Raw genomic sequence first — 121,751 nt, forward strand, 5'->3', positions numbered from 1 at the left:
TCATCTCCCTGCTTGCCCTTTGCTCCCGAGATTAAAAAAAAAAAAAAGTTTAAAAATAAAAACCCTGCTGCTATTTGAATAAACTCATAAAACTGTGACAGTGCAGAAGGAAAGAGGCCTGCTGCCTCCAGAATTTCATGATCTGTTCTAGGAATTATAGTTGTTTAAAGTTTTATCTTTGCTTTTATTCCCCGAGACAGAGATGGATGTTCTTGTCTGTCTGTGTAGGGGCTGGAAGGGGGAGTGCTGAGGAGCTGACAGGGCTTGGATCTGCCTAAATGTACAAGGAATTATCCAGCTGATCAAAGGAAATGGCTCTTCCCCTTCCTGCACCTTCCTGCTCTCAAATTTAATAACCATGCCCTGAATTGATGGGCCACACCTGGATATACCCTGTAAATCCCCTGGGCAGGCAGATTATGAGAGAGAAGGTATTTATTTTCTGCTTTTTTTGCCACACAAAACAAAGCTTTGATTGCCAAATAATCACTCAGGCAACCATAAATAATTGTCTGTAAAAGAGAGAGTTTTCTTCACATCCACCATTCCTGTTTCTGTAGGAAAGGTTTGCAGAGGGAGTGGGAGGGAACCGAGTTCAACAAACTTAAAACAAATGTCACAGAGTCCACACTTTCAACATTTTAATGGCATAAAACCATCTCTGAGCTCCATTTGAATGCCAGAAGGAGATTTTGAAAATCTGTGTTCCTGGAAAATATAATTTGTCTCTTCTTTATTTTTTTAATGGGTAAACAAGGTGGGTAACACCAGGTGGCAATGGCAAGATTAAAAATTAGAGGAGATATACAACATTTATCCTCCAAACACTGCAGAATGTCAAGAGAAGTGGGGAATCCCATTTCTCCCTACTGGGCAGTGGGGAATGAAGCTTCTGCTCCTGTTCCTGCCACTCTTCCATCATCAGTAATCTGCAATATATTTAGAAAAGCTCATTAAACATTTGGCCAAACTGCTTTCCCAAACATTGTTGCCTGAAGAGAGCAGACCATGGGTGAAATAGCTGGAGAGAAGGGAATTTTCCTCGTTTATTTTTACCTTAAGGAAGTAAGCCATCTGTGGTCTGTGTCCCTCTGGAAAGTTTTGAAACTGCTCTGAATTCAAGTGTGCAGAGCCTCGGAGATGTTAAATAACTCCAGTTTTTGTGGGAGTAGCTGCTCAGGTAAAAAGAGGCTCTGGAACAGGAAAAGGGGAAACCATGGGAATTCAGACTGTGTGAGTTTGTGCATCCTTTCAAGCAGCACTGAGGGTGAAAGGGGCAGCAGGAGCTGGATTGCTCTGATGTGGTTCCCCCCCAGATTAGCCAGCAAACTTCTCCTGGTGCCACTCAATCCCTCCAAATCCAGATTTCCTTTCTCTGTCCCAGGAGCAGGGTAGGGAGGAGGAGGCTTCACCAGCATACTTGGAAGAGTCTGTTCCCAGGCTACCCTTAATGTAAGATCCTAGTTATGCAAGAGGAAATAAAACACATTAGTGCCATTTATAGAGTGCTGAACTGGGGAAGGTTGAGAGCTGTGCTCGGGGTGGAAACATAATCTACAAAAATGATAAACAGGAGCAGGAATTAATGGAAGCTCACTTGGGAAGACTTTGAGTCCTTCTCTGGGAAGATTTAATTTCTTGAACCCACTTTTTGAAGTGAAGAAATCTTAAAATAAATGTGCCACGAGACAGTAAAGCAGAAGTGAAGCTGCCATCAAACACCACCAAATGAAGAAGGCTCTGGAAAGGCTGGCAAAGGAAATAAGAGGGATGCCAGGGATGTAGTGAAGGCTGCAGGAATTTGGAGAGTCCTCCCTCCTTAAATCTCCTGGTTTCTCCAGGAAAATTTGGGTGCTGGGCAGCCTGAGAACAGCAGCACAGTCTCTCCTGCCAGAGCTGTCCAGAGGAGATGGTGTTTGTGCGGTTTGTGGCACAGGTGTAACTCTTTATATTGAAACGTTTGCCCGGAGAGGCCGAGGTTTGGCCCTTCCCGGTGCTGCCAGGAGGTGGCTCCCTGCATTTGCAGTCCCTATTTACGCCTTTGTTTATGGAATTACTCCGGACGCCTTTTCCGTGGAAAATGTTTCCCTGCCTTTGCCCTGAGGAAGTTTACGTCAGAAGAACAAGGAAGCCCTGGGCTCAGGAAATAATCTGCTAACAGGCAAGGCAAGGATCAGTTCACTTCTGGCCAAATGTTTTCTGGCTGTGATCCAAAGGGGTTTTTCTTGTGCAGGACCTAATCTTGTAAGATCAGGCTCAAGGAGTTCCATCAGTGTTGGTAGGGAGCACTTACCAAATTTGATTATAGCCCAGTAAAAGTCATTCTCAATTCTAAAAACCATCATTTTAGTCACATGGTTTAAAGGATGCAGGTGCTTCATGGGCAGGTACCCTGGTGAATTGATTAAATGCTGCTCATTCTCCCCCTTTCAGTGTGAGTGAGGATCAGAGTCCTGTGTCCAGGCCATGAGCTCTTTTTTGGAGGCAGGGCTGCTTCCCAAAGGCTCATGTGTTCTGTTGGAATCCAGCATGGAACAAGCCAAGTTCCTGCTTTGCTCTCTAAAACATGATGAAAGAGTAACTATTCAATATCCTCATAATGCTGGTAAAATTCCAGGTTTTACATTGGTTACTATGTAGCCTCGATTCAAACATTAATTTAAATTAACTTGGGCAGTCTGGAGGTATTAATTGCATGTACACAGGCCCTCCACTCTTGCTTTGTCTTCACCCTCACTCTGAGATACCAGACACCCTTGAGGACAATACATGGGCACAAAAAACTCTGCAAAATAAACAGTGTAACACTCCCAGTACATCATGAATCACATCCAATTTCCCCCTGTTTTAAAAGAAAATGGTTCCATTTGCAGGAAAACTTGCCACAAAACTGTTGTTTCTGAATCAGAGGGATCTGTTAGTTCCTAAAGAAGCACTTTTTGTGAGACTGTAATTCCATGTAAGAGGTTTCCCTGGTGCTCACATTCTCCTCTTTGCAAAGCTTGTTTGTTTTTTAGACCAGGAATTTCCTTCAGTTAATTCTCTTCTAGGATGACAAAACAAGAGGCAGAAGGATTGTGACTGTGCCTGTGAGAGGCAACCCTCCCTTTAGTACCCAAAATAACACCCTGGCACCACTACATCAATCCCCCCATGTTCTTACCATGAATTTTTTATTTGGCATCATTGGATTTATAATGGTCAAAGACTGCGATTTTTTTTCTCTCTTATTTCTTCACTTTTTCCTTGACATCTCTTGGTTAATGCTGCATGCACTGCAAAATTTAGGGTCAGTCTACAGGAGCCCTTGGGGTTTCTTGCAAGGTCACATGTACATTTCTACCAATTTTAGTCATCTCTTACTATTTGAACTCACAGACTTTGTAGACTGTTGCTGGTCACTAGCTGAAAAGTAGTGAGGAATCTAAATTTCTGAAATTCTGGGTATTGACTATGAATTGAGGGATTTTGCTTGTTTCTAACCCAACTATATGGAGAAAACCTATTTCTTTGTAAAGTAATTCCCCCCTGATGTGAAGGCAATAATTTAATAATATTTTATATCTATAATATATATGATATATATAATATTGATATATAATAGAATATACATTATTGTATAATATATCATATCTCATATCTAAATATTATATAGATAATTTATATATATAATGTATCTGTATTGATAGAAGTCCATTTTCTATCCAGGTGGGATGGCTGGAGCTCCTCTGGCCCAGCTCTCAGCTACAGAAAAAGTCAAGGAAAAGCAAAGATGACATCAAAACTCAGCAGGCAGTGCCCAGAACCTCACCAAGGTCCTTTCTCTGTGGTAATGACTGGCAGGAGGGCAAAATGAAACCTAAAATCCCACAGGTCTCCAGTGGACCTTGGATACTCCGTGCCCTGTGTGTCAGGGCTGCTGGGGCTGGGCTGCTCTTTGCACCTTCTGGCAGCAGGAAGAGTTTTCCTTTCAGAACTGCAGATTCCCAGTTTTGGTCTCAGAGTCTGGGTTAGACAGGGATATTTTGGCCTCCTGCATCCCAGATTGGAGCTATTTTGGGAAGAAAAAAGGGAGGAAATGGAAGCATTGCTGGTGGTCCCTGATGCTTTGGTCTGTTCTTGTGAGCACACACACTCAGATATGGGAATTTGGTCTTAGAATTCCAGACTGCTTTGGGTTGGAAGCCAAATCTCATCCAGTTCCATCCCCTGCCATGGGAAGAGACACCTCCCACTATCCCAGGGTGCTCCAAGCCCTGTCCAACCTGGCCTTGGATATTTCCAGAGCAGCCACAGTTTCTGTGGCTATAAGGAGGTAAATCTCTTGTCCCATGCACAGTGTGAGGTCCTTCTCTGGTGTGCAATTCCACACGCAGGCAGCAGCTCCAGAGCAAGAGTCTTTTGTCTTGGCAGAGGTCTGTGGGATATTTCCTCCCCTCCCCCTTGGAGAAGAACATCCCTTTCTCAGTGCCTACAATGGCTCTTCTGCTTCCCAGGATCTCTGTGTGCACATGTGTGACACATGACAGCACCTTTGTGTCCTGGGGCACAGCCTCACCCACAGGGTGTCTGCATTAAATCCCCTGGGATCACTCACACACAGAGAATTTTGCAGATTTTGGGGCACTGCCTGTGTAAACACTCAGAGATAGCAGAGCAGAGGAATTGCTCACAGCTGGAAATCAGCATCTTCTGCCAGGGGAAGGATTGGTGTCCTCCATGTGAGGGAAACGTTCACCCAACCCAGGCAGATGGAGTGGGGGGAATGAGCACTCCTGCTTTTGGACACTTCCTGGGGGACTATTAATAGTTCCCTGGTTTGGATTAGTGCACAGCATATGTTGGGTAGCAGGGACTTGGTGTTATCTGCTAGACTGTGTCCTGGGCTCAGTCTTTTTTGAAGTCAAAACCCAGTCATTTTTGTTAATGACTCCCCACCTTCTGCCTCCTCTTCCCATTAGATAACCCCAAACCATGACGTGGTTGGAGACACTGGTAGTTATGGCATGTTTGATGGGAATGGATGGAACAATCTTCCAGCCATCTCCTGAATCATTGTTAGGGACAATTTTTAGCCTTTTTGAAGGAAAAGATGGGATGATATGGGGCAGGATTGACTGGGAGCCCAGTTTTGTCTGGCCAAGGGACCTGGCCATGCTTTGCAGACCCAAGACACCCAGCAAGGTCTTAAGCTGCACCGGGGGGGGGAGTTTAGGTTGGACATCAGGAGGAATTTCTTCACAGAAAGGGTGATTAGACATTGGCAGGGAGGTTTGGAGTCCCCAGCCCTGGAGGTGTCCAAGGAAGGACTGGAGGTGGCACTCAGTGCTCTGGGCTGGTGACAATGTGTGGATTGGGCACAGCTTGGACTCGATGCTCCTGGAAGGCTTTTCCAACCTCAGTGATCCTGGGATTCTGGTGCTGCCAGGGCTTGGTCCGGCAGCAATTTTGGACTGAGGGCCAGGGAGTGATGCTGAGCAGCCTTTTCCCCAAATCACCGCCGGATCCCCTTCAGTGCCGGGAACAACCCCAACCGCTCTGCTCTTACTCGGGAATAACGCGGCACCGCAAGGGGAGCCCCAGGCCGGTGGGGGTCAGGACTCTGGGGATGGGGACAGGGGCAGGGACAAGGACAGGGGACGGAGATGGGGACGGGGATAGGGGCAGGGATGGGGATGGGGACGGGGATAAGGGCAGGGATGGGGCAGAGGATGGGGATGGGGACAGGACCGGGCCGGCCGTGGTCACTCCCCGCCGTATATCTGCGAGGAGCGGCCCCCCGGCGGGAAGGGGAGGAGGCGGCGGGCGCGGCGAGCGCCGGGGGTGGGAGCTGCGCCGCTCAAGTGCGCGGCTCGGCGGAGCATTACGGCGGCCGAGCGCTGCCCGGGCCGGCAGCGCGGAGCCCGCAGCGCGGCCATGGCCGAGCGCCGCGCCTTCGCCCAGAAGATCAGCAGGTACCGGGGCCGGGCGGGCCGGGCGCGGCGGCGGCACCGCGCGGGGGGCGGGCGGGCCCGGCCGCGGGGGCTCCCCCGCTGCCGCGCCCCGGGGGCGGGCGGGCCCGGCGCGGCCCGCGGGCCCCGCGCCCTGCCGGCCTCCGGGGGCCACGGGCAGGGTCCGGCCTCCGGGGCTGCGGGACCTCCCCGGCCGCCACAAAGGGCCGGGTGCGGGCGCGGCGGCCGCCGAGCGCGGGGCCGCTCCCCCGGGGGAGCTCCCGCGGGGAGCGGGGGAGGGAGGAAGAGGAGGAAAGGAGCCGTGGAATTCCGCTCCCGCGAACAAAGGCCGGCCGGGCGCTTTGTGCAGCCCCTCTCGCCGCACAATGGGCGGCACGGCGCTCTCCTGGCCGAGCCGGCCCTGCCCCGGCCGCCTCCCGGCGCTGCCCCGGCCCCGCACCTGGGAGGGGAGCGCCGACCTCCCGCGGGCTGGAAAATGGAGAGGGAGCTCCCTTCTCCCTTCCAGCGCCTTCCTTTTGTGTGCGAGCGCGGCTGCTTCGCTCTTTGGACGCGCCGAGCGACGTGAGGTTCCCGGTGCTGAGCATCCTTGGGTTCCTCAAAGTTTGGTTATTTTTCGAAGAGGAGTATTTATAGAAATTTACCTGCAGATTTACATGCCGAGTTAGGCGTGTGGTTCCAGGTGCGAACAGTTTTTCTGCTTGCGGGTCGGAGCAGGTAGCCTTTGGTGACCATGGTACCTCTCCTACCTGTAACCAGCAGTGGAGTGAAAGCGAGATCCATCAGTGGTGCCAGAGCTGTTCAGGAGGATGTGGACAGTAGCAAAAGGAGTCTCATTTTTATGCCATTGAGCGAGAAGCTGTAGGTGCAAATTGTTGCAGTTAGAGAAGCTGTGATGGAGAAGGGTCACGGTCAAAGGAAAAGGGTGGGTAGGAGGTAGAGGAGTGACATCAGTCTCACCCCACTCATCATCTGGAAGCAGGTGAAAACATTGCTCTTCTCTTCAGGTTCTCTGCACATTTTGATGTGCACCACCCTGGGGTTAGTGTGACAGATCAAGGAATGGGGAGAGATGGATTTGCTGCCAGACCGTTTTTCCTGCTCCTTGGTTGTGGTCATAGGAATGTCACATGAGAAACAAGCCCTGGCAGTCAGTGTCCGAGCTGTACAGCCCTGGCAGGAAGTTCAGTAAGGTGGCCCTGGGGTGATCAGTGTGGTGCTCAGCAGTTCTGCCTGGTTCACCGGGATGTAGCACAGCTGTGCCACCTCTGAGCACCTTTTGGGCTAATCTGGGTTGTAGCACAGCTGTGCCACCTCTGTGCACCTTTTGGGCTAATCTGATCCACTCCTTGTGTTTCCCAGTTTGGTCATTAAACAGGTCTGGTTCATCTGTGCCTGTAGAAGGACCCAGGTGCTTTGCAGTGAGGTCAGGGCTGTTGCATCTCCACCTTTCTTTTACACTTGTAAGATTGTTGTGTTTTCTATGGGCTTTCCCATGTTGTATTGTCATATTCTGAGAAATCTCAAGTTCCTGCTGTGTGGCTTGCACATCCAGTGCACGTGAAGGCAAAACTTTGTGGGCAGAACGTTTCACCTGGGGATGTCCAGGCTGGGCTGCTGCCCTTCCTTCTCCTGCTGGCACAGAGCTGCTGGGAATGTTGCCGTTCCAGGGCATGAGAGGTTGGAGCAGGCAGTGCACGGAAGTCCCAGGGCTGTGCTGGTGGCTGCTGGAAGCCCTCCCCAGTTCCATTGTTTTCAGAAGAATAGATCCCTCACATTTTCACACTCTGCCCCCCGGTTTGGCTGACTCATGGAGGTAGACGTAGCATTTGTCTTATTCACAGGAAACAGCCATGCTGCTCTTGCTTTGCCTGTGTGCTCCAAATGGATGTCATTCAGATCCACCAAGACTGATTCCTTTAGTCCAGCTGCACGTTTCTTAACTGGTTGTTGCAGTAGAGGTAGAAAAACAAATGGGATGGGCTGAGCTGTTTCTTGGAAAGCCCAGGGATGTGTCCCACAGCTCAGATTTTTCTGCTGTGCTTTCTTCAGTCATGGTGGTGCCCCTCAAGAGCATGATCAGAATGCTGGTGCCATGCCCTGCCTGCTCATTGCATCCAAATCTTTAATCCTTTAATCCTTTGGACAGAGGCTATCAGTAATTGCCCAGCAGTTTCAAAATATCTTTTCAGGACTATGTTACAAGGTGTCTTCGTGATTAGGTCCTGCTGAATTTTTGCAGGATGGGTTTGAACTAGAATTTGGAAATCAGTAAATCTTGTTGACTCTATCAGAAGAAACTCCTGAGTTAAACACATATAATGGGCTAATAAGATCTTGCATGAAGTTGCTAATTTTTATTTGGAACTATATTGGTAGGAATTTTTTTTTAAGCTGTAGTGTATCATATCCTTCTGCAGCATCCTGGTGCTTCTGTAGCAGCATGGAGCCTGTTGCTTCCATCTCAGTGTGGGGGGGGAGCTTCAGTGCCTCCTGTGTCTGGTGCACATTCCCAGCTGTGTTAGCCCAGGACATGTTTTGGATATGGGGCTGCTTGGCAAAGAAACAGGGTGTGGAAATCCCCCCACCAAAAGGGTCAGTTCTGAGTTCCTGGATGTCCCAGTAACTGGAGCATGTTGTATCCCAGCACTGCAGTGCTTCCTGGGACAGAGGAAAAGGCGTGCAAGGTTTTTAGAGTTCAAAAAGAGAGAAAGGAGAACTCCCCCTTGAACCTCACCCAGCAAAAGCATTGCAGGGATAAAGTCATGTAGGCTTTCACGTGAGCCCCTGACTCAGTGCCTTGTCAGTGCTCTTGGAGCATCCTGAGCCTGGGTGATCTGGGGAATTCAGAGCTGCTCCTTTGCTCAGACCATCACCATGGAAGTGTCTTTGCCTGGAAGGAGTTCTGTTTTTCCTTTCTGCTCCTGCAGTGGGACAGGATCCCTGTGACTTGGAACAGCACACCTGCCCTGCCCTCTGTGTTGCAGTGCCTATCAGCCTCACACAAAGCCCACAGTGGGATTTTTACCACTGCTCTGTGTTCTGTTGCTGAGAATTTTCAGTTTTCCTGTGCCCAGCTGTTAGTGGAGTCCGGAGAAAACAGTTTTTACCTGGTGGGTCCAGCCCCCTCCCAGGTGCTTCCATGTGAACAGGAACCCCATGGGGTGCTGTTCTCTGGGGCTGGGGATCTTCAACAGGGGCTGATCCTGCTCTCAGCTATTCAGTGACTTGGAAATTCCCCATCGTCCAGGACTCTTACAGTGCATGGGATTCCTGGAGTAATCACAGCTTGTCTTTATGGATTTGAATGGAGGGGAGAACACTTGTGTTCACTACATTCAGAGCAACTTATTTCTGCTGCAGCTCCCTTTACACTGATGGGGTGCTGTAAAAGGGGACTTGGGAAGGCTCAATTTGCATTTATGTTCATTTAGAGCCCTTTTACACTCCCTGAATGATGTGTCAGGGGGGCTGACAGCCTCCTTTGCCCAGCCCCAGGGTAAAGAGGGATGGTGTGAAACCTGCACCCACTGAAAGCAATAGCAGAGCTGTCACTGGCTCCCAGGAGAACCAGATTGGGCCAGAAGCGTGGTCACAGCAGAATATTCATCACAGTTTATTCTCTTCCCACATCCAGATGCCATTTGCATTGTCAAAACACTGTCACAGATAACTGAAAGGATTTTTAGCAGGAATTTCAGAGCATCCCTTTCCTGTTCTCCCCAAAAGTCCCACGGCTGTCCCCGTGCAGCCTCTCTGGATGTCTCATGGGGGAGTTGGCAGCGCTTGGGAAGCCCAAGAAAATCCCTGACTGCTTAAAGCAAGGGAGGAGGCAGGGACAAAACTTCACAGAATTTACAGAATCACAGAATGACTGGGCTGGAAGAGACCTTCAAGACCATCCAGTCCAACCCAGCCCCAGCACCCCAACTCAACCCTGGCACCCAGTGCCACATCCAGGCTTTGTTAAACACACCCAGGGATGGGGACTCCACCACCTCCCTGGGCAGCCATTCCAGAACTTTATCACCCTTCTGGAAAAACCTTTTCCCTGCTATCCAACCTGAATTTCCCTTGGTGCAGCTCCAGGCTGTGAGCTCTGGTTGTGTCAGTGCTGCTGGAGACAGAGCCCAGCCCAGCTGAGCACAGGCACCTTTCAGGAGCTGTGCAGGGTGATGAGGGCACCCTGAGTCTCCTTTTCTGCAGGCTGAGCCCCCCCAACTCCCTCAGGGGCTCCTCTCAGGGTTCTTGTTCCAGCCCTTCATCTCCAGGGCTTTGCCACAGAGCTGCTTCTCTGGCCAAGGCTTCCTCCTTTGCTTGGTTGTTTTTAGCTTGAGGTGTGACTTTGCTGTCCTGCAGGATCCAGTCCTGTGGGGATTTCCTCAGCCAGGTGTCCTGGGAGCTCAGTCCTGCACTGCAGCCCAGGGGTGACATTTCAGCCTCAAGAATCAAAGGTGATCAGAAGAGCACCACAGGCAGCATTGTGTGATGTTTTCTCTTTTAATCAATGGTGAGGAAAAAGGGAACATGTTGTTGCTCATCTGTGTTAATTTAAGAACCCACACACACCCTGCAGCAGTCGGGATCAGGCTGGGCATTTCCTCAGCTGGAAATCCAACCCATTTCACTCCAAGGGGAAGGAGTTCACTCAGAAGGAAACAGGACCTGGGGTTTAGGAGGAAGGGCTGAACTGGCAGGGTGGCTGCAGGCCAGAGCTGTCCCTGCATCCCTGGAGCAGGTTCCCTCATCCAGCAGAGCTTCTCTGGCTGGTGACTCACACCTGGATGGAGCTGCGGGCAGGACAGAGGGCCAGCCCCTCCCTCTGCAGAGGTGACACTCAGCCAGTGCCACCGGGCTTTGGGAGTGACATCCAAGCACAGTGAGGCAGGAGGATGGATGCCTCCAGCCCGTGCTGGCTGAACAGAGGGTGAAGCAGTAAATGATGTGTAAATGCAGTTTTCTCTCTCTGAGGCAGAACGAGCAGCTCTGCTGGGGCTGAGATGCCTCTCAGTGCCAGGCTGCCCTTTCAGAGCAGTCCCTGCATGTGACCCCAGGCTGAGGAACAGGCTGGAGCAGCACTTGTGTAATTAGCAGGATGGGGAGAAGCAATCTGCCTTGCCCTTTCCCAGTGGAGAGGGCTGTGGAAAAGGGACATTTCTTCACATCACCCCAGGCTGGTCCTGACCCACCTTTGCTGGAAACAGGAGAGTTCCTGACCTTGCTTGGCATCCCTGGGCAGATCTTGGGCAGATTTTTTTGGGAAGGCAAAAAGAAGAACTGATATTTCCAGTTTGCTGGTTAAGCTAAAAAAAAAAAAAAAAAAAAAAAGAAAGTTAAAAAAAAGGAACAGTTTTTGGGTTTGACCAGGCAGGGCACGTAGAGAAATGATTTTTGTGTGTAGTAAAGAACGCTGGGAGTTCTTTACTGCAACATGGCTTCATTTTGTTATTTGCAGCTCAGAGTATTTTGAGAATGACCAGTTTTGTTTTGCTTTAGGAGCCAGTTCCAAGAGGATTTTTTTCCCCCTCTTCTTTGTGTGTTTTTTTCTTTTTCTGTGTGAACCACATGCACACACAATAATTAACCAGTGAAGGAGGTCAGAAAGGAAGTGACTGGGGAAGATGTACTTTAAACATAGACATTCATGAGGCTGTGGGCTGTAATTAACTGGAATGTTTGTCTGAGGTTCCCAGGTTACATGTTGAATATTAGATAAGTTATTAAAGAGGCAGTTTTTTATTTGTCCTTTTAATTATCAAAGCTGTAATGGCTCTTCAGCTGTACCAAATTATTTTTTTTATTTTTTTGGAGAATATTTATTTCTCTTTTCTTGATGGGGTTTGGTGTAACACCAGCATTGCTTTAGGTTAGAAATAGTGTTCAGGGTTATAGTGTAACATGGACTGCTGGTCATGACCAGTTTGTCATGGACAAACAGCCTTTGGGAGTGGAGGAGGAGGAGAGGGCCAGTGTGTTCAGAGAGTGATGGAATGGTTTGGGTTGGAAGGGACCTTAAAGCTCACCCTGTGGTCAGGGACACCTTCCAGCAGAGCCAGAGTTACTTGTTTTAGGGAAACTGGGAACCTCTGGCAGGAAACAGTGAGGAAGCAGCCCTGAAAGGAGTCAGCTGAGATACTTTATCAAAGTGGAAATACTCATTTGGTGCTCCAAACGTTCTGCTCCTTCTCTGGAGTGAGTGAAGCACATCTGCTGAAAGGTGATTCCCAACTGGAACAACTCTAGAAAAGCCATTGGGTGGTCAGGGGAGCCCAAAGGGGACACCTCACCTGGCAAGTAGAAAGGAGTGGGAGAGGGCTCTGATCATGGTGCCACAAACCCAAAGGGGGATAGATCACCCCTGAATACACCTGGAGATCAGGTCACATGAGGAGATGGTTTCTGAGTGTCAGAGCATGATGCTTTCCCTGGGGAAGTGGTGTCCAGAACCTCTGTGAATGCAGTGACACTAGAAGGAGCCAGCCTGAGCTGTGGGTTGGGCTGGAGGCTTGGAATGAGCAGTGACTGCTGCAGGCTCCACTCAGGAATTCTGAGGTTTACACAGTGCCCATCAGCTTCACGTGGGAAGAGTTTGATGGCTGCTGGTGAAAGCTGGAGAGCAGGAGTGCTTCAGACTAGAGAGTAATGCTGGTTCCTTGGTGAACCCCGTTGGAGCTTCAGTTCTGACTAGAAGAAGTGTGGTCTTGCTTTGGGGGAATTTTCAAAGTCCAGTGAGGTAATGAATGGGGCAGCAGCACAGCTGAGCAGTGCCACCCTTTGTGGCACCACATTCCTTCCCCTGTTGGACCACAGAGCTGCCTCAGGATCCTGAGGAGGAGCCAGGCACAGCTGTGCTTCCACAGCTGGGGACAGGTCCCCTCCTCTGGCTGGACTTCCCATCTGTAACCAATGCCTCTTGAAAATGGGGAAGGGTTTTTAGTTTTTTCCTGCAGTGCTGGGCTCTGGTTTTTCCTGCCAGCTCTGTGTGTGCCTTGTCAGAAGTGACACAAAACACAGCAAGTGAGAGCCTGGTGCAGGGCAGAGCCCTTGGGGACAAGCTTGTCCATGCCCAGCCCCAGCTCCCTGGGTGCTTTCCATGCCAAGCAGCCATTTTAATGCATTCCAGATTTCCCTACAAAAGCCAGCAGCACACATGGTTTGCTCTCACGTGTGTCTGTGTGTGCACACGTGGTGGGAGCAGGGATGTGGCTTTTCCTGGGTGTTCCCTGTCCCCAGCAGGACAGAAGCCACCCACCAGAAGTGAAAACATCAGCTCCTGTGGATAAAGGCAAACAAGAAGGAAATGACTTCTTGCAGCCAGAATACATAAAGCTGGATTTTTCTTTTTTTCTCCTGCAGTCTGCATTTTAAAAAAGACAAAATAATGCTTCCTCTAGCTAATCTTATGTCCATCCCCTGGCCTGAGGAAACATTTGCAGCCTCAGTTGTCCCAGCCAGGTCCCTCTTAGAGTTCCCTTTCCCTTCTCTTCCACTGCCAGCAGTTGCCTCCATTCCTGCCCAGCAGCAATCCCAAAGGCAGGAGCCCATCCTGGTGTCCAGGTTTAGCTCAGGACAGGTTTAGCCATCTCCTTGGCAGGATTTTAGCAGCTTGTGTGCTGTTCCAATAAACAGCACAGTCCCCCTGCTGAGATCAGGAGTCTCTCAGCCACGAGGATGCTCAAAGATCACTGATACAGCAGAAAAAAAAAATCACCCCAGTCCTTGCAGGCTGTTCATTGCCTCATGGGCTGGTTAGTGCCTCCTTGGAGCTGGGAGTTTGCTCTGGGAGCCAGAGCTGCCAGCAGTGCTGTGATGTGGTGAATGACACTCGGGGTGGGTTTGTCACTAATAAACTGGGTGTTGACTCCTGGGGAGGAACATTTGTGCTGGTGAGGTCCTGCAGGCCAGGGCTACTCAGCAGCTTTTCAGCTACACAGCTTCTTTTGTGGAAGGAATCTGGGGTTTGGTTTGCTTTTAGAAGAAAACCATTTCCACCCTCCTCAGGGGCTGGGCTGTCCCTGCTGAGAGGAGCTGCAGCTTCCTGCTGGGATGCAGGATGGAGAGCTGGGCATGGCTCTGGTGGGGCTGGGCCTGTGGCTCTGTGTTCAGACAGCCCCTGGCCATCAGCATTTCCCTCTCTTGTGCTCTTCCTTCCCCCTCCGGGTGCCTTTACCCACCTGATGTGTTTTCAGCCTTACCAGAGACAATGTGGCTCTTCAGCCAGAGTGGAAAACTGTGGAGGGTCACAGCTTTCACCCTCCAGGCATGGAAGGGCTGCTCTGTGCCTTCCCCTCCTGCTGAGAAAATGACCCAGTGGTGGAATTTCTCTCTGGCAGACACACAAGGCTCTGTGCCAGTGTTTCCTCTGCTTGTCGCCTTTACCTTTCCTACATGGGAAGGGAAACACCTTTTTGTTCTGACCCAGTCATTTGTTTCCTGGTCCTTTGTCTGACTGTGACTGCAGACCCCAAAAATAGGCAGAGGGATGCAAATGCAGAGTACAGGAGCAGCTGTGTGACCAGGAACTGCTGGAGGGTGAGGAGAGCTCTGGAGAAGAGCTTTCCTTGGAAGAGCCTGCTGGGAACAAGTTCATTTGTGCTCAGGGTCACGTGCATTTTATTGCCACAGATGTGCACAGAAGAGCAGCTCACAAAAGGGAAAAAAAATTAATTGCTGTTAAAAATGTGTATCTGCAGCCTTGTGAGGGCTTTGTGATTCTGGGAGTTTGGTATGCAGGATCTGTTCCTGGTGGGCTGTGACAGCCTTGGTGCAGTGAGCAGTGTGTGGTTCCATTCCAGCAGTTGTTATTTTTGCCAGTCTCTCCAAGCCCACTGGTGAGTGGGGTGTGCATTTGCACCTTGCTGGGCTTGGAATCCATGGGCTGTGCTCACCCTGGGTGCCCCCAGAGGTTCAGCATTTCCTGCTGGGAGCTGCTGCTTCTCAGCACCAACCCCACTTGCAGTTCCTCTGGGAGAGCTCCTCAGCTTCTTGCAGGATGGGGAATTTGCTGTGTTTGTTTGATGAGCCAGTGGCTCTGCCCCATGCCATGTCCCTGGCAGAGGGCACACAGGGGTGGCAGTGCTCCATGGCAGAGGGCACACTGGGGTGGCAGTGCTCCATGGCAGAGGGCACACAGGGGTGGCAGTGCTCCATGGCAGAGGGCACACAGGGGTGGCTGTGCTCCATGGCAGAGGGCACACAGGGGTGGCTGTGCTCCATGCCATGTCCCTGGCAGAGGGCACACTGGGGTGGCAGTGCTCCATGGCAGAGGGCACACTGGGGTGGCAGTGCTCCATGGCAGAGGGCACACAGGGGTGGCTGTGCTCCATGGCAGAGGGCACACAGGGGTGGCTGTGCTCCATGGCAGAGGGCACACAGGGGTGGCTGTGCTCCATGCCATGTCCCTGGCAGAGGGCACACAGGGGTGGCTGTGCTCCATGGCAGAGGGCACACAGGGGTGGCTGTGCTCCATGGCAGAGGGCACACAGGGGTGGCTGTGCTCCATGGCAGAGGGCACACAGGGGTGGCTGTGCTCCATGGCAGAGGGCACACAGGGGTGGCTGTGCTCCATGCCATGCCCCTGGCAGAGGTAACCGTGTCCCTGTGTCGTTGCAGGACCGTGGCAGCTGAGGTCAGGAAGCAGATCTCGGGGCAGTATGGAGGCTCCCCACAGCTCCTCAAGAACCTCAACATCGGAGGCAGTGTCTCTCATCACACCACTGTAAGTCCTGCCTGCAGCAGGGCCTGCTCAGGCTGCTCTCCACACTCACTGCACCACTGGGAGGAAGCTGCTCTGCTGACAGCTTGTTGATGTGAGAGGCTCTGATAACACCGAGGACAAAATTCCGTGCAAACCCTCTGATTTTGGGGATTTCTGTGTTGCAAATCAGTTGGTGTGGCTGGGAATCTGTGTTTCTGCAGAATCTTTGTAGGATAAGGGGCTTTCTTGACCAGACATTAGTTGTTTTATCCCCAAACAGCCTGGATTGGGCTCTAAATTCCACGTGTGTGTGTGGTTCTCTGCATGGAGAGCTCTTTGCAAGCTCCTGCATTTCAGGTTGCTGTTTTCCTGTCCTTGTCACCCTGGAGAGCAGGTCTACAGCAACTCATCTGCTCTTCTGAAGTATTTTAAATATTATTGTGCAAGCTGAGTGTGGCTATTCCTTGTATTTACTTACAAGTTTACAGCCCACTTTGAAGAGCTGCATTGTCACAGTCACCCTTTCTGAAGTCAGACTTTCTTGCATGGCCTACCAGTAACCTTTCAGATTTATTGTGGTAAACACTTCAAGAGTGCAACAAACTTTTTCAAGCTGGAAATATTTGATTTGGGGTTTCACTTCAGGTCACAGCAGTTCCTTTTGCTGCAGCCAACTTGGAAAATAAATATGAGAGCATCTTGTTTTCTTCAGAGAGGGGTGGTTAGGTCAGGCAGGGCTGGAAATGTGCCCTGAGTTTGATAGTCTGTGCAAGTGTTGTGAGTTTACAAGAGTTCTTCTCTTTGGAGTGGGCTCCTGTAGTGTTTCCTCAGTTCCTAGGGGTGTGGGGATGAGCCCATGAGAATTCCCTCTGCTTCATGTGCAGTGGAACCTGTTGAAGCTTCCTCCTGTGTGACACAGAGGTGTCCTCAGAGCTGAGTGTCACCTCAGAAGGGACCTCCAGGCTGAGCTCTGGCTTCACTGCAGGCACAGACTTCATCTCAGAGGTCTGGCTGTGCCAGGGGCACTGGGATGGAGGAGGGCTGGAATTCTGTCATGTCCCAGGAGCACAGGGAGAGCAGGAGGCTGGTCTGTCAGCAGCCTGGTGGGGGCTGGGCAGGTTAATGAGAGGAGTTAATGAGGGAAGGGTTAATGAGAGCAGCTGCCCAGGCTAATGCCTTATCTCAGTGCCTCTGCTGGGCTGTGCAGTGATAATGCAAAGCCCTGACTTGGCAGTTCTGGATGGTCTTTTGCATAATCCAGCATTAGGGCAGGGAGGGTTCCCTGCTGGTAGCTGGAGTGTGGAGCACTCAGGGTCAGTGACTCCACTTCCCTGCAGCCCTGGCCAGCTGAGGAGTGCCCTCCCATTGGATATCCATCCCAGGGACTGCTGGGCCTCCCTTGGCCCACCTTGGTTTCATCTTGGAAGGAGCTGGCTGAATTGCCTTTGTGCTCTCATCAAGTGAGATGTCTTCTGTGAGCCTCTCCAGCTGCTCCTCACCCAGCCGTGTTTTTCATCAGTATCTCCTTGTATCACCTCATTTCACTCTGAATTATCTTCTTTCCACTTTTTCCTCCCATTCCTGAGGTTTTTCCATTCTGCCACCAACCAAGTATTCATGTTTAAAGCTCCAGTCCTGTTGATCTTCACATGTAATTTTTGATACAGGATCAGACTTGTTGGTCACGGTATTATCAGTAGCTCTGGTGTTTGCTAGTAAATACATGCAAGGATCTGTAAAATGCTGGAAAAGGTCATGCTGGCTGGAAGCAGGCTCTGAGCTTTTGCTATCAAGCTGCATTGTGTGATGGCTGCTGTGATAAGCTCCCAGTTTGTCACATTAAATTGGGGGTTGAGCAGAGAAGCTTTGCAGAAGCCTGATTAACACGGGGTGATGGTTTGTAGGAGATAGTCTGTAGGAAAAGTCTATTTAGTTAAGTCATGAGTCTGTATCCTGAGGCTGCATAATGCAACAGAGGTTTGCTTGTCTGAATTTTGGGTTAATTTCTCTCCCCGAGGCATCCATCAGGATCTGCTGTGCCTGCCTGGCCTGGTTTGATAATCAGCATTATGCAGAGGGAAAGCATTGCTGTGTGAAGCTGGAAAAGTTCACTTCTGTGTAGCCCCACTGGTTTCAAAGCCTAAAGTAGGGCATGTAGTGTAGGAGTGAGTAGGGAATTCCTGCTGAAATGTTGTGGGGTTGAGCTGCAGTGTCTCCACAAGGGCAGCTGGTTGGGATGGGGGCTCCAGCCTGCCAGAGTTCAGGAATTATTTGGCCAATGCTCTCAGGGATGCTCAGGGTAGCATGGCTGGGGTTGTTCTGTGCAGGGCCAGGAGCTGCACTGGATGATCCCTGTAGGTCCCTCCCAGCTCAGGATATTCCATCATCCTGTGACTCCAGTGGTTGTGCAGATGTCTCAAGGTCTCTCATGCCCACCTTGCTCACTGTGCTGAGAATTAGGAAAGGTCAGCACTGATCCTCTGATGGTTTGTCTGAGAGTCTGACCAGTCCAGTGGAGGGGTTTTGGTGGAGAAATGGAGTTTTTGTGAATGAAGAGCCTTCAGCACTGTGCTTGCTTGGGCTTTGTCAGCTGAGGCCAGTGCAGGGATGTTCCCACTCCACAGCCTTGCCCCTGCTTGAACCTGGGATAAATGCAAAAACCTGTCAGCTGAATTTTAGCAAGTCTCTTCCCTTTTGCCTCACAAGCAGCAGACAAAATGCTGCCAGAACTGTTTCTAATTTGGTATCTGGTAGAGCTGGGGAGAAGACACTGCTTTCAAATGAGTTTATTATTGTCAGCCTCCACCCTTCTGCCACTTTAGGAGCAGCTGATTTTAATTGCACATTCCTCAAAGCCCAGACACAGGTCCAAGGCCCTGAGAGGCTTTTCCTGAGTAACCCAGTGTGCCAGGCTGGGATCATGGCAGCATCCTGCAGCTCTGAGCTTTTTCTTTTTGCAACTCACAGCAGAAGGCACTGACAGTTTGTTAGTGGGAAATAGGAGCTGTGAGCTCAGAGAGCTCCATGAAGGAGGGTTTTTTTTTTTGAAGTTATTTTTGCCAGTCTCTCCAAGCCCACTGGTGAGTGGGGTGTGCATTTGCACCTTGCTGGGCTTGGAATCCATGGGCTGTGCTCGCCCTGGGTGCCCCCAGAGGTTCAGCATTCCCTGCTGGGAGCTGCTGCTTCTCAGCACCAGCCCCACTTGCAGTTCCTCTGGGAGAACTCCCCAGCTTCTTGCAGGATGGGGAATTTGCTGTGTTTGTTTGATGAGCCAGGCTGTTTACTATGGGCCATTATAATCCCTCATGACTAACCACTTTCTTTTCTTCCCAAGTTTGTTTTTTTTTTTCCCTGTGGAGCAGCTCCTTGTGCTCAGTTAACTCTGTCTGCTGAAAGAAGATAAAGATTTCTAAAATCTTGGGCTTCTTTTTTCACTTTTTAGTGCCAAGGATAATAATTGAAATTTTTTTTGGTTGTTGTCCAAAACTTGATTTTTTTTTTTCTTCCCAAGAAAAAGTTCTCTTAATTTTTAAAAATCTTTTCAGGTCTTTTTTTCTATTTCTTTACATTTTTAGAGGTATATTTTAATGGTTGGACATAGTGCAGTGGTCTGGTTGACAAGATGGTGTTCAGTCAAAGTTTGGGCATGGATGATCTTGGAGGACTTTGCCAACTTTAATGATTCTGTGATTTAATTAGGAGAGCAGCTTTTTACTGAATTTGCAAATAAGCAGAGTGAATGTACCTTTAGTTGTTTTATAGAAAAATCCCAGCTTTTTCCAAAGGATTGGGTGTGATATTTCCTGCCTTTTGATGTATGTTACAGCAGAGATGGTTGTTGGTATGTAAAGGAACACTGTTATAGGAGATGCTAATTAGTCAGGGAACAAAGGGGTCTGGACTCTTGGATGTGATGTGATCTGACCATGGCTGCTCTCAGCACTTCATTTTCTCCTGTAAAATGAAGGTGCTGACATTTACATATCTTTGTAAAGCACTGCTGGCTTTATGGGCATTATCTGGGCTAATTGAGCCTTTGTCTTGGATTTATGGGATGTCAGACTTTGGCCATGTACTCAAAGATAGCATCTAATTATTCAGTAAGGGAATATAGGTTCCTTTGTCTATTTCCATTGTTTATTTTAATGTCATTTAGGAGAAGAAGAAAAGGTGATTTGTGCAAATGAATGGGAAGCACAGCAAAGGAAAACATGACAGTGACACTGGAAGGGCCTTTTGGAGTGCTCAGAGCCAAGTAATTTTATCACCAAAAGCTGCAGAGGAGAATGAGCCAAGGCTTTATGCTGTCCCAGGGCTGATGAAGGCTGAAGGGTGCCTCCCATGATTTGTATTTCCTGGAGGTTTTGCCCTGCCTGGCTGGGTGGTTTATCCTCATCAGGCAGGGGAGGATGGGAGAGGCATCCACATCCTCTGCCTGCCTCTCCCCTTGGGACTGCTCACAGTTAACTCTGCTCTGCATGCAGAGCTCATGAGAGCTGCTCCCAGGCTGTGGCTGAAGGCAGCAGTGAGCCTGTGGCAAAGGGCAGGGCTCTTTTACCTGTCCAGGTGAGTCTGCTCTCCACTGGAAATCTCTGCAGCAACTTCAGCAGCCTTAGCAGAGATCAATACTCTTAACTGAATGATGTTATAGCAAATAATTGTTAACAAACAGGCTGGGACACCTGGGGGTGCTCACTTGGAGAGGAGAAGGATCCAGGGAGAGCTCAGAGCCCCTGGCAGGGTCTGAAGGGGCTCCAGGAGAGCTGGAGAGGGGCTGGGGACAAGGCATGGAGGGACAGGACCCAAGGAATGGCTCCCAGTGCCAGAGGTTGGCTGTTAGGGGAATTTCCTTGCTCAGAGGGTGCTGGGGCCCTGGCACAGGGTGTCCTGGGGCTGCCCCATCCCTGGCAGTGTCCCCGGCCATGGGACAGCCCCGTGGCTCATCCCTCCCTGCAGGGCAGAAGGGGTCCCCTGGGAGCTGAGAGGTGCCTGTGCCAGGGATTTCCCACTCAGGAGAGCACTCTGTGCTTGGCAGGGCTCAGGGCCACCAGGGCTCAGGGCCACCAGGGGCTGCCTGTGTGAGCCCTGAGGGTCTGGAGGGGTCCATCTCTACTGGCCTGATGTAGCATTTCTGCCAAAAGTGGGAAATCTGTGATTTTTCTGCAGTCTCTGGTCAAAGTGTTTGGCTTTTTCTTTTCTCTGTTGCTGTCTCAGTTTCTGCTTTCATTTTTGTCACAATTTATCAGAGGGAGACTCTTCAAGATGAGTCTCAGCACTTGCATTTTCTGTGTCCAAGTCTTGTGTTTTCCAAATACTCTTGGTGAAATTACACAATCCCTGCTTATCAAGATCTTGTCTTCTCACCCATCCTTGGAGGTATAACTCATGTCTTTCTAGGGTTGGTAAGAAATTGCTTTAGTATTCCCAGATAACTAATTAATCTCTGATTAATATTAATATTTCTATACCCAAATGGCTTCCTACATTAGCAGCCAGTTATCACAGCAAATAACCTGGCACTATTTGTACATAAAGCATCTCACTGGTTCTGGGCTGGCTGTTACTTGTTAGATGTAGGATCCTTCTTTAGCTGGGTGTATTTCTAATTATTTCACAGAACCCCAGACTGGTTTGGGTTGGAAGGACCTTGGAGCTCGTCCTGTTTCAACTCTGACACTTTTCACTATCCCAGGGTGCTCCAAGCCCTGTCCAACCTGACCTTGGACACTTCCAGGGATGGGGAATCCATTTCTTTTCATTGGAGGCTTTTTCTAACTCAAGCACTGAGATAGAATTTCTGCAGATCTCACAGAATGCAGATCTTAAAACTGAATTTGTTCAGATTTAAAAATGGAGGCTTCAGACACAGAGAATGCTTAGAGCCATTTTTGGGGCAGGTTTGCAGTTTGGAAATGAAGGAATTCCATCAGCTGCTGGCTGTGGTGATGCCATCCCCCAGAGCAGCATGCAGAAGCAGGAATGAGGGGCAGAGCAGGAGACAGAGAGCTGCATTCCAGAGGCTGTGGGGAGGTAATGACTGCACTTATGGCTGGGGAGGTGTCATCCCTGCTGAGCCTGGGGTTGATGGGAAGCTGAGATTGTCTAGGAATCCCCTTGGTTCATTTGAATATTTCCATGTATTAGAAATGCAGCCAAAAAATGAAATGCAGGAGTTCTCTGGGCTCGCCAGGCTTCAGGAGCATGGGTTTTCTGAAATGCAGGGATGGCAGCAGACAAATGTGTGAGTCTTTGAATTTGGATCCATTTGGGTTATTTTTGGAGTGCTTAGTTGAAAGAGAATGTCATTTTTGCAAGTAAAACATGTTTTTTCATTACTTGAGCGTTGTCAGTGGTTAATATTACACTGCTCATGTTTCAAAACCTCTCAGAGTGACTTGCCTGTAGTTCACACTTAAAAATAAAACCTCCTGCCTCTGTTTAGCAAGCTGATTTCTTTCAACTGTTACCATCTTTAACCTGCCTGCAAATTGTAATTTTTTTTTAGCATATTACATTCTCAGATTTATTCTGAGTCCTTGCAGTGCATCAGATTTGACTCCTGTTCCCAGAGATCCCTTTAAGGGTGACAGGTTTTTGCCACAGCAAGCACAGGCCATCTGCATTCCTGAGTGCTCAGCAAGGGAAGTGCCTGTTTGCCCTGGAGACCCAGAGAGAGCTCAGAGGAGGCTGGGGCTCAGCTTTGAAATGTTAATCTGCTGCTTCTGTCCTTCCAAGATTTTGCCCAGGGAAGGCAGTGGGTGGGAAGTTGGTGTTAATTTAGAATTTGGAGCTTTGGCACAATCTGTTGCAGTTTTAGCATGTTATAAATCACTTAATATTTAAGGAGGTATCGAAGTTAAGATGGAACTTTGTCCTGGTTTCAAAATTGGCAAGAAATATCACCCTGATTTTGAAGAAGTGCTTTAGCTGCCAAGTAAAAATAGCAGTCAGGATCCTCCCTGTGATGAGGAGCTCTCTACAAGGTTAATTTTTCAAGGTCCCTTATGGGATGCTCACGGGAGTTTTACTCCCACGCAGGAAGGAGACAGGAGGAACAACCTTGCACACTTTGCCATTGTCATTTTTACAGAGCCCTCAATTGTGCTGATCCTCACAGGGGCTGGGCTCTGCCCTTGGGAATGATGCATCTTGTTTGAGCTAAAAGGGAAGTTGGGCTTGGATTGGGCCACAGCAGTTGGGTTCAGATCCTTGTGGTGCCAGCTGCATCCTGCCAAGCTGTCATGCCATAACCTCTCAGTGCTCCTGGGGCTCCCTGCCTGGGGGATTGGACAGCCTGGGAGGGAGAAGGAAATGGGAGGGAATGTTGCTTTCCATGCCTGTGCTGTGATACACAAGCTGGAAAAGTCTGCAGGGTCCTAGCAGGGATTTGAGGGTGCCACTGGCAGTGTGGGTAATCCCCTGTTGGGCAATCCCCTGTGCCCAGCTGGCTGTTGGAGAAGGGATGGGCTGAAGTCCTCCAGGCAAACCTGGGAATGCCTGAGAACATCAGGGCACTGTGCACAGTCAGTCCCTGAGAGGTGGAGACAATAATTGTCCCTTTTTCTGCCCTGGTTGTTCCTGAGCTCCTGTGCTGAGCTGCCGTGCAGTGCCCAGGAGAGCAGATCTTGAGTTTTCAGCCACCTGCACAGGTGCAGCTCTTGTACAAGCCTGACCTCTGCATTGTATTTTTTGTTTCCCTGGGTGAGCTTGCCCTGGGTGTAGCTTTCCCTGCACTTTACCCCTTTGTTCCCTTTGTTATCCCTTTGGGATGCCTGGCTGAAGTGAGTGGAGGTTTGTGTTACCCTCCATGGAGGGATGCCACATCCCCTCACTGAGGCTCCTGCAGATTTGTACAGCTGCTTTTGGAAGTGATGATGATGATGATGATGATGCAGGTAGGGGCTGAAAAGGAGGAAATAAATAGCAGAGAGACATGTGCACTAAAACTCCCCAAAAATACAATGTTTGCTGTCTGGGGAAGAGCAAAGTCGATAGGGAAGGCAGTTTGATTTTCCAGCTTTTAAGGGGATGTAGCAGTGAAGAATAACACAACCTTAAAGAAGAGAGCTGGAGTGTCCCCACTGCAGGAGAGCTGTAAACCTTTGAAATAGGGCTTTGTCCTGCAAGTGCTGAGAGCCAGAGCTGCAGCAGCACAGTGCACCTCTGGAAAGGGCCTGTTAAATGGGCCAGAGCAGCCAAATCAAGGCTGCTGTCAGAGTCAGCTGCTTGGACATGTCTGTGCTCAGGTTAAGGACATGCAGAATTGGTATTTTTAATGGATATGTATTTCCAAGTGAGGGGTTTGATTGGGGTTAGGGTGAGTCTGAGGGAGGGAGTCCTGTTTGATTTGTTGTGTGCTTTGAGTTTATCAGTGCTGTGATAAACACAGTGTTTGTGCTGGCAAGGAGCAGGTTATGCCCCTCTTACTCATCCTCAGCTGCCCTTTTCCCCCCATTTTTCTCCTGTAGATGTTAATGGCACAGAACAGTGCTTGCCATGAGTGAGGTGGCAGTGCCTGATCCTGGGATAAAGACTCAGTGAAAACTGGGTTAGGGAATTGTCCAAAATTTCATCTGTAATTACAGCCTGCACAAAATCAACGAGTAGTTTTTTAAAGAGCAGCAGTTCTGGGAATAGCATTCCTCTGCATATTTTTAAGCATGTATTTGCTGTTAATTTACATTATTCTGTGGTCCTGGTGGGGAGGATGCTCAAGGCTCTTGCAGACTTTGGTTTCTGGAGGGTCTGAATAAACTCAGCAACAGTGGACCCCTGGCAAGGATTTCCTGCAGTAACACTCCAGTATTCCCCAGCAGGTTTATTAGGGGACACCACACTAGGGCCTTTCAGTACTGACAGGGGGCTTAGAAAAAATGAGAGTGGTTTTTGACACAGGCAGACAGGGATAGGAAGAATGATTTCAATCCAAAAGAGGAGAAATTCAGATCAGATATTAAGGAATTCCTCCCTGGCAGGGTGGGCAGGCCCTGGCACAGGGTGCCCAGAGCAGCTGGGGCTGCCCCTGGATCCCTGGCAGTGCCCAAGGCCAGGCTGGACAGGGCTGGGAGCATCCTGGGACAGTGGGAGGTGCCAGGGTTGAAACAGGATGAGCTTTAGGGTCCTTTGCTGCAGAACCACTCTGGGGTGCTGGATTAGCCAGTTGGTAGATGGTCTAATGTTTGCATTTGACTGGAATTGTCCTTCTGCCTTGGGAAAGTCCAGTGAGGAAGGGCTGGCTGTGTTTTGTGAAGGAGACCCTGACTGTTGCTCCCCTGGAGCTGCCAGGGGAATGGAGAAGGCTTTTCCTGGGAGCAGGGTGAGGATTGCACTGAAGGGGCTGTGTCTGCCAGCCAGCAGGGCTGTGGGAGCACAGCTTTATCCTCCTCAGCTCTTGCCCCTTCCTGCTGCAGCAGATCCCAAACCTTTGCAGGTGCTGCTGGCAGGACTGGCAATCCTTTGGTGGTTGAGATAGCCCAGTGTCAGCTCCTGTTTGTCCTGGTGCCACAGGAGGTCAGCTGGGCTGGGGGTGAGATGGCAGAGCAGGTTCTGCTCCTCCAGCAGCACTCAGGGTGGTTGGGATGATGGGGTTGGGTGACCTGGGCTTTACCTGGGCTTGTCCAGCCCCTCCAGGGTGCACGTTCCACCTGGTGGGTTGTGTGGCAGTTTCAGGTGACTGATGCTTTGCCCAAGTGAAACTGGAATAGTCCCTGGTGTTTTGTGTGTCCTTGTCCCCATGCACACCATTGGAGCAATGCTGGAGCAGGGGGAAGGTGAAACAACTGGCAGCAAGAGCCTTGAGAGGAGCTCTTGTGGTTTTGTTCACACATGGGGACATCTTTTAGCTTCATTTTCCTTTTGGTGCATTTATTCATCCTTCTTCCCTCCTCCTCCTCTTTCATCACTTCTTCCCCCACAAATATCTGCAGCCTAAAATAATGTTCTTGCCTTTTATCTGCCAATAGTCTGACACCAAGTAGTTCCTCTCCATGGCCATGGATTTATGGTTGGCCTCTTTGCTCAGGTGCTAGACAGTATTTCTGGCTGCACAGATGGTGAGTCTGACACAGCCCTCTGGCTTTGACTGTTATGTTTGTTTACATCTTCATGGTACAACAGTAACCCAAAGAGACAAACTGGAAAATTGGGAAGTGCAAATCCTGAAATGTGTGAAGGGCTTGGAACCCCCAGGGTGCACAGAGAGCCCCTGGGCTGGGTGGATTTTAACTGGCATGGCTCCTTCCTTCATCTCCTGTCCAGCACATCCCAGTGCTCCTGTTGGCCAAGGGCAGTTTGAGATGTGAAATGCAGGGATGGGGGGACCTGCTGTGTTTTGGGCTGTGACAGCCTCACACCCTCTGTCCTGCATGTCCCTGTGAGCTCTGCATTGAGACTGAGGCTTTTCCTCATCTCTTCTGTAATTCTGTTTGTCAGGATGAGTGGAGTGGAGTGGAAAGACTGGGAGGGATGAGGGGTGGGTTCCTGTGTGTGAGAGAATCCCAGGTAAATCAGTTTGTGCAGATTAAAACACAACACTTGCACAAGCAGCTCACTTCTGGAGGAACCCTCAGCTTTGGAGCTGCCAGGTCAGAAGGAGGAATAAAAGTCAGTCTTAAAATGTTAGGGCTTAAAAACAGGGTCAGCTAAGCAGCTTTAAGTCAGGCCATGAGGCTTCCTCACCCCTCTGGGAGATAAAGGGAGGAGCAGCATGGATGGAGCCTGGCCCACAGGGGGATCTCAGGGGATGCTTTTCCCTGCCCCTCTGGACACCCCCTGCTTCTGGAGCTTTTGCCCATAATTTTGTACTCATTTTGTTATTTCTGTCTTCATTTGCAAGGAGTCTGCAGTGCTGGGTGGTTCCTCCTCGTGGGTTCTGAGGTTTGTCAGTGGAAGGGGAGGTTTGGCACAGAGCAGCACTGGGAGCAAACAGGCACTGATAGCAATTCCTTGAGGAAAAGCTGTCATGTCACCCTCTGAAGGTCATGAGCTGGATCCTCATGCAGGGCACCACTAATGTTGATTTTTTAAATTTTTTTTTTTTATTTTTTGGGGTTTTTTTTTTCTTTTTATTGTGGGGAGGATTTTTTGGTTGGTTTTGGTTTGGTTTAGGGTTTTTTTTGTTTGTTTTTTTGTTTTTTTGTTGAGGTTGGGATTAAATTATGAGATGATATTTTTTGCTTGGATTCAGATGTTTATTAATTTCTATTTATATTATAGTGTCACAAAGTGTGGGTTCTATAGTAGTTTAACAAGGTAAAAATGGAGATGTATTTTTTCCCTATAAGGTTTTTTAAGGATAAACTGTTTAATTAAGAAATTATACTTAAATTATTTTTATTTTTAATCTAATAATAAACTATTTATGACTGGCAATGTGGATTTTTTTATTTAATTACACAATACTACTTAAATGCATGAAGAAGAAGGTAAAGAAGGACTAGCTTTTGTTCTAAAACTTTGATATATATATTATAGTCTAAAATTTTAAACTCTTAAGTTTTTTGCTATGTGATATCAGACACTTGTGTTTAAACTATACACTTATAATTTTAGTTCTGTTATTTAATTTTGGAAGGTTTTTTATGGTCTTAGGTTAAATGTAATGTTCTTTTGAGGGTTAGTGTTTGTTAGTACAGAAAGTTTGAAATTTTTAGTACCCAGGGTTCCAGCATCACCCCTCAGTGACATGTGCCAGGGATCTGGTGCCAAGGGGAGCTCCCTGCCTGTTTGTGAGGAGCAGGGGGAGGTGGTGACATCCCAGCTGTGTGTGCCAGGAGCAGTGACAAGTTCTGCTCCTGGCAAGTGCTGCAGTGATGGAAACAGTGAAAGTGTCTGGTTTGTGTTTTCAGAAGTTCTCCAAAATCTCCAAAATCACATGCTTGGAGTCCATTTCAGGAGTTCAGGATGAGGAGGGGAGAAAAGATTATGGGGTTAAAGAGATGATCTTCATCTTCTTGTGCAAGGTGTCCCTGCCCATGCAGAGCTGCTCCTTAGGGACCCTTCCAACCCTTCTCTGATTCTTTCCCTATTGCCTTACACAGAAATACATTTGTTTTACCCAAATTGCAGAATCAAATGCCACATTTCCAGCCATCACACATGTTTTTGGTGAACCAGATCCTGATCTGGCAAAAAGTCACCTGGTCCAACTCCCTGACTTCCATGGAGTCTCTCTGGTTTCCTGCTGGAGGCTTTGCCTTGTAGGAAAATTGAGGTTGGTTGTGGTGGGGAGATCCTTTCAGTGCCCTCTGTGTTAGCTGAGTCTTTTCCCTTGAATAAAAAGTTGATTTAAAAAAAAGCAAATAAAAAGTTGATTTCAGAACTTGTTGGCAATAGTTTGCAAAGTGGAATTTGGGATTTGTGTAGCAATATTTCTGAGAAGCACATTTCAAACTGAAGTACCAAATGTTCTTTGTAAAATCATCTCCAACACAAGCTACAGGGCAGTTCCTTGGCCCACAGAAATCATCTGGGTGGCAGGAGAGGGGAAGTCAGTGGAGAAAACTGCTGAGTTTGGATGTGCTTTTGTGACTCTTGTTAGAACACTCAGCCTCACTGGTGTGTGCCAGGGAATTCTAGGAAATCTCTCAGTTGCTGTAGAGACAGCTTCCTCAAAACTTGTTTTTGGTGTTTCATTTTCTTAATGTCTATGTTTATGTATAGCCTCATAGCATCATGATCTCATATCAGAATATTTATGTGTATTTATGTAATGGGATATGTAAAAATACGAGTTATGCAATGTGAGCATGTATCCAGTTTATGCAAAGTTTCTTCTAATGTATCTAAAAAAAGCTCAGGGTGGTGAGATCAGCACTGCCAGTGAAATCTATTTGCACGTTTTCAGTCATTCCTTGTGCTTCAGGTAAAGGCTTTGTGCCCAATAAAGATGATTTTTAAGCATCCATTTTATAAGGGCTGTGTCCCTTCCTGGCATGGGCAGAGTCATTGTGGCACTAAAGGCTCTAATACCAGGGACAAGGGGTGGTTCAGCTTGTACCTGTGGTAGGTGAACATTGTGTTTTGTGTTCCCCAGAGAGGTGGTTTAATTCAAAATAATGTTGGTGCTCAGAGCTGTGTGGCTGCCTGAGCTCCTGGTAAATCAGGCCTTGCTCTGGGTTCTGCCTGGGGGAGGAAGGGTTCCTGCATCTTGGATCAGGATCAAGGTTCCCTTTGTGATCAGAGCCTGGTAAAGACAAATCCAGCCTCAGATAGGTGGGAAATAAAGTACAAAGTTTCCTTTTGTTGTATTTCTTGAAAACAGCTGTAACCTTTTCTGGCTCTAGTTTTACCTTTTAGGTGGTGATGGTGGGCACCAGAGAAACATGCAGAGGAGCAGCAGATAGAAGATAAGACAGGAGAAGCAGCTGTGTGCTGTGTGTTAGCTGAGTTAACACCACTGGGGTTACTCACCTGGGGTTGCATCAAACCCCCAGCGAGGCAGGAGAACTGGTTTAGAGAGAGCAGGAACAGTGCCCGTGACTCCTGCCTGTGTTCACCTCACCCTGAGCCCCGTGGTGCTCTGTGTGTCCCCAGGTGCCTCTCACAGAAGCTGTGGAGCCTGTGGACCTGGAGGAGTATCTCAACACCCACCCCCTGGCCGTGGAGTCGGGGCCCCTGCGGGACCTGCTGGAGTTCCCCCGCGATGACATCGAGGTGGTGTACGCCCCCCGCGAGTGCCGCACGCTGGTGTCGGCCGTGCCCGAGGAGAGGTGGGACACCAGCTCACCTGGTGATGCTCCAGGGAGTGAAAGATGGCTTGGGGAAATCCTCATCATCTCTGTGACCTTTGCTGTTTGTTCTTTTAACAGCGAGATGGACCCTCACGTGAGGGACTGTGTCAGGAGTTACACGGAGGACTGGGCCATCGTGAACAGAAAGTGAGTGAGGAGCCCTGTGCTGTTTGTCACCTTAAGGTCATCTTTAAATTTTGGCCAGGGAGGCCAAAAATACTGTCCTGGCTGCTGCTTCCATGTGCTCTGGCTTTTCCTTGCCCGGTCCAGCTGAACGGATGCTCTGTGTTTGGAAAGTTGGATCTGGGGTGTCAAAAGCCCTTGGGGCAGTTTGGAAAATCTGGGCCATTTCAGTCCACACTTGCTCCTTTACCATGCTAGAGCAATTAGAAAGTGTGGACAAATAAAATTATCTTCAGCATTTATTTCTTCCTTTGTTCCACCTGGTTTTAGTTCTTTTTAGAGAGGAGTTGCATTAATTTTGCAGTGATTTACGTGGAGTCACCACTACAGACAAGGTGCCCTCTGCAGCTTCCTTTGGTTCCCAGAGAGACTTGGGGAAAGTACATCATTCAGACAAATAATTGTTACTATTTGAACCATCACAGCATTTACCTGATGAGTTAACAGTTCAGAGGATGGGCATGCATTGATTATTCCATGCAAATTAGCAGGAAGGGTTTGGAGAGGCTTCAGTTGGAGCAGGGACTCTCTGGGATGATTGGGAGTCTGATGGTTTCAGGGAGTGAGTGATCCATGTGATGTGCATCACCTACAAATGGCTTGGCTGCAGCTCCAGCTCTGCCCTTGTGCTTTAATTCACTGGTTTAGTGTTGTCCTGAGAGCCACCTCAGGGATGCTCAGGATGTGCTGGGCACTGCTAACGTGACCTAATAAAAAGGTGTTTTGTAATCTCACACCAAAAAAAAACCCCAAAAACACCCACCAAGAAAGGAACCCAAGAGGGAAGGAGATGTTTTATTAACTCCCAGCCTTGGCAGCAGAGTCATGGTTAGACCTGGACAGTGTGACCCACCCAGCCACCCACTCCTGGCTTCTCGGTGACTTCCCTGGGTACCTGGAATTCCTGGTTGGGATTCCTGCTCTAAGCTTCATTTGGTGGGGTTTTGTCTTCTGAGAGTCAAAGCTCTTTCTTCTTGGATAAAATCATGGAAGAGTTCCTGCTGGAGCAGGGAAAGAACCCAAAGGCTCAGCTGGGAACAACTGAATTGTTTTTCAAATAAAGGTGCCAACAATTTCCTCTTAATCCATCCCATTGGATGGTTCCAAGTCCTCTGGCTAGCTCCAGGGGCACAAACCCCAGCCCTTGGAATAACTCCTGAACTGACTTGTGACATTCCATCCTTTTCTTCCCCACCCCAGGGGAAATAATCTTCATGTCCATCTCTGCCTCCGGTTTTTTGCAACCAAAATGTTTTTGAGGCAGGGAAATCCACCCGTTCAGTAATTCCTTTAATGATATTGCAAAGGTGAATAAATTCACTGGCTTGAAAAAAACCCACTGGCATATTCTGATTTCAAGCTTATGGCACAATTTCTGTGTGCTAGACTGAGGAAGTCAAGTGTGAATTAGAGATAATTTGCACTTGTTGGTGGAGCTGTGATGGAAATGCAGACATCCAGGTGAGGATTATACAGATCCTATTGTTCAGCTCTCAGGAATTACAGCCTGGCAAGGAAAATGCATTCCTCCTTTTTTCTCTTCCCTTCCTTTATTTGCTGCTAGCATTTCCATGGTTTTCCCATGTCTGGAGCATCCCTCTGTGTAATTTTAGTGCCAGGGCATGCTAAGAGCAATTAATTCGAGCTGTGATCCCAGGAACTGACTTGGAGTGAGTGTAGCAGGGAGGCCATGGCTCTGCCCATGTGTGTGTGTGTATAAATACAGACCTGGTGCCATTTGGCACCCAAAAATTTGTGAGTCAAAGAGATCTGCTCCTGTCAGCACAGCAGGCAGACTGTTCCCTTGTAGGAGCTCTCACCCTCTGGGAAGCTCTGAGGGACTCAATTTCATTACAGAGATGCTGTGTGAAGACACTTGTTTTAATCAGGGTTGGAATATTGTTCTCCAGAGGTGCTCAGGATTTTCCTGAGTTGCTGTTTTGGTTTTCCAGTTCATCATTTTATCTGCTCCAAGCCAGTTCCTGCTCCAGCAGAACCACTGGCCTTCAGCCCTCGTGTTCCCGGCCTGTTTTTAGCTTGGCATCACAATGGCACATTTTACAGCAGCTTTAATTGGCCCTTGATAATCCTCCTTTTGACATCACCCAGAGTGGCTTTATAGATGAACAGAGTCCCCTTGTAGTGCTGGGATAGTGGCTGTTGGATGATGCCCCAGCTCCAGTGGAGCTGACTGGAAATTGTGTTTGCAGAGAGCAGCTCCTGCCTCGGGAGCACCCCTGCTGACAATGCTGGCTTTGTTCCGGGGTGCTGCTTCTGGGGTCGGGGTCAAAAGGGCTGCTGAGAACGTGGTTGAAATCCTCTGTTTGCAGATACCACAAGCTGGGAACTGGGTTCAACCCCAACACCTTGGACAAACAGAAGGAGAGGCAAAAAGGGCTCCCCAAGCAGGTCTTCGAGTCTGACGAAGCTCCCGATGGCAACAGCTACCAGGATGAGCAGGTAATGTGCCTTTAAAACCCTGCTACATAAAACCTAATTTATGGTCCTGCTTTCAAAGTGCAGTCCTTTTCCCATTAGAAGTTGCTTTTAATTTGTTGGCTCTCAGGATGACCTTAAGCGCCGCTCAATGTCGATCGACGACACGCCCCGGGGCAGCTGGGCCTGCAGCATCTTCGACCTGAAGAACTCCCAGCCCGATGCCCTCCTCCCAAACCTGCTGGACAGAACCCCCAACGAGGAGATTGACCACCACAACGAGGACCAGAGGAAGTCCAGCAGGCATAAGGAGCTTTTTGCACTACACCCAGCCCCAGATGAGGTATTTCTGCCTGAAAGGTGCTGGTCTGCCAGGGATTGAAGGGATTTAAGATCACCTGTGTTTAATGTGCATGAGGACTGCAGCTATTTTGTGTTCTTCAGCATGTTGTCTTGCCCATAGATATTACTTTCTGAAGATTGGGTTTCCCTCCTGGTTATGCAATCCCTGGTAATGTAGAAACATTAAAGGGATTTAGTTTAGCATATTTATAGCTGCTGATGAATGCACCGTGCTGGGAAGCCTCAGATTAAATTGGTGCTTTCTTAGAAGAAAAAAGTGATGGATGTGTTTGCTTCCTGGTTCTGCTGGTGGTTTGTACAGGGGGTGTGTCTCTAATTCCAGGAGGAGCCCATAGAGAGACTCAGTGTCCCTGAAGTACCCAAAGAGCACTTTGGCCAAAGACTCCTGGTGAAGTGTTTGTCCCTGAAGTAAGTACCACTCCAACAGACACAAATTCACAATTTAAATCTGCTGCTGTTTCCATGTGCATCTGGAATAACTCCACTGCCCTGTTTATTGCCCTGGAAGGGTCATTGCATTGTTTGGTCATAGGCTTCCAGGTTCATTTTGTAAAGCTTGACTTACACAGTTGTACCTTCGAGACTTCCTGCAGATGGATGAGACAGGAAATATCCTCCTCCCTTGGCTTTTCTCCCTGCTGCTTTCCAGCTCTACCTGTTCCATGTCACTGGCACGTGACATGAGGCTTCACCACACTCCTCCAGGGCTCTGAAGTTGGCCACTCACTGGTGTTCCCCTCCCTAACCAGGAAATTTGAGATTAAATATAAAGATTAAAAATGCTCGAGCCTTAAACACATAAAGACAGCCAAAGATTTGCCAAAGTTTAGGCTCAACAACCTTGACTGTGTCCCTTTAAGAGTGAAGACTTTATATACTTAGTAAGCATTAACTGGAGGAATAGAAACCTGTTAAACAAGTTTAATGAAGTGGAGCTCCTGAATATAGGGTTACCTGCAGCTGGTTCATTGCCTATAACTCTTCTCTAATAACACAAGGTAAAATTTTACTGTTATTCCCTTGGAGAAATAAAGTACAAAACTGATTTTCCACACTGCTGTATTCATCTTCTGTGTCCTCAGTTAGGTCAACCCTTCTTATTAGAGAGCTCCAGTTGCTGCTCATAACTGAGATATATGTGTGGGACATTTCTCCTGCTCGTGGAGTACTCCAGGACCTAATATAGCCATAGAGATGAACTGATTTTGCAGCCTTTTATGAACTGGAACAACATAATATGCAGTAGCAGTGCAGCTTTCCCTCCAAAGGAGGGTGTCTTTAGCATAAATAAGTTAGATGCTGGAAATTAATGTTTTCTGCTCTTTAGGCATCTCTTGCTGACTGCAGATTTAGAGCAAATTTGCCCAGCTGTGTGTTTGCTTGTGTACCTGGGAATCTCCTGGGGGTGTAATCCAAGATTGTGCCATCTCAGTGGCACAAAACAAGGACATTTTCCCCAGGGAGAAAGCTCAGATGACCTGAGCAGGGTTATTTCCAGGTTAATCTCAGCTTAGTTGCAAAACTGGAGAAAACACCTGTTTGGTGGAGTTGTCCCTGCTGGCTGGAGGAGTTCCAGGCTGAAGCTGAGAGCTCCCTGCAAGGGTGGGACATGGATTTTGTGGGGAGGCTGTGCAGACCAAAATGGCATTTCAGCCCTGCTCACTGTGGTGCAGGGACAGGTTTGAGTGGTTTTGAATTCCTGTAACTCCCCAAGTGTTCTGACAATGAGTTCAGCCCTATTTGGTGGGTCAGTGTTCCTGCTGGAAGTGTTGGAATTTGCATAAACCCTGGATAACAGTCACTGTGAAGAGCTGGCACCTTTCTAAGGGGGTTTTTGGTATTTTTTGACAACAGTTAACTGTTGAAAATTGCCAAAATAAATGTCCCTGATGTCCAGAGGCAGGAGCCCTCTGCCAGGAATGCTGAGAGGAGCAGCTGGCCATTCATCTGGGGAAGCCCAGGAAATTGGGGTCTCCAGGGCATCAGGGGAGCTGAGTGCTCCAGTTACCCCAATTAACAATTCCTGCCCCTTTGAGGAGGCTTTGGGGCTGCTGTGCTTGGCTCTCAGTGAGTTAAAAAGGCTTTTGGGAGGTCCAGGGAGCACTGAGATGGTCCTGGTGGTGGGGAGCAGGGCAGGGGTGGGGTGGAAGTTGGGAAAAAAGATCCCTTTGGAGCAGGAGCTGCCCTGGGGTTGGCTCAGCTGCTCTGACATCTCAGTCCCCACCAGCCAGGGAGGATTTGGGGACAGGGTTGTCATTCCTTCTTACAAAATGCAAGTCAAACTGATTCTGTGTTTCCTTCTTTCAAGATTTGAAATAGAAATTGAGCCCATTTTTGCAAGTTTGGCTTTGTATGATGTTAAAGAAAAGAAGAAGGTAGGTTTTTAATTACTTGAGTGTGACATTTCCACTGAAATTTAAACACAAAAAAACTGAGGAATTAATTCTGGTGGCAAAACAAGAGGACATAGAGGTTGGATGAATGATGAAGGCATTTCATGAACCACCTTGTGTGTTCTTGGTAAAGCAGTTGAGGTATAAAAGTTTCCTAAAAATATTATCTAATACTTGATTTAATACTTTCCTAAAAATATTATCTAATATGTGAATGCCTGAAATCAGAATATATGTATATACACACACATATATACATATATATATATATATATATATATATATATATGTAGTCCAATTTTGGCTTTCAAAAGTCTTTTCCCCAGAGAGAACTTAGGTAACTGAAACCTTTCATTTAGATTAGGTTTTTATGACTTTCTTAATCTCTTTTTGGTGATTCAGCATGGCATGGGTCCAGGCAACACTTCAATAATGTACAGAAAGCCATGCATGCTGAAATTGATGAAATCAAAACAAAACTGAGGAGTCTTTTCAAGATCTCAGTTATAGGAAGTGGAAAATACATTTATTCTCCTATTTATGTTCTGTATTTAATATTTAAAGAGTCTCTTCGTTTTCCTTGTTCAAGATATTAGCAGTAGTGGAGAGAAAAATGTTAAAAATATGCATTTTGACATTTATCTCTTTAAGACTTGAATTTAATGCATTGAGATTTAAGTTATGTAGATGAGAGTATGTGGAATATTATGTGAACTTTGTTTAATATTTAAATCACATTTCATAAGCCAATTTTATCATCTCATTGCTCCTTTTTTTTTTGGCTCTAACATAGTAAGTTCTTTAGTGACCTCTGGTGTTGGTAACCTGCTCACATCTTTTTTGGCTCTGAAGCTTTGCAGTCCAGGATTTGCTGTTTCAGGGTAGAAGGATCAGTGTCTGCCTTTCAGGGGGTGTTATTTTTCCTTTTTTTCTTTCTAATTTGATGTTTTGGTGTTTTCAGTTCAGCTAACAATGGTAATTCCTAATCTTGTGATGGAGCTGCACACCTTAGAGGAGCTGGAGGAAATTTTATTTGTGGTGTTTCCTCCATTTCCTTTCTCACTGTCCTGCCTTGGTTTTTTAATCAAAAAGGCTTTTTTTTTCTATTCATACATGATTTGACACGAGGAGTTTTTAACATGAATTTAAAATTGTTCATGAAGAGTTTACAAAAACAAAACAAACAACAACAACAACAAAAACCCTAATGCTTGAAATTACCCAATTTCTTCCTTAGATTTCAGAGAATTTCTACTTTGATTTAAACTCTGAGCAAATGAAGGGAATGCTTCGGCCTCATGTCCCCCCTGCTGCTATTTCCACCCTGGCCAGATCTGCCATCTTTTCTATCACCTACCCATCCCAAGATGTCTTTCTAGTAATAAAGGTAAGAAATGCCAGGGAAATTGAAATGATTGTGGTCTCTTGGTTTTTATTTAAAGTAAAATAGAAATTCTGTTCTCAGAAGTGTAAACAGTGCTGCTTTATTTCAAATATTCTCACTTCAGTTCCTTTGTGACAGCCAGTTCAGTGCACTGAAGCTGGAGAGAGCACAAAGGTTTGCTTGATGATATAAATCAGTTTTCTGGGGCTTGACCTTGGTTTTCATATCAAACAATGTGCTGACTCCTTGAAATGACAGATAAGCCAGTGATTTAAAAAATATCTATTGATCTGAATCTCATTTCAAAAAGGATACACACCCCTCAGCCAGGTTTTCAGATGAATTTAAGGGCAGAAATTGCCAAGAGGGTGAGATCCATAAGTGAGGTAAAATGCAGCTTTGGTCCCTCCTGGGATAAAGCACACAAAGATAAAAGTTCTTTTCTGTTCTCTCCTTTGGTTCAGTGAGTGCACAAATGTTGCTCCTTCAGGTGGGGGTTTGAGTCAAGGTTTTTGGCTGGACTCTGGGTAAAAATCATCCTTGCTCAGAAGGGGGATTCAGGACAGGTTTTCAGTTCACAGGCAGTGTCAGGGTTCTGCAGGAAATGCTTCTTACACAAGGACTCACCAGGCTCCACCTCTTGTGGAAGAATCTTTTCCTTCCTTGTGCTTGTTGAGTTTATTAATCCTTGCTGGATCCATGTCCTTATTGTTCATTTTCTCTTCTCAGCTGGAAAAAGTTTTACAGCAGGGAGATATTGGGGAGTGTGCAGAGCCTTATATGATTTTTAAAGAATCTGATGCAGCAAAGGTAAGAATTTCTTTGGTGTTTTGATAAAAAATTCAATGTATTTTCTTTCTTGGATGGTTGATACAGTTCCTGTCTTTAAAAGGGTCCATTTTTAATTAGGAATTTAATCCCATTCTAAAGGCCAAAAAAGAGCCAAAAGACCTTTGAGTCTTGATGCCTTGTTGGGGTGGAGTAGTTAAAGGTCAGCAGATTTTGTGGCTGCCAGGGGAGATTTGTGGCTCCCATCAAACTCGGTCATCTGTGATTCCCTGTCCCAAAGGATCAGCTGGGTCAGGGAAGGCAGCCTGGGATGGGAATTTGCAGTAAAAAATTCAACTTTTCCACTGTTTTTGCAGCTTTAACCCCATCACTTCTGCCTGGTTCTAAAAGCACCTCCAGAATGGTTCCTAATTTGGTGTGCAGTTGGGTTGGGCCAGGTGGAGATCCAAGGGTGATGATGAGGGCTGGTGAAGGGCAGAGCAGAGGTTCCAGCCCTTCTTGTGATCCCACCTCTCCATTTCTCACTACTTGCATAATTTGTTCATTTTAATCAACCTCTTAATAAATGATTTCCTCCCTAAAGCTCTAAAAACTTCTCTTTAATTTGCAGAGCTGTGGAAAAATCTTCTTTTATTCCCTTTTTTCCTTGACAAAATGAGTATGATAGTACTTACTTGAGGAGTGTTTTGAGTTTCCCACACAACTCCAGATGCTCTGAGCACCATGCATAAAATCACATTAGGAAAGGCCCTTTCAGACTTCACAGGGGAAAATTCAGATTTTCTTGAAGGATCACTGGGATTTGCCAGGCTGTTCAGGAGGGTTAGGAACATACAAGACTGTTCTGGCTGTCCTCTGGTGGCCTCTTTTGGGAAGCAGAAGTTGCATTTTCCCAACACTTGGTGCTCCTCCTCTGGAAGGTGCTACAGAAACACAAACATTGGGAGTTAGAAAAGCCACCATCATCCCTCACTGGTTTATCTGAATCAACCTCTGACCTCGTTCCTCTCCTTTTAACCTCTTGGATTGAATATTTTCTTCACAGAACAAAGAAAAGTTGGAAAAACTGAAGGGCCAGGCAGAGCAGTTTTGCCAAAGACTGGGGAAGTACAGGATGCCTTTTGCCTGGACAGCCATTCACCTCATGAACATTGTGAGCAGTGCTGGCAGCTTGGAAAGAGATTCCACAGAAGTTGAAGTTGGCACAGGAGGTACAGGACTTGGCATCTGCAGGAGGGAATGTGGGCAAATCCAGAGGTTTTGATTCATACCCTGTAGCTGCTGTTGCTCCTTTTATTGCTTTCCTTCCCCTACTCTGATGGTCTGGGGTCATGGTTGAACTAAACCAGAAAAGTCCATGATAACAAATGGATTTATCTTTCAAGGATTTTACTGGCAAACCATCTGTTATGTTATTTAAAACCAGGCTGGTGAGACTGAGGGAGCATTACAGGCTGATGAACATTTTCCAAAGGAGTGAATTAATCTTTGTGAGCCACATAGCTCATCTGAAACTGCTCTTCAGCATCCCCAAAACTGCCAACTTCATCATCTTTCAGAGCAAGGGAAATACATAAATCTCAGCATGATAAAGACTTTTATAACAGCAGGAAGGCACTGGGGTGAGGTGGCTGGGAGGGGAGCAGGAGTCAGCTGTGCTCCACAGCCTCCTGCTGCCTCTTCTGTCACCTCATGGCATCATTCCCTCTTCTGCTCTGAAGGAAGGAGTTCTCCTTCCCCAGGAATCCTGCTTGGAACCAGAGTAGGCTCTTGGGCTGTAGTTTTCCCTGCTTTATTTCTGATTCCTTCTGGCTGTTGTGTTTGCAGAACGGAAGGGGTCGTGGTCGGAGCGGCGCAATTCCAGCATCGTCGGGAGGCGCTCCCTGGAGAGGACCACGAGTGGGGACGAGGCTTGCAACCTGAGCAGCTTCAGGCCAGCCACCCTGACAGTGACCAACTTCTTCAAACAGGTCTGGCAGGGCAGTCTCCCACCTGGGAGTTATTTCTTGGACAAGAGGGTTGGGTGGTGGGAGGTCAATTTGTGATTGATTCGATTTCTGCTCCCCAGTTGCAGGGAGCAGCATTCAGTTTGTTGTGTTATTTATCAATTATCATGGAATAACAGACTGGTTTGGGTTGGAAGGGAGATTAGAACCCATCCAGTGCCACCCCTGCCATGGCAGGGACACCTTCACTGTCCCCAGCTGCTCCAGCCTGGCCTTGGACACTGCCAGGGATCCAGGGGCAGCCCCAGCTGCTCTGGGCACCCTGTGCCAGGGCCTCACACCCTCCCAGGGAAAGATTTCTCCCAATATCTAATCTAAACCTCCTCTAAGTTATATATTACATAATCCCATATAATATATATTAATTCTGGTAGAGGTGACTCCAGTTCCTGAGTTATACATTACATAATATTATAGAAAATATTAATTCTGGTAGTAGTGACTGCAGTTCCTCAGAGTGAGTTAAGGCTGGCATCAGATCCCTGGACACATCAAGGATCCCTGAGGAGAACAAATTCTGCTTCTGGTGCTGCTTTGCTGAGGGGCAGCTCCTCTTAGCCAGAGCTTGGGATTTTCCTGAACAGTGGAAAATGTGAATAAAGGGAACAAATTTTTTAGTTAAGCTTAGCAAAAAGTAATGAGCTGACAATTTTCTAAGATTTGTTTAATGTCACGTCTAGTTAAGGAAAAACTGGTCACTAAGTTAGTAATGATTTACAAAAGCATATATTTACCTACTTTGTTGAGGTTATTTTTACTTTGAAGCAGTTAATTTTATTTAATTTGTCCTTTAAAAGCTGCCAAACATTATTTTAAGATTTTAAATTTCAGATTCTTTATTATCTTCCTTTTCTTCTGTTAAGTTTATCCTGTTCAATATAATTAGTTGAACACTACCCAGTGTTTTCCTCCTTCCATTTGCTTCTTTTTATTTCTTTATGTTGTGATTTCCACCTTTAAAATCAGGTATCTTCTACTTTTGGGTGGCAGAGTCCCATTTTCTATAATATTTCCATAATTAGCAAAACTCTGAGCTATTAGAATGGGCATGAGGAAGACTGACAACAGACTCCTTGCACTTCCTACTTTTCCTTTTATTTAGAATAGGTTAGACAAACAAGGCTGTTCTGGGCTCCTCCCAAAGGAAGGGCAGAGGGGAAGGAATGAGCATCACCTCCTGAGTGACAGATACTTCTTCAAACTATTACACTTGCTAAAAAATGGGTAATTTTGGGAAATCTTTTAGCAGCCATTTCCAGTTTGGAAAAAGATAATATTGATGGGGAGAGAAAAGGCTTTCAATTAAAAGTTCCTGCAGCTGTCAGGGTGATGAATAAGGGATGAAGGAAAGGGAAAGGATGGAGAAATGAAGTGTAATTTAGCACGTTAACGCTAACACCTTGTTCTGGGAAGGGACAGTTGGATGTCAGAGGGAAGAGCCTGTGGGGTGAGAGGCTTTGTTCACTCTGGCAGCCCTGCAGGGTGTTTGGGTAACCCAGTCTTGCCCCCTGAGCAGGAGGGGGATCGCCTGAGCGACGAGGACCTGTACAAGTTCCTGGCTGACATGAGACGCCCCTCGTCGGTGCTGCGCAGGCTCAGACCCATCACAGGTACCCAGCTGCCATTGTCTCTGCTCTTTGGGAGGGACTGGGGCCACCACGGGGCTAAGAACCATTTATTGCCCAGATAGACATCAGCCTCACAGGCTGGGAGGCTTGAAAGGAGCAAGCTGATGGCCATAGCTCAAAGTAGTCCCAAGTTCTTTGTTACAAGGCAATAAATAACTTTCTAACCCAATGGACAGTAGCCACAGGGTGTATTTTGCTTTTCTAATCACCTTGACTTAATACTACACTGAAGTACTTACTTCTACTTTTACCCAATAGGCTGCTATCTGTGCACACAGATGCTTCTATTATAACTTCTAAACTCTTAGCTTGCTCTGTACCACCACACCTCTGCATTATAAACCCTTCACCATCTTATCAGTACAATTTCTTACTTAAGGCATATTCTTTCTTACAACTATAGAACCATAAGTCCACGAATTTTCCATTTAATGTCTGTGTATTGTAGCTTCACATCAATCCAAGCTTCTTCCAAGGCTGCAAGGACATAGTCTCAAGCTGTGTCAGAGGAAATACAGGTTGGAAATTAGTAAAAAGGTTTTTCCAGAAAGGTGATAAAGTTCTAGAATGGCTGCCCAGGGAGGTGCTGGAGTCCCCATCCCTGGGGGTGTTTAACAAAGCCTGGATGTGGCACTGGGTGCCAGGGGCTGAGTTGGGCTGTTGGGGCTGGGCTGGACTCGATGGTCTTGAAGGTCTCTTCCAGCCCAGTGATTCTGTGATTCTGTGTAAATCAAACCCTTCAGTGTCTGTGGAAGTGTCTGGTTTTCCAGTTCCCACAGCCAGCCCTTCTGGGCTCCAAAGTTCAGGTGTTTGGTTAGTTCCTCCCCCAGGCACCCCCAGGAAATCCTTGAGAGCACTCCCTGGGCAGCAGGAGCACTGAAGGTGTGGTGGGGCAGGTTTGTCACTGGCACACTGAGGGAGGTGTCTGTGAGGGGGGGATGCAAACCCCAACCCCAGGAACCTCTGTTTCCCACTCTCTATCCCAAAGGAGATCTCTCTCCTGGTTAATATGAACAGGCTCCACCTCTGTTTGAGAAAGGGGAATAGGAGCCCTGGCACACCTCAGTGAAGCTGGTCCCTGACCTGTGCCATTCCTGACAATATTTACTTTACTCAACCTGCTCTTAAAGCTCTCCAGGGACAGCAATCCTGCCTCTTCTTTGGATCATCTCCCCAGCTCTCTGCCTTGCAGCCAGGTTAGGCTTAAAGGAAACTTTGCAGAATTATTTTGCTGCAAATTAATGTGACTCTGGTGTGCCATGGCCTGGGACAGTGACCACAACCTTGCAAGCACTTGAGTGTTGTGATCAGTTCACCCAGTTCACCTCTGGTTTCTAGCCTGACCAATCTCAGGGTTTCTCAGCCTTGCCTCTGATGGAGTTCTGTTTGTAACAATAACTTGACCTCACAGCAGCATTATCTGGACTGCATCTCCCCAGTTTTCCTATGGCATCTATGCCTTGTTAAGATGCATATTTTCTGCTGGTTCTTATTATCTGGTCCCCAGTTGCCTTAGATATCAGTTGGATCCACTGACACTTGCTAACAAATCCACTTCAGCTTAATTTATCATTTGTTGATTTTTTAAATTTATATATAGGATATCAATGAATATATAGGATATTAACCTGAAGAAACAAAGCACAATTATGCTTTAAAAAATTAATTTCTATTTATTAATGATTAAAACCCCATTCTTCTTGCAGCTCAGTTGAAGATAGACATATCTCCAGCTCCAGAGAACCCCCACTACTGCCTAACCCCAGAGCTGCTGCAGGTCAAGCTTTACCCAGACAGCAGAGTCAGACCTACACGAGAGATCCTGGAGTTCCCTGCCAGGGATGTCTACGTCCCAAACACCACATACAGGTCAGAGTTTTGAAATCCATGTCACTTTCCAGGGCCTGAGACTGGCAAGAGTAGAAATTCCTCCCTTATCAGCAGGCTTGTTGCAAAATTTGGTGGCTGGGCAGAGGTGCTGTGCCAGAGGCATGGGAAGGGTTCAGGCTGACTCAGTAAAAAAGGCTCAGCTGGGGAGGGACAGACAGGTTTGCATCAAACTTGGCTGGGAATAAGAGCACAGGACAGGTTTCTCCATTTGGGTAAATTCTTTTCGGTTTTATATAGGGTTTTTTTTTCTTGGTTAAAGTCACCATTCTCCTGCTGGTTTTATTAATTTATGTCACTTTCAGTGACTTTTTGTTCCTTTAAAGTGAGGGGTAGAAATAGAGAAAATGCATAATCCCTTTGTTCATATTTCCATTTTGGTTTCCAAGCAATTTCTTTGTTTACAATACTTGACAAAAATCCTCAGAAGCACTGAAAAATAGGAAATTTCTCTGAATATATTGGGAAACAATCTTTCTATAACAAAATCCAGGCTGGAACCAGATTTCTTTTCATTATGAACCATTATTAATTTAAAGCTTTTTCACACATTACATGGCTGGGTGGAATTGTCTTCATCAGCTGAGTGATTTCACCAACTTAGCAAATCCTTTATTTAAATTTAGATACAAACCAGGTTCTTACAAATCAAAGCTTACAAGAAGGGTTTTGAGGCAAGTTCCATATCCTGTATTTTGAAAAGTCTCAGCCATTTATTTATTTGTCTATTTATTTATTGGACAGGTAATTTAACATTACAGTAAACCAGTACAAATAAGCAACACTGCATGATCTCATCCCTGTAACAAACCCACGAGAAGGAAAAGGATTTTTATTGCAGAATTTCTGTAATTAACACATTCTGTTCATGGGGTTTCACTCTGACAAATGACAACCAAAACCATTTCCTGTGCTGAGATAAAAAACCCACACTGTACAAGGGTTGGGGAAGATAAACAAGTCAATATGACTCAGGGGAACTGCAGGACTGGGGTTTGTCAGTCAGCACTTCCAGGGCCAGCCCAGGGCTGTCACTCAGTGTTCTGCAGCTGAAGTTCAACATGTGAGTGTCCCCAGGAGCTGGACCAGCCCTGTCCCATGGGTTGTGCCTACTGGGTTTGTGGGTTGGCACCCTTGACCCCATTGGAGCAGCTGTTCCCTAAGTGAAAGGTGTTTTGGTGTGTGCTCACTTGGTTGTTTATTTAATTCCTTAGCTGGTTGGATTGAAAGGTCACAAAGTCTGGGCTCTGATTCATTTCAGGTGAGGAGAGCAGATCTCTTCCTCCTTTCAGTGAGTTTGAAGTTTGGCTCTTCACTTGCAGAGGGCAGCCCCAGCTGTGCAGCTGCCCTGTGGGATCCAGAGGAGCAGAACTGCTCTGGCCCCCTGTGTGTGACACACCTACACAGAGCTCCAGAGAACACGGATTGGCCTCAGCTGCACTTCTGGAAAACTGTCTGGAAATACCCAGAGCCCTAAAACCAGCAATTACCCATCTTTCATTTGCTCCTGAAACATTCCACAATAAAAACATGAACCAAACATTCAATTCGTTACTTCAAGACACAAAATTTCTTTTTTTTTTTCCCCTGAATGTTTTCAGTAGGGTTTTGCCAGCCCTTTGTTCCCAGAAAACACGTTTTGTTTTCCCTATTACACAACCCAGAAAGGAATGCACAGCCTGAAAACCCATTCCCCCAAACAATACAATCCAATATGTGACAGGTTGGCTCCTAGGCATTAGAATTTCACTGTGGGCAAGGAAAAGCTCCACAAAAAGTTGCAGCACATTGACATTGGGGCTTGAGGGAATGACAGTACTCACCAGACATTTTTTGTAAGACCATCTCAGATGCCTCAGGTTTATTTTTTGGAGAAATTCCATGCAGGGCATGGATTGGGGCTTGGCATCTGTTGGTAAACACAGCATCAAGTCCTTTGGTGTGGTGAAGTTCATTGTGTTTGTTCTGAGTTAAAATGCAGCAGGTTGAGCACTCAGTAAAAGCTTTTTAAGTCTGTTGGGTGGATCATTATTTTAGTTGACTTGAGCAGGTAGTATCTTCCTTTCTTAGGCTTCCAGTACAAACCTTTTCCTCTGTCCTGCCTTCCCCTGGACCTTGGTGTGACGTAGTTCCCGTTCAGGTTGGTTTCCTCACACTCACTGTGCCACCAGCCTCCTGAGGAGAAACGTGGGCATGTCAGTCTGTGGCAGAGTAAACAGCTCCTCTTTGCAACACAAATCTGCTTTAGGCCCTAAATTCCAGTTCAGTTGGCATCTACCCAGGATTCCCAAATCACTGAATTGTTTGGGTTGGGAAAGTCCTCCAAAGTCACTGAGTGCAGCCATTCCCCAGCACTGCCAAGGCCAACACTGACCCATGTCCCCAAATGCCACATCTATCTGGAATTTAAATCCCTCCAGGGATGGGGATTCCACCACCCTGGACAGCTGTGCTAGGCCTGGAGAACCCTTTCCATGAAGAAATTGTCCCAAATATCAATCTAAGTCTCCTCTGGTGTAACTCGAGGCCGTTCCCTCTGCTCCTGTCCCTGTTCCCTGGAGCACAGCCTGACCCCCCTGGCTGTCCCCTCCTGGCAGGAGCTGTGCAGAGCCACAAGGGCCCCCTGAGCCTACTTTGCTCCAGGCTGAGCCCCTTCCCAGCTCCCTCAGCCTCTCCTGGTTCTCCAGACCCTTCCCCAGCCCCATTCCCTTCCCTGGCCACGCTCCAGCCCCTCAGTGTTCTTGTCCTGAGGGGCCCTTCCCTGGACACAACGAGCCCCTCTTTGCAATCTTTGAGGCATCCACAATGTTCAGGAATGCCTGGGATGATGTACAAAGTGTTTGTTGCATGAAACAGGTGGCTGGAGGACAATTTTGTCTCCTGTGGTTCAATCATTTAATTGCTTCTTCAGTTGTTTGCTTTCTGCTATAAACTGGCAAACATAAAAGCTTTGTAAATCAGAGATTTACAAAGGGTTTAAGGGTTCTTAATTAAGAATCCTTTAACCAAATTATCTCCAAGGAGAAATGGCCTCAGCTTTGCATCCCTTGCTCTTTTGGGAGTGATTATATTGTGTATATATGACAGGCAGCTAAAATCTGCCTTTGAATGGAAACTCACTCAATTAGTAACTTTAGGGTTGTAGTCTAAATGGAGTTAGAAGTCAGTTTGTCTTTAAGGTTTTTGCAAAAAGGGATCAAACAACCCAACCTGGAGCTGTCACACCAGACTAGGCACCAAAGGAGGGACAGCCGTTTGCTTCAGAGTTTGGAATCTCATCCTGGGGTTATTTCAGCCTGTGCTTCCTGTTCTGCTTCTGGTGTTGGTTGCACCAGGAGGGCAGGATTAGATGGGATATTGGGAAGAAATTCTTCCCTGTGAGGGTGGTGAGGGGCTGGCAGAGGTTGTCTGGAGAGACTGTGGATTCCCCATCCCTGGAAGTGTCCAAGGCCAAGTTGGACAGGTCTTGGAGCAATGTTGGATAGCAAAAGGCATCAGGGTGGAAAAAGAATTCACAGAACTCACAGAATGACTGGGCTGGAAGAGACCTCCAAGCCCATTGAGTCCAGCCCAGCCCCAGCACCCCAACTCACCCCTGGCACCCAGTGCCACATCCAGGCTTTGTTAAACACACCCAGGGATGGGGACTCCACCATCTCCCTGGGCAGCCATTCCAGAACTTTCTCACCCTTCTGGAAAAACCTTTTCCCTGCTATCCAGCCTGTATTTCCCTGGGTGCAGCTCCAGGCTGTGTGCTCTGGTTGTGTCAGTGCTGCTGGAGACAGAGCCCAACCCCAGCTGAGCACAGGCACCTTTCAGGAGCTGTGAGAGGGATGGGGGCACCCCTGAGTCTCCTTTTCTGCAGGCTGAGCCCCCCCAGGATGAGCTTTAAGCTCCCAGCCCAGCCCTCCCATGGAGCAGTGGTGGTGGGGCAGAGCAGCTGCCATGCCCTGGGGCTGTACCTGGGTGGCTCTGGGGGCAGCCGGAGCCCGCGGCCGTGTCCCCGCGGTCGGCGGTGGAGAAGCGCAGCCGGGCGTGCTCGGGCAGCGCGTTGGGAATGCTGCCTGACATCCTGGACAGCTGCAGGGTGAAGTTGGTGCTGGGGCCCCCCAGGCTGAAGCTGTACTCGATGTGCCTCCTGTTCCCTCTCCAGTCCTGCAGCTCGATCCGCAGCAGGTAATTCCCCTGCTGGGTGATGGAGTAGATCTTCTTCAGGCCCAGCCAGAATTCCTCTGCAAAGTTGGAGAGAAGAGATGGTTTTAGGGATAACCTGCAGGTAGTGTGTGTGAAGATACAGTATTTAAAAGGCTTTATTAATTGCTTTAATTAAATCAGTGATTTGAGTCTTGGGGACCGTTGATCTTTGCAGAGGTCTGCTGCTACATTCTTTTTGTTTACCTCTGCTTAATTGCACACTGATGATCAATAAAAGCAGGAGTTCTAAATGAACTGGAGCTTCCCCCTTTAAGTTTCCCAACTCGTGTGGAACTCTGAGAGTGAGATGGAGACATTTAAAAGGTGTGCAATTGTAATGTGTGACAAATGAAGCGAGTGACATACATAAAACCTAATGGCAATTGTTGCATTTTGGGAGGAAGGAGCTGCAGAGCCAAACTGGGGATGCAACACCCTCCTGTACAAAGAGAATTTTTCTTTTGCTGGAATTTCTGATCATTAGTTTAATTGGTTTCATATATTATATTCATTAAGTAGCTTATTATCAGTGCAGGTAATTGCCACATGTACAAAGTGGGGCTGAATGTGAGTGCCATGCACACAGCTGGCATTTAAAGCCATAGAGCACAAGATGCTTGAAGAAAATACTCCCTAATTTCACGTTAGGAGCTCTAACCTGGTTTATTTTATCTCCTCAGAAGATGCAGCAGAGCTCTGAGTAGGACATAGCTGAGAGCAGTGAAATTCTCTGTAAAATTCAACACTGAAAACATTTGGCTGCTCCTTGGTGCAGTATTTGGGAATTGGGAGATCTATTAAGGAGCCATTAAAGCATCCAGCAGGACCAGATAAACTTTACAGCTGAAAGTCTACCTCAGCTCAGAGCTCCTGTCCCAGAACAGAGGGAAAAGTTGATATCCAGCAGCTGTTTATTACAAAAGATGTGGAAATAAGTCAATAGTGCTGCTCACCTTGGTGAGGTTTAGACCTGTGCTATGCTTAGAAAGTCAGACTATTTCCCAAACAAGAGGTCACTCATCTCGTACGAGAAAAACAAGGAGAAGATTCTGGATGAGGAGGCTGTTGGGCAGCACTTGGTGCTCCAAATTCTTTGGAGTTGATGATTAACAGGGGAACGTGGGTGTTTCCTCACCCTATCCAGCCATGGAGGGGATTGGCCACTCTGGAGAAGCCTGAGGTGTTTGCTCAGGGGAGCACACACAGCCTTGGGCTCTCCTGAGGCTGGAAAAATTGATGTGGTTTTAAGAGTAACAGGATTGTAGGAAGGCTCAGAGAAAGTAGTGACAGCAGCTTTGTGAGGTTTTGCCTTTGTGTGTATTTGAAATGCTTTGGGAGGTGCTTTTATAAGTAGTAAAATCTCGGTGAAATAGTGTTTAAAGCATTGTGGCCTTGATTCAGTTTCTAAACACACATTTGAAGGGATGTCTTAGAGAATTTCAGGAGTTATGTGCTCTAGTAAGCACTTCCTGCTATTTCCAATAAATCAGTCAGCTCCTATTTGCAGGTTTAGTCTGCTTTCCTTTCCATAAGAACATTCAGCTTCTCCAATCGATTGATACACACAAAAAAAGGGATATTTACCATTGAGGTCACCAAAACCATTTGTGTAGGCATCCCAAGTTTGGTTGAAATCCAGCGATCCGTCCACTCTCTTCTGGATTACAGTCCAGGATGTGCCTGTGAAAAGGGGAATTAAGTCACAGCTTGGCCTTGGCCTCATTCCCTGTCCCTGAGTGTGCTCTGGGGTGCTCCCATTTTGAGGTAGAACGAGTTTATTGTGTCTTGGTGAAGGGAATTTGAATGAGCCCAACTGGAGAGAGCCCCGGGCTCTCCAAGTGTCCTTGGCCACACCTGGGGTGACTCCTCTCACAGAATTATTCTTTAGGCTGCCTTAACTGGGTTTCACTTGTTTATGAGGCCTGAGAGACAGAGAAATTGATAAAGAAGAGATAAGAGCCCCAGACATTGGCTCAGAGGGTCAGACTCTGCTGATAGTGGCTGGCTGCTGGCACAGCTCTGGGGCAGGGATGAGGTGCTGGGGCTGTGTCCAGCTGCAGCTCCAGGGGGGTCTTCCCTGAGCCCAGGTCATGACACCCTCACTTCAGCAAAGAGGGCAGCCCTGAGAGTTGTGTTTGCACATCCAAACACGTGAGGTGGCCCCACATGCTCCCCAGCTCTCTGAGGGGCAGGCACAGAGCAGCTCTGGGGGTGCAGAGGAACCAGGCAATGAGGTGGTACCACCTGAACCAAGCTGCAAGTGGCAAAAGGACAAATTTGGGTTCGTTAGGAAGGTGACATGACAGTTGTGTTCCTGGCTGCTGAGGCACCCAAACGTGGCCCAGGAATCCCATGCCAGGACTCACCTCTCTGGGTTCAGTTTGGCACAGCTCAGTCTAAAGCAGAGCCCGTTAATGAACAAAATGTTACTTTTGTAAAAGGAAATTGTTTGCTGTTTGCTTTTCTTTGGGAAATGCATTCACCCTATAATGGATTTTGTAATGACCATTTTCATTGCCTACAGCTAAAGGGGCCTGGGATTAGGATATCCCTAATTTATGTCACATGATTGAATGTCCTTTCCTCAGAATAAACAAGAGGGGAGTTAAGAATGAGAGCAGTGGTAAGAGATTGCAGGATTTAACTTAGAGCAGACAGGCTACTAAGAGAAGTCAAGAGGATACATTAATCATAAGTTTTTGTGTGCTTTAGGAGGAGACAAAGTTATTTGGCTTAGAGGAAGATATTTGTGTGAAAATTAGACTGTTGCTGGCACAGCTCTTACCAAATTTCATTTCACAGTAGACATTGAAAGCTTCTGAGCCATTGGGCTGAATAGTGTAGACCCCACTGGCCTGCACCCCAGTGTGGTAGAGGGCAGTGCAGTCAGCAGCAGCACCTGGGGAGGAAACAGCCTGTTAGAAATCCTGCTTGGGGTGTGCTGAGCTGAGAGCTAAAGAAAAAAATGGGAATGATCATATTGGTAATTCTGTTTTACAATAAACATCATGGAATGGACAGACTGCTTTGGGTATCATAGTGCAGCTGCCAAGGTGTGCAGGTTTGCACACCTTGGCAGCTGCACTATGATACCCATAGGTTGGGTTTTTAAGTTAGGCAGAGCTTCAGTTTGGAGGATTTTGGGAAGTTTCTAAGGCCCAAGACTCGACTCTGGCAAATGGGCTTCCCTATCCCTTGTACAGTTCCCAGTAAATACCATGCTCACTGCTGCACTTCATCAGTGCTTTCAACTTCAAAGAAAGGACTACTGAATCTTGTAATTAGCCAGTGTGAAGTAAATGAGTTCTCTGTTCAGGCTCCACCAGAGAGACATGGGTAAAAGCATGGTCACAGCATGTTTACAAGAGGGGAATGCATCCTGTTACTGCATTTTTGGACATTGTTCCTGTGTGTCACCCCAGAGACAAGCACAGCTGGAGTGGAGCTAAATAGATAATGACATTTTTTCCAAAGAAGGAAATCTTCCTTCTCACAGCCCAGTGTATAACATAAAAATCTTCTCCTTTTAGTCTTTGGCTCCTACAGAGCAATCCAGGGCTGTCCCAGAGGGTGGTGGGAAGGCAGCACATGCTGCAGTCACATCTCAGAGATGGGGTCTCACCATCAGCTCTGTATGTCCCAGCCGTGGGCCTGTGCACAGCAGAGGGGATGGGCTCTGCTTCCTGCTGCTCCCCCAGGAAGGAATTCTCCAGGATCTCCAGGAGCTCAATGTGGTTTAGCTGGAAGAGCCATAATTACACTGTTAACTTCCCAAGGCTCTGGAATGATGAGCTTCATGGATCAAGACAATGTCATGCAGAGAATAATTTTTCTGCAGAGTGTAACCCTGTGGAATACCCAATTTACCACATAAAAATAAGTGGAGCTCCACACTGGTGGATTTTAGGTGTGGGATTGCCAGCTGTGCCACTGCTCTGGCAGGGTAGGATTCATGAGGGGAGGAAATGACCCCTTCTCTTGTGGTGCACCTTAATGGGCAATCAGATTTAACTTATTTAATAATGATTTTTAATGGGCAAACAGATTAGCTTATTTCCTCAGGTGACATCACTCAGACAAATAATGCCAGCAGCTGAGGAGGACAGAACCCACAGTTCCTTAGGCTGAAATGCTTTTTCCTCTCAGAATAAATTAAACCTGATCATGCTGGTTGTACTGTATTACAGGGATACATGTTGGACTTCCACTCTGGGAGTGGATTTTGGAAATTAAGAAAGAGGTAGAGAGCAATGAGACTTCCAGACCAATGGAAGAGCAATAATGTGATACATAATGAGAGGAAAAAACCCCCAAATGAGCAGTCAGAAGTGCAGCAGCCTGGTGTTGAGAGACAAGATCTCAAAGCTGCTGTTGGCCACAGCTCCTGCCTGGCAGCACTGCAGCCTCTCCCCAGAACAGGTAGCTCAGAATGGTCCCACCTTCCTCTGCACCCCAAACTGAACAAGGGGTGCCTGACCCCAAGGGTGGGACCCTCAGCTCCCTCAGTGTCAGGAGAGATGGAGGGAGAAGCAGAGTGGTTCCTGTACCTTGTCCTCCAGCTCCATGATCTGGTTGTGCTGCCTGTCCAGCTGCACGTGCTGGTCCTCCACGATTCTCAGGAGCTGCTTGATGTCGTTGTCCTGCTGCTCCACAAAAGCCTGAGGACAGGGAGGGGAGGATGGAGGAGAGTTAGGAGCAGCAAAGACCTTCAGCACTGGTGCTGCCTCTGTAACTCTTGTCCTGGGGCCAGTTTTGAGAGGCACAAACCACTGAACGTTCCCTTCCCTTTCCAGAGAGTCCTAGAATGTCCCCAGCTGGAAGGGGCCCACAAGGATCTTCAAAGTCCAGCTCCAGAGGTTTGCCTGCTTTGCCTCTAAAATGAAAAATTTCTTTGCTTCTGGAGCAGGCACACAGTGTTTTGGAGACAAACTGCTGGCAGCTTTGTAGACTCTTTTTTTAAATTGCTCTTTTCCTTCCCTTTTCACATCCAGAATAATTATGTTCTGTGGAATTGGCCCTTAATTCAAACTAGATATATGGCACTGATCAAAAAAGGGAGAAATTCTCAGCATTTAGGGTATCAGCTTGGGATTTGAGAGATCAGGATTCATCTTTTTGTTTTGACACAAGCATCCAGTATTTTCCCATGCAAATTGCTTGGCCTTTTTATGCTCCTGCAAAATACAAGTTAATATTTCCTTTTCTGTAGAAAACCTTATGCCCACCTACTGCTTCCATGATTAACATATTAATTTTATTAATACCTCTAGGGTTCTTTGGTTCTGGAGGTCCTACAGGTGCTATAAATGCCCCTCTGTAAAGGTTTGAGCTCCCTGTTTCTGCACTGGGCAGTTCCCTCTGCAGTGATTTGGGATGAGCTGGTGATGTACCAACCCATGGCCTTGGGAATCTCATAATTTTCCCAATTGCAAAACCTTTTTATCCTTATGATGACAAAATTCCTTAAAATTGATTTGCAAATCAATACTGAAAATAATACTGTGCTTTATAATTTCACATTTTTTCACTGATTTCTCTGGGGAATTTTGCTGCAAAATTAACGTTGTGTCAAAGTAAGGCAGTGATTTTTTTCAAGGTTATTACAGTGATTTCTTTCTCAAAAAATCAGACTAATACTCCAGTGAGGAGCAAGGGGAAGCATGAGCTTCTATTGCACAACTACTGATGATGGCATTGCAGTGTATTTTGGCTCAGTGTGTCAGGACCTTTCACAAGTCACTTACTTTGAGTGAAGAAATTTCTTTTGTCTCTTGCACCGAAGGCTGGAAAATGGCCAGTTTGGTGACCTTGTCCTCCAGTCCCCACACTTGCTCCTGCAGCTGGATTTTGTTTTGGATGAGGTCTTCAATCTTCAGGTTCATCTCCTGTGAGAGGTTCTTTATCTCCTCATTGTTGATTTGCAGCCTGGCCGTGGTTTGCCGGAGCTGTTCTTCTTCCTCCTTAATTTCGCTGGTTTGCAGGGAGAGCTCATAAAAGGACCTGTCAAAAATGTAGAGTTTCTGGAAGATGTCGTTCATCTGCCCCTTGGTCTTGTGGACAAAGTCTTTGAGGCCGTGGCCCAGCTGGAGGAGCCCATTGGCCAAGATTCGGACGTCGTCCAGCATCGCAAATCTCGATTTTGTTTCGGGAGATGCGGCAGAACCCACGGAGAAAAAATCCTTGTCAGCTCCAGCTGGGAGAGCCAGGGGGGCCAGGAAGAGTAAAACTGGAATGATCTTCATGTTCCCTGCTCCTGGCTCTCTTTGCTCAGGATGCAGAGACCTTTCCCAGTGACAGCTCGTGCTCTGTGGCTGTTCTGGGTTGCAGAGCTTGATCTATTTATACTCCTCTCATTTTAGGAGAGGCAGAGCAGCGGGTTGATCATTAAGCTGTGTGTGTTTGAACGAGTGTAACCCCTCCTGAATGTAGGTTGGTACCTGGGAAGATAAAATTGAGAGACGGGCACGTTGCTGATTAAACTGGTTCTGAACTTTTCCATCTGCCAGGCCTTCTGGTGTAAAATGTTATTGATGACACGGTGTTTTTCACACAGCTCTTTTTAATAGGTTAATTTTGGGTCATAATCTTGCTAAGGGCTTAAATTGCTCCTTGTTTGTGTTGTTTGGTTCCCTTTATTGCCTCAGGAGTGTAAAAGGATTTTACCATGTTTGAGAGCACTGGATGTTCAGGTTGTGAAGCTCCTTGATGAGCTGTGGAAGGGCAAAATATTCCCAGATGATTCACACAACTTGGTTTTCATCTCAGGCTGTTTTCTGATGTAACTCATTGTGCTGCAGTGGATTTACTTGTCATCGAGCCCAGATTAAGTGAGAAAGAGGGAATTAGGTCCAGAGATTGCCTGGATGTGATTCTGCTGTGTTAAGGTTTGTGCAGTAATTTACACCATATAAAACTTATTTTTTAAGAGCTGCTTTGCAGAGATGGGTGAGATAAATAATACCTTGCTTGCATTTCTCACCTTAGCATTCTTTTTGCTGTTTAAGATTCACAATGCATAAAGAAAGGCTGCGAGAGCTCTGAAATAAATGCCCGGTTCTGCAGTGGGTCTCTGCATGAAAACATGGGGTTTTTGGGTAGTGTTGCAGTGCGAGTCAAAGGTATTTCTCTTTCTGGACTCATTCATAGCAATCCAAGAAATCAAAATCAAACATTGCACAATGTGCTTTGGAGAGTTTTCAGGTTTTTGCCAAATTCTTGTATGTTTAGAAAGTCTTCCCCTGGACTTTTTGTTGTGTTGTTGATGTACATATGCACGTATGATATGAAGCATCCAGAGAAAAAATGTTTAAAAACTGAAATTTTCACCTCATATGTTGGATTTTTTGTGTGCTTAGGGGTTGGTAATATCCAGGGTGACCTTCCCATTCACAGTTAAATACTGTGAAAGTATTTTAGATCTCACATTAATTGCTGGGGAATATTTTGTGCTGGTATGATTGGGATCAGAGTTACTGGAGCACCTGAAGTATGGAAAAATAGCAGAAGCAGGGAGATGATCAGGCCCAGCTCTGGGCAGAATAGGGATTCCTTCAAAAAAACCAATTCTGAATTGTTTCTCTGGCTTCTGACACAGGGATTTTGGGCTGCAAAGCTTGAAGAACTGGTTGTAAAATTAAAAAAAAAAACAAAAAAAAAAAAAACCAAAAAAAAACCACCAAAACCAATGTATAGACATTCTTCAATCCACTTCACAGTACTTAAGTGGCTCTGGTTTTATTTGGTTTCAAATGAACCATTTTATTTTTTAACTATTTATTGTAAGAAATCTTTCTGGTTTATTTTGAATTCTTCCTAACCTCATCACCCCCAAAAATCTTTCTTCTTGGCTTAGTCTTTAGAAAAATACAGGGAATTACTGAAGAAATAGCAATGACCAAGCAACTGGGTGGATCAGACATTCTGCCAGGTTTCTACAGCTTGTGTGTCCCCTGTGCTGCTCAGGCACGACACTACCTGTGGGAGAGGTTTGTTTTCCAAAGGGAAAAGGCAGCCAAAGGCCCTGATGTCAAATATTAATGAAGCATTAATTAGCTGCCAAGCACTTTTCCATATTAATGCCAAGGCCATGAAATCAGACAGTGCTAAACTCACTACAGAGCACCCCTAGATGTCACAACAGTCCCAGAGTCCAGAAGAAAATTGGGACACAGGAAGGCAGAGAGGAGAAAAGGCATCTGGAATGACTGAACCATAAAATTCAAGAGCTTTGGAAACCCTGAGAGAGAATCCTGCCTCCTAGAGTTGTCAGGAAAAGATGTATATAACAAACATGATCCTGAAGATCTTTTATGCACCTGGGTGACCCTGATTATATGGGCTTTAAATGATTTTTATAGTAGGAATAAAGCAAAGAAAAAGGTCTCTGGGTTTTACTGAAAAGGGAAATTTTCATAATAAGAAAATTCATTCATAGAAATTTTCATTGTAGGAGTAAGGAGCAGCTCTTAATGTTTTAATGCCTTTGTGAAGGATTTTGCAAAATGGCTGCAATGATATTACATAAATATTTAGGGGAGTGCCTGGTGCCATTATGTCCATGGCTTGGGAAGCCTTTGCACTTTAGCAATTTATTTTATGGAAGTAGAAGTACTTTTGAGATCTGTTTGAGATAATAGGATAAGCTTTGCATATATTTGGCGTGGCATTTTAATAGAAGCTCCAAACACAAGCCCTTGGGTTTACAGCTCCTGCCTGAAACTTTGATTGATGAAATCAAGACATTTATAATGTTCCTGTCACTTTTTCAGCCATCAGTCCCTTTTCATGGCTGTGTTTAGACAGGAACACATGAGGTTTTTAGTGATGAGGGGTAGAAGAGAGGCTGGGAGAGCTGGGGATGGAGAAGAGAAGGCTCTGGGGAGATCTTAGAACTCCTTCCAGGGCCTAAAGGGGCTCCAGGAGAACGGGAAAGGGATTTGGGACAATGGCCTGGAGTGACAGGGCAAGAGGTGATGGTTTTAGCCTGAAAGAGAGTAGGTTAGATGAGGTTAGATCTGGGAATAAATTGATTTCTGTGTGGGTGGTGAGGCCCTGGCCCAGTTTGTCCAGAGCAGCTGTGGCTGTCCCATCCTAGGAAGTGTCCAAGGACAGGTGGGACAGGGTTTGGAGCACTTTGGGACAGTGGAACGTGTCCCTGGACATGGTAGGGGGTGGATCTTTACATGGGATGATCTTACATCCCTTCCAACCCAACTTGACCAGTGATAAGGTCAAGCGGGATTTTTCCATTTGGAATCACATTCTGATTTGCCAGCTGGGTGTTTTTTCCCCTTTTTCCATGTAGGTTTTCCATGAAGGGAAGATGCCTGTAATAGGAAACCCTCTGGAGTGAGGCTACCTGAACAGGGGGGGAACATCCCCTCTCCCTTATTCCAGTGGGATCTGTGCATCTCAAATCCCATAAGCACCAAGATCTTCTTCCCAGTGAAATGCCCTTAATGAGGGCTTGAAAAGCAGAGGAGAGGGGAACAACCTGTCCCTTTCCCCAGCATAAATCAATCCTTGGCATAAGCCTGCCTTTAATATAGGGATCCTGTAGCCTGGCTTCACAAATACCTTAAATCTTTCTCTTAAGCACTAATAATACTTAATAAAAGTTTTATGAGCAAGGTACATTTTAGAGTAAATTTTCATATCCATTTTCATTTTAAAAGAACATCAAGCAGCAAATGTATTCGTGGCAGAACAAAGTAATTTAGGAGAGTCACAAAAATGGCCCTGGCCCCCTCTGAAATAGTAGGAGAGCGTTGATTTGGCAAAGTGACCAGTGGGGATGGGATTCCAAAACTTAATTCACCATGAAGGACTTGAGAGGGAAGAAATTCCCACTTGCCTGCTAAGATTATTCCTCTGCCTGCAGGGATGAAGCAGAGCCTGGTTCATGAGGCTGCCCCAGATGTCCCTGGAGCTGGGCTGCTCCTAGGGAATTCCTCAGGATCAGCATTAGCTGTGGCTGTGTAGCTGGGACTGTTGGGGGAGCAGGTGGAATTGCCACCAGAACCAGGGCCTTGGGTGGGATTCATTGGCCAAAATCTTGTCAAATTAGTGCCATTTCAGGCAGGCAGGGGCAGCCTCCCTTTGCAGCTGCTCCTCCAGGAGTGTTTCCCACCAGTGCAGGTGTTTTGGAAACTCCTGGCATCTAAAAGGCACCAGGTACCTTCCCTGAGTTAGTGCCCTCCTGAGAATACAAAAAAGTCTTTTTGTTACCAACCTCCTGCTGCCAGCACTCGACAGCAGCTGCTTTATTACACCTTCAAAGTTGTCCTGCTGTGCTCCTCACTTCACTTCTGAGCCCATCTGGCATCTGGTGTCTCTGTGGGACAAGGAACAGTTGGAAACCACTCACAAATTGTGTTCAGACCCACAGAGCAGTTCCCAGAGGGAAGGGAACCTCTTTTTCTTCTTGCCTAAGAAGCCAAGCTGTCAGAGGGCTGGTTCTGCAGTGTTTGGCCAGAATGCAGAGTGCCAGTCCTTCATCCCTGGGAGCTGCAGGCAGCACTTGAAGCCCTCCCTGAGCTCCCATGGAACCATCCCTGCTGCATCCCCTGGCTGGAGCCAGGCTGGCCAAGGAGGATGATGCTGGTGTGCTGGGCAGGGCTGTGTGGGAGGGGGAATGGAGATTGCCAAGCTGCTTCTTTAAAGATGTGCAACAATTCATACATTTAGACTTGTTTGGCAGCAAAAGAACATTCATTTCCTCTGAATAACTAACTGAGTGTTGAGTTGGAAAAGTCTGCTTTTTTTGTCATTAAAAGAACATCAAGGAGCTTTGTGTCGATCTAAATTGCTTGCACAAAGGACAGGTAGGGGTTTATGGTGGACAGTTTTGCTGATGAAGTGTGAATCCAACTTTCACCTTGTTGGCAAGGGCCCACCAGGGCTCAGAGGACAGAAAATACTGCAGAATTTTGCATCTTCATGGCTGTTAAAGTAATCAGAGACTTGGAGAAATGGGACTGGAAGGGGTTTCCACAGTGTGTCCCCTGCCCAGCAAAGCTTGAGGTTGTCTTTAAACCCACCTAGAGAGTGTCTGCCTCACCTGTCCTGAAAAACCACCAGAAAATGGAGGTTTCACACCCTCAAGGCAATTTGTTCTACTGCTTTAACTCTCCTTACAGCCAGAACATTTTCCCTTGTGCCTCACCTAAATCTCATCTGTGCTGCAATTTCCTCCCATTAGGCCCTGCCACATTCCCTGTGGATGTGATGAGCACTTCATTACTTCAGCCTTTGAAACAGTTCTTTAGCTTCCTGGGAGTGCTGTCATTTCCTGAAGCTACATGTATCCATTCAGCTCTATCCATTCTCAGAGGAGAAATGTAACCTGAAGTTATCCTGATGTCAGGAGATTTAAAAAAGAAAAGAAAAAAAAAAGAAAAGAAAAGGACAGGTTGCAAGAAGGAAGGTATTTAACAGAATATTTATTTGAAAATAAATATTTTGAAACAGAAACACAGAAACCAGCTGTTCTGTGTTGAGGAAATAAAGTATATGAAGTAAAAGTAAATAAAGGTTTTGTATTTGTATGTTTTCTTTCCACTTGAACTTAGATTGTAAAATCACTGGGAAATTTTTAGATGGATTTTTCAAGTACCTTTCCAAACGAGAACTGTTTCAAAGTATGATGAGAGTTTAAAAATTATGTCTTTTGATGTCTGAAATAAGGGGTCATTACCAAAGACAAATTGTTTGTCTGGGTGTGCACTGCATCTGAGAGAACAGAAAATGTCAAACCCTTCACTGTGAGCCTTTCCAGAGAGGTTTAAATAACAGCATTAATGAAGGTGTGACCCCTCTCATCAGCTGCTGCCTTTGTCTCTTGCAGGAATCTCCTTTATGTGTATCCACAGAGCCTTAACTTTGCCAACCGGCAGGGATCTGCCAGGAACATCACAGTGAAAGTGCAGTTCATGTTTGGAGAGGATCCCAGCAATGCCATGCCGGTGAGGGGGGCCCCGTGCTCCGTGGGGAGGGCACAGCACTCCTGGCAGGCAGGAAACCCCTCTGTTCAAACCTCACTGAAATGCATCTCAAAAGAATGAGTTCAGAGAAATAGAAAATGGTGTTTCAGAGCAAAGAGTGCAGTTGGGTAGAGTTTGTGAGGTAACAGTGGAGCAGATGGAATTTTAACCTGAGATTGTTGATTGTAAGGGTGGTGAGGTCCTGGCAGAGGTTGTCCTGAGAGATTCTCTATCCCTAGAAGTGTCCAAGGCCAGGTTGGATGGGGCTTGGAGCAACCTGGGATAGTGGAAGCTGTCCCTGTCTCATTCCTGAGATGGGATTTAAATTCCCTTCCAACCCAACCCATTCTGGAATTCTTTGTTTGCAGCAGACACTGCTCGTGGTTGGAATAGAAGTTTTGCTTCCATGATAAAGGATTAAAGGTGTCAGCTTTGTTCAGGGCCAGCAGTGATCCCTACTCAGAGAGGATCTGTGCAGGGGTGGTTCCATCCATCAGTTCTTCTGCCATGTCTGTGTCTATGTTTCACTGGAGTTGTTGAAATTGTGCCTTTTCAGTGACTGAGTGAAGTGCTGCCTGTAAGTGAAGGGGCAAGGAACAAGCTGTAACAGGTGCACAATAAATGGAGCTCTAAATATCTCTGCAGGATTATGGAACAAATTCTTGGCAGAGTTTTATAGGGGTGGTTCTGTGTTTTTTTCCTCTTTTTGCAGGTCATCTTTGGCAAATCCAGCTGCCCTGAGTTTTCCAAGGAAGCATACACAGCTGTGGTGTATCACAACAGGTAAACACAGTGTGGAAGTGCAGTTACTCACCAGTGACTGGTGTTAATTATTTAACAATCAGTGTCTGGACAGCACTCACAGTGACTGCAGTGCCAGTCGATGCTGTCCTTAGAGTTTTGTGACAACTGAGAGACAGAGTCTTTGTTTGCTGTGGTACAAATCAGCTTTGTGTGATCCTGAGCACGTCGCCCAGCTCAGCAGATGCTCCAAGTACAGCTCCAGTCAGCACTCATGAAGATTTATGTTCCAAACTCACGGGAGCAGGTGCCCCCATTGTTTTCTTGGAACCTTTTAGACATTAGGTACAAATTGGAGCTACTTGGTCTTGAAAATAATTTCATTGCAGCTGGGGTGAGGGGTGCTGAATCCAGCAGGAATGTTTTCCTGGCTTTGCAGCTGTGCCAGGGAGTGATGTTCCAGGGGAGATTCCTGTCCTGCAGGTCGGGCTTGTGGCAGTGTCCACATTGAGACAGGAGTTTATTCCTCATTTGGTTCAGAGTGCTTGTGTGAGGAGGAGGCTGCTGCCCAGTTTTTGTGGATTAGAAGTTTTTCCAGTCCTTGGTGATCAGAAAGTGAGCTTTAATCCCTTGGGATAGCCCATACACTCCCTTCCCTGAAGATCATTTAACTCAAAGGGTTCAGTCTCAAGCACAAGGTAGCAAACTACTGTGGGTAACTCAGCTGAGGCTCTGCTCTCTGCACAGATCTCCTGATTTTCACGAGGAAATCAAGATTAAGCTTCCAGCCACTTTGACGGACCACCACCACCTGCTTTTTACTTTCTACCACGTCAGTTGCCAACAAAAACAGAACACACCCTTGGAGACTCCAGTTGGCTACACCGTGAGTGTCTTTCCATCCTTACACTTTTCAGCAGAGGATTCATTCAAAGGCATTTGCTGGCTCTTTGTTTAGCATCCCTGTGAACTCATATCCCATTGGAGAGCTTGGGAAACTGGCAAAAGCTCCAAGAAAGCCTGAAGAAATATGTGCTTTTGTTGTTTTCTTCTCTTTGCAGTGGATCCCAATGCTGCAGAATGGCCGGTTAAAAACGGGTCAGTTCTGTCTGCCTGTGTCATTGGAAAAGCCACCCCAGGCTTACTCAGTGCTTTCTCCAGAGGTGAGCTGAGTTCTGCCTGCTGGAAACCAGCAGAATACATGAGAGAAAAAATGAGAGGATGTATGTGTACATATGTCTGTGTGTACATTTACTTATTTCTTAAATACCATTAAATTTAGACAGAATTTTAGTGTCTGTGTGTGGCTATGTGTATGTGATCTGACCAAAATAAATGAAATTGTAATTAGCAGAGCCTAAGCTCTGCTCTCTGTCACCTCCTCTCTGATTCTTCCTGAACCTGCAGGTTCCTCTCCCTGGGATGAAGTGGGTGGACAACCACAAAGGGGTTTTCAATGTGGAAGTTGTTGCTGTGTCATCCCTCCACACTCAGGTGGGTGTTGAGTGCAGTCACTGGAATAAAATAATCTTCTGACAGTTGAAACACTGTCAGAGTTGATGCTGTGAAGGATGTGACAATCCCTTGTAGTGAAATTACAATCTCATTTTCAGTTCTGAGCCAGCACACCTGTTTTTCCACATTTTGCTGTGAGTATATTTGCAAAATTCTGCTTAAAAATATGAGTGGTTTGGCCTTAATTCACAGGGGGTGAATGGCCAACAGTGTTTTCAGCCAGTTGTGTTTGATACAACAGCTCTAACACAGCCCAGGCAAATGATGTTTTCTCATTCTTGTTTTCTCGTTCTTGTTTTCTCGTTCTTGTTTTCTCGTTCTTGTTTTCTTGTTCTTGTTTTCTTGTTCTTGTTTCCCTGTTCTTGTTTTCTTGTTATTTTCTTTCCTGTCCTCCTCTTTTGTTCCCTCCCTCTGTCTGCCTTTGCCTTTTCCCTCTGTCTGCCTTTGATCTGAAAATAAACATGACAATCATTTTGTTTAATCATTTGAGCTTTTGTTTCATTAATTCCCACTGTGTCATTTTGATGGGGTGTGTGTATTTTATTTGTGCTGTAAGTAGTAATGTGATCTTAGTGCATTTTTGTCTGGTTTGTCTAAGAATACACAGTCTGTGGGTCCTCTAGTTTTGCCTTGATAACTTTGAAACTAGAATTAGAATTAAATATGGACAGATCTCTCAAAGATGTTGAATTTCTGCTAATTTTGTGGGATTAAAAGGCCTGATAGAAAAATGAGGTCGAGAACCCATCTGTGAGACACAAATCCATAGAAAATGAAGATATTTTGGGGATTCTTGCTGATTTTTGGCTTTTTGCTTGTTGTAGGACCCTTACCTCGACAAGTTCTTTGCACTTGTCCATGCTCTGGATGAGCACATGTTCCCTGTACGAATAGGAGACATGAGAATTATGGAGAACAACTTGGAAAATGAACTGAAGAGCAGCATTTCAGCTTTAAATTCCTCTCAACTGGAGCCGGTAGTGCGATTTCTTCATCTCCTGCTTGACAAACTGATCCTTCTGGTAGTAAGACCTCCTGTCATTGCAGGCCAAATAGGTATTTTATTTAAGTTTTATAGAGAATTACATAGCTGAAAGTTTGACACTTCCAATGTTATCATATTTATGTAGAAGTAAAAAAGTCCATTTTTATGCTTTATTTTAGTGCCACTAATATACCAAGTGTCTCCCAAATAAAACATGCTGGCATCCAGATCTGGGGTGATATACACAGGAGCAGTATTTAATATTTAATAGAAAGCTTCTAAGAAGGACTGGGAATTTGGTGTCCAAATTGAGCCACCAGAAAAAGAGCCTGATATTCCTGGATGCTCAGCATGTTTTTAGCACTGGAGCTTGTTAAGGTGTCTCCATCCTGACAGAAAGTAGAGGTTTCAACCTTATTGGTCACCTTGGAAAATCTGGAAATAGGTGAAGTAGGAAATTACAGATGTTGCATGTTCTGGGTCTGAGACCAGAACAGCAAGAATAATCCCTTCTTTTGCTCCTGTGAAGGGCTAAGCTCTGGCAGTTCAAAAAATCTCAAGTTTAAGTCAGGATTAGATCCTTACTATTTAAAATAGCAGTTTTTACTGGTTTGTTTTTGTAGGAAACCTGAGTTTGGACATGGTGGAATATAAGGATCTAAGACTGCTTTAAAAATACTTTTAAAAGTATTTTGTTAGCTGTATCAATTATTTATTTATTTAATCTTTCTGGGAAAGAATTTACCTGCATTTTTATTTTGTATTTTTATGTTCTTTAACTCTTTCAGTGTTCTGTATTGGTTTAGTTGGCTTGTAGGGAATATTATGGACATTAGTGACTGGATTTATTTAAAATAAGATTTTCGTTCTCTAGCTACTGTCTTCTTCATCCTCAATTTTTCTAGAATACCTGCTTCAGTCTTTGTGTAGTTTTTTTGTGTTCATTTTCAGAGCAGCTTTTTTCTCTCAACAAAATGAAATTGTTCATTTGATACAGTTTGTATTTTGGCTTAAATAGAGGAAATAATTAACTGAGAAAAGCATGATAAATATCCAAAGAGTATTATCCATCAATTAAACAAAGACTTGCCCTTGTTACCATTGCAGTTGATGACCAAAGCTGGGCTGGTTCCAGAAAAGGAGCCTAAGTTCATTAAGTTTATTATTAATAAAAGTGGCAGCTGATCACTGGAGCAGCTGTCCTGCTCTCAGGCTGGCCAGACCTGGTTCAAACTCCAGACTCAGTTTGGGATGAGGAAAGCTTGTAAGGCTCTGAGAAGCTGCACCATTTACCCTGCAGGAGGTGGATGAGCAGCACATGTAGGATTTCCCCTGGGTCCTGCTGCACTCTAAACCAAACTCCTCCCTTTTTGCTTCCAGTGAACCTGGGCCAGGCATCTTTTGAGGCGATGGCATCGATCATCAACAGACTTCACAAGAACCTGGATGGCAACCAGGACCAGCATGGCAGGAACAGCCTGCTTGCTTCCTATATTTATTATGTTTTTCGCCTGCCCAACACCTATCCCAACTCACCATCACCAGGTAGCTCTTTTGTTTGTCATTTTACTTCAAGTTTGGTAAAAGAAGGCAGAAGCCACTTCCTGGCAAGTGCTCCTGAGCTCCAGCTGTGTGGCTGCTTCCCTGCAGGGCCCTGTTATTAATTTGCCAGTGTAGCCACTTAAAAGATGAGTTTAATTACTGTTAGTTGTGTCAGAGATTTAATTATTTGATGATTTTAAATAAGTGTCACTGCTGAAGGATCATGAATTATGGCAAAAAATAGGATTTTTGGGTTTTTTCTGTGAGGGGTGATGCACTCCTGGTCTGTCATGTTTCCCAGTCCCCTTCAGAAGAACTTTTATACTTTAATCCAGTTCCAGCAAAAGTTTAAACACTGGCTGGATGGAATAGGTATCCAAAGGGTATTATCCATCAATTAAACAAAGACTTGCAGTTGATGACCAAAGTTGGGCTGATTCCAGAAATAGAGCCTAAATTAATTAAGTTTATTATTTATATGATATTTTACATATTTTAATGTATGTATATACACACATACACACACATATATATATGTATATATATATATTACATGGTTTTATTTCTATGAAAACCTATAAAATATAGACATTATATATTTAAAGCAGGAGTGTAAAATACTAGAAACTTATGTCTGGGTGCAGGAGGGAAATAAATTAATCCCAGCTGAGAGCAAGGGGTGGGAGAGAGGTGGTGTGAGTGAAAGCCATGGAAAACCGGGTTTTGGAAAGAATGTTCATGCACAGAGTGGGGAAGTTCAGAGAAGTGTTGGGAAGGTTTTGTACCTAAAACTGTGCCCTCCTTGGGTGGGTTTTGAGTGTGAGGTCTAGAAAACATCCTGTTAGCTAAAGATAATCCCACAGGGAGCCTCCTGCTTCCCTGTGGATAAAACAGCTTTTAATTCCTATGCTGGAGTGAGCAAGCAGGGCTGGGTGTCCTGAGGGGGTCTGGGTGATGGAGGATGGCCAGAGTGACCAGGCAGGGGAGGCCTGGCTGTCCTTAGGGAATGGCTGGACTGACTGGGCAGGGCTGGCTGTCCTGAGGGGCTCTGGGTGAGGGGTGACTGCACTGACCGGCCAGAGCTGGGTGTCCTGAGGGTGAGGAATGGCCAGACTGACCAGGGGAGACCTGGGTGTCCTGAGGGGGTCTGGGTGATAAAGGATGGCTGGACTGACCGGGCAGGGCTGGGTGTCCTGAGAGTGAGGGGTGGCCATGCTTATCAGGCAGGGCTGTCCTGAGGGCTCTGGGTGATGGAGGATGGCTGGACTAACCAGACAGGCCTTGCTGTCCTGACGGGCTCTGGCTGAGGGACAGCCAGGCTGACCAGGGCCATCCTGAGGGCTCTGCATGAGGGATGGCTGCACTGACCAAACAGGGCCATCCTGAGGGCTCTGGGTGGTGGAGGATGGCTGGACTGACCGGACAGGCCTTGCTGTCCTGAGGGCTCTGGGTGAGGAATGGCTGCACTGACCAGGCAGAGCTGTCCTGAGGGCTCTGGGTGGTGGAGGATGGCTGGACTGACCGGACAGGCCTTGCTGTCCTGAGAGCTCTGGGTGAGGGATGGCCAGGCTAACCGGGCAGAGCTGTCCTGAGGGCTGTGGGTGAGAAGTGGCTGCACTGACTGGGCAGGGCTGTCCTGAGGGCTCTGGGTGAGAAGTGGCTGCACTGACTGGGCAGAGCTGTCCTGAGGGCTCTGGGTGAGGGGTGACCACACTGACCAGATGTCCTTGCAGGTCCCGGCGGCCTGGGGGGCTCTGTGCACTACGCCACCATGGCCAGGTCGGCCGTGCGCCCCGCCAGCCTCAACCTGAACCGCTCGCGCAGCCTCAGCAACAGCAACCCCGACATCTCCGGCACCCCCACCTCGCCCGATGACGAGGTGCGCTCCATCATCGGCACCAAGGTACGTCTGTCCTCTCCTGTCCTGTCTGTCCTGTGCTGCCAGGGACCCCCCCAGAGCCCCAGCAGCTCCCAGTCCTTCCTGAGTACCAGGGAAGGGCTTGGGGGGTGTCCCTGCCCCTCCTCAGCCCTCTCCTGGCGATTGCTGTTGGCACCACAGGAACGCTGCTCCTTGGAAATGTCTCTGACTTTTGGAGCCATCCTGGAGTGCTGCTTCCACAAGTGTGGGGGCTGAGGGCAGGAGTCCTTCTGGATTTGTCTCCCCCTCACTTTTTGCATGGCCAGCAGCCGAATCCTGAGCCCAGCTCTGTTCTGTCTCCCCAAACCCTGCATCCTCTTAGCCCACTCTTCCCTCCCAACCCCAAACTCCTCCTCTCCTCTGCATTCAGCTGCTCAGGTTTCTCTACTCCTCGTGTCCAGAGTGGATGTCTTGCACACTGCAGGAATATTCCTGCTCCCTGTGTGGCCCAGGGAGGATTTGGGATGCTTGGTGGGAGGCACAGAGCGGCCAGCTGAGCACAGGGGCACTAACTCCCACACTGGCTGCCCACCCCAGAAAGTGTCATTCCAGTGTTGGTGCAGAGCATCCAGCATGGTTGTACTCTGGCTCTTGAGTAGAGTAAATGCAGTAAATTTCAGTAAATCCATCTCCTTCTGCTGACTTCGAACTACAGAGAACCACCACAGTCCCAATCTGAGCCCTTCATTTTGTGCCTAAAATAGGTGGGATGAGCCAGGACAAAGCAGTGTTGGTAATTCCCTCCCTTGAGAGGAGTGTTCAAGCTGCTTTGGGGTTCTCTTTTTTTTTTTTTTTTTTTTAAATATTCTTCAAACTGTGATAACTTATCAGGGTTAGACTCTTTCCCACCATGTCCTTCCACTCTTCCAGCAGAGGTAAATTCCTGAGCCCTTTCAGGGAGCTGTTAAATTCCTTTGGAAGTTTAGGGAGACAGGTTGTTACCAAAGCCACCACCCTGACCAGACAGGCTTGATGTGGCTGATGCTGGGTTTTATAAGGGCAAGAAAAACACAGTTTGAGGAAGAGGTTACCAGTTTTAAATGAATAACAACATCATTTGCTGACCAAATAAGAGGCTGAAGAATTGTGGGTAGGCAAATGATTATTTCTTACATCAAAGTCTGGACTTGGAAGTCTTGAAATATTTTAAAGACCACTTCAGTATCTTGCTAATTAAACAAGCCTGACCTTTTGTGAAATGCCACAGGCACTGATGTGCATATGGAATTTACCCAGGCTATCAGAAGTTTAACGTGTGCTGGCTTGGTGAATAATGTCACAGTACAAAATGAAGAGAGATTTTCTTCCAGAGGTGTACTCCAGGCTTTGAAGGAAAACCTGTTCTGTGGACAATTGTTGAGGGAAAAATTTCCTTTAGGGTAGTCTGAGCATCAGGAATTAACGTCAGTATGGCTATACAGACTTTTGGTTGAATGTAATTATTTCTGTTTCTTAACAGACAAAAATAAGACACTTCTTGAGATGCTGACATGAGTAAAAGGGTGCAAAAATTCCTGGTTTCCCTCCAAGTAATGCCTTAAAGAATAGATAGGTTCTAATTTGAAGCTCAGGTTCCCTATCACAGGAAGTTTTCTGCTTTAAAACAGCTCAAATTGTGGGGTTTTTTGTTGTTTGAGGGAGGTCTTCAAAGTCGAGTCTTGTGTTATTTTTTTACTCTAATGTAAGGTGTTTAGAGGTGTGGTATAAGTGCTTTAAGTCTCCCTTATCACCTTCTTACTTGATTTTGAAAACTCTGCAGGATTTGGAAGATTTCTGTTTATTGTCACAGCAGAGGAGGTCTTAGGGCTGTCACTTGCTTTGCCATCATTTGTAAATTGAAACCATGTAAATTTTATTCCCTACTAAAGAAAATGTATGAAATGTCAAAAATGACATGTTTAAAGTGATCCTGGAATGCTGGAGGTGTGCTGGGAAAAGCCCAGAAGACATTGTGGGGTTTCATTGCTCTGCCAGTGGATTTTCAGAGATGTGGGTTATGTTCCTGCACAGAGCCAGCTGCAGGTTGAGCCCCAGGGGCAGCACAGAATTTAACAACAGCTTTGTGAACTTTGGAGTGACTCTGCCAAGCAATAAGAAGCTCTTACTCCTTCTGTTTTCTAAAGAGGAAAGAATCCCTCCCTTTCTAGATTCTTACAAAATGACTTTTGCTTCTGCAAATACAGTGTGTGTTTAATTCTTATCCTCAGGACCAGAGTGACAAGATTAGGAAATCCTGAGAGAGAAATGTGAGGGGGATAAAGGCATTTTCAAAATTAGTCCTGATTTTACAAAACAAGAGCTTAGTTCAGCATTCTGCAAAGCCCTTTCGACTTTAAATCACTGTGAACAAAATAAAGCATGTTTATGGGGCTGAGCAGGGCACAGGGCTTTGATTTATTCCTGCCAAAAAGTAATTGAGATTAAAACACTCTCCTTATGTGTTCAGTATTTTTTTTATTGGACATCTTAAGCAAAATTACAGCACTGCTGAGCTCTGCCTCAAGGAGCTCAGTGGATTAATGGTTTGAATCCCAGGTTACAGCTCTCACACCAGGTTCAACCTTGAGGTGGATTTTAGTTTGCTGAGAGAAATAGATGATTTGGCTTGGTGGACTTGGCAGCTGATGCTGATCACTGGGATGAAATGGGCTTCACCTTTGCTTTGTGTATGGGGGAAAAAGCCCTAAGTTGGCACAGAAGTGAGGATGGGAGCTGTCGCTCAGGTGAGGGTTGGCAAAATCAATGTGTGGTATATATAAGGAATTGTGTCTGTCAGAGCTGCTTCCTGGGACCCAGGGAAGGCCACTCCATCCCCCTGAGTGTTCCTGATTTGGGAGCAGCCTGGGTGACAGCACAAGTTTAATTTTTCCTTCTTTCTGAGTGTCTCAAGGAGGAGAGAGCAGAGGAAGGAGGGATCCACAGTAATTTTGCCAAAATGATCCATTGCAGTAGAATTTAGAGTACAGGCTAGATTGAGCTTTTGAAAAGCAGGATGGTTTTTCAAATGCTTTGCTTGGAAAATAGGTTGGTTCCAGAAAAAGGTACGTGCTCTTTCCTCCGTTTGCCAGAGTGCCCAGGGGAAATGCCCAAGTGAAATCCTGTCCACAGGTTCTGCCAGCAGTGCTGGACTTTCATTCCATAGGCAGGGAACCCTGTGAGGATTGACAGTCAGCCTCTTCAGTTTCTCAGCATTTCTGTAAGAATTGTAGAGCTTATGAACTCTGGGCTACCCTGAAGGTGCTGGAGACCTCAGAGAGCATCCTCACATCTCGGCACCGTTTTCCTCTGTCACAGTGTAAATCTCACTTGGCTCCATGGGAATGGGTTTAAACTGAGCAAAGGACAAGTGGGATTTTTCAGGAGGAGGAGAATTTTTGAATGTCAAGCATTCCAGACAGGACAGGCCAGACCAGAGCTGTTGACAGGATTAATGTTCTGTGTGTATGTGAGATATAAAATAATCCTCTGGACTCAATGTCTCGACAGGCGCCTGAGAACTCAGGTTCTAAGTGCTGATGTGTTTGCAGTGTACCCACTTTGATTGCTTATAAGGACTGAACTTTGACTACTGTATGGCATGCAACATGTAATATTTCTTTCCTTTCCCAACTGCTTTCTGTCACATGCCCAGGGCTTGGACCGCTCCAATTCCTGGGTAAACACTGGTGGTCCAAAAGCAGCCCCATGGGGATCCAACCCCAGCCCAAGTGCAGAGTCAACACAGGTGGTGTCTTCGGTAGAGGTTTTTCTGCCTTTGTTTTCCCTGATGTTTCCCTGTAGAATATCTTCCTTTCAGTGCATATTCCAGTTTTGATGGTTTCTTTTCTTTTTTTTTTTTTTTTTTTGTCGTAATTGTTTATTTGAAAACTTTTCAGTTTGATTTTATAAATTATCATCTTCTCCCCTACCACCCCACCACACTGCATGAAAAACCTCCGGTCGCGTGAACGTGTCCCCTCCTTTCATTTCAGTGGTTGCTGGTCTGTGAAATGTAAATGCTGTGACTGCTTTTGTTTTCTTTTTTTTCTCTTTCTCTCACACTAGTTTCAGCTTCAGGTGGAGCACATTTCTAAGTGGGAACATTAATCACAGCTTCATAGTTTTGTCCATGTTTGCCATTCCTTTCGATGTCGTGAACCATTTTGCCATTCTCATCAAGCATTTAGTATTCATCGTCCAGTAATCCTTCATGACGTGTTTGAGTGGAATTCTGTGAACCCAAATTGATTGCCACATATGAAATTCTCTCTTAAAACATGTAAATTTGAGTGCTGGAGGCAGTGATTTGCCAGGGCCAATTGTATTGTTCTGTGTTGCAAAGTATGAAAACTTTACAGCAGCTTCAGTCAGGAAGAGTTTATTTAGCCCCCGTTGCCTGCTGCTCTCCACTGCATGGTTGCCTTGAACATACCTCTCAACTGCTCCTCTTTCCCAGTTCATCAGCCTTCCCAAAATATTTAGTCCAGTTCACTTGCTCTCATGGCAAATTATTTCCATCAGAAGCAGAACTTGAGTGATTTTCCCCTTACCCGTGGCAGCAGCAGCATGGCTGTGGGTACATCCCCCATGCTTGGCCTCTGGTAGATTGAGAGGTATGGGCTGAAATTCCAAGTATTACCTGTGCATGTTGATAAAATGCAACAATGGAAAAGTTTCATGCTTTGCAGCATTGTCTTTGTGCATCAGAACATGTAGTTCTTTAAATAACCTCTATGTCTTAAAACCAATCAGAATTGCTGTCGTTTTGTTTAGACCCAATCTGTAAATGCCTAAGAGTTTGAGAATGCTTAAAAAGCTGTAAAAACCCTACAGTTGGAAGAGTATTTTTGTAAACGTTCGTTGTCCTTGAGCTGCAAAACCCATCCACGGCAAACTTTAATGTCCTGTCATCATTCATTCATCTCCACTCCGTAGGCTACGGATCGAAGTTGTAATCGTATGTCTTCGCACACTGAGACGTCAAGTTTCTTACAAACATTAACAGGACGATTACCAACCAAAAAGGTAGATTTCAGTGGAGACAATTGATATTGTGGGGCAGGGAGGTCAAGTCATTCTGAAAACGTGATGCAATTTATTCTTTTATTTATAGCCTGATTAGTTTTTTTCCCTCCCGAGGTCATTAGGAACTGCTGGTGCTTAACACCTCTGAATATCCAGGCTGTAGGGAATGTGAAGTATTTGGAGTGGAATTGGGAAGAACTAAATGATCAGGAGTTGCTTGTCTGATTTAATGGCCATAGTGTTTGGGGCCAGTTTATTACTGGCTTTCAAAAAATATGAATAGCACTGTCTAGACACGTAAATGATGCATTTTGTGTGCAAAATGAAAATGTGTTGGATGGCTCAGTGTGCTGAGCTCACTTATCCAGGTATTAATCCAGAGAGACTCCAGAAATGGAATGGGAGTCACTTTGAAAGTGAACTCCCTTAGAGGAGATGAGGACCTCGTAAACCATGTCAGAAAGGCAAAATGCCAGAGTTTTTGTGTAAAGCAAATGTGGCCACTGCCACTGTCTGTCTGTGGGTCTTTTCTGAGAAAAGAAATCCAAGAGCTGTTTGAGCCCCGTGTTTCTTTCTTACTGTTTTAAGTCCTTTCTCACAGTAAATATACATCTTTGTACAAATCACTTTGTGTCCACTTTTTACTCCTTTTTCCTGCAAAAATCAGACCAGGCAGAAAGGTAGACTTTTTAAACTAAACTAATTTGAGCACCAACCTTATTTTTAATTATTATTTCTTGGGGGTGGGCGGAAAATTCTTTTGACACTTGAGATTCAATCCTGGAGCGAGATGCTGTGAATCGTTTCTCACATCACATGTCATAACCTCATCCCTCATTGTTAGCTGGGGATTTCTTTATGGGATGCCACCACTGCTGTCATGTCCTCAGTTATTTAGTTTGCTTAACTCATTGTTTGCCACACTTGCCACGGACCGTGCTGACATTTCTCATGGGGGCTGTATTGGGAGCTGCCCTGGAGGCTCGGGCTGACTCTGGCTTTGACTCTGTAGCTTTTCCACGAGGAGCTGGCCCTGCAGTGGGTTGTGTGCAGTGGGAGCGTGCGGGAGGCGGCCCTGCAGCAGGCCTGGTTCTTCTTCGAGCTGATGGTGAGCAAACACCTCCCCGATGTCTCCCAGCCCCTGCTTTCAAACAGAACCAGCCACAGCTGCAAGTGGCTCTGCTATAATTTATATCCCCCTAGGTGAAGAGCATGGTGCATCATCTGTATTTTGCTGACAAACTGGATGCGCCGAGGAAGAATCGTTTCCCGGAGCGCTTCATGGATGACGTGTCTGCACTGGTCAGCACAATCGCTGGTGATATAGTCTCCCGCTTCCAGAAGGTGATGGCAAACAATTACACTGAGCCCAGCTCAGCCACCAGCCCTCCTGCCTCTTGTTTGCTTGAAAACACACAGGGCTCTTCATCTGCTTTCTGGTTTTCTCTTCCTTCTCTCCAGGACACAGAAATGGTGGAGCGGCTCAACACCAGTCTCGCGTTTTTCCTCAATGATTTGTTGTCCATCATGGACAGAGGATTTGTTTTTGGTCTTATTAAGACCTGCTACAAACAGGTGAATGCAGTTAACAATTGTGGCTTAACTGAACCGTGGCAGAGCCTGTTAGTGTTAGATTTCTCTGGACAGACAGTAAAATATGGACATAGAATTCCACTGTTCAGGTATTCTTAGAGCAGGGCATTCTCAGAGGTGATTTAGGGTTTACGCCTCTCTGATTACACACTTAACTGTTAATTAGGAATCACTCTCTGGAGTGAATGGACAGGCAGCAGGAAAGGAGAATTATTCCCTCTGTTCACCATGTTCAGAGTAATTGAATCAAAAAGTAGTGGGAGGTTTTGTGAAGGAGCTCAGAGACTGTCGTGGTCTCTTAAGGACATGGTGACCCTGGATGATCATATTGATCACTGAGCTCCTCTCCCATCCTTTGGGGCATGCAGGGTGTCCTTCCCCATAAGGAGGGCTCCTCCCACATTTGCAGTGTGACAGGGAAATCACCCTGAACCACAAAGTTTTGTTTGACTACAAATATCCATTCTGACACTGTGTACAGAGGAGATAACTGGGGATCAGTGGGAAGTGGGACTAAGCTTAGACTCATTTTCCCTGTAGAGTCTAAAACATTCTCTGTAGGGGCAGAAGAACAGCAAGAGCATTTAAGATTTTAAGCTGCCTGCTGTATATTACATATATTATGTGTCATTAATTCTATTTTTATATATAAAAGATATATGTATAAAAACCAACCTGCATCTTGGAGCTGTTAATGCATCACACTGGTTCTCACAACTCCCTGCTGAAATCAATAGGATGTGGGAATTACAGAATCAAAGAACAGTTTGGGTTGGAAAGGACCTTAAAGATCGCCTTGTTCCGACCCCTCAACAGGTGAAGCCCACAGTTCTTCATTTGGTTATTTAAATACTACTGGTGTATAGATCTTGGTTTGAGAGATGTGTCTGGGATGTGTGTGACTCCTGCTCATCAGGAACTGAATTTCTGGCACAAAAAAGTGCTGTGGACGTGGGTGTGACCATTTAATGACTCCAAGCTCTGCAGTTCTTGCTTTGGGAGGGATTCTGGGGAGCAGGGGTGGGCCAGGGGGGCTCACCTCACAGTTACACTCTCTTTTGGTGCTGACTGCAATGCTGTGGGCTGGATTTTCCAGGTGTCTTCAAAGGTGTATTCCTTAACAAATCCCAGCAACCTTGCATCTCTGAAGCTGGACTTCCTGCGCATCATTTGCAGCCATGAGCACTATGTCACCTTGAATTTACCCTGCAGCTTGCTCACACCACCTGCATCTCCATCACCATCCGTGTCTTCAGCCACTTCCCAGGTACTGAGAAATTTGGGAAATACAAGTTGAGCTTGGAGCAGGGAATGAAATCCTCTGAGGCTGTTGTATCACTGTACCTTCAGTCCCCCTTGGTAATATTTTTGGAAGTGTTTAGTTAGAAATCAGTTTTTCCTGCCACAGAGATTCTGATTTCTTTTGAACTTTTATTATTGAGGAAAGAGTGGCCATATCACTCTCCTGATAGTGACCACATGCTGTCCTTAGGGACCTGGTCTCCTGTTGTATTGGACAAACACAAATAAGCCATAAAGGCAAATACTTTGTCCAGTGTTACCCTTTTCTGGCAACAAAAGGGACTTCAGAGCTCCCTCCAAAAAAAAGTAATTTGAATTAGTATGTCATTCAAGTGGATTAATTAGTTGCAAAATCACATAAACTAAATCAATTAAAGCCTTCTTCAGCCTGGATAAGAGCATCTTGGAGTTAAAAGTTTAACTAATCCACTTTTAAAGGTTATTTGGTTTAACTTTCCTAACAGGGGAAGACAGTGACAACAAACAGAATTAATGGAAGGGTTACTGAGCTGGGATGGAATTTAAGTGTAAATGTGCCTTGATCCAAACAGAAAAAAGGGAAAAGGCATGAGGTTGTCTTTGTCTTTAATTCTGAAAACTGCTTCTTGTGTATTTCCTAAGCTTTGACTCTGTTCATGATACAGCTTCTGAAACTTGATTTTTTCAGAGTTCTGGGTTCTCCACAAATGTCCAAGACCAGAAGATTGCAAATATGTTTGAGTTGTCTGTGCCTTTCCGCCAGCAGCATTACCTGGCCGGGCTGGTGCTCACAGAACTGGCTGTCATTCTAGATCCTGATGCAGAAGGGTAAATCTTCACAAAGTTTTGTTTTTCAAAGAGCTTTCTGTAATTCCAAGCAAATGGTGGATGCAAAGAAAGTCCTGCATGGCCAGAATTTATATAAATTATTAAGCTATGATCAGAAAACAGTGATTTAAGAATCTTCTTTCTTCTTGCCCCTTCTGTTTCTTCCTTATCCCAGACTCTGTAAACCTGATTTCAGTCACATTTTTCCAGCTGAGAAGAGGGAAAGAGGTTCCTGCTGGAGCCCCCAGATGTCACAGGGGACCGGCTGGAGCTCTGAAAGGAAAATAGCTCTTCTCAAATGTAACAGGAAAATAATTTCCAACATTTAGGAAGCCTCTCTTGCTGGTGATTTTAAATCTTGCAATATATTTTGCCTGTGGTTGTCCCAGCTCTTTTTAACTGTAAATTATGCATTGATGAGGCCCCTGTGGGTTACACAAATAGACAAATAGAGTCAAGCATGCAGAGTTTGTCAGTGACTCGCCTGGCTTGTGCAGCAAATAATTTTCTGCTCTAGTCCTGACATCCAGCCTGTTCCTTGTGTTATTTAGGGCTGTTTTCTGCCTTGCCTCTTTAAAATGGCTTGCAATGGAAATTATTGATTGCTTCCACAGTCCTGAGTTCCCTCACAGACATTTTTCTCAAGGTGGACTCAGAAATATCAGCCGAGTCGACAAATGCTGATGATTCATGGTTAATTCTGCCCCTTTGCCAAGAGGTCTCTGGAGTTAAACATTCATTCTGTTTCCTCTTGGAGAAGAAAGTGATGCCATAAACTGGAATATTTTTCTGTATATATACATAACACACTGCAGTCCCATTTGTTTGGCCTGAAATGGAAAAAGCAGCAAATCTTTACCCATTTGTGCTGTCTGCAGAAATCCTTTTTGTGCCAGAGGAGCATCCTGCTCACTAGTTGGAAATCAGGCCCTGTCTCTGAGTGGGTCTGCCCTTGCTCTTCCCAAACTTTCTGTTCTCTACCTGCAAACCAAGCCCTTCAGCCTGGCCCAGGATGGGAATCTGTGCACAGAGGAGCTTGCTAGTGTCCCCTGGGGTGACAGCTCCTCTTTCAAACCTTGTCTAGCCAAAAAAAGGCCCCTGGTACCACTTCAGCTCTGGAGATGCATTTGGATCCAAGCTCCTGAATCTGGGGGCAGACGTGTACCTGTAGAACATTTTCTTTTTACTGTTTTTCTAGAAAAACCTGGAATTTCAGGTTTGTTGACTTCTGAAGCTCAAACCCTCTGCATTTCTCCTGGTGGATCTGTCAGATAAAGTAAACAAAGTGTGTTCAGATCTGCTCTTCCCTTGCTGTGAAGACTTTTAACAGTCATGCATGATCACCAGAAGAGAGTTCACACTTGCCTTCCATAAAATATTGTGGCCACCACTGGAGAAAGCTCAGAATTGTTTCTAGTTCATTATTCTGCAGCAGGAGTGGAAAGGGCTGTTCATCTAGCTGCTTCTTGTGTTAGAGACCTGCTTTAGGGCTTCATAGTGATCCAGAGCCTTCAGTGTGTTCTGTCCTTGCTCTTTTTGCTTCATTAGCAGGATATGTTTAGTTTTAGCTCATTTTATAAGAACTCTTTGGATTGAGTTGGACAGAAGAGGAGTCAGCTCCCTGGTGCCTGGAGGTGTCTGTTGGATGCATCCCTCAGTGTGACAGGGTACAGAGTGACAGGGTGCAGAGCAGCCCTGCAGAGCACCTGCAACCTGAAAAACAGGACAAAGCATGCAGGGGAAGGGATCCAGCTGAACGTGACAGTCCCAGCAGCTGGGCCCTGCACAGTTGTCTCTGCAAACACTGCAGGGGTGCTTTGGCCATCACACACAGTGCCCACGCTGCCCATCTTGGCTGAGGGTGCAGGCCAGAAGTGAGAAAATCAGAATTCAGCCCTCAGAGTTCAGTACCAGAGTTGGTTTTGCACAAGTGTGGGTGGGTGGGTGTTGACAGAAATCCAGGCCAGGGCTGAGATAAGGGAGGGGGGGAGGGAGGCGAGATCGATTGGCTGCCTTATCAGACAGGAAGAGCAGGGGGCTGCATTTCCTCCTCTCTACCAGGGATTGATCCACCACAGTGCCCACCCAACTCAGGGAAAGTGACAAAGAAATCCATGGATCCCTAGGTTGGAATGACACAGCCTTGCTTGGATGTTTTCCCCATCTGCAGTTTTATGGCCTGTGGGATAGTTTCCCTTGAATTTTTAAAAACACGATTTAGGTGCCACTCCTTCAAAATAATACAAAGACTTTTCTTTATCCTTAATCTAAAGGAACCAGTCACTTAAATAAGCGTTTCCTTCCTAGTTGTTAAGGCTCTCACTAATTACACAAACAAGCAATTGTAGGATCTCATTATGGCTTGATTAAAAGTCACAGGGAGGACCTGCAGCTCCAGTAGCTGATGCCCTCCCAAGCTGTACTGCTGCCTTATAGTCAACTTAAAACCCCCAAAAATCCAGTCAAATCCTCTTTTTTTAACCAGAACTCACCTCTACTTTTCAGGTAAAGTGGATACTGCCTGAAATTCAGCACTTGTTTTAATACCTCAGGTCTGAACATTGCAGCTTATGTTTTGCTACTGCCTAATGTCTGAGCTTCCTTGGCTGCTTCATGCATGGGGTAAAGTGTCTTCTTGGCTGGTTTGCCTACAGAAGCAAATAGCTGCAGAGAGAACCTGCTATTTGCTCTGGGAGAGTTTTGCCTCTGCGTGGTGGCTGAGGGGATTGAAAGGAGCAGAGTCCTTGAGAGATTCAGGGGAGTTTTTGTGTTTTCAAGGAGGGTCACACGTGGTGCTCTATAGAAGGGCTCTGCCAGTGTTTGCATCTGAATAATGACAGAAGCCATTTTGGCTATTTTTCCTTCTATCCCTTCATGTCTTTGCCACTTTTTGTATTCAGAATTATGGATCTGTAGTCTCCTGTTTTGGTTCAGTATTTGCATGGGGTAGGGTGGGGAGCTGAAGCAGAAACTTCCTGATCATTTGATTAAAGCAATGTTCTGGTTTAGGAGGGTTTGTCTCTCTGTGAATGGTGTTAAAAAGAAAGAAAAAAAGAATACAGTGAATAGTTTTACTGAACCCACTGTCCTCTCGAGTTTCTCTCCCTGTTTTCCATATTCCCTAAGTTTTTCTAAGAGATTTTAATAGAGTCAGTGCTTCAGCATAGCAGTAGCTGGGACTTTGGGGGTTTTTAATGGAATATATGAGAGTGTTCACATTATATGGGTGTGCATTCCATGAGATATTTTTGCCCATTTTACAAGGCACAGTGAAAAACCAGCCAACCATCTGTAAAATCCATGGGAGATCAAAAAAACCCATGCAGCCACAATTCGCCTGAAGTTAAAAATAAAAAATGGGATTTTTTTTTTTTTCCTTTTTGAAGCCCCTTAGTTACAAAAGAAAGTTTGCTTTGAAGATATTAACTAATGTGCATGACCCAACTGTCTTTTAACAGATTATTTGGATTGCATAAGAAGGTCATCAACATGGTACACAACCTGCTGTCCAGCCACGACTCGGACCCGCGGTACGCTGACCCCCAGGTAAAGGCCCGGGTGGCAATGCTGTATCTACCTCTGATTGGCGTGATCATGGAAACTGTGCCTCAGCTCTATGACTTCACAGGTATTTGATATTCTCTGCCTTGACTGTCTGCTCACCAGACTTGGGGCTTTGGGTTCTGAAATTGAGTTATGAACGCCTTTGCTGTCGGATGAGGTTGTCTCTGAATTGTGATTTTGGCCTTTTTTTGGGGTTGTTTTCACTTGCAAAATGTGCCTTCAGTGCCTGTTAACACTCAAAAGTTGCATTTGCCCACTTGTTGGCATGAAATAAAAAAAAGGCAGTGCATTTTAGTTTACATCCCACTGACTGATGTAAATGCAGAACCAGCTTCCATCTATGTCTCTGACCTGCTTAAAAAGTCACCCCTCAACGCTGTGCCAGAGTCCCTAAATCCAAAGGATAAGCAGAGTTCCTAATTCCAAAGGATAAGCAGAGTTCTTCTTCTTCCTCCTATCATGTGCTCCATCAGCAGATCATTTTCAGGAGTGCTTTGCAAAGTGTCCCAAAGAGCAGCAGAGGTTATTTCAAATCAGGGCAGGGAGTCCAGTCAGGAATAGTTTGGAATGTACAGTTCTCCTCTACATCCTCTGAGTTTCGTGACACAATAAAGCTACAAGAAGAGATTTGGAGTATTCAAAGGCACAAGAGGTCTGTTGTCCCTTGTTAGAAGGGTTTTAGGCACTGAGGTTGTGCAGGTTGCAATTGGGAATTGCTTTCTTTGCTTTTATGCCCTCAAATCATGGTCCTGTTCTTTGCAGGACCCCTCGAGTGGGATGATTTTCAGTTTGCATTCCCAGTTCAGTGAGACCAGCACTGTGGATGGAGTCTAGGGGGTGAAGCCTTGGTTTGGGGCTTGACTAAAGTCCTGTATTTCTCTGCAGAGAGCCACAACCAGCGGGGCAGGCCGAGCTGTGTCGCCGTGGACGATTACGAGAGCGAGGGTGGCAGCATGATCAGCCAGACAGTGGCCATGGCCATTGCAGGGACTTCTGTCCCCCAGCTCACCCGGCCCAGCAGCTTCCTACTCCCTTCTTCGGTACAAATCCATCTCTCCCCGTTTCCTGACCCTCAGTCTGTGTCAACCAGCAAATATTCAGCAGGTCCTGTGGGGACCCACATCAGTTTGTAGTTGAGTGTGCAGAGGGGCAACAAGGGGGACATTGGCATGTTGCTGTGTGTGTATCAGAGGGGCATAAGGAAATGCCAAGGAGGGATAGGAATCAACAAACCTCAGAAAGTGGGAGAATTCTCTTTCCTGATTATAAACAATCTTATAAAAGCTCTGTGAAGTGCAGTAGTCACTATGAGCTTTAAACCCTAAGAACGAATTCTACCCCAGGTAAGGCCTACCTGGCTGAAGACAAGGAGGGACCATTTTCCCTATTCTCTGCACAGAGAGGGAATCCTGATTCTGGGAGCAGGCAGACCCTCCCGTTTCTGCCTTCTCTTGCCTTGACTCCAGGACCACAGCCCCACCCCATTCTGCTGGGGTTTAGGTGCACTCTCAGTGAGACACTGATAGATGCATGAGATAACATGCAGCCCCTCTGCCTAATCCCTGGGCTGCTGAGGTTATTGCAGTTATCTCAAGGGAAGAAACTCACTCTGTGGTGATTGGAATGTGAAGCCCTGTCCTGATCTGTTTCAGAGTGGCAGGCAGCACTCCACCTTCTCAACAGAGTCCAGCCGCAGCCTCCTCATCTGCCTGCTGTGGGTGCTGAAGAACGCGGACGAGAGCGTCCTGCAGAAGTGGTTCACTGACCTGTCAGTGCTGCAGCTCAACCGCCTGCTGGACCTGCTCTATCTCTGTGTCTCCTGCTTTGAGTACAAGGTACTGCCAAGCTGGAGCCTCCTGCAGTCCCTCCCGGGCCCTGCCAGGGACCTTTACGCTCCCATCCTTTACACGACTGCAGAAAGGCATTTCCTGCCCTCTCCAAAGTATTTCCTGTGTTCACAATCCCAAGGCCAGGCTTTTCCCATGTTTACTTCCCAGCCACATGAGTGTCTGTGCCTTGTTCCATTCCTCAAGCAGTTTGTGCTGCTTGCTCCTCATCTGGAATCTGCTGCAGTGCCACTTTGAAAAGAGAGTTTTCTGTAGCAGTGCTGGAATTTGAGTGTTTTATCTACCTACCAGCTTAATCTGTGTTACTTTCTAACTGCATGTCTTCAGATATTTTGAGTTTTTAACTCTTAGCAAATATTCCAATTTGAAAGAATCTTCCCTCATGGTTTTGTTTGAACTTGCAGGGTAAGAAAGTGTTTGAAAGAATGAACAGTCTGACATTTAAGAAGTCAAAAGACATGAGAGCCAAACTTGAAGAAGCAATTTTGGGCAGCATAGGGGCAAGGCAGGAAATGGTCCGAAGAAGTAGAGGACAGCTGGGTAAGTAAAGGAGTCCTCTGTGCCATCCTTTTTTCCCCAAAAGCTGCTCCTCCCATCCCCAACAATTATTTGCACCCATCTGTGGTGTGGGATACAAAGAGGCCCTTAGGAAAGCTGTTTGCAGCATCCTTCCCTGAGTCTGCAAAATCTCTACACCTTTCCTAAATTGCAGGCACTTCATTTGCTACTTGATTGCCTTTGTAAGTGAGATCACATCTCATATAAGGGGTGTTCTTGCCTTGGTTTTTTCCAGTGTAGCATCTTCTAGAGTGTCCTGTTCAAGGATCAGAGAGGAAAACAAACTGCCTGATCTTGCTCTGACAGCTTTGAGAATTCCTGGGCATTTCTGCTTACTTAAGGAGACTTGAAGTAGCTGTAGTTGGGCTAACAGGCTCCTTCTGCTGATTTCTACTGTTTGTAAAACCCAGTAATTTTTAGGAACACCCAAAATTCAAAGGGTGGCCCAGGGGACAAGAATCAGAGCTGTGGTTTTGTCTCCTGCTCTGCCACATGAGCCTGTCCTTGTGGGCTAAGGTGGAAAAGTAGTTTAGAGCCATAATTAAGGAACCACTTCAGAGATAGGAGTCTTTATTTTTTTTTCTTAATGTGGCTGGATTACTTTTATTTCTTGAAATTCCCCTGCCCTCCCAGCAATGAGAATAAAAGATTGTGAGGTGGGAAAGGGGGGTCTTGGCACCACCCTGAGAGCATTCCTGGGTGCCAGTCAAGGACAGCAGTGTTGGAATGCTGAGGGTTGGCACACTCAGGCTCCTTGTGCAGTCCAAGGAAGGGACTCTCACCAGTGAGTGCCTCAGCTGCCTCTCTGTGTCTCATGCCACTCAGCAGTGACAGAATTAGGGCCATGTAAACATGCTGGGTGAGTGCCACAGAGCCTCAGGCTCTAGAAAATCATCTTTGTTGCCACCTGCCACTTGTGAGCAGATCTGGAGCTGCTGCTCGTGCAGCTGAAGTGAGCATCAGCTGACTGCTGTTGTTTTGCTGTTTCCCTGCAGAGAGGAGCCCTTCTGGGAGTGCCTTTGGAAGTCAAGAGAACCTGAGATGGAGAAAGGATATGACTCACTGGCGGCAGAACACCGAGAAGCTTGACAAGTAACTCTGCCTTTTCCTTCTGCTCTACCCCTGTGCCAGGCCTGTGAGAGCAGGGTCCCCCTCCCCACAGAAGGTCATTGCCAGCTCATGTTTGGGCCCTCAGATGCACAGGGCTGGCATTGCAAAAAAAAAAAAAAAAAGCAAATAGCTTTTATTCCAACACTGCCCTCCCAACTCTTTGCCTTTCTGCTGTCCCTTACTTCCTTAGACTTCCAAATCAGATTTAAAGAGATTTATACGATCCATTACTGTCTCAAAACCCTGCCCTAAGCTGTAATTTAGAGGGAAGATCCATTAAGAGTTTCCACAGATAGCATTTATATCTCATGTCATATTTCCTTTATTCCATAAGAGCATTCTGGAGTTCTCAAAGCTCGCTTTCCTTTCCTGTCCTAATCCATCACTTTGATTGTTTTTCCACATGTGCTGTGCTTTTAGAAGCCACAAACCAGCCAGGTACTGTAGCATTGGTGTGCAGTTCTTACAAATTGCCATTTTGTACATCTGCAGACTCAATCATCACAGCACTGTTTGTGATGCTTGGCAGAACTTCTCAGTGTGTGTGTGCAACTGACTGGAATGAGCTCTTTTGGCTTATTATACCCATTTCCTTGAAAATTCCCTCTCTTGGTGTGGTTTAATCCAGAGGGCTCAGGAGTTGTGTTTGAGCTTTGCTGTGCACGTTTTCTGTCTCCTCAAATTGCAGCCTCTAGTCTCCATCCTCCCAGCAAAAGAATTGTTCCTCAGTCTAGGGAAGCAACCTCAGCCCGAGTGAAGCTCTGAAGAAACTGAGGAATAGGGTCCTCAGAGCCCACATGGAGATCAGGCCAAATTTTATCCTTGCAGACACTGACTCTTCCTGGACTAGAAAGCAATTCTTCACAGCCTTTAGTTGTTTTGTCCCACAAAAAATATAGTTTCTCCTTATGACAAGCAGTGGCTTTTTGTCCAAGGCTCCAGTCCTGTTGAGTCATTGGGAAAGCCAAATGCCCAAATGCTGATGAAGTGATGTAGATATAAATTCCAGAGCCATACCAGATTAGAATTTGGCCTGGAAGACTCAGCAGTTCACTGCCAGCACTGGGTCTGAGTCCTGTCCTTCCCAGAAGGACCTCAAGTACACATTGAACAGCTGTGGAATTCCTTGATGGACAAAGGATGGTGTCTCACCTCACAAAATGAGCTGCTTAGATAAAACTCTAGGGCTGCTTTCTAACCCCTGCTTGCTGTGACTGGCTCTGCTGTGTCCTGTGTGTGTAGGTAGAGCCTGGCCCTTTGAAACCCCATAAAGAAGATTTTCACTCCAAGGGTTGTGCACAGTTTACAGCTGCTGTCTTTTTATGCAGATGGTATTATTTTATGGGGGATCAGGTCCCAAAACTTCCAGTCCTGGAGATGTTGGGGGTGTGAGCCAGCTCCCAGAGGATGTGGAGTGTGGCAGGGAAGGGCTGCTACAATTCAGCTCCAAGAGCCAAATAGTTTCTCCTTCTTTCTGTGTGTTTTTCTGGGATTTTGGTCACCCTCTTGCTGGGATTTGGCCTGGCATGAGTCTGTCAGTGATGGCTCCTGTGGCAGGGCAGGCCAGGGTTGGGCTCTTTGAGTACACCCCTGGCTGTCTGCCCAGTGCAGCTGGTGCCCCTGGAAGGGGCTGGTTGTGCTGAATTCCTGGAGCCACAGATGTGAGTGGGTGTCTGGACTCTGCAAGGCTTTCCAGGAAAGCAAGTGCCTGGCATGGAACACCAAAACCTTGTCCTTCAACGGAGAGAGGAAGTTGTGCTTCAAAGATTAAATGCAGTGTAGCTTGGAGAGATAAGATTGCAGCCTGGCAGGCTGCACTGTGCTGCTCCCAGAGGGAGTGCAGTTCCCAGCTCTTGTAGCACCACCGTGTGTCCACAGCATAAAGCCACATGTCCTGTTCCTGGTTGTGCTGTCGCATGCCTAGCAGTGCTGCTGAGCCAGTTTGGAGATGGACTGGGCTTCTAAACTGTTGTTGTGTTCTGGGAGAGTAGTGAAGTGTCAGAGAGCAGTGTGAGCTCTCCAAGCATGATGAACGTGAAGCCTCTGTAAGTCTGTACTTGTAAAAAAACTGAGTTTTCCTTCCTGTCCTCTCAGGGGGTGCATTGAAATATCTTTGTGGTGTTGTCCAGTGATAAGTATACAAACTGTAACTGGGAGTTTCCCGCTAGTGAGAGAACATTTTTGACTGGAAAATATGTAGGTCTGATACTAAATCAGGAAGTAATTTTACTTCTTTGTTTTCTCTGATCAGGTCAAGGGCAGAGATAGAACATGAAGCACTCATTGATGGGAATCTTGCAACAGAAGCCAACCTGATAATTTTGGATACTCTAGAGATAGTTGTACAGGTAAGGCTGATAAGAAAATGGGGATGTAATGACATTACAGTCACCTGTCCAGGCAGGTTAAACAAAACTGCCTCAGTGCTGAGAGAACTGTTCAGCTGCAGCAGGAAGGGGGTGATGCCTCTCCAAATCCCAGCCTGGAACAATCTGGTTTTACATTGCTATGCCTTCCTTTAGTCTTGAAATTGAGAATTTAAAGATTCTCCCTTCCTTGTAGTATAAGAAATAGTTATTCAGGAATGAACTATAAAAATCTTCAAATCTTGCCCTATCCCAAACAGTTCCTCCAGTTTTGCCTCAAATCACTGGGTTCCAGGTCAGCCTCCTGGACCTGTACTCACTTTGTCCCCTGATTTCTGTTCAGATGAACCTGGGCATGGGCTGGGAGCAGGAACGACCATGCTTCCCAAATCCACCTCTGATCTGCAGAGACACCCAGGAATGCCAGGGATTGAATTTGTGCCTGAATAATCCAGCTAGAGCCCAGCCGTGGGCTTTCCCTCTAGCAGAACAATGTCCCCAAAAATCAGAGTCTCAGTGAGGACAAAGAATCCCCATTCCACCTGCTTTATCCAGGGATCAGATGCTCCTCACCAGGGGTTTGCCTCAGAGCAGGGCTGTTTGGCAGGCCCAGCTAAGTGGGTCATTTCCCCATGCACAGGGCTTTTGGTCAGAGCTCTTTGCTCTCTCCCACATGGACAGGCACACAGGAGGTTCATTTTGCTCATGGAATCTTGGTTCCATTTTTCTCATGGAATCTTGGTTCCATTTTTCTCATGGAATCTTGGTTTCCCATTTTTCTCATGGAATCTTGTTTTCCCTTTTTCTCATGGAGTCTTGGTTTCCCTTTTTTTCATGGAACCTTGGTTTCCCTTTTCCTCATGGAGTCTTGGTTTCCCATTTTCCTCATGGAGTCTTGGTTTCCCATTTTCCTCATGGAGTCTTGGTTTCCCATTTTCCTCATGGAGTCTTGGTTTCCCATTTTCCTCATGGAGTCTTGGTTTCCCATTTTCCTCATGGAGTCTTGGTTTCCCATTTTCCTCATGGAGTCTTGGTTTCCATTTTTCTCATGGAGCCTTGGTTTCCATTTTTCTCATGGAGCCTTGGTTTCCATTTTTCTCATGGAGCCTTGGTTTCCATTTTTCTCATGGAGCCTTGGTTTCCATTTTTCTCATGGAGCCTTGGTTTCTATTTTTCTCATGGAGCCTTGGTTTCCATTTTTCTCATGGAGTCTTGTTGTCCCTGTTTCTCATGGAGCCTTGGTTTCCCTTTGCAGACCGTGTCCGTGACAGAGTCCAAGGAGAGCATCCTCGGCGGGGTGCTCAAAGTGCTGCTGCACAGCATGGCCTGCAACCAAAGTGCCCTTTACCTCCAGCACTGCTTTGCCACACAGAGAGCTTTGGTCTCAAAGGTGAATCCCCTGTGGGGGCAGAAATCCTCCCTGAGCAGTACTGGGGGAGGAAGGTGCTGCTTCTTCCTTTGTATGGGGTCACTTATCCAAGCAATTATTATTTTGGGCAGTTTTAATTTTCAGGCAGTGTAGCCTGGCCTGGGTTTCATGGGCAGTACCTGCATTTCTGCATTTTGGGCTTGGCTGCACCAAAAAGTGCAGCTCATACACCATGGATGGGATGTGAGTTCCTGCTGCTGAGTGGGAAGTGGGGAGCTCAAGGCACAGGTGGGGTTTTAGCTGAACAAATCTCACTTTAAATGGATTTGTTTCCCAGTTTCTGTAGGTGTGCGGGGAGGAGCTCAAAGTTTTAAGCCTGAGATTTTGGGAGTGATGTAAATCAGTGGGAGGGTGTAGATGTGGGAGCAAGTTGGAGGGGAAGGTAAAATGAGTTGCCTTCCAGTGCTGCCAGTTTTGCCTTACTGTAAAGTGATTGAAATGAGCATCATTCCCCTCAAAAGAGAGGACTTGGGCTCCCTCTCATTGTGTTGCGCCCTCACTGCTGCCTGTTTGTCTGAGGCAAACATTCCTGCCTGTTCCAGCACCGATTTCCTCCCCTGCTGTTTTCCAGTTCCCTGAGCTGCTGTTTGAGGAGGAGACAGAGCAGTGTGCAGACCTGTGCCTGAGGCTCCTGAGGCACTGCAGCAGCAGCATTGGCCCCATCAGGTCCCACGCCAGTGCCTCCCTGTACCTCCTCATGAGGCAGAACTTCGAGATTGGGAACGTGAGTCCTGCTGCTCTCACTGGGTTATTGCAGATAGCAGGGCTGGGGCTGCTGGCTCTGGCTGCAGGCCCCCACAGAACTGGGGGGCACCCTGGTTCTGGGCCAGGAGCTGTGGGGGGATTGACAGCAAAGATAATGATGGGATTCCAGTTTTTAAGGCTTGATCAAACCAAAACCAACTGGGATCAAGGATGTTTCATAAGAGAGTCCTCCTGTTCAGGGTGTGTGAGAGGAGACCGTGTGCAAACAGACAGCATTAACATTTTTGCAGGAGATTACCTGGAACTAAAGAATCATGAGATTTTGATGTTTGGCTGCACCAGGTTTATTCTAATCATTGCTCTGAGATAGCCTTTCTTGCAAAACTTCAGTTTTCTTTTTTATATCAGGTCAGGAGCAGGGTGCCATGACCAAAGCATTGTTATTACACTGTCTCCAGGCTGGTGAAATCCTATAATAACATCTATATTGCAGAACTTTGCCAGAGTGAAGATGCAGGTGACCATGTCCCTCTCATCCCTGGTGGGGACATCACAGAACTTCAATGAAGAATTTCTGCGGCGTTCCCTCAAGACTATTCTGACATATGCTGAAGAGGATCTGGAACTTAGGGAGACAACATTTCCTGACCAGGTAAAAGACATAAACCATAAGACAAGCAATATGTAATTGATTACCAGGCTGTGCCTAAACCTCCATCTAGAACTGGAATTTGCAGGCATTCCCTGGAAAGGGTTTGGGTTTTGGTTTTTTTAATCATCTAATCACATAAAACTCAGGTCTTTGATTAGTTCTGACAAGATGCAAAATTCAGAGGGACTGTGTTCCTCACATAACAATGTGTAGCTCAATTCCATTGCCAGTTCTTTACAACAGCTAATTTTTCACAGGTCCAGGATTTAGTGTTCAACCTCCATATGATCCTGTCAGACACAGTTAAAATGAAGGAGCACCAGGAAGATCCAGAAATGCTGATTGACCTGATGTACAGGTAGAGTTGGCACTGTAGGGACAGGAGATGTCAGTGCTCCACGAGGGTTTGGGCTCAGATGCTGCACATTTGGGCACTTACAGGACTTGACTGTGGAGCAGTTTGGGTCTCACTGCTCACAGACCAATATGTGCCTGTCTGTTGTGTTTGACTGTGGTGCTGAGAGGTTTTGTTTAGCATTTGGGCAGCTTATCTTGGATAAAAGTAGTTTTCATTCCCCAGCCATCCCTGGAAATCTCATCTTCCACCTGAGTAGGGAAACTCTCCCTGCTTACTTCAGGGAAAACTTGGGGGGTTTCCAGCACTTGCTTGCCCAAAAGGCTTTTTGGTGGTACATACAGTGGTGTCCATATGCAAAAGATATTCCAGAGCCAAATTAAGCTCCCAAGTGCCAAATTTCATGGTGCTGTCTGCACAAATGGCCCTGAGGGCTTCTTAGTGGTCAGCAGAGGTTTTGTTGTAGGAAACCAGGCAGGTGTGCTCTGATTGTGCCACACCTTTGGATTGCCACCAGTCTCAGGTGAAACATGGGCTTTGGTCAGGAGCTTCAGCATCACCCACTGCTCACCCACCACTGACTGGCTCAAAAATCTGTAATTCAGGGTGACTTCCCATCTCAACAGCTTCTTGTCTCAGAGATTTCCAGACAGCACCAAGGGGGGTTGGTGTTTAAGCAGAAGTGACTAAATACAGTGTGAAGAAGCCATGCTGAAGGGCTGTGCTGGTTCAGAAGGAAAGGGCATGGAAGCACAGAGGTTTTGTCTCCCTTTAGGATTGCCAAGGGCTACCAGAATTCTCCTGACCTGCGGCTGACGTGGCTGCAGAACATGGCAGGGAAACATTCCGAGAGGAGCAACCACGCTGAGTCTGCCCAGTGCCTGGTGCACTCTGCAGCCCTGGTGGCAGAGTACCTGAGCATGCTGGAGGACAGGAAATACCTCCCTGTGGGCTGTGTGACATTCCAGGTGGGTATCATCCTCTCTAAAGAGTTTCTGGGATTTGCTGCTGAGATACAAAGTGTTTCCATGTGCTGCCTCAAACCGTGCTCACTGTTTGTTGCATGAATGAGATGCTGCTCTCTGTGCGAACAGAAATGTGTATTTCAAACAGATGCTCTTCAAAAATAGATGTATTTTATACATACACTGCAAAAATAGCAATATTTTACAGATATACACGACAAAAATAGATATTTTTATATGCACTACAAAAATGGCAATATTTTACATACATACTCTATAAAAATAGAAACCCATATTTTATGTATATACTCCACAAAAATAGAAAACTATATTTTATATATATTCTACAAAAATAGAAAGCCATCTCTACAGAAATTCCAGGATTTGACTGCAAATCAACTGCCCTCCAAAGTATTGAAAGTGTTGAGTGTTGTTTGAATTGAGTAAATGTATTTTTATCTCTTGTATCTCCCCAGAACATATCTTCCAATGTTTTGGAAGAGTCAGCAGTTTCTGATGATGTTGTGTCCCCAGATGAAGAAGGAATCTGTTCTGGGAAGTATTTTACAGAAGCTGGTCTGGTGGGGTTGCTGGAACAGGCTGCAGCATCTTTCTCCATGGTAGAAGACTTTCATTTCTTTACCTCCCTTCTCAAGCAACCTCACACTGCTGGGCAGTAGGAAGGAGAATGTTTTCTCTCTGAGTGTATAATTTTATTGTAAATGCTTAATTTGCACAGAACAATTGGAGTTTTAATTGTTTGACACAGCTTGGTTTGCCCTCTGGACTAAACCAAGGAAAAGGAGTGAATTAATTCCCAAGACACAACATGAAGTGTCATTCACTGGGCTTAAGCACAAGCAGCAAAAAATCCAGAGCAAAAACCTGGAGTTCCTGCTGAGCCCCTCTGTGACTGCCCATGATGGGCTGGACCCACTCCAGGAGAGAGATCCTGGGGATCTTCCCAAGTCCGTCTCTTCTGGGGTGCCAGAAGTGGATGCAGAGGTCACACAGGCTGAAGATGCACTGAACAGAAAAAGCTGAAATGTGCTCCTCAGCTTTTCCCTATTTAATGCTCATAGGTTTGGTTAGAATCCTGTTTAGCTTGTTTTGCTCTTGTGCCTGTGTCCATCCAAAATATCCCAGGATTGTTATGTTAATGATCTTAATTACTGACAGCAAGGTGTAATGCACCAGGCTCTTCATTTCAGGGGTAACTGAGGATTTTATTCCATTTATCTGTGGGTGCATTTCAAGAAATGATGTGATTATCCCACAGTGGAGTCTCAGCCACCTTTTCATTTTGCAGTTTTAAATTAAATTTAAATGCTGTGTGTGTAATTCTGGCTGTTGAATTGATGGAGCAATCTGATGGGCCTTATTTTTGTAGGCTGGCATGTATGAAGCAGTTAATGAGGTTTACAAAGTCCTTATTCCTATTCATGAAGCCAACAGAGATGCCAAGAAGTTGTCTACTATTCATGGTAAACTGCAGGAAGCATTCAGCAAGATAGTTCACCAGGTAATGGTTTGAATTTTCAGCTACAGGGTGAATTGTGAAGAAACTTCAAATGCTCAGTGCAAGGAAAATGAAAAACCATTATTCTCAGGTTCCAGGAGAATTGTCAAATGATGATCCACAGTAAATACAAGGATCATTAGCAGGTTTTTTTTCCTGGAATTTAATACGAGGGAACATCACAAACCAAGATTTATTGTAACTTCAGGACTATCCAAGACTTAAAAATTCCAGTTTACCCTTTCAGATGTTCTTTTAAACTGTGCTTTGCATGCTGGGAAAACCCACTGTACCTTGCCTTTAGCCTGGTAGGCAACATCCAGAAATGCTGGGGGGTTTATTTGTTTGTTCATGTGGTGGTTAAAGAATTGAAGGAACCTTTCCAAACTTGGATGGTGCAAAAGCCGCCAGCTTAATTAAGGGCTGTGAGGGCCTGGCTGTGCTGGGCCAGAGGAGGCTGCTTTGGATGCATGATGACTTAGAACCATTGAAACCATTGCAGGCTTATTGCTGGTCATGTTTTGGCCTTTGAAACTTCTTTTTTTGGTTTCTGTGACATGCCCTTTTTACTTTTTATCACACAGAGTACTGGCTGGGAGGTAGGTAACTCCATCTTAGTTAGCAAAGAACACTAATTGAGTTTCCAGATGACTCACGCCAACGCTTGCCCACATGTGCTAGTTGTGGGTGTTTCTGTTGCTGTCTGCTGTTTAAAACAATTCATTAACCAAAGACATCCCAATAAACCATGGTTGTAGTAGGAATTTCTTCATAAGCAGCTGTAGGTAGTGCATGGATGCTGACGTGTTCCACTAATGAGGTTCTTTGGTGAATGAGCCACTGTATCATCACTAGTTTGTTTTTATAATTTGTTTATATTTCTTTCCATCAGCATTGACACAGAAAATCATCCCTCCATACCATATTTTCACCCCACCCACAGGGGTCGATTTAAGCACCAGTGCTCAGAGGTTCCAATCACAAACCTGGTTTGCTGCAGGTGCACCTTTGATCTCAGAGGAGAAACTGCTTCCTTCTGTTCTCAGTCAATTTACATAGGGGTTTATCTGGCAGTAAAAGGGCTCAGTTGTGTTAACTGGGGCCAATTTTGCTGCCTGGGTTTTTGAGGAGGCTGTGTGCTCACAGTTCTGCAACACACGAGAACCACGCTTTTGGGTTAAAAATGGACAAAGCAATCAAATGATCTGCAGGGCCACTTTGACTCCAGCCCTAGTCCAGTTGGCACAGTGGGTGCATGAGCATAGAGAAGTCTCAGAAAGCACTAAAAAGCTCTGTGAATATGATGTTCTTTGTTTAGGCTTCATCTTTCCAGTTTATTTTTGCTTTTCTATGGATCAGGCAGCTCATTTTGGGCCACCTCCCTCCAGGTTTCCACCACACATTTACTGAACCGAGGCTGAGACAAAAAAACCTTTGGTGTTGTGGGACATAATTGAGGCTGGTGATGTCTGAATGTCAGTTTCAATTCCAGCCTGGCAAAAAATGGAAATTTTTTGCAGCTTAAAATAAACTCTGACACTTCAGGGCTGGCCCTGGAAGTCATCCCCTTGTCCCCATGGAAGGTCCAGGCAGACACAGCCCAGGAGAACCTGTGCTAGGTGTGGAAATGATGTAAATGTGTTCAAGCCAACAAGGCCTGTGAGCATCTGTTTTATTATTCTGCCCCTAAATCGACCCCTGGAGAGACTCCTGCCATTGGTTATGATTCTAACACCACTTGGTCATGTTTTACTGCATGGTAAAAGACACCGTGGGTTCAGCTCTCGTCTGTCATTGTGCTCCTTCATTGCCACACTTTTTCTGACCTTTGTGCTTTGTAGCTTTCAGGTTTGTTGCATGTTTTGCCCTTTTTTTCCCCTTCCCCTTATTTTAAATATTTTAATGGATGCTGCCCCCCCCCTTTTTTTTTTAATTTTAAAATTTATTTGCTGCCAATTTGCTGCTTGTTTGTTTTATGGAATTTCCCTAATTAAATACTTTCTGTTTTCTCCTCTATCGCCCTGGTTGCTGACCCTCCTCCCCACTCTTACTATTGTCTGTTGTGGTAAGTTCCTACTTGTGGAATTTTTTTTCCCCTTTCTCTGCCCCTTTTCCCCCACCTTCCCTTTTTGTTTTTGGTTTGGTTTTTTTGTTTTGTTTTACACTGTGGAACCCCCAATTTCATTTTAGCAAAGAGCTATGCCAACAGCAGCACCCCCATCATGGCACAAGGAATGTGGTGTTGCCAACTACAAGCATTGCAGTGTCCTGGGTCTGGCACCAGAGCATTCCTGAGCTTCCTTTAAACACATCAACTGATGGGCTTTGTGTGCTTATTCATGGAATAAATGTTGAATTCATTCTATTTGTTTGCTTTCTAGTTAGGAAAATTAAGAAAAAATCTTTTCATGCTGTGCCACAAGTATTTAAAAACTCTTTTTAAGCTGTGCATGTGGAGGTTGCCAGTGGATAACAGGGCTCCAGGAGCTGATTCTTTCCCAAAAAATCAGTATTGGAAGACTTGGAGTAGTTGGCAACACTGCAAAGGGCCTTGGTTAAAATTGAGCAGGAAAATAACAGTACTGAGTTTGGTAAAGATGGGTTGGTTTCTGCATTTTGAAGGAGTTGCTTTTGTTCCTGCACCCTTCAGGCAGCTGCTGCTGTCCTGGTGGAGGAAGCAATGATCCCTCTTGCATCTGATTTATATTTTTTTCCCCCCAAATCTTGTTGGCAAAGCTTTTTGTGTGCGTGCAAGAGATAACCCCAAAACTTTATTCCCAGCAATTTGAAAGGTATTTACCATGCATAATAACAAATCATGAACCTTCATAAGTCATGGTGGCTGTTACCTGCTCTGCCAGTTGTGTGATGGCTATTCAGTGTTCACCTTCATTCTCTTCTCCTCCCAAAATCCTATTATTTTTTGGATAAAATAATAGGAGATAGGATGCTTTTAATAATTCCTCCCTCATATCTGCATTTTTAGCTCTTGCCAGAAACAAGACCACAGAACATTTAATGATTTGTTCAGTTTTCCCTGCTGTGGCTGGGAAGTGGTTTGGTGTTGGCTGAGTTTGAGATGCCAGTACAGAGCTATCCCCTATCCCTAATGCCAGGCATGGAGCTGATCCCAGGGAAGTGGCAGCTCCTGAATATCCCTGGCAGACCTGGAGTGGTCTGGAAGTGTTTCCCCCAAAGGGATTTGCTCCCATTCTCTTGCCTCCAGGCACACATTCCCAGCATGAGTTGCATCAGGGGCTGACAGTGCTCCTTTTTGCTTCCTCTGGGATCCCTTTAAGCATCTGGGATCCCTTTTCAGCATCTGGATTTACCAGGGAGAGCCAGAGCAGCATGGGGATGAGCTGGGAGCTGACCTCACACAGGGACAGGAATCTCACCAGACTGCCCTGGAGCTCCCCAATGCCCCAAAACTGATATTATATGCATTTAGTAAATGCCAGCAGGACTCCTCAGGGATCTATGCTGATCAACAGACAGCATTCTCTTCCTCCCTTATCATTTTTACCCTGCCTGTAAAAAGGAGCTGCCTGGGCAGGTGTCCATGGCAAAAACTCACTTGTAGAGATCTGGTTCTGCAAATGCTTCCCACCCTGGAAAGCCCTGGCCCAGGAGGGAGGAAAAAGTTCATGAATTAGAAATCAGTGTGTCCTCAACCACCCAGTGCCAGGGTTGGGGCAGGATCCCACAAACTTTGGCTCTGGGGAGCTGATCCATGTGGCAGCTCCCCCCAGGCAGACACAGAGTCATGGAGTGGTTTGGGTTGGAAAGGACCTTAAAGAGATCAGGTTCCAGCCCCACCTTCCCCCGGGTGCTGCCTTGGGAAAGACTTTGAGAAAGGAGCCCTGGAGTCAGAGCCTTCTGTCTGTGACAGTGAGATGGAAGCTGGAAATGCTGAGTGTTCAGGGATTTTAGTGTGGATAGTGTTATCCAAAACTGTGGCTTTGAAAAGGTAATGATGAGGAAAAAAGGGTTCAGTAGCTCAGTCCTGCATGGGTCCAGAGGGATGGGCTCTGGACAAAGGGAAATGGCAACATCCACTAAAGCAGCAGCAGCTCTGCAGCTGGAGTTCCCACCTGGAAGGGCTGCTGGGATCCTGTGGTGTGCTGAAAACCCTGGGGATTTCAGTGGGGCTGGAGAAGAGCCTCTCTCTGCAGGAGGATTCCCATAGGGACAGGCTCTAGAGCAGGGTCCAGGGAGCCTGGGCACAGCCAGGTGTTGCTTTTTTGGGACAAGGGCTGCTACTCACCCCAGGTGCCTTCAGGAGGGCAGAGCTCAGCTCTGAAGTGGAAGGTTTTGGCCCTCAGGCACCTCCAGGGGGATGCCCCAGAGTTTCCTCCAGCCAGGAGAAGGCAGTGGCCATGCCAGTGGTTTTTTGCAGTCTGGAGTTTGCCTGAAGGGTTTATTTACTTTAGTTTGGCTTATTTATCCTCTTTGCCTTCCATAGATCATGTTCACCATCACCACAAGAGATCAGTTTTGCCATAGCAAAATATTAAAATAAAACCTGGCAGTCAGGACACCTGTAAGGGCTGTTTGAAGCCAAAACCTAACCCAGCTCAGGGACACTGAGTGTCCTTTACTGTATCCCACTTGGTCACGAGAGTAAAGGTGAACATTTTGGAGTTTCTTGCTGAAAGGCATCCCTGGTTTGTGCATGCAGCGTGAGTTCTTTAACACAAGCAAGGTGTGTTTAATTTTTAAAGCATTTTTCTTCTCTCTCTCTCTCTCTCTCTTTCTCTCTTTTAATCAGATTTTCTTCGTTGCCTTTCCAGCAAAAAATCTTTCTTGTTTCTCTCCTTTTGTTGCGTTTCGGGGCCAAATTCACCACTGGCTCCCCTGGAAGCAGGTACATGGCACAGGATTGCATCTGCTTTCACCAGGAGTGACTTTGGCCCTCTCTCCTAGGCCGTTCCTAGAGAGTGTAACACCTCCCAGCTGGAATGCTGGTTCAGAAGCACTTGTGTGTGTGTGTGAGTGAACTGGACATTGACTTGGGCCCAACCCTGCAATTCCTGGAGGGTGGATTTGGGGTGATTCCAGGGGTGTCTGACCCCTGCAGAGTCTCTCCACAGGCTTTGGAGAGCCTCAGATAATGATCCCAACAAAGGGATTTGCCAGTGGCTGCCTCTCAGAGACATCTGATGCTTCTTAAGCTGAAAGAGAATGGATTTAGGTGGGATATTGGGATGGAATTGTTCCCTGGGAGGGTGGGGAGTCTCCAGTTCCCAGAGCAGCTGTGGCTGCCCCTGGCTCCCTGGAGGTGTCCCAGGCCAGGTTGGACAGAGCTTGGCACCCTGGGACAGTGGGAGATGTTCCTGCCCATGGCAGGGGTGACACTGGATGGGCTTTGAGGTCCCTCCCAACCCAAACCATTCCATAATTCCATGATGGCACCTCCAGGCTCCTCCTGGGTTGGGAGTAGTCATTGCAGGGTTGGGCTAATGGTCGTAACTGATCCATAGAATTCCATGTTAGTTTATAATTCCATTGTAGTGTTTGCTGCTAAATGCATCCATGCTGAGTTCCAGGTGTGTTTTTTTTTCTTTTCCTTCTTTCTTTCTAATTTTTTTTCCCTTGTTTTTTAATTTCCTTCAATTTTTTGCATAAATTCAGGAGCCTGCCTGCAGCCGTGCTTGGGGGTGTGCGTGTCTCCATCCTGAAATAACCTCTTGTTTCTCCATCCCTAGGATGGAAAGAGGATGTTTGGCACCTACTTCCGAGTTGGTTTTTATGGAACTAAGTTTGGAGACCTGGATGAGCAAGAGTTTGTTTACAAGGAGCCTGCAATAACCAAGTTGGCCGAGATCTCCCATCGGCTGGAGGTGAGAGTTTCACTGGAAGTTTAACTGCTTCCCATCAGTTGTTTCTCAGGAACAGCCCCTCAGAAAAGCAGTTTGGGTGTCTGAGAGCTGGGGCTGGTGTCCCCTGCCCTCCTGCTGGTGCCACCTCTGTGGGAGGAGAGGAATTCCCTGATCAGAGGCTGTCCCTGAAAATTTGTGGTGTTCCCATTATCTTTCTCCTCCAGTAGGGTTCTCCAAGGCATAGACTGAGTCTTTGTTAGTCTCTTCTTTATCTTCTGGTTTCTCCAAGATGTCCTTGTGGTCCATAAATTCTGCATTCCAGATGTCCAACCTCAACAGTCCATCTCTCTCTCCCAGCCTTTGTTCACTGAAGCACAGCAGAGTTGGTTTAACAAAACTTAAAGCTCCATTAATTTTCCCAGGCTGTGCTCCCACAAAAGTAGGTTATGAGTGTTCTTAAATGCTGGCTGAGAGTAATTTAGGAATATCACAGTATTTTCTAATTATTATACATATATAGGTTATGATTAAAACAGGTAATTTAAATGTTAATTAAAATCATTAAGTGAAATTTAAACATTCTATCATTTCCAACACCAGTGGATCCCAAACTGACCCGTTTTAATTGCACACAGACACAGAACAAGCCCAAATGCCTCATTCAGAACCAGGCACTGTTGGAAGTCTTTCCTGCTTATCAGGGCTTGTTTTTTCCCATTGCCCCTGGAATGTGACTGTTGGGATTCTCCTCACATTCTGTCAAAGGCATGTGGAGCTTCACCTGCCCTGAATGTGCCTTTGCCCCCAGCCCCCATCAGGGCTGCATTTGATGTTTTTTCCTTTCTCTTTGGTTGTAGGGGTTTTATGGAGAAAGGTTTGGGGAAGATGTGCTGGAGGTGATCAAGGACTCAAACCCTGTGGACAAATGTAAACTTGATCCCAACAAGGTAAGGGCACAAGTGCAGGTGTAAAGTAGAGCAGGTCCTGAATGGGTGAAAATGCAACGGGACAAATTCTGCCCTTGATTTCACCACGTGGGCAACAAAATCCATGTACTGAGCATCTTGTGGCTGCTTGGCAGGAGAATTTGGGAAAATAAGTCCAGCAAGGGATGCAGGATTGGCCATTCCCTTCCCTGCCCTGGTAGTGGTGGGTAGGAAGGGAGGAGGTGAAAGGGCAGAGGCTGTGCTGGCCTTGCTCTGCTGGATGCAAGGAAGGAGGGGCTGTGCCATTCCCTGGCTTTTGTGCAGCTGCAGCCTTTCGTCACCTTTGTACCACATCCTTTAAGAGTAGCAGAAAGAGCAGGAGCAGGCCTGGGAAACAGGACTGTGGCTCAGGGCAGGGCAAGAAAGAGTTTAGATTGGATATTGGGGAGAAATTCATTGTGAGGTGGTGAGGCCCTGGCACAGGGTGCCCAGAGAAGCTGTGGCTGCCCCTAGATCCCTGGGAGTGTTGGAGCCACCTGGTTTAGGGGAAGGTGCCCCTGCCAGTGGTAGGGGTGGGCTGGATGGGCTTTAAGCTCCCTCCCACACAAAGTATTGCATGATTCCATGATGTGAAAGGCACGAGAAGGGAAGGACAGCGAGCTGTGCTTCACCCAGCCCACAAACTGGCAGCAGCCCCTGGGTCCCTCCGGCGTGAGCGGGATTTTTGAAGGCAAAGCCCAGTCCTAGTTTGTGCAGTGGTGGTGTTGGGAGGACACAGCTCCAGCTGGGCCAGCACAGCTGAGGAGCACATTCCCTGCTGCAGGCCTACATCCAGATCACCTACGTGGAGCCCTACTTTGACACGTACGAGATGAAGGACAGGATCACCTACTTTGACAAGAACTACAACCTGCGGCGCTTCATGTACTGCACGCCCTTCACGCTGGACGGCCGCGCCCACGGCGACCTGCACGAGCAGTTCAAGCGCAAGACCATCCTCACCACCTCCCACGCCTTCCCCTACATCAAAACCAGGATCAACGTCATCCACAAGGAGGAGGTGAGGCCGGAGCGGGGTGGGGAACGGGGCCTGGTGGTGCAGGAGGCTCCCTCAGCTCCATTCCAGCTTGCCTCAGGAGCTTGGTGTGGGAATGTTCTTCACTCGGCATCACCAAGTGTGGTGGTGTCCCAGGATGAGGGAGGAGATGAGAATCTTGACTCCATGTTTCAGAAGGTTGATTTATTATTTTATCATATATATTATATTAAACGAAAATGATTACTATAACTATACTAAAAGACTAGAAGAAAAGATTTCATCAGAAGGCTAGCAAGGAATAGAAAGGGATGGAATGGTAATGAAATCTTGTACTGCTTACAGCTTCAACACAGGTGGCTGTCATTGGTCATCAAGTAAACATTTCACATGCTGGGTAAACAATTTTTAAATCACATTCTAAAGCAGCAAAACATGGAGAAGTTGAAGCTTCTCAGCTTCTCAGGAGAAAAGATCTTAACAAAAAAATTTTTCATGAAATATGTCCATGACAGCTTAGGAGCTCCTATGGATTTCTCCCCGTTGCCATTCGACCCAAGCTGAGCCCAGCTCATTCAGGGATGTGTCTGCCCCACCAGCTCAACACCTGATACATGGAGGGGTGCTTGGAGAGCCCTGCAGGCTGGGCTGGCTTGGTCCTGGAGCAGCCTGGTCTAGGGAAGGTGTCCTGCCCATGGTGGGGTGGAAGGGGATGAGCTCTAAGGGCCCTTCCCACCCAACCATTCCATCATTCTGTGGTAATGGAGCTTTGCTAATTTTCCAAGGGTGGGCAGGATCAGATGTGGTCACTGGGACGCTGTGAGCAGTGACCCAAAGGGACACGAGTGGCACTCAGAAACATCTCAGACAGCTCTGGGGTGCCCAGAAACACAGCTAAAAATCAAACCTGTTCTTGATGTCCCTGAACCAGGATGATGCATTTCTGAGGTCCTGTTGGTGTCCTCCACCCCTTAGTGGTGCCACCCTGTGGAGGTTTTTTTTTTGTTTGTTTGTTAAGGTTGGGATTAAATGTGTGAGATGTTATTTTTTGTTTGGATGTAGATGTTTATTAGTTTTTAATTTATATTATAGCTTTATAAATTGTGAGTTTTATAATATTTTAATAAATTAAAAATGGAGTTATATTTTTGAATATGGTTTTTTAAGGATAAATTGTTAATTAAGAAATTATATTTAAATTACTTTTATTTTAATGTAATAATTATTTGTAGTTTGTAATGTGGATTTTTAATTTAATTATATAATGTTTAAATTATAATTTAATTTACTTATATAATATTTATCTTATTTAATTTAATTATATAATATTTATAAGAAGGTGAAGAAGGATTAGTTTTTATTTTATATATTTATATATATAAATATATATATTGTTTTATATCTATTATTATATTTTAAATTTAAAGCTTTTTATTATGTGATAGTATATACTTTTATCTAAATTATATATTTAGTTAATTTGTATTTAGTAATTAATACTAAATTTTATATTTAGTAATTATATATTTTAGTTTTATTATTTAATTTGGAAGCTTTTTTTATGGTTTTAGGTCAAATGGGGTCTCTTGGGGGTCAGTAGCTGTCAGCACAGAAAGTCTAAGATTCTCAGAAAACAGGGTTCCCCCACCACCCCACTATGGCCTGGCTGTTGCTGAAGGTCTGTGCCTGGTTGCTAAGCTCAGCCATAACAAAAATCCTCTTCTGGCTCCTTGCTCAGATCATTTTGACCCCCATCGAGGTGGCCATCGAGGACATGCAGAAGAAAACCCAGGAATTGGCTTTTGCCACCCACCAAGACCCTGCAGACCCCAAGATGCTGCAGATGGTGCTGCAGGGATCAGTAGGTACCACAGTGAATCAGGTGAGGATCACTGTCCCAGCTGGGCTCTGCCATTGCACAGCCTTGGCCTTGTTTCTCAGTCCCCCTGGAATTTTTGCCCTGTTCAGTCTGTGGGATGTGTTTGAGGTCACTTAGGGTAGGTCTAGGCCAGCTGTTCCCAGGGGTTTTGCTATTTGAGTAAGAGTCTTGAAAATGTGGAAAGAGGCTGGGAAGAAACATCCCTCCCTCAGTTACTGCTCCTTCCGGGCATTGCAGTTGTTTCTGCCTGCTCCTCTTCCCTGAGCTTCCCCTTTGTTAGCCAGACTCTGCAGGATTGTGTCCTGCTGTGGATTTTCAACAAAATGGAAAGCAGTGGAGAAAAACTGAGGAAAAGCTGAAGGAGCCTGAGTAAAGCACAGTGCATAAGCTGGAAAAAAGTCAGCTGGAGTTCTGAGTGCTGGGTTGAGTTTGTGGTGCTGGCAAACACTCCCTGGCTTCCATCTGCATTGTTTAAACTTTGCCTCAGTTGTGAGTTGAGCAAACTTTGTCAGGAGTCCTTATAAAGGAAAACAAATGGAGAATCTGTGCAGTTTCTCACACTGTTTTCCAAAAGCAGAGTTTTAAATAAAACAAAGCAAGGCCTAAAGGCGGCTCAGTTGTCACTGAGGTTGGTGATTAACACCAGATTTCCCAGCTGCAGCTCTTCAGGATGCTTTGTGTAAGGAAATGTTGTGTTTGTGGATGTTTTCTATGTGGCTGAACTTTCTCCAGTGATTGGATTTGACAGTTCCCAGAAGCTCACTGTGCCCCTTCTTCTCCTAAAGGGACCATTAGAAGTTGCACAAGTTTTCTTGTCTGAAATCCCCAACGATCCAAAGCTCTTCAGACACCACAACAAACTCCGCCTCTGCTTCAAGGACTTCACCAAAAGGTATGGAAAGGGTTCCCAGGGCACTGCCAGGTGCAGAGGCTGCTGCCACCCCAGGCAGGGCCATTGCAGTGACCCAGGGCTGTCCTGCTGTCCCTCCACCTGCCCAGTTCCATGTGCAGCTCCTTCCTCACCTGCCCAGCCCTTCCCTGTTGGTGCTGCTGCTCCCTGGCTTCGTGGCCCTTGCTAGCAGGGAGGAATTGATCCCAGCTCAGCTGTGAAGTGTCCCAGAAATCACAACAGGCCAGAGCTCCCAGCCTGGCATGGGCAGGAGGAACTGCTGGACTGGCCAGGAGGTGAAATTTCCTTCTGAAGTGAATTTCTCCAAGCAGAGTGGAGGGATGCTGGCACAATTCCCTGGAGAAATGTGCTGGCTGCTCTGCTTTCCTTGAGTCATGAAAACTGCAGGCTCAGTCCAGCATCTTTTACAGCACCAGGAAATTTTAAAAACCACCAAAATAATTGAAATATAAAAGCGAATAGATCCAGTGGAAGCATAGTTTTCCCTTGTGAAATAAATGGCTTTGCTGATACAGTTGTTTTCCTATCCTTTATTTAAATTACATCTTTGCAAGCAGAAGAGTTCTTGATGAATATCCCAGGCTGCTATTTGTTAATCTCTCCTGATTCTATCCATCTTTAAATCCTCTGGGCCTGGAAGTGGCTCAGTGGAAATCAGCTTTTCATTTCTCTTCAGAGATGATCAATGTAACTGGAGGGTAAATGACAATAAAAAAGGAGTTGTCACCCTGGAAATTGGAGATGTCACATCCTCTCCTTGTCCCCTGGACACCAGGTGGTTCAGCTGAGCCCTGATGACCCAAAGACAAGACAAAGGGTTTTCCCTGTGATCCCAGAGGGACAGAGTTGCTGTTTTTGTCCAGTTGGATGAAGAAGCCTGTAGCAAGGGGCTCTTTCTGCGTGGCCAGCTCTCAGAGGGTTTGTGTTGCAGGTGTGAGGATGCCCTGAGGAAGAACAAGAGCCTGATCGGGCCAGACCAGAAGGAATATCAGCGGGAGCTGGAGCGCAACTACCACCGGCTCAAGGAGGCTCTGCAGCCCCTGATCAACAGGAAGATCCCACAGCTCTACAAGGCAGTGCTGCCTGTCACGTGCCACAGGTGCATATTTGGGGTTCCTCTTGGGGCACAGGGTGTGAAACTGAGGGCTCTGAGCTTCCCGGGATCCTGCACCATCCGTTTGTTTTCGGTCCTGGCTCTCCTGGCTGAGCTCGTCCCCGTTCCCTTCTGTCCCTCTTGAGAGCTCATTCCCTTCCCAGCAGCTGTGGCAGGTGGTGTTTGCAGTGTTCCTTTTGTTCCTCAGCTAGGACAGTCGGTTTTTTGTTTGTTGCCATCCTGCATCCCATTCCTTTTAGATGCAAAACCACCCTCAGCATGGCAGGACTTTATTCCCAATGAAAATTGGATCAGATGCTCCAGGGGGGAAAATTGTTGGTGCTGGAAGACCAGGAAGCTGGAGATTGGGTTTGTGTGAGACAGGACATAAAAATCCCAGTGGGAATCACAGGATCACAGAAGGCTTTGGGTTGGCACCTTCTGCCAGAGCAGGCTGCTCCAACCTGGTCTGGAAAAATTCCACGTTTGGGGTGACCAAAACCTCCCTGTGCAGGTCATGGATTTGGGCTACAGCCACTTTCCAGCCAGGCTGTGGCTCCCAGAATAGGGCCAGGAGTGCTTCCCAGCAGGAACCTGTGAGTCCTGTGGAGATCCCTGGCAGCAGAGCAGGGCTGGATGTTCCTGGAGCTGAACTCGGGGGTTTCTGGCTGGGAGTGCTGCTGGAAGGTCCCTTCCCTCCCTGCCCAGCTTTGGGATGCTGGGAGCTCCCCAGCTCTGTGTCCCACCTGTTCCCTGGCAAATTATTTTCCTGGCTGGCATGATGGGACCACCAGAGTTTCCCTCCCCACCCAGCCAGGCACCCTACAAATGCTTTTGGTGTGGTAATTATTATCTGATCTTCCTGTGCAGGGAGCCTGATACAGGTATGACATAAAATACCCTGAAAATCATAGAATATCCTGAGTTGGAAGGATCCCACAAGGATCACTGAGTCCAACTCCAAGTATTTCTGGCAAATTCCACTTCAGGGATGTGTTTGAAAGATTTAAATAAGGTTTCAGTTGTGCAGGTGTGTACACAGGAATTAAACTTTCTGTCAGTGTTCTGGATGATCCCAGATATAAACCCAAACCCAATTCCTTGGAAAAGCAACGAGTTTTAATGCCAGTGGATTTAATTTTTGTTGTAACCAGCTCTAGGAAATACTGGAAATCAATTCAGAGTCATTCATCTGGTGAGGCTTCTTATTTCACCATGGAAAATCTGAGCTCATCATTGTATTTTCTCTCCCTCAGAGACTCCTTCAGCAGGATGAGCCTTCGCAAAATGGAAATCTAAACGAGTTAAAAACCAAAAAAAAAAAAAAAAAAAAGCACTTAAAAGTTAAGGTTTTGAAAAGAAAAAGAGCCTTGTTATCAGCGCTGGGAATCAAAGAAGTTTTATTGTGAAATAAAACTTGGACTTCATCCTGGACATCCCACACACCTCTTCCTCCATCAAAGTGTTCAGTGGCCAAAAAATCATTCTGAATTGTCAAATGTAGACTTCTCAATGTTTGAAAAGAAAAAAAACCATCATGGCAGTGGTATCCAGAGTATTGGTGATGAGCTGTAAACTTCCCTGTTTTTTAAGGCATTTTTATGACTCAAAGGTACACTAAACGCATTTACTTTTATTTATAGCATTACCTAATGTTAAATTTATTTTACTTTTAGTTCCTATATTTAATTTATATTAGGACCATACGCAAATGCATTTTGGAAGTTTTTAATGTAGTGATGATGCTGATGGTTATTTTGATGGTACTATTAAATATGTGAATGTTTACACTTTAATTCCCTGTGCATTGGACTTCAGGGCTCAGCATCCTTGGGGAAAAGGTTCAGAGCAAGGTAAGTCATGGTAACATTAATTAACAGAGTGTTGATTGTTTATTATCCCTGTTCTTTTGCTGCAAACAAAAAAAAATATATAATAATTCCACCTGTAGCCAGCAGCAGATGGAGGCACAGCTTGGTCCCCCTTCACCTCCTTCAGTCCAGCAGGGGAAGTTTCAGCTTCACTTGTGTGTGTTCATGGACATCTCCACCAGCTGGGAGGTCCCAGCATCTCCTCACCCCTGGGATTAGCAGTGTCCATGCAACTAAACTCATTTGATGTAATTTTTTAATTACAGCCTAATTTCACAGGGCAAAAGAACCTAAATGGTATCACAGTTTAAAAGGGTAGAAAGCATTCTTTGCATTGCTGTTTATGTGAAGAAAGGTGTTTTACAGCAGATATTTTGGGGTCTGACACTGCACTTTGAGGAAACATCAGATTTGGAGCTGAGTCCACAACTCCTAAATCTTGTCCTTATTATTTTTCCTCTCTGTGGTGAACAAAGTTCCCTGGAAAAGGGACTTTGTTAATCTCCGTAAATACCTAAGTATGCATAAAAATCAGATATACACACAAAACCTGAATTTTCTAAACATCCTCTTTATCTATTATATATAGAAGGAAAAATGGGTTTATACATGAAGTGCCCCCTTCTGCAGCAGCACTGAAGTTTAGGGTGGGGAGGGTCTTTTTTTTCCTTTCTTGATACTTTATTTTTGGGTTACTGGAGACTTCTCCCATGCTGTGTTATCCCAACAGCTGCACAGTGGGGATGCTTTGTGTGCCAGGCTCTGCAAGGTTCCCTGGAACAGAATAATCCTGAATTGGTTCTGTGTCACACCTGCATGGAGTTCCCTGCAGAAGGAAAACTCCAACCTTTTCATGGATATTCCAAGGCTCTTGCAAAGCTCAGGGGAGCTGACAAGGCCTTGGAGGTGCTACAGGAGTCAGGGAATCTCAGAATGGAAAGTATTAAGGAAGGAGGGAAGGGCTTTGGGAGATTTACAGGAAGAGGCATTAAAAATATTTACACAGTGCAAACAAATCCCAGGAGCCATGAAAGGATGAAACTTGAATTTACAGCAGTCCTGCTCCAGGACAGGAATTACAACAACTTCAGGGGGGTGGCAAGTGGTGCTTGAGTGAATATCCCAAAAATCCACCCCCAATCCCTCTCCCTGTGCCAGAGGAGGGGTTTTCATTCAGCATCTTCCAGCTGAGACTGTTTTCTCTTCAGCTGCCACAAAGAATCTCGTCCCAGGCTGTGCTGGGATGATGGAAGGCAGCTGGGTCTTCCTGCCATCCTATTTTGGTGTAAATAATGGTATTTTGTTTCCTTGGAACATTCCTGATGCTGCAGTTGAGTGAAAAAGGATAAAGTCTTGCACCAGGTGTGGAAAAATAAACTTTCATTTGCAGGCTGAAATTCAGCAAAGCCTAAAACATTGCATTCTGTAAAGGGATTGGGCTGCCCTTGCAAGGTAAGATTACTGATATTTTTGTAATGTAGCTTGTTCTTGGTTTAGACTCTGAAATTATTTATTATTATGGTGCAATGCTTTGGAAAAGGGAAAGTGTATTTTGTCATTGCAGATTTTTTTATGCTGAGAAATCAAGGCCTGTACAACAATCAGAGGTCAAACCTAACATGGAAAATGCACTAAAAGAGATTTCTCCTGACTTACCCCCATGTTTATACAACATTATAATAAAAGATAGTAAAAATTAAGTATTGCAGAATTAACTAGGCAGAGGTTTTTAGGGGTTTTCCTGTAAATAAATTAATTTGTAGTGGAAAAAGGTGAAATAAATCCAGGGCATGCTTAAAGCCTGCTGCATTCCATCCATCCTGGGACAGACTGAACAATCCCCCTTTTTTCAGTCATATTTGTTAAGATCTTAAGTATCAGTTTATAGGAGTCACCTTTAATTTTCTGACAGACAAATTGGGATTTTCATCTCTAGTATTTAGTGCAAATGTTTTTGGTTTTGCAATGTTTCCCCTTAACCTCAGAACTGTTGTCAAAAAGTACCTTCAAATTAGGAGGTACTGTCCAAGAACCAGCTAAAAACCACCGAATGTATTCTAGAAGCACTTGAATTCTTTAAGAACATTTCCCAGCCCTTTTGTAACTGTTCCCAAAGCCCTTTCCCTCTCTGCTTTCCCCTCTCCAAACACAACAGGCTCATCTGCATGTCTCAGATGCGGATCATAACTTTTTTATTTCTTATGTACATTCTTAACAAAGCATCAAAGGCAAATGCTCTCCTTTCCCCCCACGTTTCAGTGAGCTCCAGGTACAAATTAACTTCAGTTAGAAGGTCACCACTAAGTTCCCAACCACCCCAAACAGAGATGCAGATTTGAGGGCTTCACTCTTCAAAGTACAAAATTATTTTAATTACACTACACTCTGCCCTTGGTTTGAAGTATTAATCACACCTATTTACACTTTGCTCATTAACACCTATGCACCAAGATGCAAATTAGACCAGTCAAACAATTCCATGAATTCAGTTCCCTCCAATGCTCTGGACAAGGTTCCCAGACTTTTCCTTGTGGAGCAGGAAAGAATGGGAGCAGGAGAATAAACCACGTCCATTACCCAAAGACTAAATATGAAGTGTTACTTCCCAAGTTACAAAAATACACAACTTCTGATGAAATTTGCTAGTTAATATACATTTACTCCAGGGTATGAATACAAATAACTTTTATTTAAAAAAAAAAAACCAAAAACAAAAAACCAAAAGAAAAAAAAAAAAAAGGGAAAAACCAGAAAAAAAAGAGAAAAAAAGGAAAAAAAAAGCTAATAATACAACAGGCATGTCTGAGACCTAGAGCTGCATTAAAACCACTCCTGGGTGCTGTAGGCATCATTCAGAATCTATACAAACTGGTATTTCTAAAAGGTCAGAGCACTATCTCCAGCAGAAAAGGTACGGTGTGAGTCAAGTCCTATGTCATGTTTTGTTAATTCAAGTCGAGCCACTTGACACCAAAGGAAAAAAAGACCAGAAAGATGAAGAATCAGTAGCTTCAAAAAACAAACAGCCGTTGCTTCCAGGTAGTTTGGATGCAAATCAGAGCCAGAGGTGTATGCAAATCCCAAATATTTACAGTCCAAGTACACATCACTCTACAATTTTCTTATAAAACAGTAGGTAAGGAGTCGATGTAGATGACGATGTCGGAGAAAGAGAATTCAGAAAGTCCTTTTCCTCTGTGACCTTCACCTCGGAATCATCGAAGAGCAGCCACTTGCCCTCGTACTCCTTGAGGCTCTGGAGCACGTAGAGAGCTTTGTTCTCCAGTCCGTTGGCTGCCAGCGCCGGGGGCTCGCCCTGCTGCGCCCTGGGCTCGGCGCTGGGCTCGCCGCGCAGCTCGGGAGCCACGCTCAGGAGCTTCTCGGGGTTGGGCTGTTTGCTGGCACACAGCTCACAGTCAGCCTTGCTCTTCTGCCCCCCGAGCAGCCCTACGGCCTCCACGTTCTTCTTGCTGAGCACCTTGCCCGGCGGCGCGGCGCCGCTGAGCCTGAAGGAGACCTCGCCGTCGTCGTAGTCCTCGGCCACGGCCCGCGCCTCCTCCTCGGTCAGCGGCTCCGGCTTGAGCGCGGCGTAGGCCGGCTCAGGGAGGAAGTTGCCCCTGTCCAGCTCCAGGCTCTGCAGGTCCGTGACCTTCACCGAGGCCGTGTAGTGGCCGCTGCTGATGGTGATGCCGCTGTGCATGACCACGGCGAAGAGCCCGTAGGTGTCGTTGGTGGGCCGCGTGCTCCACTCCTCCAGGGACAGCCGGAGCGGCGTCAGCAGCGGCGTGTTGATCTTGGACAGGCCCCCGTAGCAGTCAAACCTGCCAAGGGACACGGGGCTTACACCTCCTGCCACAGCACCTCCCAAAAACCACTTCAGGTGGCCCAGAGCTGCAGCCATATCCTTTCTCAAAGATATGGATGGTGGGACCTGTGCCCTGCTGCCCTGGCCCAGCACCAGCATCCCAAGCACCCCCAGTCAGGAAAGGCACTTTTTTGACTGTTATGTTAAATCTTACAGCCCAGAAAATGCGAATTTTAACTATTTCTGAGATCCCATTTTTCTAAAGTATCAGCTAAAGATGATTTTTAAATAGTGATGATACAGGTTCAGCTGATTGTTATCACTCCTGCTCCTATTTCTGCACAAACACCCCCTTCTCTCTCTCATCATCCTGTTCAAAAACAAACCAAAAACCTCTTCAACAGCCAAGGCTGAACCAAGCAGGGTTGGGTTTGTTTTTTTTTCTCCTCCTGAAAGAGTCATTTACTAAATAAAGCATTACTTATTTTACTTTCAAGTAGCTTTAATACCACTCAGAGATTGTGACTAATTTCCCTCAGCTCCCCTCAGTGCACTGTAGCTGTGCCAGTGGTGCTCACCTGGGATTCTGCACTAGCTGTCCTGTGCCATTCTAATTTTTTAAACAATTCTGTGGCTAATTTACTTTGGAAAAGCCTCTAGTATTCCATAACTATTCAGTATTTTGTTCCCAGCACACAAATTTACCAGGAGGGGAAAAAATCCTTTCATTATAAGGATCTTATACAGAATTTGAAGAGAAAGTCAGTGTTGGGATTTCAGTGAGCAGCAGCCTCCTTGAATGATTCTGCTCTTGATGACTTACACATTGCATCAGCCCAGATCAATTAACCCCTTTATTTAACAATAGGTTGTGATGTCCTAATAAATTCCAGGGATGACTCAGTCTTACTCAACTGTGAGGGTGTTGTAGGGAAAAATACTGGGGAGTACAGACAAGGCCTGTAAAACTGAGGTTTCCAAGAGCTCACTGCTCTTATCATAGGAAAAAAATAACTTAAATCCAAGGAAACTGCAGCCATGACATAACTGCAGTTATGATTATTGTTTTCCTGGATTTAATTTTGGTTCTGTTTGGCTCCTGTTCAGAGCCATGAACCCTGAGACACAGAAATAAACACGGTGACACACACACAGATCCTCAGTCACTCCAGTTCAGTGAAACCTCACTTCAGACCTCTCTCACCATCACATTTCACTCCACCAAAAGAAACACAGAAGAGCACAGAATCAGAAATATTACAACTTAAATCTTCTGAAAATCCCTATTAGCAGCAGCCAGAAATAGAGATATTCAGAAGAGAGTCAAGAAACACAGAACTGTTGGCTGATACCCTGGATTACAAATCCAGTTCCACTCAAGCACACTGGGACAATCATATTCACAGAAAACAGGAAAAAGCAGGCTCTACCTTTCTTCTCAATGACATCCAGCATCAGAAAGATTTGGAGAGGAGGAAATAAGAGAGGAAATCTTTTCCTATTAGCTTTTTGTTCTTCTTAATGATAAGAATCTGAAGACAGAAAAATTGCATGCCAAGTACTCTGCCTGCTCTGACTGATGCACTTCAAACACATCAAACCTGATTTCTGCAGCCACATCTTTTGAGACCATAAATTAGTGATATTTTACCCACTGCACTGAATTTCACAAGACAAAATGCTGATTTTCTCACAGATTGTTACATTTCCTATAGTGGAAATGCTTAATTATGTGTTACCAGTTAACAAATTCCTCCTAAACAGCTTCACAGCCTGCTCACACATGGCCTGGCATTTTTTCCCTAACACACACTTGCCAAAGAGAATGACTCCTCCCCAGGCAAGGAGATTTTCACACTGGCTGCTTTATTTTAAAACAAAACACTTTGCAAAGCAGCATCTAGAAAAGATGAATAAAATCCCTATTAACTGCAAATATTTACAGTACCCTTCATTTCTCATTTATTTACAACTCAGTCACCAGAGAACTCAGTAGAGCACAACTGAGCAGACCAGATTCCCAGATTTTTGTGGGAGCTAAAAGCTGTCTGAAGATTCTTGTCTTAAAAAATTTAAGTTTAAAGCCAGTATAAGAGTTTGTTACTACTTTCAGTAGTGACAGGGTTTTGCCCAAAACAAAACATCCAAACCAAAAAAATCAAGAAACTCTTCAGAAGAGTTTCAGCTCCATCACAGTTTCAATGTCAGGTTTTCCACTCTGACTTCATTAATCTCTGACTGGTAGCCCTTGGCAGAAAATTTATGGAAGGACTGAGAGGACACATGAGGAAAACCACAAGAGCCTGGATTCACTCTGACCTGGAAATTGGTCTGAGTGTTTTGGAGCAAGGAGCTGAAGCTGGCCAGGGCAGAGGAGGTGAGTGAGGCAGGAGAGGATTGGTTAACTGCAGGTCCTTCCTCATGGGAACAAGAAAATAGGAAACACAGGAGCAAATGGAAGATAATTTTCGTGATTCTTACTCAACTGTGATGATTTTTAGTGTGCAGCTCTAAGTCAGAATATACAAATCAGTATTTAAGTAAATATTGTGGAGATCAATGAAAAGACCATTTTGTATGTGATGATTCTGGACTTGTATGGAAAGACACTGCAGAGACAGAGGAAATTTCCTTTCTGCTTTGTCAGAAACCCGGATATTCCTGTACAGTCCTGTAGGGATGGATTTTTGTTTCCTCTCATCCCAAGTATTAAAAAAAAAAAAGAACACTCCCACAACTTCTTTCAAATTATGAGGATTGCTACAATTACAATACCAAAACGATTACTCTGTAATTGAATATCAATGATGCTGACACTATTGTGTTTATAAAGTAATTGATTTTTTAAAAATATTAGCTCTTTGAAATGTTTATCTGATTATTTTTTCCCCCAAAATTTTAGTGTTCATATTCAGGTAGAGACCAAAGTCTCTTAAAAGAAATTGGTCAATTTTGGGGTGAGTGTTGGCTCTTTCAAAGTGTGTTAACTCTTGTATTTTTTTCCTCACTCACATTCAGGCAGAGACAACATCAGACCATAAAATGCAGATTTGTTTTCATTACTTGTTCTGGTAAAGCACTTAAAGCTGCCTCTGAACTCACAGTTTATTTACTTAAAATTAAATATCCCCTAAAATAAGGGGATATTAAAGCAAAGTTTTAAGACATAGCAGGTTGTTCTAAGAATAGACCTACAAAATTTTTGTTAAGGAGCCTCCTAAAAGTCAATTTTTCTGGAAGTAATTTCTGCCACTACCTGGAACAACACAAAGCCTTTATAGCATTGGGGGCTTCATCCCAGCAATTTCATTCCAATCTGGGAATCTTTTGGAAACATTGCAAAGCATTTCCAGACTTCCCTTGCTGCAGGACCCTGTTTGCTAAGGCAGGCAATGCATACTCACTCCAAGCCACTGGCAGCAAAGCACTTCAAGTGAATTGTGATCACTTCGGGCATTTTATCGAACAAGAGGCTGCGCTCGGCTTCCGTGTAGTGGTGGCAGTTCTCACAGAAATATTTGTCCTCTCCCACAATCCTCTCCACTGAGGCAAACTGGGAAATTGCCCATTTCAGAGTCTTCATTTCTGTTTTTGGCTCTGGTGAAACTGGAAAAGAAATCGCTGCATTCACGGATGTGCCAATATTTACATTTCCAACGCATCCCGCCAGAAGAGCAACAAAACGAAATATGTCAAGTTCAGACCACTCCAAACCTGCAACACTGCAAAGAACACTCAGTATGTGTGAAATATGTGATGTATTCCAATCTCTGGAGCATTTCAGGAAGGGATGAAAACATCCCTTAATGGTTGTCATTACTCAAAATTAGGATTTTCCCAAAGCTCCTTTCAGCTCACACAGTTTTGTTGCCGTGTCTGGAAATGGAGAGCTTGTATGAGACCAGAATTTCACTTATTAAGGCAAACCCCCAAAATAACCAGAAAGTTCCCTCTCACTTCTTGCATTTTGCCTCCCCTGCCACCCTCACACTGCTGACAGGATCACCCGCTGTCGGCAGCACTTCACCCCACACATTTTCCTTTGAATCCTTCAGCAAAATGGGGAGCAAACGCAGGAAAAGCTGCTCCAAATTAAGTCAGTGGCAACTAAAATTAATTCCCTTAAAATTCTCAATTTCAAGATGTGTTTTTTGGCACGCTTCCTTTTAAAAATAGCTGAAAAACTGCATACAGATCAATAAAATTTGTGAAAGAGACCACATGACTAACATTTACAAACATAATACAAATGTTATTAAAATAAAAACAATCTAAAATACTCAATTTTTTTGAGTAACTAAGGAAAAAAAAAGCTGGATTCTTGTTTCTTTTATTTTTAAGAAAAAATGGAAATATTTCTTATAAAAAGAGGAAAAAGCAAAATTTCTTATCCAGGAAGAAAAAGGAAGACTCAAGCAGGAAAACAGGTGCCTAAGTGACAGGCTGTAGGCAGTCCAAGCTATGTGTTAAGATTTGGAACAATTTGAATATTATCTGGAACAATTTGAATATTATCTGGCTCTGCCAACATTATCAGCACCATGTTTCCAAAGTCTAAAGTTAATCAGGACAGGAGATAACAGCCTCTAATTTTAGCCAGCACAAACAGGAGCCGTTCTTCCTAATTGCAGCACTGTCCTTCCCCAAGGCTGGCTGAGGCAGGAACACACCTCACAACCCTTTTTTGTTTTGAGGGAATTACTTACTTTCAGAACTCTCTTCACTTTTAGAAAGCTCATCTTCTTGCACTGGGACACTGATGTCCTGAAAATCCTCCCTTCTTTCCGTGAAGCACTCGCACTCCAAGCACCTGGTCCTCAGCACTAACTGGCCCTGGAAGAGTTTCTCCACCAGCTCGAAGACAGCCAGCTCTGTACCTGGAGAGAGCACATGGCACATCCCTGAGCAAGGGCCACTTCATTCCAGAGACCCTTCAGAACCTGCTTATCCTCACAAAATCACTGTTACACCACGGCCTTTTAGGAAGCTCAGACAGGAATTAAAAAACAAAACAAATCATGTGCAGTTTTCATGGTATCATCTGCTTGTAAGTAAATAAGGACCTTCTGTCTCTTGGGCCTCAAACTTTGATTTCTGTTCTAAATTTGGCTCGTTTTGTACTGGAAGTGTGACAGTGTCACATTCTGGAGTATTTGGTTGTCATCAGTGCTCTGACTCCTCAGCATGGACTGCTGACCTCCTCAAGGAGCACCACACTGTGGGTTTGCCTGGTCTCTGTTCATCCTCAGTCCTCTCCTCCTTCCTAAATGTACTGGCCAGTTCTGGCCAAATCTGCAGAAGAAATGCAGAACTCAAAAGACTCTACATTCCTTCCATTTTTTATAAAAAATTGGTGGGTAGAAAGTTGCAAATTAGTAAGTACTAGATTCATACTGAGGCCCTTCCCTCAACTTGTACCTTGATTCATTGACACAAACAAAATCCAGACCTGCCAGCCAATTAGCATTTCTAATTGGTATCTATTAGATCTAAATAGATTAGATCTTTAACACATCCTGAGTCCTTCCTGGTTCTTGGGAAGGTTGGGAATATGGAAAGATTAAGGAACTGGAAGGGAAAAAGAGGATACTGTTTGTAAAACCATAGCTAGTGGTGTTTGGTTCTGTTTGCTCCTGCCAGAAATATCCCTTCACATCTCAAATCCACTTGCTCTTTCCATGGATGACAAAAATTAGTGGTAAATACAAACCTGGTAATATTCAGCCTTTTTTATACACATTGTACAACGATTACAGAATTTTAAGAGAAATGCCTCAAGATCTAAGCTAAACAGGTCAAGTTCTAAAAGAAAAAAAATTTACAAACAAGTATAAAAATAAATTCTCTTTCCTAAAAAATCATCTTCAATTCCTGAAAAATCTAATTTTGTGTTTAGAGCTCTGCAGGCTGTGCAGTCTGAAGGCTGACTTCCCACGCATTGTACTTTCTTAATCCTACTAATTTTAAGCCCATCCACTTGTGCACCAACCTTCCTTTTTTGGTTCTTTTTCAGTTCCTTTTCCATGATGGCTTTCCACAGGAGACGCTGGTTCATGATATTCTTCTTTACTGTCACCATTTTCACACTTGACAGCTGACTCTTCGAACTCACAGTCATATTCCTTCCCTGGCTCTTTGGATCCCAAGTTTGTAGTTAACTTTCCCAGACTGTAAAATTTGGACAGAATACTGGGCTGTTTGCAGGAAGATTTTAACCAGTTTAACCTAAGGCGTGACTTTTTCTGCGTGGGCTTGGCGCTCTCGCTCTCCCCAGAACACTTGGCAATGGCATCCGTTTGGTTTTCCACCTTTTCTCCCGTGGCTTTCCTCTTGGACCTGGTTTGTCTTTGATTTTCTTCTGCTGCAATTTGCTCTCTTGATACTTTGGATTTTTTCTTGGCATTGCCACCCTCGGTGTCGCTTTTCCTTTTCCCGTTTCCCTTGAGCAGCTTCTCCTTGGCCGCATCTCCGCCGTGGCTGCCCGGGCTGGGATCCTCCTCCTCAGCAGGGCTCACAGAGCCATTGCTCTCAGAGTTTTGGCTGGGTTTCTCCTCCAGTTTAGCTGCAGGCTCTTCCACAGGCAGTTTGTTCAGCTCTTCCTTCTTCAGCAGCTGGCAGGTTTCCTGGATGTTGCCCAGGATACACTGCAGGACCTCCTGGGCATCGTGCTGCAGGTACCCTTCGTACATGGGGTTCAGCTCTCTGTGCAAGGAAAGGAGCAAAAATCAGAGTTTGGTATCCTCTGCTAACTGGGGAATGTGATCTGAGACTGAAATCAGGGATTTAGACAGCATGGAGGATCAGATGTCCCCTCTGTCACAGAGCTGGGGGGAGGTTCAGCCTTAAGGATGTACACACACCCACCAGCTCCTCAGCTCCAAGGGGATCCTTGCCATCCCTGGAAGTGTCCCAGGCCAGGCTGGACAGGGCTTGGAGCAACCTGGGGTTGTGGGAAGTGTCCCTGCCCATGGCAGGAGTGGAACTGGACGAGATTTAAGGTCCCTTCCAGCCCAAACCTCTCTGTAATTTAGTAACACTTCTGTACCTAAGCACTGCTTTAAACCCCTTCTGCATGAGAGTCTTACAATTCCTTTTCAAATTTCCAATGCCATGGTGCCAACAATAAGCACAAAAATCTTGCTGCCTGCAAGGCCACCCCAAATTTAAGGCCATCTACCTTGCACCAGCCTCTAAGGCTGGGCAATGTAATGATGTGGAAATGTCAGGACAGAATTCTGCCAGCATTTAGGGGGATTTGTACCTGAGGGTGTTCAGCAGCCTCCGGGGCTGAGTGGCCAATTCATCCGTGTATTTCTCTGGGTTCAGGAGAAAACTGGCTTGAAGCTGCTCAACTGAAAGGATCAAGGAGTGCAAACTGCAGATGAGCTCATAACTTGCCAAGGGATCTTCTTTACAGCTTCCCTGCAATGACAATGTAAGGGGAATAAAAACACTTGCAACAGGTACACTGGTCACAAATTAACATTTTTCTCTCCTCCCCTCCCTTGGTTTTCTATATTTGGCTGAATTTTTTGTCTGCTATGGGAGGCAGGTGGGTTTCAGACAGTATTTTGGGTTTTTTTTCAAGTAGGAAACAAACATAAAAGCCCAATTAACCATTGGTCTAAAATCCCCAACCATCCTCACCCCAAACTCCCATTTCCATCAGCTCCAGGCACTGTTCCGTAATTATCTTTGTGCCAGAAGCATGGTCAGGAGTCTTCCTCATATTTCTGCTGTTAGACTTTAAAACTTGTGCTAAAGTTCAAAACAATTCAAATACATCTTCACCTGAAGTAACAGTGCAGAAAACAGTGCTGAAAAGCTTCTTTAGAACAGAAATCAGTTACATTTTCCCTACATTCAGGACAGCCTCACTTTTAAGGTTACAAATAAAGAACACGTGGGGATTTGTTACCTTTTCTGCCTTTTGCTCTCCTTCATCCTTTGAAGACTCTCTCTTCTTTGAAATGATGTTATATAAATGTTTTACTCCAGTTTTAAAACCAGGACAAAAATACAATACCTGAAAGCAACAGTTGAAAACATGAGAATAACTGAAGTAAGAAGTTATTCCACACATAAATGCACATTTATAATCCACACAGCTCTGCACCTCCCCAGGCACACAAAGATCCAGGATTTTTCACAGCAGGGAGGAGCCCTGAGTATGGAAAGTGAAGAATTTCCCAATCAGGACAACCACAGGGCACACATTTCCTGCAGCAGCATCTTTATTTCCCTGCTGTAATGAGATGCCCTTTTCACTGCACCCAGAATAAACCAATTTCACCCTCTTGTGCTGGACCAAAATGTCCCTTTTGGAGCCCCCCTGGCCATGGCCTCACCTGCAGGACACTGTTCAGGTAGCAGGTGTTGCCCAGGTTGTTCAGGCCCACAAAAGGCAGCATGTTGTCTTTTTTCTCACAGCTGACAAGGGAGGGGGGCTGTGCTGCAGGAACCACCTGGTCACTGGGAGACAGAGAAATGGGGTAAGAGACACTCTGGAGAAACCACTCCTTCATCTCTCCCCACCTCAGAGAATTCAGCACTGAGAAATGCAGATCTAACCCTGCAAAAGTTCACTCTGACTCCTCAGCAACCCACCCAAAACCACACAGGAGGAAAACCTGCTCTAAGTTCCAACACATCAAAGAGCAGGAGACTGATTTAATGGATCAGAAATTTCACTTTTGTATGTTCTTTCTTCATTGATAAGGCAGAAAAAACGTGCATAGAATACATTTTTATGTTGCTCCAGTCACATCACTTCATTTCTAGATGCAAAGCCAAAACATAAAACCAGAAAAAAAAAACTAAAAAAAGAAACCAATTAACCTGACATATTATACACTGATTATTATTATTAATTACTGATAGAAGTGATTAATACATTGTAATGGCACAACAGAAGCAAATTTTAAAGTCTCCAACTATTTCTAACTGACCACAACTTTCTTTTTCCCACTTAAATCCCCTCACCAGCAATGAAATAGATTTCAGGCCCAGGGCCTGAAAAGCCCCAATAAATGACAGCCAACTCCTACATATTTTCATTAAAGCTCACTTTGCAGAAAATTAAATTTTAATATAAATAGTTCAGTGACATAATAACTACTTATATTAACTTGAGGCAAAGCAAGTTTTCCGACTGATCTCAAGTTTGTGCCAGAAAGAAAAAAGCGAAAATATCCAAAGAGCAAACTGCAGCAGAAGAAAACTTGTGTTCTTAGAAGAGTTATTAGAAGTTGGTCACGATGGTTAAACGGGTTTTAAAAACTAACTTCAGCACGCGATCCCAAAGTTTGTGCCAACTAAACATCCCCGGTGCGGCAAAGCCGCTTTCTCAAAACAGAAACTGGTCACAGCAATTAGTTCGCTCGCTGCGACGAGGCCGCCCGGGCGGTTAATTAACGTAAGCGCATGGTAATTTAATTGAAGCGCACGTTAGCTCGATGGAGCGCATGCTGCAGCGCGTTATTTGTGCGAGAACGCGAAAGCGAAAGGAGCGGGGGAAGGAAGGATGGAGGGAAGGAAGGATGGATGGATGGAGGGAGGGAGCAGCCCGAGCCCGCCGCGGCAGCGCCACACAACTTCTCCCGCGCGGCACTCACATCTCGGCGCCTCGGAACTCCGCGCCCTTCGGCTCATTTTCCTGCGCCTCGATGAAATCCAGCACTCGCTTCGCCTCCTTCTTCTGAAAGAGCTTCAGCGACAGCCTGTTCTTCTTGGAGGGGCTGGCCCTGGCGCTGTCGCCGGGCAGGACGCCGGGCATGGTTCCTGCGGGGCGCGGCCGGGGCGCTCACACCTGGCGCGCACACACACACACACGCGCACACCAGGCGCCATTTACTCCCCGAGGGGGCCGAGCGCGGACCCGCCGCCCCCCGCCCCGGGCTCGGGCCGCCCCCCCGCGCCCCCCGCATGTTCCCCGCGGCCGGCGGGGCCCGAGGCCGCGGTGCGGCCGCTCCCCCTCACTCACCGCTACATGCCGGCCCCGCTCCCGCTCGCCGTTGCCATGGAGACCGCGGGGACACCGTCAGCGAACTTGGCGCGTTTTTTTCCGCGCGCCGACGAGGACCCCCCCGCCCCGCGCGCGCCCCGCCTCGCGCCGCAACCCCCCCGCCCCGCCGGCGGCCGCCCCGAGAGAACGCCGGAAAACCGATCGCGCCCCGCCGGGGCAGGCCGGCGGGAAAAAGGCATGCCGAGCGGCGGCGGGGTGTCCGCCGGGAGCCGGCGGACAGAGCGGCGGCGGCTGGGCGCCGGAGCTACGCCGCCACAGGCTCCGCAAGGCCGCCGCCTCATCAGGCAGCGCGGCGGACAGCCCGCTGTGGGTCCTGCCTAGGCGCGCGCGGGCGCTGGTAACGGCCCGGCCAAAGGGCTCGGGTTCGGGCTTTACCATTCGCGTGGGGAGATCCCTCACGCCCCCCCCGCCGGCGGGAGGTGGATTGGTCGGTCCCGCTGTGACCGCGCCCCTATGCGTCTCGGCCAATCAGAGGCGGCGGCTCCGTTCCCCCCTCACGCCCTGAGGGCCCGGCCCGCAGTGCCCCGAGCGGCCCGCGGAGCCTTCCCGCTCTTTTCCACAAAAACTGCACATCCCTGCGGGAATTCCCAGCACTGCCCGGCCCTAAGGCCCCGCCAGCACAGCTCTGCACCCCGCAGTGAAGTGTAGTTATCACCGAGGCTGTTAAGGCTGCAAAACTGGCGGTTTAGCGGTCCGGCATGTGGGAAAATGCTGTAGATTCCTGCGTTCTGCTTTTTAAACTGGCCCTTCCAGGACCTCCCGTCTGTGCATAAAAGATGTACATTATTTATACATAAAGGTTTTCTAACAACAGGAAGGTTTATTCACGTAAGATATTTTACAGGTTTAGTTACATAACTGACTATGGGCAATCCCAGATCTGGGTTTTGGGGTGAATTACCCCAAATTTGAGCACTCAAAAGCTGAAGTTTGCCAGGACCAGCTGCTGCTGCCTCCCCTGAGCATGGCACTCCTGTTAAGCACTAAAACAAACTGAGTTCCACAAAAATCACCTTTTTTTTTTTTTTTTTTTGTAGTCCTGCAATATTTTCAGATTTTTTTTTTTTTGCTGCTGCACAAATTATTATTACAACAGGTCACTATCCCTAAATACTCACATGAATTATGGGAGAAATTCTGTATATTCCAACTGTGTATATTCCAGCAGTCACGGCTATGCTCCTGCAGAGGTTTTGATTTCTCTTGCAGGTAAAATTTCCAAGTGTGCTTGCACATGCAGGGTTCAGATTCCCAAAGTGAATATACTGATTTATTTCCTTGGCTTGTGGGATCCCCAGAGCTCCCCAGAAGCTGTTGGGTGACTGCATTCCCACCGAGCATGGATGGATGGATGGATGGATGGATGGATGGATGGATGGATGGATGGATGGATTTCCCCCGCAGCTCTGCCATGTGAACTTTAGCTCCATTCAACAAACACTGCCCGAGGTCCCTGCAGTTAATAGACACTCAGGACTACAGAGGCTCTTTTGTGTGAGACAAGAGTCTTATCCAGGTGGGTGGTGCCCCTGGAAGTTCTTGGCTGATTAATAAAGTGATTAATTAGGTCTGTGTGACGCTGCTGGTGATGCCTTGTGCAGGCTGAGCTGGAGCAGAGGCTGGGCAGAGTTCCAGAATAAAGCAGGGATTGATTCCAAGGATCTCCTCCATGGATCCACCTTGGGCAGCACCAGAGCCCAGCCAGGGCTGCACCCAAGATGACCCAAAACGGCCCCAAAATGCCCGGCCGGGCACGGGGTCTCTCCCTGGGATCAGCTCTGCTCCATTCCCACCTTGCAGTTCATTGTCCCAGCCCAGCTTTAGCCCAGGCACTCCCACCCTGCTTGTTTTTCTCTCTCCAGCCCATGGGGTTTGTGCTCCTGGGCTGGGATTGGGATCATTTGTCCTTGGTGCCCAGCTGGAGCAGGAATTGTTTTGTCTCCCTGCTCTGTGCAGAGCTCACCATGCCCTGATGTGAGCCCAGACCCACACACTAAAGCAGCACAGAATGTGAAAATAGAAAAGCCAGACCCTGAGGCATCAGTGGTTTGAGTTATTGGCTGAGGAGTCGTTTCAGTGGCAGCTGGAAGGTGCTGGGCAATCAGACCTGGGGCTGTGAGGAGAAAATCTGGGAGTGTTTGGGCCTTGGGGCTGGTTCCAGGCTGGAATGAGCTCCAAGGGCAGGGCTCCAGGCTGGTGTGACACAAAGGTGCTGTGACCCTGGCTGCTCAGCCCAGCCAAGGTCTGCCCAGCCCAGTGCCTACTGTGCAATCTGCTTCAGCAAACAGGAGAAAAGACTATTTATATCCAAGGGTTTTACAGGCTGAGTCTAAGTCCATATTAGGTAATTCCTCATTTCATGTGCTAGCTGAACTCCAGGTGTGCTTGTGCCTAGGAAGGCCATCAGTGACATCAGGAGGCTGAGATCTGGGGTAAAGTCAGGCTTGGGGACATTGCCAGGCTCATGGTTTGACTTTTCAGGGGCAGTAACTGAGGGAAGGAGGGAAGGGAGATGTTTGCAGAGCAAATTTGAGGGACTGGAAGTGTACACAGCATTTCTCATGGTGGTGATGGGGCTTTGGTCTATGTGTTAGATTTGTTTTTTGGCCAATGAAGCAGCCAGCTCCGTTTCCATAGGTATAATCATTATTTCAATACACAAATGCATCTGCCACACAAGCAGTGCATGGGTGAGCCCAACACCTCCCAGAACACTCACTCAGCACTCATTTGGAACAGCTTTACCTGCTCTTTTCCCACAGTGTGGGGACAATTCCCAAATGCTCCCTTTAAAGATGTCTGTGCTGAGCTGTTGTGCAGCCCAGCAGGGCTCAGGGTCAGGTCTGCTTCCTGGATTTTAAAAATTGAAATGAAAACTTCCTGTTTTACTTTTTCTGCTGGTAATTTCATCTGATTACATATAACCCTCAGCCTGCTGTAAATAATTTCTCTCCCTTTATATACTCACAAATTGCTCCCTAATTCCCCATCATCATTATTTTAACCAAACCATGCATATGTCATTCTTAATTTCCAGTCTAAATTAGTTCTCTCTGGCTTTGAGAGACAAAGCCAATATAATTGTGAGACGTTCTGAGTGATATTTAAGCTTCCCCTCTGCCACCTGGATGGAAAACTGGGGTGAAATCTTAGCTGCAGGTCTGTCAGTTGATTGATTTCTTTTAATTAGGCAACACAGTCACACTTCTGCCTCTTCCTTCTTCCCTCTCACCTTTCTCTGATGAGTTCATCAGCTGTAATCCCAGTCCAGGTCATTGTTGTATCCGAAAGTTTGGGGCACAGGGAGGAATGCAGGCAGTGCCAAGCCCTGGATGCCCAGGACAGCCTGCTTTGCTGATTCATTACAAAATGCCCCTGAAGCCATGATTTATTTTCAGGAAGCAGGAGCTGCCCTGCTTGGGAAGAAGCTTCACCCACCAGCCTGACATGGAGCTGTGCTGCCTCAGAGACACCCACACAGCTCCATCTCAAACCTGCCATCCAGCAGCTCCTTCCCACTGAGGAAAAACCCTCAGCTCCCTCAAATCTCCTCTCCACTAGCCTCTCACCCTCTCAGATTTTTATGCCCCCTCTTAAAATACGGCTCCCTGTCAGTGCTTAACGTGAGGAAATTTTTCCAGCAGGAAAAGGTTCTGTTTAAATGTAAGGAAATGGGGATTATTTTTTTTTCTGTATCTCTCCAAACCCACAGTAACACCTAATTAAATATTGATGGCAGCTTAGCACGCTCCATAAAGGAACTGTTGTCTAGAAGGCTCTGAAGCTTCCCTCCATGCAGTAAAGGAGTGGTTCAGGCACAGGCCAGAGAAGGAGCAGGTGCAGGAGGCAGTGATTCCTTACGGAGGGTCCGGTGTGCAAAATCAAATTATGTCCAATACTATGGACTTCACAGCCATGTGTTACAAAAATAGCTGTGCTGGGAGACCAGAAATCTTCACAGGCACAGCCAAAAATAACCACATGAAATGCCTGGAAGGAGCAGATTCCCCAGAGATGGGATTTGTGGAGTCCTGGAGGCAGCCTCCAGTACAGAGCACGATTCCCAGCAGGGGAAAACCTCCCCAACCTTTAGCTGTTGCTGAATCATATAAATCAATTTCCAGAGCCTGCAGCCATATCAGTGATGGGCCTATAAATCTGTCAGGGCTCTGGTATTGTTAGAATTATTCTGTGAGTTTTGGTGCAAATTGTGTGCAGACAATGTGCTCTTTCAGCAAGCTTGGATCACACGGGGACCTCGAGGTGGGAAGTTCTGCAGCCCACGCTGGGTAAAACTCATTTTATTCCTGAGGAATGGGACTCTTGGTCAAATTCCCCACACAGAAAAGGTAAGAAGCCATTCAGACTAATAAGAATACTGACAATAAAATGTCAGGACAGGACTGGCTTCAGGCACAAGGAACAGGAATGAATATTTAGGGGTTTTATTGTTTGGTGATCCCCACAGTTCATGCAGACTCTGTGCCCTTTCACAGCCAGAAACAGGAACAAATTGTCTGACTTGCTTTACTCCACAGGAAAGGAAATCTGACTCTTCCCACAGCAAGCAGCCTGGGAACGTCACAAACCCTGAATTATCCCTGCTTGACGAGCTACATCTGCTTTCAGAGCATCTCAAATCATTTCATAACCCTTCCTTTCACTTCAGTGCTGCTGCCTCGGGGCACTTGGGAACAATTTGGCCACTGCAGAACTCCAGTCCCTGTGAGAGCAGCACCTCTGCAGGGCTGTGCCAAACAGGATGAGTTTGGGCAGTTTGATGTCAGACTGAGGGGTGAGGCAGCAGCAGAGCCCCTGTCTTCTATCAGGAGTCAGATCCTAGTTTGGGCCACAGAGCAACTCATTCCCACCTGGGGACTTAGAGCAGCTTCAGCCTCTGCCAAGTAAAACCTGGCCCAAAACCTTGACCTCTGTGGCCAGCTGTTTTCTGGCATCCATAAAGATACAGATTTTAGGGGAGGCAGGAAAGAATAAATCAGGAATTGCTACAGTTCTGTAAACTCTACAGACAGCCTGCAAGGAGCTCCTTTCTTTTCAGCTGCAGAAGGCAAATGTCAGCTTGGAGGCCTGAGCCACAAACCATGAGCTTGTCTAAGCACAAACCATAACAAGTTCCTCCATGTGGGAGAGTTTATAAGTTTGGAGGTCAAGGTATTTAGCCACTGATAGCACAGCTTGGCTCTTGTTTATCTCCCTCCTAGGAGAAAACACAGTTGGATGTGATCTGTGAACTTCCTAGAGCTACATATGCATGGATGATATCTCAGA

General features: G+C 46.2%; 3 protein-coding genes across 11 annotated transcripts; 1 reads left to right on the plus strand and 2 right to left on the minus strand.

Annotated features, from left to right (window-relative positions):
* Window positions 1–5,839: 5,839 nt before the first annotated feature.
* On the plus strand, window positions 5,840–102,558 carry DOCK7 (dedicator of cytokinesis 7). Of its 8 annotated transcripts, XM_030226406.2 has the most exons (50): window positions 5,840–5,954; window positions 15,561–15,666; window positions 29,179–29,354; window positions 29,454–29,522; window positions 31,889–32,018; window positions 32,125–32,337; window positions 32,680–32,765; window positions 34,666–34,732; window positions 35,988–36,137; window positions 36,864–36,944; window positions 37,969–38,134; window positions 38,751–38,893; window positions 40,446–40,539; window positions 42,264–42,426; window positions 58,484–58,601; window positions 59,332–59,402; window positions 60,108–60,246; window positions 60,422–60,523; window positions 60,768–60,854; window positions 61,700–61,931; window positions 63,241–63,405; window positions 65,136–65,305; window positions 68,952–69,044; window positions 70,235–70,324; window positions 71,337–71,432; window positions 71,528–71,668; window positions 71,786–71,899; window positions 73,014–73,184; window positions 73,887–74,026; window positions 77,485–77,654; window positions 78,476–78,630; window positions 79,243–79,425; window positions 79,842–79,977; window positions 80,991–81,087; window positions 83,357–83,453; window positions 84,727–84,861; window positions 85,472–85,624; window positions 86,099–86,257; window positions 86,515–86,615; window positions 87,388–87,580; window positions 88,054–88,197; window positions 88,968–89,099; window positions 89,681–89,695; window positions 94,814–94,939; window positions 95,776–95,865; window positions 96,668–96,904; window positions 98,619–98,762; window positions 99,545–99,651; window positions 100,601–100,768; window positions 102,019–102,558. In XM_030226406.2, exons 1-50 carry the CDS (start codon window positions 5,917–5,919, stop codon window positions 102,059–102,061), a joined length of 6,396 nt encoding a protein of 2,131 aa, XP_030082266.1. In that variant the 5' UTR covers window positions 5,840–5,916; the 3' UTR covers window positions 102,062–102,558. The 8 variants fall into 8 exon arrangements, with proteins under 8 accessions (XP_030082266.1, XP_030082267.1, XP_030082268.1 ...); XM_030226407.2 differs by lacking the exon at window positions 89,681–89,695 and having other exon boundaries at window positions 94,805–94,939; XM_030226408.2 differs by lacking the exon at window positions 68,952–69,044.
* Window positions 43,032–52,967, minus strand: ANGPTL3 (angiopoietin like 3). The gene is made up of 7 exons (XM_009088813.4): window positions 52,383–52,967; window positions 51,186–51,296; window positions 50,261–50,378; window positions 49,424–49,537; window positions 48,223–48,318; window positions 46,407–46,676; window positions 43,032–44,619 (listed from the first exon to the last, which is right to left on the minus strand). Exons 1-7 carry the CDS (start codon window positions 52,878–52,880, stop codon window positions 44,438–44,440), a joined length of 1,389 nt encoding a protein of 462 aa, XP_009087061.1. The 5' UTR covers window positions 52,881–52,967; the 3' UTR covers window positions 43,032–44,437.
* A 2,245-nt stretch (window positions 102,559–104,803) lies between the features above and the next one.
* Window positions 104,804–116,551, minus strand: USP1 (ubiquitin specific peptidase 1). Of its 2 annotated transcripts, none has more exons than XM_030226413.2 (9): window positions 116,421–116,551; window positions 116,053–116,246; window positions 114,787–114,910; window positions 114,357–114,464; window positions 113,700–113,860; window positions 112,428–113,140; window positions 111,145–111,315; window positions 109,843–110,044; window positions 104,804–106,454 (listed from the first exon to the last, which is right to left on the minus strand). In XM_030226413.2, exons 2-9 carry the CDS (start codon window positions 116,211–116,213, stop codon window positions 105,740–105,742), a joined length of 2,355 nt encoding a protein of 784 aa, XP_030082273.2. In that variant the 5' UTR covers window positions 116,214–116,246; window positions 116,421–116,551; the 3' UTR covers window positions 104,804–105,739. The 2 variants fall into 2 exon arrangements, with proteins under 2 accessions (XP_030082273.2, XP_030082274.2); XM_030226414.2 differs by having other exon boundaries at window positions 116,053–116,218; window positions 116,421–116,549.
* Between the last annotated feature and the right edge of the window lie 5,200 nt (window positions 116,552–121,751).

Source organism: Serinus canaria, chromosome 8 (assembly GCF_022539315.1).
Source record: "Serinus canaria isolate serCan28SL12 chromosome 8, serCan2020, whole genome shotgun sequence".
Lineage (NCBI taxonomy): Eukaryota > Metazoa > Chordata > Aves > Passeriformes > Fringillidae > Serinus > Serinus canaria.

Excerpts from the sequence above, each read along its gene's own strand:
- ANGPTL3 (XM_009088813.4), bottom strand. The coding sequence starts at position 52,880 with ATGAAGATCATTCCAGTTTTACTCTTCCTGGCCCCCCTGGCTCTCCCA. Across the intron at positions 50,379-51,185 it reads TCATGGAGCTGGAGGACAAG|CTAAACCACATTGAGCTCCT; the intron begins GTACAGGAACCA and ends TGGCTCTTCCAG. Across the intron at positions 49,538-50,260 it reads TGGGACATACAGAGCTGATG|GTGCTGCTGCTGACTGCACT; the intron begins GTGAGACCCCAT and ends TTTCCTCCCCAG.
- USP1 (XM_030226413.2), bottom strand. The coding sequence starts at position 116,213 with ATGCCCGGCGTCCTGCCCGGCGACAGCGCCAGGGCCAGCCCCTCCAAG. Across the intron at positions 114,465-114,786 it reads ACCTGAACAGTGTCCTGCAG|GTATTGTATTTTTGTCCTGG; the intron begins GTGAGGCCATGG and ends TGTTGCTTTCAG. Across the intron at positions 106,455-109,842 it reads TTTGCTGCCAGTGGCTTGGA|GTTTGACTGCTACGGGGGCC; the intron begins GTGAGTATGCAT and ends GTCCCTTGGCAG.
- DOCK7 (XM_030226406.2), top strand. The coding sequence starts at position 5,917 with ATGGCCGAGCGCCGCGCCTTCGCCCAGAAGATCAGCAG. Across the intron at positions 65,306-68,951 it reads GCTCCATCATCGGCACCAAG|GGCTTGGACCGCTCCAATTC; the intron begins GTACGTCTGTCC and ends TCACATGCCCAG. Across the intron at positions 84,862-85,471 it reads AGAGAGCTTTGGTCTCAAAG|TTCCCTGAGCTGCTGTTTGA; the intron begins GTGAATCCCCTG and ends GCTGTTTTCCAG.